General features: G+C 44.7%; 1 protein-coding gene across 4 annotated transcripts; it reads right to left on the bottom strand.

The window, feature by feature from the left end:
• Window positions 1-42,435: 42,435 nt before the first annotated feature.
• LOC134337993 (amine sulfotransferase-like) lies at window positions 42,436-129,513 on the bottom strand. Of its 4 annotated transcripts, none has more exons than XM_063033481.1 (8): window positions 129,285-129,513; window positions 100,775-100,805; window positions 79,634-79,801; window positions 64,167-64,369; window positions 59,133-59,259; window positions 54,346-54,440; window positions 49,358-49,526; window positions 42,436-44,456 (listed from the first exon to the last, which is right to left on the bottom strand). In XM_063033481.1, exons 3-8 carry the CDS (start codon window positions 79,773-79,775, stop codon window positions 44,341-44,343), a joined length of 852 nt encoding a protein of 283 aa, XP_062889551.1. In that variant the 5' UTR covers window positions 79,776-79,801; window positions 100,775-100,805; window positions 129,285-129,513; the 3' UTR covers window positions 42,436-44,340. The 4 variants fall into 4 exon arrangements, with proteins under 4 accessions (XP_062889551.1, XP_062889560.1, XP_062889542.1 ...); XM_063033490.1 differs by having other exon boundaries at window positions 100,725-100,805; window positions 129,285-129,339; XM_063033472.1 differs by lacking the exon at window positions 100,775-100,805 and having other exon boundaries at window positions 129,285-129,509.
• Between the last annotated feature and the right edge of the window lie 14,666 nt (window positions 129,514-144,179).

Below are 144,179 nucleotides of genomic sequence, written 5' to 3'. Positions count from 1 at the left end.
TTACCGAGAAGACAGGTGGACACCTGGTAGGATAGCTGCAAGAACTGGACCACTGATGTTGGATATCAGACACGGAGATATCATATGGACCAGATACTGGATGCTCAACCAAAGAACACACCTGTGTCGACTGCATCCAACAAGATGGACACTTTACAGTCACCAGACTTAACTCTCAGTGATGATCATGTCACTGACAGCAATGTAACGTTGGCAACCGAGAATATCTTAGACATGATACTTGCCAAACCTGAAGCAACTCCACGGGTGCAGAGGCATGATAAGAACATTACTGTTAACACGATACCTGCCCACCAGGATGTCACTCCACAGGTCTAGAGACATTTCCTGAAAGAAACAGATCACCACCCAAAAGGCTGAATCTTTGGTATAGTGAAGTTAGTTATGGGTCATTATTGTGAAAGCATGTTTATTTGGAGTATGGGTTATGAAAGGCAAACTGAATGTTTTGTACATAGACAATTTTATGTGGTATTAATCTAAATGGGGAGGAAGCATAATAAATGGATCACATAGACAGAGTGCGCCCGGCAGACAGAAAGCACAACCAAAGAGAAAAACCACACCAATGAGATGTTTCAAATGCAAAACTAAACAAATGTATCAAGTGAAAGACTGTAAAACAGAATCAGACAACTCAGTGTATGCAAAAGTGAGCAGTCGTGCCTAGAACTGAATAGTATGACTGAAGCAGATCACAAAATCATCTGAATGACAGTAAATGTGTCTGGTGTAAAGTGTCTGGGGCAGAAAACGCTGGTGGGAGTTGTGTACAGGCCACATAACAGTAGTAGTGAGGTCGGAGATGGTATTAAACAGGAAATTAGAAATGTGTGCAATAAAGGAACAGCAGTTATAATGGGTGACTTCAATCTACATGTAGATTGGGTGAACCAAATTGGTAAAGGTGCTGAGGAAGAGGATTTCTTGTAATGTATGCAGGATGGTTTTTTGAACCAACATGTCGAGGAACCAATTAGAGAGCAGGCTATTCTAGACTGGGTTTTGAGCAATGAGGAAGGGTTAATTAGCAATCTTTTCGTGAGAGGCCCCTTAGGTAAGAGTGACCATAATATGGTGGAATTCTTCATTAAGATGGAGAGTGACATAGTTAATTCAGAAACAAAGGTTCTGAACTTTAAGAGGGGTAACTTTGAAGGTATGAGACGTGAATTAGCTAAGATAGACTGGCAAATGACACTTCAAGGATTGACGGTGGATATGCAATGGCAAGCATTTAAGGATTGCATGGATGAACTACAACAATTGTTCATCCCAGTCTGGCAAAAGAATAAATCAAGGAAGGTAGTGCCCCCGTGGCTGACAAGAGAAATTAGGGATAGCATCAATTCCAGAGAAGAAGCATACAAATTGGCCAGAACAAGTGGCTCACCTGAGGACTGGGAGAAATTCAGAGTTCAGCAGAGGAGGGCAAAGGGCTTAATTAGGAAGGGGAAAAAAGATTATGAAAGAAAACTGGGAGGGAACATAAAAACTGACAGTAAAAGCTTTTATAGATATGTAAAAAGGAAAAGACTGGTAAGGACAAATGTAGCTCCCCACAGACAGAAACAGCTGAATTGATTATGGGGAGCAAGGACATAGCAGACCAATTGAATAATTACTTTGGTTCTGTCTTCACTAAGGAGGACATAGATAATCTTTCAGAAATATTATGGCACAGAGGGTCCAGTCAGATGGAGGAACTGAGCGAAATTCATGTTAGTAGGGAAGTGGTGTTGGGTAAATTGAAGGGATTAAAGGCAGATAAATCCCCAGGGCCAGATGGCCTGCATCCCAGAATGCTTAAGGAAGTAGCCCAAGAAATAGTGGATGCATTAGTGATAATTTTTCAAAACTCGTTAGATTCTGGACTAGTTCCTGAGGATTGGAGGGTGGCTAATGTAACCCCACTTTTTAAAAAAGGAGGGAGAGAGAAACCGGGGAATTATAGACCGGTTAGCCTAACGTCGGTGGTGGGGAAACTGCTGGAGTCAGTTGTCAAAGATGTGATAACAGCACATTTGGAAAGCAGTGAAATCATCAGACAAAGTCAGCATGGATTTGTGAAAGGAAAATCATGTCTGACGAATCTCATAGAATTTTTTGAGGATGTAACTAATAGAGTGGATAGCGGAGAATGAGTGGATGTGGTATATTTGGATTTTCAAAAGGCTTTTGACAAGGTCCCACACAGGAGATTAATGTGCAAACTTAAAGCACACAGTATTGGGGGTAAGGTATTGATGTGGATGGAGAATTGGTTAGCAGACAGGAAGCAAAGAGTGGGAATAAACGGGACCTTTTCAGAATGGCAGGCAGTGACCAGTGGGGTACCGCAAGACTCAGTGCTGGGACCCCAGTTGTTTACAATATATTTTAATGACTTGGATGAGGGAATTGCAGCATCTCCAAGTTTGCGGATGACACGAAGCTGGGCGGCAGTGTTAGCTGTGAGGAGGATGCTAAGAGGATGCAGGGTGACTTGGACAGGTTGGGTGAGTGGGAAAATTCATGGCAGATGCAATTTAATGTGGATAAATGTGAAGTTATCCACTTTGCTGGCAAAAATAGGAAAACAGATTATTATCTGAATGGTGGCCGATTAGGAAAAGGGGAGGTGCAACGAGACCTGGATGTCATTATACACCAGTCATTGAAAGTGGGCATGCAGGTACAGCAGGCGGTGAAAGAGGCGAATGGTATGCTGGCATTTATAGCGAGAGGATTCGAGTACAGGAGCAGGGAGGTACTACTGCAGTTGTACAAGGCCTTGGTGAGACCACACCTGGAGTATTGTGTGCAGTTTTGGTCCCCTAATCTGAGGAAAGACATCCTTGCCATAGAGCGAGTACAAAGAAGGTTCACCAGATTGATTCCTGGGATGGCAGGACTTTCATATGAAGAAAGACTGGATGAACTGGGCTTGTACTCGTTGGAATTTAGAAGATTGAGGGGGGATCTGATTGAAACGTATAAGATCCTAAAGGGATTGGACAGGCTAGATGCAGGAAGATTGTTCCCAATGTTGGGGAAGTCCAGAACGAGTGGCCACAGTTTGAGGATAGAGGGGAAGCCTTTTAGGACCAAGATTAGGAAAAACTTCTTCACACAGAGAGTGGTGAATCTGTGGAATTCTCTGCCACAGGAAACTGTTGAGGCCAGTTCATTGGCTATACTTAAGAGGGAGTTAGATATGGCCCTTGTGGCTACGGGGGTCAGGGGGTATGGAGGGAAGGCTGGGGCGGGGTTCTGAGTTGGATGATCAGCCATGATCATAATAAATGGCGGTGCAGGCTCGAAGGGCCGAATGGCCTACTCCTGCACCTATTTTCTATGTTTCTATGTAAAGCTGAAAATGGAACTGAACACAATGTCAGCTTTGTCTATAGTTTTGGAGGTTGACGACAACAGACTGTTTCCTAAGATACCATTGGAGAAGAGCTCAGAGATGATAAAGACCTACAAGGTGAAAAAGTGTAACTGCAACTGCAGCACAAATGGTAGCACTAACCAGAGACTGGCACAGCTACTTAATGCTAATGAGAAGGTGTTTGAGAAGGGTATATTGAGAAGGAAATATTCCCCAGGCTGCTCCACGAGGCGAGAGAAGAGATTGCTGAGCCTCTGGGTAGGATCTTTATGTCCTCGTTGTCCACGGGAATGGTACCGGAGGATTGGAGGGAGGCGAATGTTGTTCCCTTGTTCAAAAAAGGTAGTAGGGATAGTCCAGGTAATTATAGACCAGTGAGCCTTACGTCTGTGGTGGGAAAGCTGTTGGAAAAGATTCTTAGAGATAGGATCTATAGGCATTTAGAGAATCATGGTCTGATCAGGGACAGTCAGCATGGCTTTGTGAAGGGCAGATCATGTCTAACAAGCCTGATAGAGATCTTTGAGGAGGTGACCAGGCATATAAATGATGGTAGTGCAGTGGATGTGATCTATATGGATTTTAGTAAGGCATTTGACAAGGTTCCACACGGTAGGCTTATTCAGAAAGTTAGAAGGCATGGGATCCAGGGAGGTTTGGCCATGTGGATTCAGAATTGACTTGCCTGCAGAAGGCAGAGGGTGGTGGTGGAGGGAGTACATTCAGATTGGAGGATTGTGACGAGTGGTGTCCCACAAGGATCTGTTCTGGGACCTCTACTTTTTGTGATTTTTATTAACGACCTGGATGTGGGGGTAGAAGGATGGGTTGGCAAGTTTGCAGACGACACAAAGGTTGGTGGTGTTATAGATAGCGTAGGGGATTGTCAAAGATTGCAGAGAGACATTGATAGGATGCAGAAGTGGGTTGAGAAGTGGCAGATGGAGTTCAACCTGGAGAAGTGTGAGGTGGTACACTTTGGAAGGACAAACTCCAAGGCAGAGTACAAAGTAAATGGCAGGATACTTGGTAGTGTGGATGAGCAGAGGGATCTCGGGGTACATGTCCACAGATCCCTGAAAGTTGCCTCACAGGTGGATAGGGTAGTTAAGAAAGCTTATGGGGTGTTAGCTTTCATAAGTCGAGGGATAGAGTTTAGGAGTCGCAATGTAATGATGCAGCTCTATAAAACTCTGGTTAGGCCACACTTGGAGTACTGTGTCCAGTTCTGGTCACCTCACTATAGGAAGGATGTGGAAGCATTGGAAAGGGTACAGAGGAGATTTACCAGGATGCTGCCTGGTTCAGAGAGTATGCATTATGATCAGAGATTAAGGGAGCTAGGGCTTTACTCTTTGGAGAGAAGGAGGATGAGAGAAGACATGATAGAGGTGTACAAGATAATAAGAGGAATAGATAGCCAGCGCCTCTTCCCCAGGGCACCACTGCTCAGTACAAGAGGACATGGCTTTAAGGTAAGGGGTGGGAAGTTCAAGGGGGATATTAGAGGAAGGTTTTTTACTCAGAGAGTGGTTGGTGCGTGGAATGCACTGCCTGAGTCAGTGGTGGAGGCAGATACACTAGTGAAGTTTAAGAGACTACTAGACAGGTATATGGAGGAATTTAAGTTGGGGGCTTATATGGGAGGCTGGGTTTGAGGGTCGGCACAACATTGTGGGCTGAAGGGCCTGTACTGTGCTGTACTGTTCTATGTTCTATGTTCTATTGGTAAACTCAAAGGTATGACGGCCAGAATTGAACTGGCTGAAAAAGGAACACCAAGATTCTATAAAACGTGTCCAATGCCTTATGCAGAATGTCCTAAAGTGGATGCTGAACTGCGGAGCTTGGAGCTGTCTGGAATTCTCTCCAAGGTTGAGTGGAGCAGTTGGACCATGCCCATTGTCCCGGTGATCAAGAAAGGGAAAGGTGGAGCTGTTTGCATATGTGGGGATTTCAATGTGAGAATAACCCAGGTGCTGTGTACTGTGCAGTATCCCCTGCTATGAATAGAAGACACTTTTGCATCTTTGGCAGGAGGGGAGAGGTTTTCAAAGACTGACGTCACAAGCCTATCTGCAATTGGAGATTGAGGAGTCAAGCAGGAAATTCCTCACAATCAACACTCACAAGGGACTGTTCCAGTATAATCATTTCATCTTTGGCACGTGTGGATCTTGTGTTGTGATTCCCTCTAAACTGTGTTAGGAAATCTGTATGAAGGATTCCTGGGTACATTCAAGATGAAGAGTCTTGCCCTGAACTCTGGGTGGTGGCCAGGAATAGACAAACAGGTTGAAGACTTGTCCAAAAGCTGTTCAGGGTGCCAAGAAGTTCAAAACGCACCCCCACAGCCATTGATACACCCATGGGAGTGGCTGTCATCTCCATGGTGACGAGTGCAGATTGACTTTGCTAGGACATTCATGGACTCCATGTTTCTGATTGCTGTGGATGGTCATTCAAAGTGGCCAGAGGTTACACCAATGAAGTCAATCACCTCAGCAAAGACTTTCTTCACTAGAAATGGCTTACCAAAGCAAACTACGAGTGACAACAGACCACAATACATATTAGAGGAATTCCGACTGTTCATGAAAAAAAAGGCTCGAGACATTTCAGGTCAGCTCCTCCCCACCCAGCAGTGAACGGGGTAGCTGAAAGCTTTATTCAAACCTTCAAGAAGTCCATTAAAATGACGGACAAGGAGGACATTTCTCTCGAGCACAAGGTGGATAACTTACTTCTTGTGTACTGGAACTCTATTCGTGTGACAACAAATCAAACACCTACAATGCTGTACATGAGCAAGAATCTGAGATCTCGCATACACCTCCTGAAACCAGATTTACGAAGGGAAGTGGAGAATAAACAGTTCAGCCAGTTGCCAAGTGAATCAGCAAGGAGCTTCGAGACTGGACCCCTTCTCCCATCTTCAACCCTCCTCCTCTTCATGGACACCCCGCTCTGGTCTTCTGCCTGCTCTGGATCTCTTTATTGCTAACTGCCGAAGGGACATCAACCGTCTCGACTTCACCGCACCTTGTTCCCATTCCAACCTTACTCCTTTCGAACCCTCTGCTCTCCACTCCCTCCGCACTAATCCTAACCTTACTATTAAACCCGCCGATAATGGGGGTGGTGTTGTAGTCTGGCGTACTGACCTCTACCTTGCCGAGGCACAGCGACAACTCGCGGATACATCCTCTTATTTACCCCTCGATCGTGTCCCCACTAAGGAGCACCAGACCATTGTCTCCCACACCATCACCGACTTTATCAGCTCAGGGGATCTCCCATCCACTGCTACCAACCTCATAGTTCCCACAACTCGCACTTCCCGTTTCTACCTCCTACCCAAGATCCACAAACATGTCTGTCCTGACACACCTATTGTCTCAGCTTGCTCCTGCTCCTGTCCTGTAGCCATGTCCTGTCTTGTAGCCACGTTTTGTCTTAGCCTAAACCTGGATTCCTATTCCAAACCAAGACCCAGATTCTGGGTCCTTGTCCACGCTCTAGTTCTGGAGTCCATGTCCCTAGGACAGGCTCCTTGTTCCTAGTTCTTTGTCTGGGTGTTGTGTTTCTTGTCCATGTCCTAACCCAGACCCTGTATCCTAGTCTCGTCCAGGGCCTGTGTCAATGTCCAGCGTCCTTTCTTCCCTACTTCCCTTGCTTTCTTTACACTCCGAGTCCTGTTCCTAGTACTTCAGTGTCTGTGTCTTGCATTTGGGTCCGACACGAATGTCCCCCTTATGACAGAGGGTGGATGAAGTGAGAAGCTGGAAAGTGATAGGTGGAAGAGGTGAAGCTCTGAAGAAGAGGGAATTTGATAGAAGTGGATGGTGGACCATGGAAAAAAGGAAGGAGGAGGGGCACCAAAGGCAGGTGAGAAGAAGGGGAAGACCATAAAACCATAAGACCTTGGGTCAGAATTAGCCCATTTGGCCCATCGAGTCTGTTTCACCATTCAGTCATGGCTGATCTTTTTTCCCCTCTTCAGCCCCACTCCCCAGCCTTCTCCCCGTAACCTTTGATGCCATTTTCAATCAAGAATCTATCAAGCTCTGCCCTAAATACACCCAACGACCTGGCCTCCACAACTGCCTGTGGTAATAAATTCAACAAATTCACCACCCTCTGCCTAATGAAATTGCTCTGCATTTCTTTTTCAGATTGTCACCCCTGGATCCTGAGGCTTTGCCCTCTCATCCCAGACCCCCCACCAGGGGAAGCATCCTTTCCATGACTACTCTGCCTGGGCTTTTCAACATTCTGATGGTTTCAATGAGATCCCCACCCCCAACCCCGTCCTTCTAAATTCCAGTGAGTACAGACTCAGAGCCACTAAACGTGTCATGGTCCAGATCGGGGTCCCTTTAAATTTACTTTGTTTATGTCACGATCTGGATCATTGATTCCCTGTTTCCCTTTGGTTCCCTGTTTTCCCGTGTCCCTCGGCCTTAGTGATTGGAGGGAATTAACTCTCGGCTGAAGCGGTAGTTTATAGTCTCCGGCTTTCAGCCGTTCAGCACGGGAGCATTTGCAAAGTCACCAAGGTACAGCGTGCCAATGTCATCTGGCTGGAGCAAGCCTAGCCTCCGCCTGAAGCGAGTGCCGGTAATTCGCCTTTCCTCACCGGAGCAACCCTGTCAAGTTACCTCGCCAAAGCGAGCCTGCAAAGTTTCCTCACCAAGGTGGGTCCGTCAGTTAACCCGCCAGAGGGAATCAAGAACCGCTGACTACTGTTCCCAGGCCGAGTCGAGAGCTCACCACTACCCGGAGGCTCCAAGTCAAGCCCCGGCCCTGGCGGCATCCAAGTTCCGAGTCGTCCTGGCCCTGGCGGTCTGTGATTCCTGTCCTACCCCCCTGTCTGAATCCCTTCTCTGCCCCTCTCGCCTCTAGCCCTCGCCTGCACCTCGGTCTAGTTCTGTCGCTGGAGCTAGATTGGTACTGTCTGGTGTTCTTTCGTGTTGGTCTTGTCTTGTCCTTGCCTCCGTGAGGTAAGTCAGGCCATCTTGCCATTGCCCTGCGAGGGTGGTCATGTCTTGTCTTGTCTTGTCCTCGCCTCCGTGGGGTAAGTCAGGCCGTCTTGCCATTGCCCCGCCGGGGTTCATGAGTCCCGGCCCTATGTCCTGTACCCAAGGAGGGGTCCCGGCTCTCTCTTCTGTGTGTGAGTCCCGGCCCTATATCCTTGCCCAGTCCCTGGCTCGGAGTCCATACCGTAGCCTCTTCATGTCGCCTCTAGTTCTGGGATCTGATTCCAAGTCCTAGCCCAGACCCTTGTCCCAGCCTAGTCGTAATCCTCAGTCCTTGTCCAGTTCGCTATTCCTGCTCCTGCCTCGCTCTCCTGGTATCGAACAATAAACTAAATTTGATTAACCTCTCAAGATGTGTCTTGCATTTGGGTCCACCCTTGCTCCCAATGCCCCCCCATTGTGACAAAATGTTCCTCATACGATAACCCCTTTATTCCCAGAATCATCCTTGTGAATCTCCTCTGAACCCTCTCCAATGCCAGCACATCTTTTCTTAGATGAGTCCAAATCTGTTCACAGTACTCAAGGTGAGGCCTCACCAGTGCCTGATAAAACCTCAGCATCACATCCCTGCTCTTGTATTCTAGACCTCTTGAAATGAACGCTAACATGGCATTTGCCTTCCTCACCACCAACTCAACCTGCAAGTTAAACTTTTTGGTAAGAGGGGAACCAGAATGGCGAATTGAAAGCGAGAGAAGGTCGAGGGAGAAAAATTACTGTATACCCTAAGAATGGTACAAAAAGTGTATATAATGACAATCATAGTGATACTAAGAATTCAAATGTGATTTTATTAGAGGTGACTTATCAAGTTAACCAGTTCATGGAGCATAAATTTCCCAAAGCATCTGATCAAATACAGTTTCTCAGCTTTGTTTTATTGTAAGATTGTTGATAAAAGTGTGAACTGCATTGTATTCAACATGACTACATTTGGAATATTTTACAGACCTTGTCGTCAGAACTTCAGATAAAAGCTGTTACTTTTCTTGGTAGGGTAAGTCTGTACATAGATTACTTAAATTGCTAATATGCTTCTACAATAAATGGTCAAATTTCTTACTGTGAAACATTTAGCCACTGGTTCACCTTCCTAAAAACACTCAGTGGCCACTTTATTAGGTACACCTGTAGATCTGCTCATTAACGCAAATATCTCATCAGCCAATCATGTGGCAGCAGCACAATGCATAAAAGCATGCAGACATGGCCAAGAGGTTCAGTTGTTGTTCAGACCAAACATCAGAATTGGGAAGAAATGTGATCTAAGTGACATTGATTGTGGAATGATTGTTGGTGCCTAACAAGGTGGTTTGAGTATCTCAGAAACTGCTGATCTCCTGGGATTTTCATGCCTAACAGTCTAAAATTTGTAGAGAATGATGTGGGGAAAAAAAATCCAGTGAATGGTAGTTCTGAGGGGAAAAAATGTCTTGTTAATGAGAGAGGTCAGAAGAGAATGGGCAGACCTCATCTCCATTCTAAGTGGATGTCCCTCTATTCTGAGTCTGTGTCCTCTGGTCCACTACTATCCTCCACACATCCACTCAACCTGGAATATAAAAACAAGGATGTAATATTGAAGCTTTATAAAACATAGGTGAGGTCTCATTTGGAGTATTGAGAACAGTTTTGGACCCCTTATTTAAGAAAGGATATGCTGACATTGGAGAGGGTTCAGAAAAGGTTCCTGAAAATGCTTCAATGATTGAAAGGCTTATTATATGTGGAGTGAGTGATGGCTCTGGGTCTGCACTCACTGGAATTCAGAAAAATGTGAGGGGATTTCACTGAAACATATTGAATGTTGAAAGGCTGAGAAAGAGCAAATGTGGAGAGGATGTTTCCTGTAGTGGGGAGCCTAGAACCAGAGAACATAGGCTCAGAAAAGAGGGACGTCCATTTAGAATAGAGATGAGGAGGAATTTCTTTAGCTAGAGAGTGGTGAATATGTGGAATTCATTTGCTACAGTCGACTGTGGAGGCCAAGTCATTGGGTATATTTCAGGAGGTTGGTTAAAAGATTCTTGATTAGTTAGAGCATTAAGGGATGGGGGCGGGGTGAGGCAGAAGTTTGGGGATGAGAGGGAAAATAGATCAGCCATGATGAAGGCAGACTTTTTGGGTCAAATGGTCTAAATCTGCACCTGTATCTTAATGGTCTATTGTGGCCTTTCAACATTTGATAGAACTCCCCCACTCATTCTTTTTCAATAATTTATTTTTTATTGAATTTCATCATCAAACAAACATTTCCATAAGATGTATTTCAGATACTGTACATATATTATATAATTATATTTGTCACAAATCTCCACATAATATTTATCTGAGGTATACACTTATAGAAAGGAGAGGAAAGAAAGAACAATCGAAAGAAGAAAACTATGTACAAAGTAGGGAGTGATTTTTTTTTACAATATATTCATTGACTTGTGAGAATAAAATCAGGCCTATGGGGTGTTATGCAGTTAAACCATTTTCCCCAGTATAAATCAAATTGTTCCGACTTATGATTAATAGATGCTGTTATCCTCATTTTGTAAATGTCCATTGTAATTTCCATCCATACCTTTAAAGTAGGGCTCTCCTGGTCTTTTTACCAGCTACCAGCAGTATATTCATTAAATATTTATCTCTTATCAACCGTCCTTGAGGTATATACCCAAACTATATGGTCTTACTTTCTAAGGCAGCGGTCCCCAACCACCGGGCCACAAGACATGCGCTACTGGGCCGCGAGGAAGCGATATGATTTGGCGATATGAGTCAGCTGCACCTTTCCTCATTCCCTGTCACGCCCACTGTTAACTTGAATGCACGCGAGGTCATGACCCACGCGTCATCCATGTCAGCGCGGGAAGGAGATCAACTCCTCGAGTTTGCAAATGACGGCGGTCTGAAAAGTATGTTTGACATAACATCTCTGCCGGCATTCTGGATCAAGTCAAGGCTGAATATCCTGAGATTGCCACAAAAGCGCGGAAAACGTTGCTTCCATTTCCAACATATCTCTGCAATGAATGCAACGAAAATTGAATTGCGGAATAGACTGGACATAAGGAACTCCTTTCGAGTATCGCTGTCTCCCTTCACCCCTCGATGGCACCGTCTTGTTGCAGGAAAACAAGCCCAGGGCTCCCACTGATTCAGCGATATTGGTGTGTTGCCATGATTTTATATGTTCATACGAGGAAAATATGCGCTGTGTGTTTGATATCCAAACATTACTTAAAATGTTATGATGCTATTATAAGTGACTTGTATAACCATATAACAATTAAAGCACGGAAACAGGCCATCTCGGCCCTTCTAGTCTGTGTCGAAGGCTTACTCTCACCTAGTCCCACCAACCTGCACTCAGCCCATAACCCTCCATTCCTTTCCTGTCCATATACCTATCCAATTTTTCTTTAAATGATAATATCGAACCTGCCTCTATCACTTCTACTGGAAGTTCGTTCAACAGTTCAAGCTCTCCTGTCCTCCCCTGATAATTGTCTTATCGCTATATTCATGCGAGGAAAATATGCACTGTGTGTTTAATATTAAATTGGTTAGATAAACCCTTTTAGAAATGAAATTGAGTGTATTAACCACTTATCACCTATATTCTGGTCGTGATTAACACTCCCCCCGCCCCCCCCCCGCCACCGACAACAGAATCGGCAAAAACAATTAAGAAATCGGCACATAAACGCTGGCACGTAGTCCTGACGAAGGGTCTCGGCCTGAAATGTCGACTGCACCTCTTCCTACAGATGCTGCTTGGCCTGCTGTGTTCACCAGCAACTTTGATGTATGTTACATAAACGCATGCGCAAGTTACGCATGCGCACTGGTGCCCGTGCAAGGCTCCATGGTCATTGTAGTCTTTCTCGGGGTAAACCCAATGTATTTGACTGGCACTCTTGTACGTTGGCAACCCCCCGCCCCCCGGTCGACCGGTCCGCAGGAATATTGTCAATATGAAACTGGTCCGCAGTACGAAAAAGGTTGGGGACCCCTGCTCTAAGGGTATTTCACATTTAAAGATGTCTTGTAGGGCATTAGGTACCCCACTCCAATAGTCTTTGATAACGGGGTCCCCCGCTCACTCTTAATTGGTCTTTGGTCACTGTGAATTGCTCCTCATGTGCCACCTCATGGGGAGATTGTTAAGAATGTGGAGAGAAAAAAATAGCGATTCATGTAGGATTAGCATAAAATGGGTGGTTGATGGTAGGCATGCATTCAATAGGCCAAATGTCCCGTTTCTGCTGTATCTCCCCACAACATCATCAGTCGCTATTGACTTGGTGTGTCCTTCAAATAGTTGTCCTCTAATATACCGGGGGAGTTGGTCACGCCACTTCACAGCCCATTGATGTTCATGGATCCTTGTGGATCGTTTTCTCCCAGTTTGGCCAACATAATAGTTGCTGCAGTCCCTGCAAAGATTTTTGAAGACCACGCTGGTCTTGTCTCATAGCTTGGTTCATTCTTTTGGTCTGTAAAGTCCTCTCCTCGGTGTTGCTGTGGGTAGACCAACTCTCTTGTCTCTACCCATGAAGATCGAGAGGGGCACAAATTTGACCGGGCATCAGTGGAAGTCACGGCGCAAGCAAACACACAGTATGCAAGAGAATTCCTAGAAGCATGGTTTTCCATGAACAATTCTGTAAACAAAGGTGTAGACCCCAAATAGTGGGCACGTAGCCAAGTGGTTAAGGCATTGGACTAGCTACCTGACGGTCGTGAGTTTGAGCCCCAGCCGAGGGAATGTGTTGTGTCCTTGAGCAAGGCAATTAATCACACATTGCTCTGCAGTGACACTGGTGCCAAGCTGTATGGGTCCTAATGCCCTTCCCTTGGACAACATTGGTGTCGTGGAGAGGGGAAACTTACAGCATGGGCAACTTCCATACAACCTTGCCCAGGCCTGCGCCCTGGAGACTGAAGATTTTCCAGGTGCAGATCCATGGTCTCACAAGACTAACGGATGCCTTTTTTAGACCCCAAATCTATTTATCAGCTGATGCAGGCAAAATTCCAGACTACAATGCGTGAAGTTCACCATACAGCCAATCAGCGACAAGATTTCCTCCCCATCTCATAACTGAATTTCTGAAATGATGACCAATCAGTTGATTGGAAAAAGTATGAGGGCCAAGCATTCATAATCAACAACGCACTGATGATATCTCCTCATCTGGTGACAAAACATTTGCAGCCAAATTGCCAAGATTGGAGAAGAACTCAACCTAACCTTCTGTTTGCCTTTTTATTTTAAATGTGAGCTTTTGCTTCACTCAATTTAACTTGTCCCTATGAGTTTCTCTTCAAGATACCTCCTTCCAAAATTGACTTGTATTAGAACCCAGCCATTTAAACTCTTATTTGCAATTCTGTGCGCTGCAGATTGAGGTAGGTGTGATTTTAACGTGTGTTTAGATTGCAGTGTTCAAGGTCTGGAAAGGGACTGACAACAATAGCTGCAGCAAAATAAATGTTCAGGGGGTTTAGGTTTCCTTGTTCAAACATCAGGTCAATTATACTGCATGTGTAAGGGATATGTACAGCCCACCAGTGGGGCAAAGGGCCCGGATCCATAGAGCGTTCACAGAAGGAGAAGAGGAATCACTGTGGGCTTGACTATTTGATGATTTTAGACTGGGAGGTGGAGGAGGCAACAGTGATTGCCAATTTCTGCCTTGGGTGGATCCCATCATAATACCTCGATATTCATACATCCGTGATGTTCTCAAGTTGCTGTGGCAGAGTTGAAATTGGTAACATGCTCTGACTGGATTGCAGGGAAGAGCAATAAACGTTACATAAACGTTGAAACATACAGTGAAATGGAGAAAGATAAGAGACGAGCTTTGCCAATCCAAAAACTAGGCAAGCTACAAGCACAAAATACGGCAGGATCTCAACAGGTCTGGGAGCATCTCTGACGAGCAACAAACAGTCGATGTTTTGGGTAGAGACCCTCTGTAGGTTTGTGTAAATAAAATGGCAGAGACTCAATGTCGATGGTCGTGAATAATACATTTGCTTCCATCCATCACATTGCCCTACACCTTCATCAGGACTCAGAACGCCGAGTGTGTATTCTTCTCCATTGATGCTGCCTGACCTGATGAGTTCCTCCAGCATTTCACGTGTTGCTCCAGATTTCCGGCATCTGCAGAATCTCCTGCGTGTACGATTAAAGCTAAGCATGCAGGCACGGGTGAGAGCATATCTACTACCTGTGGGCTTGCAAGAACATTGGTATGGCCTTGTTCTGCTACTCTTGCCAGGAAATGTTATGACAATGATTCCCCTACTGCAGGAACAAGCTGAACTGGATTGACAGTAAAATGAGGTGGCAAGTCCCACAGGTAATTCCAGAGTAACACGTACAAACTGCTGGAGGAACCATAAGACTATAAGACATAGGAATAGTATTAACCCATCAAGTCTGCTCCACCATTCCATCGTGGCTGATTCCGGATCCCACTCAACCCCATACACCTGCCTTCTCACCATATCCTTTGATGCCCTGACCGATCAGGAAACTAGCAACTTCCACCTTAAATACCCACAGACTTGGCCTCCACCGCAGTCCGTGGCAGAGCAATCCCAGATTCACTGCTCTCTGGCTAAAAAAAACTCCTCCTTACCTCTGATCTGAAGGATTGTTCCCCAATTTTGAGGCTATGCTCTCTAGTTCTGGATACCCCCACCAGAGGAAACATCCTCTCTACACCCACCCTATCTAATCCTTTCAATGTTCAGTAGGTTTCAATGTGATCCCCCTGCATTTTCCTATTTTAACCCCTTCATTCCTGGAATCTTCCTCGTGAACCTCCCCTGGACTCTCTCCAATGACAACACATCATTTTTGAGATATGGGTCCCAAACTACTGTTAGAACTCCAAGTGCAGCCTGACTAAAGTCTTATAAATGCTCCGCATTATCTCCTTGCTTTTATATTCTACTCTCCTTGAAATAAATGGCAAATTGCATTTGCCTGCTTTACCATAGATTCAACCTGTAAATTAACCTTCTCGGAGTCTTGCACGAGGACTCCTTTGCCCCTCTGCACCTCTGATGTTTGAACCTTCTCCCCATTTAGATAATAGTCTGCACTATTGTTCCTTTTATCAAAATGCATTATCATACATTTCTCAACACTATTCCATCTGCCACTTTTTTGCCCATTCTTCCAATTTATCTAAGTCCTGCTGCAATCGCATTGCTTCCTCAGAACTACCTACCCCTCCACCTCTCTATCATTACAACTCCAATTTTGATGTCATCTACAAATTTTCTGATCCAGTTTATTATCCAGATCGTTGATATACAAGGGGTGATTGATAAGTTCGTGGCCTAAGATCGAAGGAGATGAGTTATTAACTTCAAACTTTCTGCATTATCACTCAAAGAGTTGAACTGCACGTGCATGTAACGAGAGCGTCTTGGACCTCCAGGTGGTCCACAGCAGGGGTGATTAACAAGTTTGTGACCTTAGGTAGGAGGAGATGAGTTATACAGCTCACGTTATATGCACGTGCAGTTCAACTCTTTGAGTGAAAATGCAGAAAGTTTGAAGTTAGTAACGCATCTCCTTCTACCTTAGGCCATGAACTTATCAATCACCCCTGCTGTGGACCACTTCTACAAAGAAGGGATCCGTATGCTCCACGACCGCTGGACTAAGTGTGTAAATGTAGGAAAAATAAATGTGCTAGGTTTTCTAAAATGGACTCCTTCTACCTTAGGCCATAAACTTATCAATCATCCCTGGTAGATGACAAACAACAAAGAACTCCGCACCGATCCCTGTGGCACCCCACTAGCCTCAGGCCTCCAGCCAGAGAGGCAACCATCTACTAGCACACTCTGCCTCCTTCCACAATGCCAATGTTCAATCTTCATCCTGAATGTCAACCAACTGACCCTTCTTGACTAACCTCCCATATGGGACTTTGTCAAAGGCCTTGCTGAAGTCCATGTAGAAAACATCCACTGTCTTGAATCCATTAACATTCCTTGAAAAATTCTATAATTTTCTATGTTTCTATGTTTCTAAGACACGACTTACATCACACAAAGCCATGTTGACTATCTCTAATCAGCTCGTGTCTATCCAAATACTTATATAGTTGGTCCCTTAGAATACCTTCCAATAACTTTCCCACTACTGAAGTCAGGCTCACTGGCCTACAAATTCCTGGCTTATTCTTAGAGCCATTCTTAAATAACATAACAACAGTGGCTATCCTCCAATCTTCCAGCACCTCAGCTGTGGCGAAGCGTAATTTAAATATCTCTACTACGGCCCCTGCAATTTCTGCATTTGCCTCGCACAGAGTCTGAGGAAACAGATAGTCAGGTCCTGGAGACTTGTCCACTCTAATTTGCCTCAAGACAGCAAACACCTCCTCCTCTGTGATCTGTATCAGGGCCATGACCTTGCTGCTGCTTTGCCACATATCTATAGACTGTGTCCATCTCCCAAGTAAAAGCAGATGCAAAAAAATCCATTTAAGATCACCCACATCTCTTTCAGTTCCACACATAGATTACCACTCTGATCTTCTAGAGGACCAACATTTTCCTTTGCAATCCTTTTGCTCTTAACATATCTGTAGACGTCCTTAGGATTCTCCTTCAACTTGGCTGCTAGATCAACCCCATGCCTTCTTTTAGCCCTCCTGATTTCCTTCTTTAAGTATTCTCTTGCATTTCTTGGACTCCATATGTACCTCCTTTGTTCCCACCTGTCTATACCTGCTGTGCACTTTCCTTTTCTTAACAGGGCCTCAATGTCTCTTGAAACAAAAGTTCCCTGAACCTGCTTTGCTTGCTTTTTATTCTCACAAAAACATACAAACCGTATGCTCTCAAAATTTCACTTTTGAAGGCCTCCCACTTGCCAAGTACACCTTTTCTAGAAAACAACCTGTCCCAATCCACACTTGCCAGCCATTTCTGATATCATCAAAACTGGCCTTTCTCCAATTTAGAATCTCAACCTGAGAACCAGACTCATCCTTTACCATAATTACCTTGAAACTAATGACATTATGATCACAAGATGCAAAATTTTCCCCCAACACAAACTTCTGTCACCTATGGACTGACTTCTATTCAGTGACCAAGATGACACGGCATACGGCAGCTGTGTTGCGAGCTCTGTACCAACTTTACAGTGTACTGCTAATTTCTGCAAGTCAAGTCAAGTCAAGTCAAGACCTGCCTTGTCTCATTCTCAAATAGGAGATCAAGGATCACACACTCTCCTATTGGGACCTCTACGTACTGATGAAGGAAACTTCCCTGAACAAATTTCACAAACTCTTTCCCTTCCAGCCCTTTTACAGTATGGGAGACCCAATGAATATGTGGAAAGTTAAAATCACCTATTATCACAACCTTGTGGTTCTTGCAACAGTCGCAATTTCTCTACAGATTTGCTCCTCTAAAAATCCCACAGACTGTTGAGTGGTCTGTAATATAACCCCATTAACATGGTCACGCTTTTGTTATTATTCAGCTCCACCCATAACACCTCCCTGGACAAGTTCTCCAATCTGTCCTGACTGAGTACTGTTGTGACATTTTCCCTGCCGAGTAAAGCCACCCCCCTTCTTCTAACCCGTCCTGCTCCGTCACATCTAAAACAACGGAACCCCAGAACATTAAGCTGCTAGTCCTGCCCCTGTTGCAACCATGGCTACAATTTCATAATTTCACCTGTTGATTCATGACCTGAGCTCATCTGCTGTTCCTACAATATACACAGCTCAGAACATCAGTCCCACCATTCTCTACCTTACGATGACTGACTTTGTACGTAGGCTTAACAACATCTTTCTCCACAACTACTCCACTATCTGTTCTGTTGTTCTGGCTCCCATCCCTTTGAAATGGTATTTTAACACCCCCATCCTCCACAGTGCAGCACCAGCAAACCTTCCCACTAGGATATTAGTGCCCCTCGATCAGGTGCGATCCATCCCTTCTGTACAGGTCCCACCTTCCCTGGAAGAGAGCCCAATGATCCAAAAGTCTTATGTCCTCTCTCCTGCACCAACCCCTTACCTATGTCTTAAACTGTATAAGCTTCCTATTTCTGGCCTCACTAGCACATGGCACAGGTAGCTATCCTGAGATCACAACCTTGGAGATCCTGTCCTTTAATTTAGCACCTGATTCCCTGTATTCCCTATACAGATCCTTGTCACTCATCCTACAAGCAATTGGTACCGATGTGGACCACAACCTCTGGCTGTTCACACTCCTGTTGTGGATTCAATCTGAGATGTCCCTAACCCTGACACCCAAGAAGCAACAAACCATCCAAAAATCTTGTTCTCATCCACAGAACCTCCTGTCTGTTCCGCTTTTTGGTCAATGAATCTTCTATCACTACAGTTCACCTCCTCTTCACATACCTCCCACCTTCACTTCTGAGCCACAGAGCCAGACTCAGTGCCAGAGACACAAATGCTGTGGCTTTCTTCTGCTAGGTCATTCCCTCAACAGTATCCAAAGCAGTATACCTTTTCTTAAGGGGAATGTCCACATATGTACTCTGTACTGGCTACCTATCCTCTTTCTGCACCCCCCCCCCAGCTGATGGTCATCTTGTTACCTGTTTTCTGCACCTTGGGGGTAACTACCTCCCTGCTTGTCCTGTTGTCACGAACCCCGTGACGGGAATAAAGAACCAGCAGAGATGGAAAACACTTTGGAGTCCAGTATTGCTATTAACTAATAATATTTATTAGTATCTACGCAATACAGTAATATAAATGTGGATAAATCAAACAGGTTAGCATATATGATTACATATATAAGTAAGTATATCACTAAGTGTGGAAATATATGTATGAAAAACCAAGCTTCTTTAAGTCTAGAGGTAAAAAGATACAGTCTTACAATGATGAGTAAAGTTCAGTTCAGTTCTTGGTATTGAGTTGAGTAGTGATGGAGAGAGAGAGAGGGAGAGATTTGAATCTTCAGGTGAGTTGACACTGTTGATCTTCTTGTTGTCCTTAGAAATCCTTTAAAAGTCACCGACTGTGACTTTAACAAAGTGGACCGGTTTTCTGTGGTGGAGCTATCCCCCAGGCCAGGGTGGACACATGGACAACTCCCCACCAGTCAACCCCTTTTCCTTCCCTCTGCAAGAGCGACGGATCGATCCGCCTGATCAATCCTCTAAAACCCACTTTTCCTGCGGGCATAACAATGCTCATTCAGTGTCCAGAGCATGTGTCTGAGGTCTGTATCATCTGACCTCCTATTTTATCTTCCCATGCTGAGCATCAACAGTCATTCAAATAACTCCTCCTTCCTCTCTCTGTGAAGAAATGCAAGCAGGCAAAAGTCCTTGAGAAGTGTCAACAACCTGCCGAAAATCATAACATCGAGTGTCCATTAAATAACACTGCCTTCGGTCACCATAGAAACTTACGAGCTGCTCGGTGCTGTCTCCAACTCAGCAGAAATCCAAAAGTTAACCAGTTCTTAAAGTAACAGTCCAACAGTTAGTTTTCCTCTCTCTCTCTCTCTCTCTCTCTTTCCAAAACAACACGTCGGTGTTAAATAACTCTCCCTCTCTCTTTTCAAAAGCACATTTCATAGGGGTAATTCAGGATCCTGTTACACTCCCCTTCCTCAGAGAAAAAAAAATTGACAAAGATTTTTTTTTGTCTAAATGTAGATTACAGAGTTTGAAACAATACAGGTTAAATCATCAGATGACAGAACAAAAATATGTACAATTTCCAACTTAATATCTGGATAACTAATTAGCTATAATATTGTCAGTATCTTTCACATGTTTTTGCGGTTTTGGATCCAACTGATGGGCCTTATCAGTAATATTTTCCAAAACAATGGAATTCTGACATTTTGTTGAGACTAGATTTAGTGGGTAAACATGTTTTTCCACTCCATTATCAGATTCCACGACTCCATTTTGTTCCATAACAATTCTCCCAGCTGCAATTCTAGCAAACAAGTGTTTTATTTTGATTCGACCATTTTGTAAACTTGCCTTTGCAAGGACACAAAGCTTACTAAATCTTTTCCAGAGCTTGAAAACATAATTAAGCACACTGACACTTATTTCTAAATCAGACCATAGTTCTCTAACTAGGGTCAAAGGTCCTTTTGGCCTGTAACTGAATACAGGTTCCAACAAACTACCCTCCAAAGCCTTCTGAATCGAATCTCCAACAATAAATAGGAGGAAGGGAACCTCCTCATCCCAATTTTTCCCATTTCTCACACAATGTGCTTTAATCATGGTCTTAAGAGTTGAGTTGGACCGTTCCAAGGCTCCCTTGGACTCTGTGTGATATGTAGATGACACCATGTGTTTAGCTTCCAATTCTCTAACTATCCCCTGGAATGTTCCCGAGGTAAAGTTACTGCCCTGGTCAAATTGAATTTCTTTGGGCAGACCTATCAGTGTGAAAAACTTACTGAATGCTGTTACTACAATCTTAGCCTCGGTGTTTTCAAAAGCTACTGCTTCAGGGGACCTAGACACAGTACACATACTGATAACCAGCTGCAGTCCTTTTCAATCAGCCTACACAATCCACTATGACCCTAGGAAAAAGTTCACTAAAAACAGATATCAGTTTAAGTAGTGTTACCTGAATAACCTCATTAGATTTCCCCTCAACTTGACAGGTATGGTCAGTCCTATTAAAATTCACAACATCCTTTCTTAAACTAGGCCAGTAAAATTCCTTCACAATCCTATTCACTGTCTTTCTCACTCCATGATGTCCACCTAAAGTCATACTGTAAGCCATGTTTAAAATTTCAGCCCTGTAAACTTTCAGAACCACCATGTGACTTGCAGGCACAGTAGCTGGTCTCCACCTCCTCATCAACACCCCATCTTTAAGGTAATGTCCCACTGACTCTCTCTCTGAATCTCCTCTCCTGTGAGAGCTATCTCCCTTAAAGCCACCATTCCAGAATCTCCCTTCTGTTCCTCTATAAATTCCTTCCTCAATAAAGACAAACCTTTCTCATACATCTTACTCTTCTCAGCCTTACTACCCTCTAAGTCCTGCTGAAACCTGGAAGGTAGAAAAGACTGTGACACATTATTATAATTTAAACCTCTGGTTTTGCTATCATAGGCCTCAACAGCAGCTTTGCTCTTCAGTTGAATTTCTGAAACACTCTTATCTTGGAGAGGTGTCAACATGCCTCCATTGTTTACTAAACTCAGCACCATCATCAGGCTTATGAGAACCATATATACATCATGGAAGAGACCAAACAATCCGTTCATCAAATTCCTCCGACTTTCTCTCCGACTTATCTCCATAACATTACACTGAATAACAGCATGACCCTGCAGGTGCTTACTTCCAAATGTCCAGACAAAATTCCACAGAGTAGCACATCCTTTCTCAGCAGGCCTTTGTCCTGCAAGCAGGGTCAAAGGTCGCACAACCAATCCAACCTTTTCCAGCACTTTATCCAAAAGTCCAGAGACAGCACTTTTCCCATTATTTTCAGCAATACTGACCTCACCAATTTCCACCTCATCACCAACTTTTAGAACACGGTCTAATACAAGTGACTGAGAATCCCCACATTCCACTGGTACCAAGGTTAACCCCTTAGTCACTGAACCAAATTCACTTGACACACAAAAACTGCATTCCTTTTCAACCAAGCCAGGCACTTCAGACTTTTAACCGAGCTATAACATAAGGTTCAGAAACCTGTGAATTCACAGGTACTTCCACAACCTGAACACATTCAATCGGGACAGTTGCCTCTTCTGGGCTTTCATCACTTGTCTCAGTTTCAAATTCAAGGTCACCCCGAACCTCCCAGCTATTCTCTGGCAAACTCTCATCTGGAGTAAACTCAACCTCATGGGTTAAAACCTCCTCATCTGCTTTCTTATCGGACCCCTGCAGGGTAGCGGCATCCCCTGCATCTGGGCATGCCCTTACCTCATCAGGAACACAACTTTTAAATTCATCACACAAAACAAGCCCTTCCGAGCTGTAAAAATCATCAGGATCCAACAGTAAACCTCTTTGCTACAACTTCTCTATCTTTTCCAGCTCAAACCGCCTCTGCTTGTCTGCCACGTGATCTTCACACTGCCATTTCTCCCTCTCGAGGTGTCTCTTTCTACCTCTTCTCTCCGTTTTGCTGCCTCTTGTCTCCATTTTGCTGCCTCTTCTCTCTGTTTTGCTGCCTCTCTAGCCTCTCTCTCGAGCTGTTTTAATTTCAATTCATGCTCCAGTCTTAATCTTTCCAACTGAAGCTGAAGCTCATCCTCAGTAGGTTTCCTTCCAACAAACAACTCTAACGCCTCCTCATCAAACATTCCCCTATCTATATAATGCTGGGCTATTACCTTCTGCATCTGAGATTTCCTCATTATAGTGGTCACCTTTAGTTGTAACTTTTGAGCAATTCCCAACAGCACAACCCTCGTAGCATCCTCCAATGCTTCCGGGGTTGGTTCCAACATAAACTCCTCAACACTAACGTCCATTTCTGTTGTATTTTCACACAACCAAATCAAAATGGATTTTTCCCCAATCAATTCAAACAAGCCTCCCAGAATTTGTTCATATCCTGGACGAGCCCACAATTTTGTCACGAACCCCATGACGGGAATAAAGAACCAGCAGAGATGGAAAACACTTTGGAGTCCAGTATTGCTATTAACTAATAATATTTATTAGTAACTACACAATACAGTAATATAAATGTGAATAAATCAAACAGGCTAGCAATGATTACATACATAAGTAAGTATATCAGTAAGTGTGGAAATATGTGTATGAAAAACCAAGCTTCTTTAAGGCTAGGGGTAAAAAGATACAGTCTCACGATGATGAGTAAAGTTCAGTTCAGTTCATTTCTTGATATTGAGTTGAGTAGTGATGGAGAGAGAGAGAGAGATTTGAGTCTTCAGGTGAGCTGACGCCGTCGATCTTCTTATTGTCCTTCGAAATCCTTTAGAAGTCACCGACTGTGACTTTAACAATGGGGACTGGTTTTCTGTGGTGGAGCTATCCCCCAGGCAAGGGTGGACACATGGACAACTCCCCACCAGTCAACCCCTTTTCCTTCCCACTGCAAGAGCGATGGAATTATCCACCTGATCAATCCTCTAAAACCCACTTTTCCTGCGGGCACAATGCTCATTCAGTGTCCAGAGCATGTGTCTGAGGTCTATCATCTGACCTCCTATTTTATCTTCCAGTGCTGAGCATCAACTGTCATTCAAATAACTCCTCCTTCCTCTCTCTGTGAAGAAACGCAAGCAGGCAAAAGTCCTTGAGAAGTGTCAACAACCCGCCGAAAATCATAACATCGAGTGTCCATTAAATAACACCGCCTTCGGTCACCATAGCAACTTACGAGCTGCTTGGTGTTGTCTCCAACTCAGCAGAAATCCAAAAGTTAACCAGTTCTTAAAGTGACAGTCTCACAGTTAGTCTTTGTCTCTCTCTCTCTCTCTCTCTCTTTCCAAAACAACATGTCGGTGTTAAATGACTCTCTCTCTCTCTTCAAAAGCACAGTTCATAGGGGTAATTCAGGATCCCGTCACACTGTCTATCAACCCTCAGCTTCCCAAATGACCCAGACTTCACCCAGCTCCAGCTTCAACTACTTGACCTGGTCTGTTAGAAGCTGTAGCTGGATGCACTTCTTGCTGGTGTCGTCATCAGGGACATTGGAGGCCTCCCTGCCTTCCCACATCCTGCAAGGAGAGCATTCCACTGTGCTGTCTGGCATCCTCACTGCTCTAAATGCGCAACAAGAAAGATAGATTAAATCATGAAAAAAAAATCTACCTAAGGCCTATTCTCTCCTTCGATGAGCCAAAGCCTCAACTCCCCACTAACACTGGCACAATTCCACGGTTGGCCGCTCCACTTAAACCTAACTTCTTTTTATTGGTCTTTGCCAAGTGCCTAATTATGCCTAATCCCACGTCTCCTCAGGAGCGGTGGCCTGCTGGGTGTCCCAACTGCCTGCACTCACTTCTTTTAAATTCTCTCTCTCCCTCTATACAATCCAATGTGTCTTCAGGCATGGTGGGCAAACATGCCGATGGTCTCCGCTCGTTTCTTTTAAGCTCCCTCTCTTTTTCACAATGCAATCCGTTGTCTCCTCGAGACTGGTGTGCAAAAAAAGTGCTGATTGTCCCCGCTCGCTTCTATACTCTCTTTCCCTCTGCGCAACCTCGTGTCTCCTCGGCACTGTGGCACGCAAAAAAGGGCCGACGGCTCCTGCTCGCTTCTCTTAAACTCTCTCTCCTGCTTTGCAAGGATAAAAATTGAGATTAAAGTTAAGACATGTTGATTACAGGGCATGATAAAAAAAATGCCTGCAAAAAGCTCCTTAAAATAATATTAAGTTTTGAAAGCAACTTTTTGTCTTGTACATCTGCTTCTCTGATGTACCATCTGGTGCACTTAACAGCAAAAGGATTTGCAGCTGCTGAAATTAATAAGTGCTAACTTATTAATAGTATTGGTTTATTATTCTTACAGGGACCAAAGTATAGAGAAAAGCTTGCCTTGCATACTGTCCATACAGATCAGATCACTACACAGTGCATTGAAGTTAAAGTAACAACATGGCAGAATAAAGTGTTACAGCTACAGAGAACTGCAGTGCTGGTTAACAATAAGGTGCAAGATTACAATGAGGTAGATTGTGAGGTCTGGAGTTCATCTTTTTGTACCAGGGAATCATGGTGGTGCATGGGAGGGGTAGCACCTCTAGGTGGGGGGCTTGTTGCACTCCTTGGAGTGGCTCGTCATCTATCAGTCCCTACCAACGCCCAACTCTCACCTGTGGCTCCTCGTAGCTGTTTGCACGCGACAGTGGCCACACCCCGGGCAACAGCTTCGACGGGCCAGCTAAAGCAGGTGAGGGCAGCCGATGGGTCTGAAACCCTTGGTGAGATAGGAATTTGCTCATCCCAGCATGCGAAGGCTGCTTTGGTGGATCGGGCAGAGGAAACCCCGGGGTTCAACGGCTGAGAAGGCATCGCAGCAGCGCACTGTGGAAACACGGCCATCCAACACAGCCAGGGAAGTTGCCAGACAAAATCAATCTCAGTGCCACTGGATTCTGACTCCTGAGGCTGAGAGAGTGGGATTGTCTCTGTGCCAGGCTTTTCCACTTTAATACCTTTCACGCACTGGTTACATTGTGCAACATTCATCTCCCAACTTTCGATTCCTACCGGTCTTCTACAAGTCCTACGGTGATGGGGGAGTGGCGAAACAACAGGTGGAGGATACCACTGGGAGTTGTAGTCACAAACCCGCGCCTAGGCGGCCTTTGGACATGTGGTCGTTCTTTGTACCCAGGACAGCAGAGGAGTCCGGCAGCACCAACGGCGACTGAGCAGCCCCTTTTCAGGACAGCACTGCTCACCCTTTGATAAGGAGGGGCCTACAAAAGGTGGCCTAAACATTGCCTGTCCTAAAGACAGATAGCTGGCCAATGCGGTTACACTCAAAGGAGAGGAAAGAAACGTCTGTTAGGATCATGGAATGTCCGCACACTCATGGACAGAGAGAACTCAGCAAGACCCCAAAGAAGAACAGCCCTTGTTGCCAAGGAACTTTCACGATACAACATCGACATCACAGCCCTAAGTGAAACCAGGCTCGCGGAGGAAGGATCCCTGACTGAAACCACCAGCGGCTACACTTTCTTTTGGAAAGGAAAAGTGCAAGATGAAGAGAGGATTCATGGAGTTGGATTTGCAGTCAAGTCCAGCTTCCTGAAACAACTCTCCAACCTCCCCGTGGGAATCAACGAAAGGCTTATGTGGCTACGTCTGCCCCTCAGCCACAGACGTTACGCAACAGTCATCAGCACTTCTGCCCCCACCATGACCAGCAAATATGAGACCATTGAACAGTTCTACACTGACCTTAGCTCTGTTCTGTGCTCAGTCCCTGCCAACGACAAACTAATCCTGCTCAGTGACTTCAATGCCCGAGTAGGCTGCGATCACAGTTGCTGGGAAGGGGTTCTAGGCAAACATGGTATTGGCAATATGAACAGCAATGGCCTCTTGCTCCTTAGCAAATGTTCAGAATACGGCCTCCTCGTCACAATCACAGTGTTCAGGCTGGCGAACAAGTACAAGACAACATGGATGCACCCAAGATCCAAACATTGGCACATGATTGACTACGTTACAGTACATCGCCGAGACATCCGGGATGTCCTCATCACCACAGCCATGCGAGGAGCGGAGTGCTGGACTGACCACAGGCTTGTCCGCACCGCATTGAAGCTACATATTGCTCCCCACCATCCCAAGCGCCCTAAGTTCATCAGAACAGCTTTTAACACCGCCAGACTCCAAGAGCAGCTGTATCTTCGCAAGTTCCAGACCACCCTTGATGAGAAGCTGTCTGCCAGTGGACCAACCCAGAAATGGAATCAGTTTAGAGAGATAGTGACGGAGACAGCAAAATCAGTCCTTGGCCCCAAGGAGCGGAACCACCAAGGTTGGTTCATTGAGAATGACAGTGCCATCAAAGGTCTCCTGGTCAGGAAGAACCAAACATTCGTGGAGTGGCAAAACAACCCAAGCTCCATTCCCAAAAAAGAGCAGTTCAAGTCCCTTCAGGCCTATGCCCAACGGGAATTCACAAGATGCACGACCTGTTGTGGGATAGGCAAGCTGAAGAGGTGTAACGCTTCGCCGACATCAACAACTCGAAGCTGCTCTTCAACTCCATCAAGATGATCTTTGGCCCCTCAAGATCTGGCTCATCTCTACTGTTGTCCACTGATGGAACCACACTGCTAAAGAACAAAGAGAGCATCCAACACAGATGGAAAGAGCATTTCAGCCAGCTCCTGAACCACCCTTCATCGGTCGACCAGTCTGCTCTGGACCAAATCCCCCAACAGCCTATTCACGAGGAACTAGATGATCCTCCCTCAATAGATGAAGTCAAGAAGGCTATCACGCAGATGAGCAGTGGCAAGGCGTCTGGCAAGGATGGGATACCTGCTGAACTGTACAAGGCACTCAGCAAGGAATCACTTGAGGCTTTCCACAGCACCCTGACTAGCATTTGGGAAGAAGAAGAGATGCCCCCTGACCTCAGAGACACAATGATAATCGCCCTCTACAAAAATAAAAGTTCAAGGACCGACTGCGGGAACTACAGAGTCATCTCACTACTTTCCATTGCCGGAAAAATCCTCGCCCACATCATCCTCAATAGATTGATTCCAACAGTGTCAGAAGAGAACCTTCCCGAGTCGCAATGCGGCTTTCATCCTGAACGCAGCACTGTCGACATGATCTTCGCAGCGAAACAGATACAGGAGAAGTGCCTGGAACAGAACATGACATTATACTCTGTCTTCATTGATCTGACGAAGGCGTTTGACACGGTCAACAGAAACACGCATGGGTCATCCTTAGAAAGCTTGGCTGCCCGCAGAAATTCACTACACTCATCCGCCTGCTCCACGATGGCACGGCAGGCGGAGTGTTCTTAGATCAGCGGTCCCCAACCACCGGGCCGCAAAGCATGTGCTACCGGGCCGCGAGGAAACGATATGATTTGGCGATATGCACCTTTCCTCATTCCCTGTCATATGCACTATTGAGCTTGAATGCACGCGAGGTCATTACACACGCGTCGTCCGTGTCAGCGTGGGAAGAAGATCAACTCCTTAAGCTTGCAAATGACAGCCGGCTGAGAAGTATGTTTGACATAACATCTCTGCCGGCATTCTGGATCAAAGTCAAGGCTAAATATCCTGAGATGGCCACGAAAGCACTGAAAACGTTGTTTTCATTTCCAACATTTTTCTGCGAAGCGGAGTTTTCTGCATTGAATGCAATGAAAACTAAATTGTGAAATAGACTGGACATAAGGAACCCCCTTCAAGAATCGCTGTCTCCCATCACCCCTGGATAGGACCATGTTGTTGCAGGAAAACAAGCCCAGGGCTCCCACTGATTCAGCGATATTGGTGTGTTGCAATGATTTTATATGTTCATACGGGGAAAATATGTGCTGTGTGTTTAATATCCAAACGTTACTTAAAATGTTATGATACTATTGACTTACTTATATAACCATATAATAATTACAGCACGGAAACAGGCCATCTCTGCCCTTCTAGTCCGTGCCGAACGCTACTCTCACCTAGTCCCACCGACCTGCACTCAGCCCATAACCCTCCATTCCTTTCCTGTCCATAAACCTATCCAATTTTTCTTTACATGATAATATCGAACCTGCTTCTGCCACTTCTACTGGAAGTTTGTTCAACACCTATATGAAGCTCCCCTGTCCTCCCCTGATAATTGACTTATCACTATATTCATGCGTGGAAAATATGCGCTGTGTGTTTAATATTAAATTGGTTAGATAAACCCTTTTAGAAACGAAATTGAGTGCATTAGCCATTTATCACCTATACTCCGGTTGTGATTAACACCCACACCCCACCCCCCCGAATGGAATGGCCGAAAACAATTTGTAGGGGGCGGGAGGGAGAGGAGAAATCGGTAGGTCACGCATGCGCACTGGTGCCCGCGCAAGGCTTCATGGTTATTGTAGTCTTTCTAGGGTAAACTCAACATATTTGTCTGCTACTCTTGTCCGTTGGCAACCCTACCCCCCCCCCCAGGTCAGCTGGTCCGCAAGAATATTGTCAATATTCAACCGGTCCGCAGTGCGAAAAAGGTTGGCGACCCCTGTCTTAGATGGTTCCCCATCTGAGACTTTTTTTTGGTGTGTGCCTGCGAGTCTGTGCGTCTGCGTGCATGTGTCTGTGATGTTTTACAATGTGCGGAGTGAGAGACAGACTGTGTGGCTCGACACTCCTCACACAGACATTTTCGCAGTATTTTCTGTTTATTTTACGAGGTCGAACTGCGATCTCGACACTCAACCCAGCACGGATGGAAAGCATACTTGGGAGCGGACCCGACTGGTTTCAAACTCGGGAACCTCTGCTCCCGGTCCGGCGCAAATGTCATCGCGCCACCAGCTGGCCCCCGTCTGAGACCTTCGACATCTCAAATGACATGAAGCAAGGGTGCGTTCTAGCACTAATGCTCTTCAACCTCTTCTTCACCCAAATGCTGAAGCATGCTGTTAAGGACCTAGTCCTGGGTATTTACATAAGGTATCGCCTAAACGGATCGATGTTTGACCTGAGACGCCTTGCTGCAAAGACCAAAACGCTGAGGGTCATCACTGAAGCCCTGTTTGCTGATGACTGTGCCCTCATGGCCCACCAGGAGAACCACCTGCAGATGATTGTCGCCAAGTTCTCCGCAGCCTCAAAGCTGTTCGGCCTGACAATCAGCCTCGGTAAGACAGAAGTTCTCCTACAACCTGCACCAAACAGTCACCCTCCTCAGCCATGCATCACCATCGACGGCACTGTCCTGAAGAATGTGGAGAGCTTCAGGTATCTAGTAAGCACCATCTCCAGTGACCGATCCCTTGACAAAGAGATCATAGCAAGGATCCGGAAAGCCAGCCAGACACTCGGGAAACTCCGTTTCAAAGTTCTGGAGCACAAGGACATTCAGCTTTCAAACAGGCTCAAGGTGTACAAGGCTGTGGTCCTCACCTCTCTCCTGTCCGGCTGCAGAAACCTGGACTCTGTACCGCAGGCACATCAAACAGCTGGAGCAGTTTCACATGCGCTCTCTGCGGTCGATCATGAGGATTCGATGGCAGGACCGAATCACCAACCAGGAAGTCCTTGACAGAGCCAATAGCACAAGCATTGAGGCAAGGATCCTCCAGGCCCAGCTACGCTGGACTGGCCATGTAATCCACATGGGTGAAACAAGAATTCCCAGGCGGCTGCTTTACGGTGAGCTTGGCAGTCGCAATCAGAGCCGCCCCAAAACAAGATTCAAAGGCAATCTGAAATCATACATCAAATGGGCAGACCTCCAGCCTTGACAACTTGAGGTGTCCACAGCCGACAGGGCTGCGTGGCGTGCCCTGACCAGAAAAGCTGCATCTGACTCTGAGGATGACCGAAATCAGCGCTTTGCAGCAGCACGAGACCGATGCCGCAAAGCTGTGTATGCACCTGTTCCAACAACCGCCATTCCATGTCCAACCTGCAACCGCATGTGTGCTTCGGCCTTCGGCCTCCGAAGCCACATGCGCATCCACAGATGACTGCACAATGTTCAGTCTTCCTCGGACCCTGAGAGACAACCACCACCAGGGAATCATTTGATCGTTTTATTACACGGGTAGAAACTGTCTTTGGGCCTGGTACATGCCTTCAGGCTTTTGTATCTTCTTCCCAATGGGAAGACAGAATGTTCAGACTGGGTAGGCTCTTTGATTATGCTGGCTGCTATAGTAAAGCAACAAGAAGTGTAGATAGAGTCCTTAGAGGGGAGGTTGGTTTCCGTGCTGAACTGTGTCCACTACTAGAGCACACACAAAATGCCGGAGGATCTCAGCAGGTCAGGCAGCAGCTATGGAAATGAATAAACAGTTGACGTTTCAAGTCGAGCCCCTTCTTCAGGACTGAGAAGAAAGGGGGAAGATGCCAGAATAAAAAGGAAGCAGAGGGGAAGGAGGAGGTTTAAGGGGGAGGGTTACCAGGCGGGTGGGAAAGGTAAAGGGCTGGAGAAGGAAGAATCTGATAGGAGAGGAGGGTGGACCATAGGAGCAAGGGCAGGAAGAGGAGACCCAGGGGAAGTAATAGGCAGGTGAGAAGAAGTAACAGGTTAGTGGGGAAAGGGGTGGGGTGAGGTGGGATTGTGGGATTTGTTTACCAGAAGGAGAAATCTCTACTACTCTCTGCAATTTCTGATGGTCACACACAGAGCTGTTATGTTCCCTTATGCTGAACGTTTCCTTATTACAGTTTCTATGGATTCTAATGTAAGATGAAGCAAAATTGGAGGGGGCAGAAGTGAGTGCTAAAGAGAAGGTGGTTGGGAAACTGAAAGGCCTGAAGGTAGATAAGTCACCTGGATCAGATGGTCTACACCCCAGGGTGTAGAAGAGGTGACAGAAGAGATTATAGAAGCATTAGTAATGATCTTCCAAGAATCAGTAGATTCTAGAATGGTTCTGAACGACTAGAAAATCACAAATGTCACATCACTCTTCAAGGGAGGGGGCAAAAGGCAGGAAATTATGGGCGGGGGAGCTTGAGTTTAGTGGCTAGTAAAAATTTAGAGTTTATCATTAAGGATGTGGTTTTGCGGTACTTGAAGGCACTAAATGGCTGAAATCAGCATGGTTTCCTTAAGGGGAATTTTTGCCCGACAGATCTGAATTACTTGTGGAACTAACAGGAAGGATAGACAAAGGAGAGTCAGTGGATGTTTACTTGGATTTTCAGAAGGCTTTTGACAAGGTGCAGAACATGAGGCTGTCAAGCAACTTAAGAACCCATGGGGATACAGGAAAGATGCTAGCAGTGATGGAAAATTGGCTGATTGGCAGGAGAAGCAAAGACTGGAAATAAAGGAAGCTTTTTCTGGTTGGCATGCCAGTGACTAGTGGTGTTCCACAGGAGTCTCTGTTGGGACTGCATCTTTTCATGTTATATCTTAATGACCTGAATGATGGAATTGTTGGCTTTGTGGCCCAAATTTGAGATGATAGGTAGAGGGGCTGATAGTGCTGAGAAAGCAGGGAATCTGCAGAAGGACTTGAAACAGGTTGGGACAATGGGCAATGAAGTGGTAGGTGGAATATAGTGCAGGGGAGTGTATGGTTATGCACTTTGGTAGAAGGAATAACACTATGGATTATTTTCTAAATGGGAGTGAATTCAGAAATCAGAAGTCAAAAGTAAATTTATTATCAAAGTTCACATATGTACGAATGGACTTGGGAGTCCTCATGCAGGATTCCCTAAATGTGACCTTGCAGGTTGAGTTGGTAGAGAGGAAAGCGAATGCAATGTTAGTGTTCCTTTCACGGGACTAGAACGTAAAAGCAAGTATGTAATGCTGGACAGGAAACATTTGGAGTACTGTATTGGACCCAATTTAATGAAGAATGTGCTGGTGTCAGGGAGGGTCGAGGAAAGGTTTACAAGAATGATCCAAGGGATGAAAGGGTTAATATATGAGGAGCATTTCGTAAGCACAAAATAATCTGCAGATGCTGGGATCAAAGCAACACTCACAACACGCTGGAGGAACTCAGCAGGTCGGGCAGCATCCATGGAAACGATCAGTCGACGTTTCGGGCCGGAACCCTTCGTCAGGACTTTAGAGGGAAGGGGCAGAGGCCCTATAAAGAAGGTGGGGGGAGGGTGGGAAGGAGAAGACTGGTAGGTTCCAGGTGAAAAACCAGTAAGGGGAAAGATAAAGGGGTGGGGGAGGGGAAGCAGGGAGGGGTTAGGCAGGAAAGGTGAAGAAAGAATAGGGGAAAACACAATGGGTAGTAGAAGGAGGCGGAACCATGAGGGAGGTGATAGGCAGCTGGGGGAGGGGCAGAATGACATAGGGATAGAGGAAGGGAGGGAGAGGGAATTACCAGAAGTTGGAGAATTCTATGTTCATACCAAGGGGCTGGACACTACCTAGACGGTATATGAGGTGTTGCTCCTCCAACCTGAGTTTAGCCTCATCATGGCAGTAGAGGAGGCCATGTATGGACATATCTGAATGGGAATGGGACGCAGAGTTGAAGTGGGTGGCTACTGGGAGATCCTGTCTGTTGTGGCGGACGGAGCGGAGGTGCTTGACAAAGGAGTCCCCCAATCTGCGTCGGGTTTCACTGATGTAGAGGAGGCTGCACCGGGAGCACCCAATACAATAAGTGACCCCAACAGACTCACAAGTGAAGTGTTGCCTCACCTGGAAGGACTGTTTGGGGCCCTGAATGGTGGCAAGAGAGGAGGTGTAGGGACAGGTGTAGCACTTACGCTTACAGGGATAAGTGCTGGGTGGGAGTCCATGGGGATGGACGTGTGGATAAGGGAGTCGCGGAGGGACCGATCCCTGCGGAAAGCGGAGAGGGGTGGAGAGGGAAAGATGTGCTTAGTGGTGGGGTCCTGTTGAAGGTGGCGGAAGTTGCGGAGGATAATGTGCCGGATCCGGAGGCTGGTGGGGTGGTAGGTGAGGACAGGGGGAACTCCGTCCCTGTTGTGGTGGCGGGAGGATGGGGTGAGGGCCGAAGTGCGGGAAATGGAGCCTCCCCTCCCCCACCCTTTTGTCTTTCCCCTTACTGGTTTTTCACCTGGAACCTACCAGCCTTCTCCTTCCCACCCTCCCCACCTTCTTTATAGGGCCTCTGCCCCTTCCTTCTACAGTCCTGACGAAGGGTTCCAGCCCGAAACGTCGACTGATCGTTTCCACGGATGCTGCCTGACCTGCTGAGTTCCTCCAGCGTGTTGTGAGTGAGGAGCATTTGATGGCTCTGAGCTTGTACCCACTGGAGTTTAAACGGACAGAGGGTGGGGGATCTCTCTGAAACTTACCGAATATTGAAAGGTGTGGATGGAGTGAACATGGAGAGGACATTTCCAGTAGTTAGGAGAAACTCTCTTGGGGTGGCGAACCTTTTAGAGAATGTGTCCAAATTGCTGGTAATGTCCAAAAAAATTTCTCTCGCATGTCATGGTAATTTTAAGCAGAGATCAACAATGATAGACTTTAAGGAAAAAAGATGAGCCCTGTTGCTTATCTATGTATCCATTGTTTCACTATTAATAAAATATAAGAGAGACAGATTAAACAAATGAAGCATTTTCACAGCCTGTTGAAAAGTTGTGTATCTTTTAAAAAGTCATTTGAAATATAACAAAATTTCTAAATAGTATTGTTATTGTACTGCATGACATAGAAATGAGAATGTGAAATTCTAATCTTCGGTTTATATTTATAAAAGATCAAGGACAGGAAAATAAACACATTTATTTTATATCTGGCTTGTACTTGGTCATTTTGAGAGCTATGCATATTGCACTATTTTCATCAGGAATCAGAATCCGGTTTGTTATCACCGGCATGTGACGTGACATTTGTTAACTTAGCAGCAGCAGTTCAATGCAATACAAAATACAGAAGAAGAAGAAGAAGAAAATAATAAATAAATAAATTACAGTATATGAATCGATTAAAAATTGTGCAAAAACAGAAATACTGTATATTTTAAAAAGTGAGGTAGTGTCCAAGGGTTCAATGTCCATTTAGGAATAGGATGGCAGAGGGGAAGAAACTGTTCCTGAATCGCTGAGTGTGTGTCTTCAGGCTTCTGTACCTCCTACCTGATGGTAACAGTGTGAAAAGGGCATGCTCTGGGTGCTGGAGCTCCTTAATAATGGACGCTGCCTTTCTGAGACACCGCTCCCTGAAGATGTCCTGGGTACTTTGTAGGTTAGCACCCAAGATGGAGCTGACTAGATTTACAACCTTCTGCAGCTTATTTCGGTCCTGTGCAGTAGCCCCTCCATACCAGACAGTGATGTAGCCTGTCAGAATGCTCTCCATGGTGCATCTATAGAAGTTTTTAAGTGTTTCTGTTGACATTCCAAATCTCTTCAAACTCCTAATGAAATATAATCGCTGTCTCCCCTTCTTTATAACTGCATCGATATGTTGAGACCAGGTTAGATCCTCAGAGATCTTGACAACCAGGAACTTGAAACTGCTCACTCTCTCCACTTCTGATCCCTCTATGAGGATTGGTATGTGTTCCTTCGTCTTACCCTTCCTAAGGTTCACAATCATTTCTTTTGTCTTACTGATGTTGAGTGCCAGGTTGTTGCTGCGATACCACTCAACTAGTTGGCATATCTCACTCCTGTAAGTCCTCTTATCTCCATCTGAGATTCTACCAACAATGGTTGTATCATCAGCAAATTTGTAGATGGTATTTGAGCTATGCCTAGCCACACAGTCATGGGTATAGAGAGAGCACACATCCCTGAGGTGCACCAGTGTTGATCACCAGCGAGGAGGAGATGTTATCACCAATCCGCACAGACTGTGGTCTTCTGGTTAGGAAGCTGAGAATTGCAGAGGGAGGTACAGAAGCCCAGGTTCTTTAACTTCTCATTCAGGATTGTGGGAATGATGGTGTTAAATGCTGAGCTATAGTCGATGAACAGCATCCAGACGTAGGTGTTTGTGTTGTCCAGGTGATCTAAAGCCATGTGGAGAGTCACTGAGATTGAGTCTGCCGTTGACCTATTGTGGCGATAGGCAAATTGCAATGGGTCCAGGTCCTTGCTGAGGCGGGAGTTCAGTCTAGTCATGACCAACCTCTCAAGGTATGTCATCACTGTCGATATGATTGCTACTGGGCATTAAGGTAGCCCACATTATTCTTCTTCAGCACTGGCATAATTGTTGCCTTTTTGAAGCAAGTGGGAACTTCTCCCCATAGCAGTGAGTTTGAAAATGTCCTTGAATACACCCGCTAGCTGGGTGGCACAGGTTTTCAGAGCTTTACCAGGGACTCCATCGCCACCTTCTGCCTTGCAAGGGTTCACTCTCTTTAAAAACAGTCTAACTTCAGCCTCTGAGACAGAGATCACAGGGTCATCAGGTGCAGCAGGGATCTTCACAGCTGTAGATGTGTTCTCCCTTTCAAAGCGTTGAGTTCATCTGGTAGTGAAGCATCGCTGCCCTTCATACTATTGGGTTTCGCTTTGTAGGAAGTAATTTCTTGTAGACCCTGCCAGAGTTGCAGTGCATCTGATATCACTTCCAACCTCGTTCAAAATTGTCTCTTCAGTCTTGAAGTAGCCCTCCGCAAATCATACCTGGTTTTCTGGTACAGGCCTGGGTCGCCAGACTTGAATGCCACAGATCTGGCCTTCAGCAGACGACATATCTCTTGGTCATCCAAGGCTTTTGGTTTGGGAATGTACAGTAAGTCTTTGTAGGCACACACTCATCCGCACAGGTTTTTATGAAGTCAGTAACAACTGCAGCATACTCATCCAGATTTGAAGATGAATCTCTGAATACAGTCCAGTCTACCGACTCAAAGCAGTCCTGTAGGCACTCCTGTCCCTCCCTTGTCCTATAATTAGACTTAACTAATCTTCTGGCCAAGAAAGGTCTTCAACTACGACCTACTCCTTCAATGTCATCAAAGGGACATGACCACAATCATCTTGAGGTAACAATGGAGATGGATAGAGCACGTGATGAGAGGCCAATTCCAGCTCCAAGGCAGCACTTCGTTGGACCCCTGAAGGGCCGAGGAAAGATAGGAGACAAAAGACAACTTGGTGCCGTACCATTGAAGGACAAATGAGGACCCTGAACCACACTCAGGGCACAATCGAGGAGATGGCCAAGGACAGACAGAGATGGAGGTTCTTTGTTGTTGCCCTAAACATGAGCAGCGTAACAGGCAGCAAGTTGATGACTGAAAACAATGACTCATGAATATTCATTGAGATGCCCAACTACATGGATTGACCATGATTGTGATCGACAATCCAGTGTTCACACACGAATGATAGGAGAAAAATATACAGGTAGAGCTAAGCCAATGCCAACTGGACCAACCATTTACTATCCAAATACTGATGTGTACACCATGTCTGTGAGGATCTAAAACTGTATTCCCCAACGTTACATATTGTTGCAACCATCAGGCTAGTGTGAGATGTTTCCCGTGAAAACATCTCATTTTCTTACGTTAAAAAAATCATTCACTTTTTCATTTAGCAGTGAAGATCTTGGGGAAAAAAATCGAGCAGCAGCGCAATTTGATATAAGTGAACAATTTTTGGCATGTAATTGCTACTCCTGGACAAGAGGGCACAATCTCAGAACAGAAGGGTGCCCCTTTAGAATAGAGATGAGGAGGAATTTCAACAGGCAGACAGTGGTGAATCAGTGGAATTCATTGCCACAGATTGCTGCGGAGGCCAAGTTGTTGGATATACGTAAAGCAGATAGGTTCTTGAGTAGCAAGAGTGTCAAGAGTTACGGGTAAAAAGCAGAATAAGATGTTTGCATATGGCAGTCCGTCACCCTCTCTCTCACTGCTCCCAAGGAAGGGTCCTTGAATTTGTGTGATCTCTCTCTCTCCTTCGATACCAGAGCAAGGTTTAATCAATGCGGATTGTAGATTTGAACTTTAATTTGTTTTCTATGATGTGTTCTGTTTCTAGTTCTAGTTCCAGTTCTGGTCGCTCCTTTTTTGTTACAGATTCTGGGTTAGCAACTTTTGAACTGGGGCGGCCTGAAGATAATCAAAACTGAGCTGAACTGAATGTGAAATATGCCCTTCGATTTTGTTCCATATTCTGTGTTTTTGCTCAGTTTTTTTCATTGCTGTTTATGCAAATTTTTGTGGGTGGGGGCAATATTGAGAAGGAAAGAAATGAATCTGACATGATCAAATAGTATAGCTGTCTCGATGGGCTGAATGGCCTGATTCTGCTCCTATGTCTTATAGAAACATAGAAACATAGAAAATAGGTGCAGGAGTAGGCCATTCGGCCCTTCGAGCCTGCACCGCCATTTATTATGATCCTGGCTGATCATCCAACTCAGAACCCCGCCCCAGCCTTCCCTCCATACCCCCTGATCCCCGTAGCCACAAGGGCCATATCTAACTCCCTCTTAAGTATAGCCAATGAACTGGCCTCAACTGCTTCCTGTGGCAGAGAATTCCACAGATTCACCACTCTATGTGTGAAGAAGTTTTTCCTCATCTCGGTCCTAAAAGGCTTCCCCTTTATCCTCAAACTGTGGCCCCTTGCTCTGGACTTCCACAACATCGGAAACAATCTTCCTGCATCTAGCCTGTCCAATCCCTTTAGGATCTTATACGTTTCAATCAGATCCCCCCTCAATCTTCTAAATTCCAACGAGTACAAGCCCAGTTCATCCAGTCTTTCTTCATATGAAAGTCCTGCCATCCCAGGAATCAATCTGGTGAACCTTCTTTGTACTCGCTGTATGGCAAGGATGTCTTTCCTCAGATTAGGGGACCAAATCTGCACACAATACTCCAGGTGTGGTCTCACCAAAGCCTTGTACAACTGCAGTAGTACCTCCCTGCTCCTGTACTCGAATCCTCTCGCTATAAATGCCAGCATACCATTCGCCTTTTTCACCGCCTGTTGTACCTGCATGCCCACTTTCAATGACTGGTGTATAATGACACCCAGGTCTCGTTGCACCTCCCCTTTTCCTAATCGGCCACCATTCAGATAATAATCTATTTTCCTATTTTTGCCACCAAAGTGGATAACTTGGCATTTATCCACATTAAATTGCATCTGCCATGAATTTGCCCACTCACCCAACCTATCCAAGTCACTCTGCATCCTCTTAGCATCCTCCTCACAGCTAACACTGCCACCCAGCTTCGTGTCATCCGCAAACTTGGAGATGCTGCATTTAATTCCCTCATCCAAGTCATTAATATATATTGTAAACAACTGGGGTCCCAGCACTGAGCCTTGCGGTACCCCACTAGTCACCGCCTGCCATTCTGAAAAGGTCCCGTTTATTCCCACTCTTTGCTTCCTGTCTGCTAACCAATTCTCCATCCACATCAATACCTTACCCCCAATACCGTGTGCTTTAAGTTTGCACACTAATCTCCTGTGTGGGACCTTGTCAAAAGCCTTTTGAAAATCCAAATATACCACATCCACTGGTTCTCCCCTATCCACTCTACTAGTTACATCCTCAAAAAATTCTGTGAGATTCGTCAGACATGATTTTCCTTTCACAAATCCATGCTGACTTTGTCCGATCATTTCACCGCTTTCCAAATGTGCTGTTATCACATCTTTGATAACTGACTCCAGCAGTTTCCCCACCACCGACGTTAGGCTAACCGGTCTATAATTCCCCGGTTTCTCTCTCCCTCCTTTTTTAAAGAGTGGGGTTACATTAGCCACCCTCTAATCCTCAGGAACTAGTCCAGAATCTAACGAGTTTTGAAAAATTATCACTAATGCATCCACTATTTCTTGGGCTATTTCCTTAAGCACTCTAGGATGCAGACCATCTGGCCCTGGGGATTTATCTGCCTTCAATCCCTTCAATTTACCTAACACCACTTCCCTACTAACATGTATTTCGTTCAGTTCCTCCATCTGACTGGACCCTCTGTCCCCTACTATTTCTGGAAGATTATTTATGTCCTCCTTAGTGAAGACAGAACCAAAGTAATTATTCAATTGGTCTGCCATGTCCTTGCTTCCCATAATCAATTCACCTGTTTCTGTCTGTAGGGGACCTACATTTGTCTTTACCAGTCTTTTCCTTTTTACATATCTATAAAAGCTTTTACAGTCAGTTTTTATGTTCCCTGCTAGTTTTCTCTCATAATCTTTTTTCCCCTTCCTAATTAAGCCCTTTGTCCTCCTTTGCTGAACTCTGAATTTCTCCCAGTCCTCAGGTGAGCCACTATCTTTGGCTAATTTGTATGCTTCTGGTTTAGAATTGATACTATCCCTAACTTCTCTTGTCAGCCACGGGTGCACTACCTTCCTTGATTTATTCTTTTGCCAAACTGGGATGAACAATTGTTGTAGTTCATCCATGCAACCTTTAAATGCTTGCCATTGCATATCCACCGTCAATCCTTTAAGTGTCATTTGCCAGTCTATCTTAGCTAATTCACGTCTCATACCTTCAAAGTTACCCCTCTTTAAGTTCAGAACCTTTGTTTCTGAATTAACTATGTCACTCTCCATCTTAATGAAGAATTCCACCATATTATGGTCACTCTTACCTAAGGGGCCTCTCACGACAAGATTGCTAATTAACCCTTCCTCATTGCTCAAAACCCAGTCCAGAATAGCCTGCTCTCTAGTTGGTTCCTCAACATGTTGGTTCAAAAAACCATCCCGCATACATTCCAAGAAATCCTCTTCCTCAGCACCTTTACCAATTTGGTTCACCCAATCTACATGTAGATTGAAGTCACCCATTATAACTGCTGTTCCTTTATTGCACACATTTCTAATTTCCTGTTTAATACCATCTCCGACCTCACTACTACTGTTAGGTGGCCTGTACACAACTCCCACCAGCGTCTTCTGCCCCTTAGTGTTACGCAGCTCTACCCATATCGATTCCACATCTTCCCGGCTTATGTCCTTCCTTTCTATTGCGTTAATCTCTTCTTTAACCAGCAACGCCACCCCACCTCCCCTTCCTTCATGTCTATCCTTCCTGAATATTGAATATCCCTGAACGTTGAGCTCCTATCCTTGGTCACCTTGGAGCCATGTCTCTGTGATCCCAACTATATCATAATCATTAATAACAATCTGCACTTTCAATTCATCCACCTTATTACGAATGCTCCTTGCATTGACACACAAAGCCTTCAGGCGCTCTTTTACAACTCTCTTAGCCCTTATACAATTATGTTGAAAAGTGGCTCTTTTTAATGCTTGCCCTGGATTTGTCGGCCTGCCACTTTTACTTTTCTCCTTTGTACTTTTTGCTTCTATCCTCACTTTACACCCCTCTGTCTCTCTGCACTGCTTCCATCCCCCTGTTGTGAACTAACCTCCTCACGCCTAGCCTTTTTAATTTGATTCCCACCCCCCAACCATTCTAGTTTAAAGTCACCTCAGTAGCCCTCGCTAATCTCCCTGCCAGGATATTGGTCTCCCTGGGGTTCAAGTGTAACCCGCACTTTTTGCACAGGTCACGCCTGCGCCAAAGGAGGTCCCAATGATCCAAAAACTTGAATCCCTGCCCCCTGCTCCAATCCCTCAGCCACGCATTTATCCTCCACCTCATCGCATTCCTACTCTCACTGTTGCGTGGCACAGGCAGTAATCCCGAGATTACTACCTTTGCGGTCCTTTTTCTCAACTCCCTTCCTAGCTCCCTATATTCTCCTTTCAGGACCTCATCCCTTTTCCTACCTATGTCATTGGTACCTATATGTACCACGACCTCTGGCTCCTCACCCTCCCACTTCAGGATATCTTGGACACGATCAGAAATATCCCGGACCCTGGCACCAGGGAGGCAAGCTACCATCCGGGTCTCTGGACTGCGTCCACAGAATCGCCTATCTGACCCCCTTACTATCGAGTCCCCTATCACAACTGCCCTCCTCTTCCTTGCCCTACCCTTCTGAGCTACAGGGCCAGACTCTGTGCCGGAGGCAAGGCCACTGTCGCTTCCCCCGGGTAAGCTGTCCCCCCCAACAGTACTCAAACAGGAGTACCTATTGTCAAGGGGCACAGCCACCGGGGTACTCCCTATTACCTGACTCTTCCCCTTCCCCCTCCTAACCATGACCCACTTGTCTGCCTCCCGTGGCCCCGGCGTGACCACCTGCCTTCCACTCCTCTCTATCACCTCCTCGCTCTCCCTGACCAGACGAAGGTTATCGAGCTGCAGCTCCAGTTCCGTAACGCGGTCCCTTAGGAGCTGCATCTCGATGCACTTGGCGCAGATGTAGACGTCCGGGAGGCTTGGAGACTCCAGGGCCTCCCACATCCGACACCGAGAACAGCAAACTGCCCTCACACTCATACTGCCCCTCTCCTTAAATAACAACAGAAAATGAATGCCAAACCTTCTTCGCCTCGCCCGTTTCCGCCTAAGCCCGTTGAGCCGAAGCCCTTAAGTCTTCACTCTGCTCCCGGCTCACTCCGCCGCCCGCAAACTACGCTGCCCGCTCTATGAGGCTCTGTTCCTTTTAAATCTGCCGCGCTGCACTGCCCGACGTCACACACCTGCGCAGTCCCGCCTCTCAGAACGCCGTTGGGAAAAAAAAATAACGAAAATTTCAAAAATGTCTTTCTCAGCACTCCCACTCAGACTCTCAGACTCCTTCTTCGAATCAAACCCGAAGCAGGATTTCTGCCCTTTTAAATCTGCTGCGTTGCACTGCCCGACGTCACACGCCTGCGCAGTCCCGCCTCTCAGAACGCCGTTGGAAAAAAAATAACGAAAATTTCAAAAATATCTTTCTCAGCACTTCCACTCAGACTCTCAGACTTATGGTCTAAAACAGTTAATAATTCAAGACAAGTATAAATGATTAATCAAATTTATTTCCTAGCATCAGTATATCAAGTACAACATCTAATTTTAATCAGTTTCAATAAAGACAAGACCATATGTTAACATCAGAATACAATTCAATTTAAACATGCCATAAACGAATACATTTTAATTGAATCAGGGTGAATACAAAAATGCCCAACCACTATAAAATAATGTATGACTGTTTCCTACAAAAATTATGGAAATACTTATATGTAAAATCAGAGTCTTGATTATTAGCATAAGTAGTGTGGTCTGTAAATCTAAATACATCTTTCTGCAATTGATCACATTATCTATCACATTTGTTGTATGTTTTGGTACAAAAGAAAGTATATTCTTCCCAAATGTAAAAATGCAGTCAATAAGCAACCTGAAGAAGTCAGCAGAGGCAGCAAATGTCATATGAAAATAAACACATGTTCAGTGTGTACTCGGTAATTTAATTGATTTTGTTTACTCTGTCCCATCCCAAGGTTGGGTTCACCAACATCCCGAACCTCGAGGGTGAAATCGCCCAGGCCTCAACAGCCTCACTTCAGCCAACCCATGTAAAGTTAACAATTGCATCAATTAAGTTCTAGTTAGATAATTACATCCAACATTCAAGTGCTTAAACACCACTTCTTCAGTACACAGAGCCAGGAGCCACCAGCATCTATTGATTTCTTTACTCAGTAGTGTGCCTGGGCAATAGATACTTTCTGACAAGTGGTTCATTTACCCTTCTCTCGCTCTCACCCTCAAATTCCCCTCAATCATTGTCAAATAAACGTTTAGTTCCACGGTACAGAACTCTGTTATGGACAATCGCAAGCCCGGCTGTGAGAGGAGGAGGGTTGGGCATGGGGCTAGTAACCCCATCCCATAATCGCCGACAGAAGCTCCAAGGACTTCAGCCCTGGGAGAGGAAAGGTCTTTGGCCACAAAGTTGAGTGCTGAAAGCAGAAGCCACAGCACTGATCAACCTTCCAACGGTCCAGGACCAGGACAGAGTACTCCAACAAGCTTCTGTCGGCGACTAGCTTCCTGTAGGGGTAGTGGGCTTAAGAAGCAGCAGCAATGATATATTCACCACTTAAATGAATGATCAGTACTTAACTGAACAGATACACCCACAACCATATTCTAGAACAGAGGCTCCCAATCTAGAGTCCATTCCATGGTTAATGGTAGGGATCCATGGCAAAAAAACAGTTGGGAACACTTTGAGTGATATTGATATTCACTAGTCCGGTATCCATAAATTCACAATGAACAGTTTAATGTATAAATAAGGACTGGGATTGCTAAATGCATATTTTGAGTGTTTGAACAAGATACTGAAGAATCACATAAGTTCTGTGGGTACGAAACTCAGAGTGTTGTGGTGCTACGTTCATTCCACACTAACATATGGAAGTGGATGTTGGACAATATCAGAGCAAAGTGAGGGAAGACTTGAAGCTGCGGAAATGTGGATTTTGAGAAGAATGATGGCGATATCGTGGAAGGACAGAGTGTGAGGATGTGTTGTGAAAGGCCTGAATAAGGTGGGAGCCGATATCATCAATCAGGAAACAGCAACCGGAATGTCTGGGACACGTACTGAGGAAGGAGAAGCTCAAACATCTTGCAGTGACGGGAAAAACTGACACAAGACAAAGTCATAATCAACAGTGTATGATATTGATGAGTTACCTCAAGAGATGGACAGGCAGAAGTTTGGAAGAGCTTATTAGAACTTCTCAGGTTAAAGGCAGATGGAAGACCACAATCACCCATGCCATACATCATGGCACATAATGATGATGATAAGAAGTATGGACTGAAAATATCTTTTATTATTTCTAAAATATCACCATCTACTAGTTATTGCTTTTTACTTCTTCTTATCCCCTTTTTTAAAAAAAAAGTTATTTTTCATCCCAGATGAACTCCAATGGCAAATCCTTCATTCTTTCTTGGAAAATGTTGTCAAACATCTCAGACTGAGCAACTGTGAAATGATTTTTCCAGTCACCAATTACCCCTGAAAGAAAAAAAAGAAATGAAGAATCATGTCAAACGCAAAACAAAATTGGGAAATTGAGGGAAGCAAATTGTTCAAGAAAGCACCTACAGCAATGTACCTATGCCAATAAAAACAGAAAATATTGGAAAAATCCATCAAGTCAGACAGAATTGTGGGAAAGGAATCAGTTAATGTTTCAGATTGGATACTTCCATCACTTTGCATTGACTTGGATTTGTCAATTCAAAAGCAATTTTGTTTTATTTAGAGATCCATTGCAGACTCAGCCTTCGGGCCCAATGAGCTGCACCAACCAGTAACCTACCTACTTTAATCACATGACAATTCACAACCAATCAACCTAAAAACTGGTACATTGTTGGACTGTGGGAGGAAACTTCCAGTTAAGATGACATGCACTTGGTCCAGCAGCTTTTATGGGGTCAACAAAAGGTCCTACTGTCATATTTAAATGTGTTTTTAATGATGGCACGATCCTGCTATACATGAAGAACTTAAAGTACTGCAGGTCTACACAGGTGGAGAAAGTGAAGGAACTGTGCATCGTGCTGCTGCCCGAGTCGAAGGAGGCGTACCGTCTAATAACGATTGACCATCTCTCTCTCTCCTTTTCTTATGGTCTCCTTTTCTTAAAGTCTTATGGTTTTTTTCTCCCTCTGTCTCTCTCTAAGTGCAAACTTAAAGCACACGGTATTAGGGGTATGGTATTGATGTGGATAGAGAATTGGTTAGCAGACAGGAAGCAAAGAGTGGGAATAAACAAGACCTTTTCAGAATGGCAGCAGTGACTAGTGGGGTACCGCAAGGCTCAGTGCTGGGACCCCAGTTGTTTACAATATATATTAATGACTTGGATGAGGGAATTAAATGCAGCATCTCCAAGTTTGCGGGTGACACGAAGCTGGGCGGCAGTGTTAGCAGTGAGGAGGATGCTAAGAGGATGCAGGGTGACTTGGATAGGTTGGGTGAGTGGGCAAATTCATGGCAGATGCAATTTAATGTGGATAAATGTGAGGTTATCCACTTTGGTGGCAAAAACAGGATAACAGATTATTATCTGAATGGTGGCCGATTAGGAAAAGGGGAGGTGCAACGAGACCTGGGTGTCATTATACACCAGTCATTGAAAGTGGGCATGCAGGTACAGCAGGCAGTGAAAAAGGTGAATGGTATGCTGGCATTCATAGCAAGAGGATTCGAGTACAGGAGCAGAGAGGTACTACTGCAGTTGTATAAGGCCTTGGTGAGACCACACCTGGAGTATTGTGTGCAGTTTTGGTCCCCTAATCTGAGGAAAGACATCCTTGCCATAGAGGGAGTACAAAGAAGGTTCACCAGATTGATTCCTGGGATGGCAGGATTTCATATGATGAAAGGCTGGATCGACTAGGCTTATACTCATTGGAATTTAGAAGATTGAGGGGGGATCTTATTGAATCGTATAAAATTCTAAAGGGATTGGACAGGCTAGATGCAGGAAGATTGTTCCCGATGTTGGGGAAGTCCAGAACGAGGGGTCACAGTTTGAGGATAAAGGGGAAGCCTTTTAGGACCGAGATTAGGAAAAACTTCTTCACACAGAGAGTGGTGAATCTGTGGAATTCTCTGCCACAGGAAACAGTTGAGGCTAGTTCATGGGGCTATATTTAAGAGGGAGTTAGATATGGCCCTTGTGACTAAAGGGATCAGGGGGTTTGGAGGGAAGGCTGGTACAGGGTTCTGAGTTGGATGATCAGCCATGATCATACTGAATGGCGTTGCAGGCTCGAAGGGCCAAATGGCCTACTCCTGCACCTATTTTCTATGTTTCTATGTTTCACTCTACTCCTTGCCCATCCTCTGGGCTTCCCCCGCCTTTCTTTCTCCCTAGGCTCTCGTCCTATGATCCTCTCCATCCTCCAGCCTCATATCCCTTTTGCCAATCAACTTTCCAGCTCTTAGCTCCATCCCTCCCCCTCCTGTCTTCTCCTATCATTTCGGATCTCCTCCTCCCCCTCTCAAATCTCTTACTATCTCTTCTTTCAGTTAGTCCTGACGAAGGGTCTCGGCCCGAAAAGTCGACTGTACCTCTTCCTATAGATGCTGCCTGGCCTGCTGCGTTCACCAGCATTTTGTGTGTGTTGCTTGGAATTCCAGGATCTGCAGATTTCCTCATGTTTGTGTGACCATCTTGGTCACTTTCCTTAGGGCAAGATGCTTTTGGACATTGTTAAACTGTTGTGCTGCAGTTCGATTCACCGATTGAGACTGAGAGCAAGGGGTGGACAGTGGGGGAGCTGTGTGGCAAGGACTAGGCCTCAAGTCACAGTGTCGCCTGTTTACAGCCACCAGCAGAGAGGTGTCGCAGCCACTGACTGCAATTTTGCCTTATCAGTTGCTTGTTCTTCCGAGCAGACTCACTGTGTACTGTAGCTAGTTGTATACCAGCTGCCCCATCCCGAGCCCTCATCCCTCTACCAAAATGGACATAAATAGAGAGGGCAATATTTATAGAGGATAAATGAACATTGAAGATAAATATCGAGGGCAAAGATTTAAAAAGCAGATTGTCCAGATGGCCAGCCATTTTAATTCTAATCCCCATTCCCATTCCAACATGTCAGTCCATGGCCTCTTCTACTACCAGAATGTGGCCACCCTCAGGGTGGAGGAGTAACACTTCATATTCTGTCTGGCTTGGCTCCAACCTGATGGCAGGAACATCAATTTCTCCAGCTTCCAGTAAATCACCTCCTCCCTCCTTTAATTCCCAGTTCTGGCCCACTTTTTACCTCTTCTCTTCACCTTGCCCTGGTGCACCTCGTCCTTCCCTTTCTCTCATGCTCTACTCTTCTCTCCTATCAGATTCCTCCTTCTACAGCCCTTTACCTTTTCCACCTATCACCTCCCGGCTTCATACTTCATCCCTGTTTCCCCACCCATCTAGCTTCACCTATGACCTACTAACTCTTCCTTCTTACCAGTCCCCCACCTTTTTATCCTAGTTTCTTTCCCCTTCCTTTCCAATCTTCAAGGGTCTCGACCCAAAACATTGACTGTTTATTCATTTCTTTCTTTTCAAATCTTCTCATTATTTTTTTCAAAAATAAACGCGAGTGCATCGAAGTAAACAACACTTATCATGTCTCAAGAAAAAAAACACTATTTATTCATCTCCATAGCTGCTGCCTGACCTGCTAAGCTCCTCCAGTATTTTGTGTGCATTACTCTGGATTTCCAGCATCTGCAGAATCTCTTGCGTAAAGATAGAGGATCTATTTTACTTGGCAGAAAGGTCAATAAAGATGAATCCGATTTAAACTGATTTCACCTGGCTCTTTAAGCAAAGAAAAATCACCTCTGGAGTACTGTGTGTCTGGAACTCTGTCTCACAGTGTAGGGGAGGCAGAGACCGTCACCACGAAAAAGGTAACTTAATGAACAACTGATCAGCAAAACTTTCAGGGTCAAGGCCAGAGACTGAGAGCAGGGAATGGGACTGGCTGGCATGGACACCGAGCTCATAGTCATAGTCATAGTCATACTTTATTGATCCCGGGGGAAATTGGTTTTCGTTACTGTTGGACCATAAATAATAAATAAACAGTAATATGTAAATTATGCCAGATGGAAATAAGTCCAGGACCAGCCTATCGGCTCAGGGTGTCTGACCCTCCAAGGGAGGAGTTGTAAAGTTTGATGGCCACAGGCAGGGATGACTTCCTATGACGCTCTGTGTTGCATCTCGGTGGAATGAGTATCTGACTGAATGTACTCCTGTGCCCACCCAGTACATTATGTAGTGGATGGGAGACATTGACCAAGATGGCATGCAACTTAGACAGCATCCTCTTTTCAGACACCACTGTGAGAGAGTCCAGTTCCATCCCCACAACATCACTGGCCTTACGAATGAGTTTGTTGATTCTGTTGGTGTCTGCTACCCTCAGCCTGCTGCCCCAGAGCTGAGTGGCTCTTTCTGTTCTGGAACTTACCAGAAACCAATCAGTTTATTTTTCTTCCAATCTCATATACTATACACTCAGTAGCCACTTCATTAGGTGTACCTGTAACACTTGCTTGTTAGCACAAATATCTCATCAGCCAGTCACGTGGCACCAACTCAATGCATAGAAGCATGCAGCTATGGTCAAGAGGGTCAGTTGTTGTTGTGCCCAAACATCGGAAAGAATAGGGAAGAACAGGGATGGCACGGTAGTGTACTGGTTATCACAACATTTTACAGTACCAGAGACCCAGGTTCAATTCCCACTGCTGTCTGTAAGGAGTTTGTACCTGGGTTTCCTCCAGGTGCTTCAGTTTCCTCCCACAGTCCAAAGATGTACCACTAGTAAGGTTAATTGTTCATCGTAAATTGTCCCACGATTAGGCTAGGGTTAAATCGAAGGTTGATGGACAGTGCAGTTTGAAGAGCTGGAAGAGGCTGTTCTGTGCGGTGTCTCGATAAGTAAATAAGTGACTTCAACGATGGAATGATTATCGATGTCAGATTGGGTGGTTTGAGTATCTCAAAAAACGAGGATCTCCTGAGATTTTCACACACAACAGTCCCTAGAGATTACAGGTGCAAAACACAAAACAAAGAAAAAAAAAATCCAGTGGGCAGCAACCTGTGAGCAGAAATAGCTTGTTAATGAGAGAGATCAGAGGAGAATGGCCAGACTGGTTCAAGGTGGCAGGAAGGAGACAGTAACTCAAATAACTACGTGTTACAACAACGGTGTGCAGAAGAGCGTCTCTGAATGCACAAGACTTTGAACCTTGAGGTGGATGGACTACAGCAGCAGAAGACCACGAGATATAGGAGATACCTTACAAAGTGACTATTGTGTCTGTGTTTCACAGTGAAACGTGTTGCACCCGAAATCATCAAAACTGAATAATAAAATTTTCTGTACCTTTACGAAGAAATGTACCCATCTCTTTTTTGGGGATTCCTTCATAGTTAGCCATTGGATTTGTTTTCATCAGATTGAACGAGCTGTACTTTATCACATTCTCCAATTGTTCATCATCCAACTGTCTTCCAACAAAGTTGCATATTTTTTGTACTGTTGCTCGTAAATCCTGTTAACACAGATTAAACTTAAGAGTGACAACAGCTTCTGTAACACTCCCTAAAGTTACATCTTCCCTGCCATTCACAAGTACAAGTAATGTATCATTTAATCATGTTGCTAATAAAAAGAGTATGCTATGTTATTATTAGATGGTGTGGTAGCATAATGACTATAGAGTGCCAGTGGACACCGCCACTGTCTATAATGAGTCTGTACGTTCTCCCTGTGACCATTTGGATTTACTCTGGGTGCTTCCACAGTTCAGGAGTTAGTAAGTTGTGGGCATACCTTGTTGGCGCCAGTGGTATAGCGACACCTGCGGGTTACCCCGTTTCAATGTGCATGTGACACTAAGATAATCTTTATCTCTATTCTTTTTATTCACACATTCTGTAATTCCTAAATTATGACTTGATGCCAGTTTATTCAACCCTCTCTTGCGTCACCTTTCCACCTACAATCCAAAACTAATTTATTTCAGAGGAACAGGAGGTAGTGTTGCTCCCTCAGAGTTACATCGACAGATTTAGTCTTGAACGAGTGCTGCTTGTTCACTGAGTCAAAATCGCCAAATTTTTTTGATATGCCAAGGACGTGGCCTAGGAGCTTAGCTCGCCTTTGGAGGTCCGAGATCTCGTGGCTCTGGAGACGGGTGGATCGAAGGTCGGTGTGGGAGTCAGAAGATCCTTGGCTGTGTGCCCAGAGACCTGAGATCTTTGGGCACAGAGCTCAGAAAAAGCGATGCAACGGACTTTTAACATCGTAAACCAACGAGTTGTTTGTTATGTCTCCCCTCCCACTGTGAAATGGAGACACCTCTTTTTCCCCTTATTAGGGAGAGGAAGAGCCTGTGATATGTTGAATACTGGGTGAACAAGTAGACTTTGGGGTACTGCAAGTCTGTGTCTTTATTGATGCCTTGCTGCACGCTTCAGTGCTCAGTGGCGGGTGCCGATGCATTTTTCTTGCTGCGGGGGAGGGGGGATCGTTGCTTGCTGCTGCTCACGTGCAGGAGGGTGGGAAGCTGGGCGGGAGGTCTTTGAGGTTCTAACATTTAACTGTCATTCATTCTTTGGGGGCACTCTGTTTTTGTGGATGCTTACGAAGAAAAAGCATTTCAGGATGTATACTGTGCACACTTCTCTGACGTTAAACGAACCTTTGAGAATGTCCTGAAGTGCTCCAGTTTCCTTCCCATTTCAAGGGCATACCCCTTAAAAGGACCAGAAGACTGAAACATACCCGGACAGAAAATATGGCCGGCTCTTCTGCCAAGACGAGGCCACACTCAACCTGGAGGAGCAACACCTCATATTCTGTCTAGGTTGCCTCCAACCTGCTGGCATGAACATTGATTTCTCCAACTTCTGGTAATTTCTACCCCCCTCCCACTTCCTCCTTCTTCAGTTCCCCACTCTGAGCTCTTACCTCTTCTGCTCTGTTGTCTATCACATCCCCAGTGTCCCTTATTCTTCCCTTTCTGCCATGGTCCACGCTCCTCTCCTCCTCTACAGCTCTTTGCCTTTACACGGTGCAGAGGAGATTTACAAGGATGTTGCCTGGATTGGGGAGCATGCCTTATGAGAATAGGTTGAGTGAACTCCTTGAGTGAACGACGGAGGGTGAGAGGTGACCTGATAGAGGTGGACAGCTTCCCACAACTGCCTCCTCCAAATCTTCATTTTGATTGTAACATTGAAGATAATTGCCAAACCCTTCAAGTTCTTTGTGGCTTCTAACTTGTTGAAATGGCAAAATAATTTAATTTTCACTCCTGGCTGTTTTTGGCATCTCTAAGTTTGAATACTTCAACCGCGGTGAGCAAAACAGTTCCAAATTGTCTTACTGCTTAGTTCTCGCCAATTGTCCATGACAAGAATCACTGCTTTTTGCTTCAGCTTCTTCTACTTGGTACTGCGCAAGCACTGCCCGATGGCTGTTATAACGCGCAGTCGGTGTGAACGGTGTGGGAGTTAAATTTTAAAGTAAGCTTTTTTGACTAGATCCCCTAAATCGATAATGTCAGAAATACTGTGCAGGTCTGGTGGCAGAAGATTCCACTCTCTTGTTGATCTTATGTGGAGGGAGTACTGGGAGAAAATCTTAATGAATGAAGGAGTTTCCTATATGTGAGGTTCAGTTTGCTGTTGAGTTGAACTGACCCTGTGACGAATTTGGATGTTTGATGGAGTGATGTTGTTTTGAACACAAACACATACATAGAAACATAGAAAACAGGTCTCTTGGCCCAAAATGCTGTGCCGAACATGTCCCTACCTTAGAAATTATCTAGGCTTACCCATAGCCCTCTATTTTTCTGAAATCCATATACCTGTCCAGGAGTCTCTTAAAAGACCCTATCGTATCCGCCTCTGTCACTGTCACCGGCAGCCCATTCCATGCTCTCACCACTCTCTGCGTTAAAAACTTACCCCTGATACCTCCTCTGTACCTACTTTCAAGCACTTTAAAACTGTGCCCTCTCATGCTAGCCATTCCAGCCCTGGAAAAAAGCCTCTGACTACCCACATGATCAATGCCTCTCATCATCTTATACACCTCTATCAGCTCACCTCTCATCCTCTGTCACTCCAAGAAGGCCGAGTTCACTCAACCAATTCTCATAAGGCATACTCCCCAATCCAGACAACATCCTTGTAAACCTCCTCTGCACCCTTTCTATAGTTTCCACATCCTTCCTATAACAAGGCGACCAGAACTGAGCACAGTACTCCAAGTGGGGTCTGACCAGGGTCCTATATAGCTGCGACATTACCCCTCGGCTCCTAAACTCAATCCCACGATTGAAGAAGGCCAATGCACCATATGCCTTCTTAACCACACAGTCAATCTGCACAGCAGCTTTGAGTGCCCTATGGACTCGGACCCCAAGATCCCTCTGATCCTCCACACTGTCAAGAGTCTTACCATTAATGCTATATTCTGCCATCATATTTGACCTACCATACAATTGATGCTAAACTGATTGTTTAAGGCAGGAAGAGAGAGAGCAGCGCGCTGCGCATGTGCAGCCCTCCGGTGAAAAATGATATCGTATCCGTTAAATAGGGGCCGTGGACAATTCTGATTTGATGGAGGCGGACGAGAAAGCACAGAGAAACATCTGGAGAAATTTCTGAAACGCCAATTGTTACTGCGCGGTTGGGAATCTTCCGGAGGGTAGGCCTCAAAATCCCCAGCTTTGCCTGCTGTTGGCGACCAAGATTGAGGTCGAATCGTTCGGACGGAGATGGCACTCAGTACTCGGTGTCGGAGAGCTGATTGGAGACTTGAAGTTTTCGGATGACTCAGAGTCGGACTGTGGTCGGGCATGGCAGGGAGAGTTTTTCTTCCTTCTCCCGTCTGCGTGAGATGTGGGACATTTGAGAGACTTTGAACTTTTTACTGTGCTCATGGACTTCTTCATCAAGTTATGGTATTGTTGCACTGTTGTAACTATATGTTATAATTATGTGGTTTTGTTAGTTTTTTCAGTCTTGGTCTGTCCTGTGTTTTGTGATATCACACCAGAGGAAATATTGTATCATTTCTTAATGCATGCATTACTAAATTACAATAAAAGAGGACTGTGTGTCTTCATAATCTAAACATGGTGTAGTGTCTAACAGCCACATAAGTGGAGGCAACTGATGCGAGATAGAAATGTTCAGTAGCCATCTCCTGTCCCAACTGAGCAGCATAGTGTCCTGAATAAACAAAGGGAACCCCAGCTATTTTCTCAGTTTTTGTTCTTTAAGAGTTGTCCCAAATAAACAGCTGGCCCGGTTAACCGATAGCCCATTTAATTGGAATCCACTGTGTGTCTATGTATACATCGACTGTACTCTTTCGCATTGATGCTGTCTGAAATGCTGAGTTCCTCCAGCATTTTGTGTGTGTTGCTTAGATTTCCAGCTACTGCAGATTCTCTCTTGTTTCCAATCTAACCTGCATTTGGTCTCACTAATGTAGAGGAGGCTACAATCTGAACACTGAACGTAGTCCACTCGATTACTGCTGCCAATGGACTGCTGCTTCATTTGGAATGACTGTGTGGGTCCCTGGCTGGTGGAAAGGACAGGCACGGCATTATCTGAGTTTACAAGGTAAAATTTTAAAGATTAGCTTTATTTGTCACATGTGCATTGAAACATTGAACAAAGATTGCAATTTAGTAAAGCAGCATCTTGGTGACTGAAAAATGCCTTTAGGAATTATGGGAAATACAGCTAATAATTTAATGTTCTTGGAAGATTTAATGTTCTCCCACCTCTCCCTGTAAGGAGTTAGTACATACTCCCCATGACCCCAAGAGTTTTCCTCTGGGTGCTCTGGTTTCCTCCCACAGTCCAAAGACATATGGAGAAGTAATTGGCCACATGGGTGTCATTGGAAGAGGAGGGGAGGAAAGAGGAAGTGGAGGGCGGGAGGAGGAGAAGGGAGAGATGTGTCATTTTGCATCAAGTCAAGTCAGTCAAGGACTGTGCTGGGCAGCCCCCAGGTGCCACCACGATTACAGCACCAACATAGCATGCCCACAACTCACTAACCCCTTTCTCTTTGGGAGGAAACCAGAGCACCTTGAAGAAACCCACATGGTCACAGTGAGAATGTGCAAATTCCTTCCCAAACTCAGCAAGAATTGAAACCAATCTTAGAGCTGATGCTATTAAGTAACCTCTACATCACCATACAGCTGCCCCATAAGAAGTGAAGCACTTGGTAGAAACTAAAGATATAATGGATATTTGATTACTTTGCTTACATTGCTACTATTTGGTTATTACAAATTAATAAATAATGTAATACTTGCATAATTGTTCTACCTTCTTCAGCTCCTCGTAGGTTATCAGCAAAAAGTTGAATTCATCCTTGTGAACGTACCAGTCCTTGATGTGGTCAAACCAACAGCTGAATATCACTGTTGGAGAAGGAGAACATAAAATTACACTTATGTTTTGGCTGTTTTAATAATGATTAAACACTCCTGATAACTTTTCCCTAAATAGACATGCATTCAGTAAAACGAAAGCAATCAGATTTCTTCTCTAAGAAGAACGTAAAACTGAATAAGAATTAGAATCAGGTTTAATATCTCCGATAAATGTTGTGTAATTTATTAACTTTGTGGCAGCAGAACATGATAAGTAAAAAACCTGGATTACAGCAAGTATATATATATGTATTCTAAATAGTTACATTAAGACATATAAAGAAAAAAGTGATTTAAAAAAAGCAGTGAGGTAGTGTTCATGTGCATCTAGAAACCTGATGGCAGGGGGGAAAGCACTGTTCCTGCATTGCTGAGTGTGTGCCTTCAAACTTCTCTCTCTCCTCTTAATGGTATCAAAGAGAAGACGGCATGACCTGGGTGGTGAGAATCCTTAATGAAGGACCCCACTTTTCTGAGGCATTGCTCCTTGAAGATGTAATGGGTACTATGGAGGCTGGTACCCATGATGGAACTGACTAACTTTACAACTCTCTGCAGCTTGCTGTGATCATGTGTAGCAGCCCCCTGCTTACACCCCCACCCCCCCATACCATATGGTGATGCAGCCAGTTAGAATGCTCTCACAGTACATCATGTGCTTGAGGTGATTCGAGTGATTTTAGGTGAAAACCGTACATAATTTTTATAGAGCAACTATGAAGTATTGATGGTGATGATGAATCTAGGTGATTTCAGCTTATAAAACTGTAAGACAATAGGAGCAGAAGTAGCCCATTCAGCCCATCGAGTCTGCTCTGCCATTCCATCTTGACTAATTTATTATCCCTCTCAACCCCATTCTGCTGCCTTCTCGCTGTAACTTTTGAAGCCCTGACTAATCAATAATCTATTACCCTCTGCTATAAAAGTACTTGTCCTATGTATTGTTCCACATTACATACAAAGAATGCAGCTAGACAGACATAAATTCATGTTCATGGCCTTGCCTAGAAGAGTTTGGTGTGAAAAAGTGCCTTCCTTGAATAAAACCTTCCCAGCATTTTTAATGCTTGCTCCCTATGTGACTCCCTTGTCCATTCGTCACCCCCATCCCTCCCCACCGATCTCCCTCCTGGCACTTATCCTTGTAAGCGGAACAAGTGCTACACATGCCCTTACACTTCCTCCCTCACCACCATTCAGGAACCCAGACAGTCCTTCCAGGTGAGGCATCACTTCACCTGTGAGTTGGCTGGGGTGATATACTGCGTCCGGTGCTCCCGATGCGGCCTTCTATATATTGGCGAGACCCGATGCAGACTGGGAGATCGTTTTGCTGAACACCTACGCTCTGTCCACCAGAGAAAGCAGGATCTCCCAGTGGCCACACATTTTAACTCCACGTCCCATTCCCATTCTGACATGTCTATCCACGGCCTCCTCTACTGTAAAGATGAAGCCACACTCAGGTTGGAGGAACAACACCTTATATTCTGTCTGGGTAGCCTCCAACCTGATGGCATGAACATTGACTTCTCAAACTTCCGCTAATGCCCCACCTCCCCCTCGTACCCCATCCATTATTTATTTATATACACACGTTCTTTTTCTCTCTCTCCTTTTTCTCCCTCTGTCCCTCTGACTATACCCCTTGCCCATCCTCTGGGTTTCCCCCCGCCCCCTTGTCTTTCTCCCTGGGCCTCCTGTCCCATGATCCTCTCGTATCCCTTTTGCCAATCACCTGTCCAACTCTTGGCTCCATCCCTCCCCCTCCTGTCTTCTCCTATCATTTTGGATCTCCCCCTCCCCCTCCCCCTCCCACTTTCAAATCTCTTACCAGCTCTTCCTTCAGTTCGTCCTGACAAAGGGTCTTGGCCCGAAACGCCAACTGTACCTCTTCCTAGAGATGCTGCCTGGCCTGCTGCGTTCACCAGCAACTTTTATGTGAGTTGCTTGAATTTCCAGCATCTGCAGATTTCCTCGTGTTTGCGTTTTTAATAGCATTTTTAATGAATGAGACATTAATTAAATACACTCAGTAGCCACTTTATCAGGTACACCTGCTCGTTAATGCAAGATCTAATCAGGCAATCACGTGGCAGCAACTCAATGTCTAAAAGCAGTCTGACGTGTTCTGAAGGAGGTAGCTGTGGAGATTGCAGAGGCATTAGCGATGATCTTTCAAAAGTCGATAGATTCTGGCATGGTTCCAGAAGACTGGAAGATTGCAAATGTCACCCCGCTATTTAAAAAGGGGACAAGGAAGCAAAAAGGAAATTATAGACCTGTTAGCTTGATGTCGGTGGTTGGGAAGTTGTTGGGGTCGATTGTCAAGGATGAGGTTACAGAGTACCTGGAGGCATATGACAAGATAGGCAGAACTCAGCATGGATTCCTTAAAGGAAAATCCTGCCTGACAAACCTATTACAATTTTTTGAGGAAATTACCAGTAGGCTAGACAAGGGAGATGCAGTGGATGTTGTATATTTGGATTTTCAGAAGGCCTTTGACAAGGTGCCACACATGAGGCTGCTTAACAAGATAAGAGCCCATGGAGTTACGGAAAAGTTACATACATGGATAGAGCATTGGCTGATTGGCAGGAAACAGAGAGTGGGAATAAAGGGATCCTATTCTGGTTGGCTGCCGGTTACCAGTGGTGCTCCACAGGGGTCCGTGTTGGGGCCACTTCTTTTCACATTGTACATCAACGATTTGGATTATGGAATAGATGGCTTTGTGGCTAAGTTTGCTGACGATACGAAGATAGGTGGAGGGGCCGGTAGTGCTGAGGAAACGGAGAGTCTGCAGAAAGACTTGGATAGATTGGAAGAATGGGCAGAGAAGTGGCAAATGAAGTACAATGTTGGAAAGTGTTTGGTTATGCACTTTTGCAGAAAAAATAAACAGGCAGACTATTATTTAAATGGGGAAAGAATTCAAAGTTCTGAGATGCAACGGGACTTGGGAGTCCTCGTATAGGATACCCTTAAAGTTAACCTCCAGGTTGAGTCAGTAGTGAAGAAGGCGAATGCAATGTTGGCATTCATTTCTAGAGGAATAGAGTATAGGAGCAGGGATGTGATGTTGAGGCTCTATAAGGCGTTGGTGAGACCTCACTTGGAGTACTGTGGGCAGTTTTGGTCTCCTTATTTAAGAAAGGATGTGCTGACGTTGGAGAGGGTACAGAGAAGATTCACTAGAATGATTCCAGGAATGAGAGGGTTAACATATGAGGAATGTTTGTCCGCTCTTGGACTGTATTCCTTGGAGTTTAGAAGAATGAGGGGAGACCTCATAGAAACATTTTGAATGTTAAAAGGCATGGACAGAGTGGATGTGGCAAAGTTGTTTTCCATGATGGGGGAGTCTAGTACGAGAGGGCATGACTTAAGGATTGAAGGGCGCCCTTTCAGAACAGAAATGCGAAGAAATTTTTTTAGTCAGAGGGTGGTGAATCTATGGAATTTGTTGCCATGGGTGGCAGTGGAGGCCAAGTCATTGGGTGTCTTTAAGGCAGAGATTGATAGGTATCTGGGCATCAAAGGTTATGGTGAGAAGGCAGGGGAGTGGGACTAAATAGGAGAAAATGGATCAGCTCATGATAAAATGGCGGAGCAGACTCGATGGGCCGAATGGCCTACTTCTGCTCCTTTGTCTTATGGTCTTATGGACATGATCAAGAGGTTCAGTTGTTGTTTAGACCAAACATCAGAATGGGGGAGAAATGTGATCTAAGTGAACTTTGACCGTGGAATGATTGTTGGTGCCAGACAAGATGGTTTGTGTATCTCAGAAACTGCTGATCTCCTGGGATTTTCATGCAGAGCAGTCTTTAGTTTACAGAGAATGTTGTGAAAAACAAAAAAAATCTAGTGAGCAGCAATTCTGTGGCTGAAAATGGCTCATTAATGAGAGAGGTCAGAGGAGAATGATCAGACTGGTTCGAGCTGACAGGAAGGCGACAGTAACTCAAAATAAGCACACGTTACAACAGTGGCGTGCAGAACAGCATCTCTGAATGCACAACATATTGAACCTTGAAGTGGATGGGCTACAGCAGAAGACCATAAACATACACTCAGTGGCTACTTTAAAAAAGCGTCACAGGGGGTGCATAATAAAGTGGCTACTAAGTGTATTTGCCCCACTAAAAATGATAACTAATCCTAACAGGACAACACTATGAAGTCTGGGAAAGCACCCCAAAAAATTCTGCAACCAAGCACAGCTACCAGTAACTGGGCAGCCAAATTCCAGGATGCAATGTGAAGCTGGAAGAGATTGTAAAAGTGTTAGAGAGACGCAAGAAGTTTGGCAGATGCAACACACACAAAATGCTGGGGGACCTCAACAGATCAGGCAGCATCTTGGAAATGAATGAACAGTCGCCGTTTCAGACTGAGACCCTTCTCAGAACTGAGAAAATGGGAAAGATGCCGGAATAAAAAGGTGAGAGCTAGGCGCTTGTCTTGGTTGTCAGAGGCTCATTCAGGAGCACCACCATTACCACCCCCGGCTACTACAACCTTAATGTCTTCTCTCTAATTTTGTACATTTCATTCAGCACCCCCATCACTCTTTCATTTACTAAATATAATTAAGACTAGGTCACTACTATGCAAAAGAAAAAAGGTTTGGCGAACAAACTGACAATTACACAAAGCTGACCGATTTACCTCTACCATCAAGGAATTTTTCGAAGAAGTCCGTGAAATCCTTTGGTGCTTCATACAGGGCAAAATAGTTATGGAAATAATATGAAGAGACCAGGGTGTCCTTAGGATTCCGTGCAACATAAATAACCTACAAGGAAAGAACAAGAGCAGAACAGCTAAAATTACACAAAACGTAAAAGATGATAGAGTAACACACATCAAAGTTGCTGGTGAACGCAGCAGGCCAGGCAGCACCTCTAGGAAGAGGTACACTCAGACGTAGTAGGTCTTCATTGGTGTTTCTGTAACAGTTTTGTTTAACCTTTCAGGGTTGTTAGCCCTGAGCCGAATCCCCCCCCTCCCCCACCAACCTGGAGAACCGGTGGACCACTCTTAGTTTGGCGACTGACCTTTAACCTGTTTGGCATGGGTGAACCTACCAAGAGCCAAAGCATAAAGCTCCGATTCTAGCAAACATAGCTCTTCGGGTCACTGAGGCTGTTACATATCCCGTGAGCATGACGTAATTATGTTGTGAGCTTGATGTAATTACCTTGTAATAGGCATGATGTAATTGTCTCATAACTGTGGGGTGATGTTATGTCACATGATGGCATGTTCCAAACAGTATTTAAACAAAACCTGCCAATGTGACACTGTTCTCATTTTTATTTTTAGTGCAACGTTGCTGTTGCTGGTTGGATGTTTGGAGACACCACCTGTCTTGTTTGTTGCAGGTTTATTTTTCCCTTACAGTCCAGTATCAGAGAGTGAAGGCATTACCAGCGTTATCCGAGTTCAAAGGATTGGGTAAAGTTAATGTCGTTCAGCATCTTGGGAATAGAACATAGAACATAGAATAGTACAGGCCCTTCGGCCCACAATGTTGTGCCGACCCTCAAACCCTGCCTCCCATATAAGCCCCCATCTTAAGTTCCTCCATATACCTGTCTAGTAGTCTCTTAAATTTCACTAGAGTATCTGCCTCCACCACTGACTCAGGCAGTGCATTCCATGCACCAACCACTCTCTGAGTAAAAAACCTTCCTCTAATATCCCCCTTGAACTTCCCACCCCTTACCTTAAAGCCATGTCCTCTTGTATTGAGCAGTGGTGCCCTGGGGAAGAGGCACTGGCTATCCACTCTATCTATTCCTCTTATTATCTTGTACACCTCTATCATGTCTCCTCTCATCTCCTTCTCTCCAAAGGTTAAAGCCCTAGCTCCCTTAATCTCTGATCATAATGCATACTCTCTAAACTAGGCAGCATCCTTGTAAATCTCCTCTGTACCCTTTCCAATGCTTCCACATCCTTCCTATAGTGAGGCGACCAGAGCTGGACACAGTACTCCAAGTGTGGCCTAACCAGAGTTTTATAGAGCTGCATCACTACCTCACGACTTTTAAACTCTATCCCTCGACTTATGAAAGCTAACACCCCATAAGCTTTCTTAACTACCCTATCCACCTGTGAGGCAACTTTCAGGGATCTGTGGACATGTACCCCCAGATCCCTTTGTTCCTCCACACTACCAAGTATCCTGCCATTTACTTTGTACTCTGCCTTGGAGTTTGTCCTTCCAAAGTGTACCACCTCACACTTCTCCAGGTTGAACTCCATCTGCCACTTCTCAGCCCACTTCTGCATCCTATCAATGTCTCTCTGCAATCTTTGACAATTCTCTACACTATCTACAACACCACCAACCTTTGGGTCATCTGTAAACTTGCCAACCCACCCTTCTACCCCCACATTCAGGTCGTTAATAAAAATCAAGAAAAGTAGAGGTCCCAGAACAGATCCTTGTGAGACACCACTAGTTACAATCCTCCAGTATGAATGTACTCCCTCCACCACGACCCTCTGCCTTCTGCAGGCAACCCAATTCTGAATCCACCTGGTCAAACTTCCCTGGATCCCATGCCTTCTGACTTTCTGAATAAGCCCACCGTGTGGAACCTTGTCAAATACCTTACTAAAATCCATGTAGATCACATCCACTGCACTACCCTCATCTATATGCCTGGTCACCTCCTCAAAGAACTCTATCAGGCTTGTTAGACATGATCTGCCCTTCACAAAGCCATGCTGACTGTCCCTGATCAGACCATGATTCTCTAAATGCCCATAGATCCTACCTCTAAGAATCTTTTCCAACAGCTTTCCCACCACAGACGTAAGGCTCACTGGTCTATAATTACCCGGACTATCCCTACTACCTTTTTTGAACAAGGGGACAACATTCGCCTCCCTCCAATCCTCCGGTACCAGTCCCGTGGACAACGATCAACCTTTTTAAACTTTGTTCGGGAATTGTGGTAAAACCCCTGCTAGGTCAGGAAGGTTTGTGCAGTGACAACCCTCCAGTCAAAAGCTTTTATTTCTTCGTGATTCCTTCGGACGAGGCATCTCTCGGCTGAGATGGACAGATTCGTTATTACTTCAAAGGAATCTTTGTTTTGGGGAAGTCTCTCCTTAATGACTGTATAAATCACATGGACTTTTGAATTTATCACTTTAAGTCTGTCCTTGGATGAGAACTCGTTAAGAACAGTTTATAAGTTTTGACTGTTTGTTCGATATAGTCGCCTAACTGTTAACTTCCGGTTAAGTTAGTCGTTTGTTTACTTTTCAATGTTTTGAGCAGAGGTTAATAAATATTGTTGTTTGTTATAAATGCTGACTCAATTTCATATCCATCGTTGCTGGCTACATAACAAGGCTCACAAGCTCCAGACCACGACAAGGTTGTGTCCTCTTGGAGGATTTGCTACTCTGTATGACCTAATACTGCTCCTGTGTCTTAGTCTTAATTAATGTACAAACCACTTTTAATTTTAGATTCTACAATGACTGAGTTGCATCTCCTTATTTGCTTCAGGGGAAAAGTAGTTTCTAACCAATGCAATGAAGTTCAGTCATATGGTCTGGAAACTGGCCACTTGGCCCATTAAGTGCATGTCAACCAATGGGCAGCCATCTGTATAATAACATTACAGGAAAGATACTGGCATGGACAGAGGAATGGCTGACATGCAGAAGGCAACGAGTGGGAATAAAGGGGGCTTTTTCTGGTTGGCTGCCAGTGACTAGTGGTGTTCCTCAGGGGTCAGTATTGGGATCCCTACTTTTCACAGTGTTTGTCAATGATTTAGATAATCGAATGGATGGCTTGTGGCAAAGTTTGCAGATGATACGAAGATAAGTGGAGGGGGAGGGAGTGCTGATGAAGCAACGTGATTGCAGCAGGACTTGGACACATTGGAAGAACGGGCAAAAAAGTAGCAGATAGAACACAGTGTTGGGAAATGCATTCTGGTAAAAGGAATAAAAGTGCAGACTATTATCTAAATGGGGAGAAAATTCAACATTAGAGGTGCAAAGGGACTGATTTCAAGGGGAATAGAATATAAAAGCAAGGAGATAATGCTGAGGCTTTATAAGATGCTAGTCAGGCCGCACTTGGTGTATCGGCAACAGTTTCGAGCCCCATATATCAGAAAGGATGCGTTGTCATTAGAGAGAGTCCAGAGGAGGTTCACAAGGATGATTCTGGGAATGAAGGGGTTACGTGTGAGGAGCGTTTGGCTGCTTTGGGCCCGTACTCACTGGAGTTCAGAAGAATGTAGGCGGCGGGGGGGGGAGGGGGATCTCATTGTAACCTACTGAATGTTGAAAGGATGAGATAGGGTGGATGTGGAGAGGATGTATTCTATGGAGGGGATGTCCAGAACTAGAGGGCACAGCCTCAAAATTGAGGGGCAACCATTTAGAACAGAGGTAAGGAGGAATTTTTTTAGCCAGAGAGTAGTGAATCTGTGGAATGCTCTGGCAGAGACTGTGCTGCAGGCCAAGTCTGTGGGTGTATTTAAAGTGGAGATTGGTGGTTTCCTGATTGGTCAGGGTATCAAAGGTTATAGTGAGAAGGCAGGTATATGGGGGTCCAGGATCAGCCATGAGGGAATGGTGGAGCAGACTCAATGCTCTAATTCTGCTCTTATGTCTTATGGTCCAAGTCTTTGAACCCTTCAGCAACATACACAAAATCGTGGAGGAACTAAGCAGATCAGGCAGCATCCATGGAAAAAAATAAGCAGTCGACGTTTTGAGCTGAGATCCTTCTTCAACGATTACCCTCATTGATGTTACATTTCTTGCCCCACCGACATCTTTTCCATCACCTTCCCATGGATCCAAGCATCCTTTCCTATATCCCCCCCAATCAAATTTTAACACAGAGGCTGAATAACAGTCAGACCCTCTTTAATTATTTTTCAATTCGTTAATATCTTCAATATCCATTTTCCATAGCGAAAAGAGATGCTCTTTTCTCCCCTCCCAAAAAAAAATCTGAGACAAATTCTACACAAATTTTTCTTGCTTTCAAAATTAGATCTGAAACTAATCTAAATCTGCAGGCTGAAAACTGTACACGCGAGAACAACCTGGAACCAAAGTAACATTCCTTTTCTCTGCAAAAAGCAGATTAAAACTCTTAATTTGCTTTTGTCCTCTGATTTAGAGAAATTAAATCTCTCAGGGGGTTTTATTATTTAAGTATATGTAGGTACTTGCTCCATTTTCCTGTTTGATATCTGTTATTTTATTTATTTGGACTACAAATATCTTATTTTTCTCTCCCTAAGAGACTGACTGACCTCTCTGCTGCGTCTGTGTCTCTGTGCACTTGCCCAGGCTAAAGGCTCACAGATTATTACCATGTATCCACTTTTGAGTGTAGCTTGAACACATTGCCTACCAGCCCTGGCCAGGACTCAGCTCATGCCTCATGGCGCAGGCAATTAGTAACTACCATATAGGCAGTTTGGCTTGATAAGTCGGAATATGTTCTATGATAGAGTACAAGGAAATGTTCCAGATGATGATGAAACTCAGTCAAAGAAATAGGAAGGGAGGAAATAGACATTGACTTGGAAAGGTTCAGTCACAGATTCCAGAGCTTAGGGATATAAAGTGGCATGTTTATAGCTGGTGCAGTGTTTAAAATTTGGGCATGCTCATCCAATAAATGATAGGGGAAAAAAAACTCACTTTTCCCTTCTTTTCCTTCAAACCGTCAGGAACGAGATGGTAGGGCAAATGTGTGCTATTCAGTCGAGGTGATGGGCGTTCTGGAAATTTTGAGTTTGGCACCTCAATCCAAGGAACACGATCTATTGCGGGTTTATACTGGATTGCAGATACATCACCATCAGCATAAATTAAGCTTATTATCTGTTGCATCCAAATGGTACCTGCATGCAAGAGAGAACGGTGATAAGAAAAACACACTGAAGATCGCTCATCGTACACCTTGTATGAAATTCGGTTGGACGGTGAGGAAACTAACTCCCGCAAGGTGAATCAAATAATCAGCAGATATTAGAAATCAGGAGAAAACAAGCAGATCAACAGCAGCTATGGAAAAAGAAGCACTCCATAGAGTGTCGGGGTAGAAGCACACCTCTACCAAAGGTGGTACAAGGCGCTCCCTTGCTCCCTTCCTCCCTCCAGAGCTTTCTCCAGAACAGATCAAGTTTTGGAGGATCTCAGATCTGAAACAGTGCTTCTTTTTCCATAGCTGCTGCTATATATTGTATATAGGGACCATTTACAATGCTAAGGGCTCTGCATACAAAGCACTCCTGATAAATGTCTTGGATGTGTGGAAGAGAGAGCCCAGGGATCCTCTCAGCACTCATCACAATCCTTTGTATGGTTTATAGAGATGTTAACCATTTCCATGGATGTTCCCATGCAGAGATGTGTAGGGGAATGGACTAATGATGGAGTCTAGAAAAATTAGACCATAAGATATAAGAGCAGAATTAGGCCTCTTGGCCCATCGATTCTGCTCTGCTATTTCATCATGGCTGATTGATTTCCCTCTCAGCCGCAATCTTCTGCCTTCTCCCCATATCTCTTCACACCCTGACCAATCAAGAATCTATCACCCTCTGCCTCCAATACTTGGCCTCCAGAGTCGCCTGTGGCAACAAGTTCCACAGATTCACCGCTCTCTGGCTGAAGAAATTCCTCCTCAAATCCATTCTAAAAGGATGTCCCTCTATAATGAGGCTTTGTCCTCTGGTCCTAGACTCCCCCGCGCAGGAAACATCCTCACCACATCCACTCTCTAGAGGCCTTTCAATATTCAATAGTTTTTAATGAGGTCATCCTTCATTCTTCTGAATTCCAGTGAGTACAGCCCCAGAGCCATCAAATGCTCTTCATAATGCAAGCCTTTCAATCCCAGAATAATTCTCGTGAACCTTCTTCGATCCCTCTCCAATGTCAGCACATCCTTTCTTTGGTGGGGGGCCCAAACCTGCTCACAATACTCCAAGTGAGGCCTCACCAGTGCTTTATAAAGCTACAATATTACATCCTTGCTTTTATATTCTAGTCTTGAAATGAATGCTAACATTGCATTTACCTTCCTCATCAAAGACTCTACCTGCAAATTAACCTTGAGGGAATTCTCTGCACAAGGACTCCAAAGTCTATTTGCACCTCAGATTTTTGAGTTTTCTCTCATTTAGAAAATAGCCTATGCTTTTACTTCTTCTATCAAAGTGCATGACTATACACCTCCCAACACTGTTATCCCATCTGCTACTTCCTTGTCCAATCTCCTAATCTGTCTAAATCATGAGGGAGCAAATTGGATAAGACATTGGCTTTGTGGGAGAAGCCAGGGAGTGGTAGTAGTCTGACCAGAGGCCTGGTACTAAAGATGGGCCACAGGGATCGGTGCTAGTCCCTTGTTGTTTGTTGCACTTTGGGAAGTCCAAAACCAGGGTAGATGTTACACCATGAACTGCAGGGCACTGGGGAATGTGGTAGAATAAAGGAGTCTGGAAATACAGGTCCATAATTCACTGAAAGTGGCATCACAGGTAAATAGGGTCATAAAGAAAGCTTTTGGCACGTTGGCCTTCATAAATCAATGTATCAAGCACAAGAGATGGAGTGTTATGTAGAAATTGTATAAAGACATTTGTGAGGCTTAATTTGGAGTATTGTGTGCAGTTTTGGTCACCTACTTACAGGAAAGATGTAAACAAGATTGAAAGAGTACGGAGAAAATTGACAAGGATGTTGTTGGGTCAGGTGGACCTGAGTTAGAGCGTATGGAAAGTTTGAATAGGTTAGGACTTTATTCCTTAGAATGTAAAAGATTGAGAGGAAATTCGATAGAGGTATACAAAAATATGGAGGGTATAGATAGGGTAAATGTAAGCAGGCTTTTTCCACTGAGTTGGGTGGGACTACAACCAGAGGTTGTGGGTTAACGGTGAAAGGAGAGAAGCTTAACAGGAACATAAGGGGAAACTTCTTCACTAGTGCTGCATGCGAGTTTGATCTCAGCGTTTAACGGAAGTTTGAATAAGTACATGGATAGTGGAGGTATTGAGAGTTATGATAACGGTGCAGGTTAATGGAGTAGGCAGCTTAAATGGCTTTGGCATGGACTAGATGGGCCAAAGGGCTTGTATTTCTCCACGACTCTAAGTCCTTCTGTAGCCTCTCTACTTCCTCAAGACTACCTGCCTTTCATCCTATCTTTGCAACAAAGCCATCAATTCCATCATCCATATCATTGATATATAATACAAAAAGAATCGGTCCTAATGCAGATCCCTGTGGAACACTAGTCATAGGCAGCCAACCAATGAAAGCTCCCTTTATTCCCACTCCTTTCCTCCTGCTAATCAGCCACTGCTCTGTGCCAGTAACGTTCCTAGAATACTATGGGGCTCTTAACTTGTTAAACAGCCTCATGTGTGGCACTTGAAAAGGGCTTCTGAAAATCCAAGTACATAACACCCACTGAATCTTGTTTGTCTATTCTGGTTGTTATTTCTTCACAGAATACCAACAGATTTGTCAAATTTTCCACTGAATGCAGATCCTAAAACCACTTCCTCAACGTCTGATCCCTGACACCTGGAACTTCCACCATACTGCTAGAATCTTCCACAATGATTACTGATGCAAAATACTTATTCAGTTCGTCCGCTATTTCCTTGTCCCCCATTACTACCTCTCCAGCATTATTTTCCAGCAGTCCAATATCTACTCTTGCCTCCCTTTCATTCTTTATGTATCTGAAGAACCTCTTGGTATCCTCTTCAATATTATTGGCTAACTTTCCTTAATATTCCATCTTTTCCTTCTTAATAATTTTTTTTGTTGCCTTCTGTTGGTTTTTAAATGCATCCTAATCCTCTAATATCCCACTAATTTATGCTCCATTATCTGCCCTCTCTTCGGCTTTTATGTTGGATTTGACTTCTCTTATTAGCCATGGTTTTGTCATCTTGCCTTTAGAATAATTCTTCCTCTTTAGGATGTATAGATCCTGCGCCTTTGGAATTGCTTTCAGAAATTCCAGCCATTGTGCTCTACCGCCATTCCTGCCACTGTTTTTAAGACCATAAGATCATATTATGATCACTTGCCCTAAGGGGTCCTTTACATTAAGCTCTAATCAATTCCGGTCCATTCCACAACACCCAATCCAGAATATCTGATTCCCTAGAGGGCTCAACCACGAGCTGCTCAAAAAAGCCATCTCATGGGCTTTCCCCCTTCTGGAATTCAGCACCAACCTGATTTTACCAATCTACCTGCATATTGAAAGCCCCATGATTATTCTAACATTGCCCTTTTGGCATGCATCCCCCCCACTAATTTATAGACCACATCCTTACTACTGTTGGTCTGTAAATAACTCCCATCAGGGTCTTTTTACCTTTGTAGTTCCTCAGCTGTACCCACAATGATTCAACAGTTGAAGTGGAACAGGAGGTATGCATCAAGAATATTGACAAATCAGATATGGAGGATGAAGAAGATTGGACCCAAGATCTGATAATAAACAGGAGGAAAGTGACATTTAAGCTTGACACTGGGGCAAAATGCAATGTAATGTCGGCAGAAACATTCAACTCACTGGACATCAGAGGAAGACTGGAAAAATCCACCTGCAAGCTTGTTGCATATTTCGGCCACAAGATGGCGCCACTGGGCAAAAAGCACTCACCTGTGTGTGCAAAGGTCAAAATACAAGATCGAGTTTGAAATAGTACAGCAACATGTTTCAGCAATACTGGGCAAAGCAACGTGCACAAAGCTAGGCCTGGTGAAGCAAATCTATGGTGTTAAAAAAGGAAATGACATTTTCAAAGACTTTGATGACTTGTTTTCTGGATTAGGATGTTTACCAGGGAAACACCATATCCAGATTGATCCAACTATCGCACCAGTCGTGCATGCCCCGAGAAACATTCCAGTAGCTCTCAGGGATCGAGTAGTGGAGGAGCTACACAGAATGGAACAGATAGAAGTCATAACAAGACAAATAGAACCGACCGACTGGGTGAATAGAATGGTGACAGTGGTCACAGAAAAAAAGACGAGGATTTGCATGGATCCACAAGATCTCAACCAAGCCATCAAAAGAGAGCACTATTCGCTGCTCACGGTTGAAGGGTTGTCTCCTGCATGCCTAATGCAAAATACTTTTCAGTAATAGACGCAAATCAAGGCTTCTGGCAGATCAAGCTGGATGAAGAAAGTTCCAAATTATGCACTTTCAACACGCCCATAGGGAGATATCGTTTCCTGCGTTTACCCTTTGGGATTTCTTCTGCACCAGAGGTATTCCAGAGATCCGTGGCACAAGTGATTGAAGGCCTGGACGGGGTGGTCAACATCATTGATGATTTGCTGATATGGGCTGACTCAATTGAGGAACATGATCAGAGACTGAGGAAGCTCCTGGAGAGATCACGTGAGTACAACCTAAAACTGAACAAAAGTAAATGTAAGATCAGAACTACAGAGATCAAATACATAGGTCATGTGCTCAGCGCTGATGGGCTAAAACCAGATGATGAAAATGTCAGAGCTGTGGTAGAGCTACCACCACCCAAAGACAAGCAAGAACTTTTGAGGTTCATGGGCATGATACAGTATCTTGCCAAATTCATTCCTGACTTATCAGAGGTCAGTGCTCCACTCCAAAAGCTACTAGAGAGCAACACTGAATGGCATTGGGAAGACGAACAAATGAAAAGTTTTGACACATTGAAGCAGTTGGTTACCAATGCACCAGCACTCAAGTTCTATGATGTCAATAAACCAGTGACGATGTCTGTGGATGCCAGTTCGGAGGGAATAGGAGCTGTTATACTGCAGGATGGGAGGCCTGTGGCGTATGGATCACGAGCACTTATGGACTGTCAACGCCGATATGCTCAAATCGAGAAGGAATTACTCACCATAGTTTATGGGTGTGAGAAATTCCACCAATATGTATATGGCAAAGAAATCCAGGTTGAGGGTGATCACAAACCACTTGAGAGCATCTTCAAAAAGCCACTCCATCAAGCTCCTATGAGGCTGCAAAGGATGCTTCTCAGGCTACAGAGGTACACTCTCACAGTCACCTATAAGCCAGGAAAAGAACTGCACATCGCTGATGCTTTGAGCCGTGCTTACCTCAAAGAGCAAAAGGAAGAGTTGCTAGGAAGAGAGCTGGAGGTCAACTGGGTTACACCTCAGCTACCCATCTCTGAGGAGAAGTTGAACATGTTTAGGAAAGTGACTGCGGATGATCCTGAAATGCAAATGCTAAGAGACATTACAATGAATGGATGGCCAACAGAAAGAAAAGATGTTCCAAAGGAAATGCAGAAATACTGGACATTTAAAGAGGAAATCAGCTATGCATCAGGACTAATGTTCAAAACGGCAAAACTCGTCGTACCAAACCAAATGAGACAGGAAATGCTGAACAGAATTCATGAGTCACACCTGGGGATAGCGAAATGTATAGAAAGAGCAAGGGACATTCTCGGTTGGCCAGGCATGTCAACTCAGATAGAAGACATTGTGTCTCAGTGTGCTGTCTGTAATGAAATCAAAAACAGCAATCCAAGAGAGCCTCTGCTTCCCCACTCACTACCAGGAAGACCATGGGAGAAGATCTCTTTCACTACAATGGTGCAGAATATCTGTTTTGCGTGGACTATCTATTCAAAATATCCAGAGATCACCAAGTTAAGTGACACGTCCAGTCGAGGTGTCATTACCACAGTGAAGTCGACGTTCGCAAGACATGGGATTCCAGATATTGTTGTTAGTGACAATGGTCCACAATATGCCAGTGGTGAGCTCAGAGGGTTCTCAGAAAGCTGGGAATTTCAACATGTTACTTCCAGTCCAGGGCACGCTCAGTCTAATGGACAAGCAGAGAGAACTGTACAAACTGTCAAGAACATGCTCAAGAAGGCACAAAGCAGCAACGGTGACCCTTACATCGCTCTGCTTGAATACCACAACACACCGATCGAGGGTGAGGGGTTCTGTCCTGCTCAGCTGTTGATGGGACATCATCTGAAGTCCAAACTGCCAACATCCACAACCCTACTGACTCTTGAAGGTAATGCTCACGTACATGACAAGCAAAAGGACAAGCAAATAAAGCAAAAGAGCTACTATGACAGACATACAAGACAGTTGCCAGATCTGCATACAGGTGAAAATGTCAGAATACAGAGAGGAGACACTTGGCAACCAGCTGTGGTTGTGAACAGACATCAGCAACCAAGATCCTTCATAGTTCGCACGCCGGATGGAAGAGTCTACAGGAGGAACAGGAAGCATCTGCTGAAGACAGGCAAGAGTGAGTTTCCACGTACAGATGCACAGGACATTTCCACAGATACAGACATGGGAACAAATGACACCAAGAGTGATGCAGACCCCAAAGACACAGAGATCACTGGAGAGACTGACACGGATGAAGGTCAAGCACAGTCACAGTTGTATCACACACGGTCTGGGAGACAAGTCAAACTTCCAGCTAGATACAGAGACTAATGAAAGGTTTATTAGTCTATGTTAGTAAAAGAAGATACACTGCTGTTAGTATTGTAAGATACAATGCAGAATACCGTACAAGAAGGTAAGATTTTTTTAGTTTATGTCATGGTTGTTGCACTGTAAGAAGGCATACCTAGAGGCATTGTTTCGGTGATTCACAGTCTTGTAAAAAAAATCTTGAGAAGGGGGATGTAATGTATTGTGTGAGTATTCGTAGCATCAGAGTGCGTATGACGTCAGGACGTGGAAAAGGGTTTTAAAAATGGAAGTCTGGTGAATAAACAAGGTTGTTCAATCTACAGCGGTGTCCGAGTCACATCAATATTACACTTCCAACCCTATGTCACTCCTTTCCAATGATTTGATTTCATATTTTACCAACAGAGCAAACCAACCCCCTCTGCCTTCCTGCCTGTCCTTTTGATACAATGTGAATCCTTGAACATTAGGTTCCCAGCTATAATCTGCTTTCAGGCATGATTCAGTGATGCACATATCATCATTCCTGCCAATCTGTAACTGTGCTACAAGTTCATCTACCTTATTCCGTATAGACCATAAGACAGAGGAGCAGAGTTAGGCCACTGGCCCATCGAGTCTGCTACACCATTCAATCGTGGCTGATCCTTTATTCCACTCCTCAGCCCCACTCCCTGGCCTTCTCCCCGTAACCTTTGATGCTGTGTCCAATCAAGAACATATCAATCTCTACCTTAAATACGCCCAACAACCTGGCCTCCACAGCTGCTTGTGGTAATAAATTCCACAGATTCACCACCCTCTAGCTAAAAAAAAAAATTCTGTATCTCTGTTTTAAATGGATGCCCTTCAATCCTGAGTCTGTGCCCAATTGTCCTAGACTCCCCCACCATGAGAAACATCCTTTTCACATCTACTGTGTCTAGGCCTTTCAACATTCGAAAGGTTTCGATAAGATCCCCCCCTCATCCTTCTAAATTCCAGTGAATGCAGACCTGGAGACATCAAACATTCCTCGTCTGATAACCCTTTAATTCCAGGAATCATCCTTGTGAAGCTCCTCAGAATCCTCTCCAATACCACCACTATTTAATTAGATAAGGAGCCCAAACTGTTCACAATACTCAAGGTGAGGCCTCACCAGTGTCTTATAAAGCCTCAGCATCACATCCCTGCTCTTGTATTCTAGACCTCTTGAAATGAATGCTAACATGGCATTTGCCTTCCTCACCACTGACTCAACCTGCAAGTTAACCTTTGGGGCATTCTGCACAAGGACTCCCAAGTCCCTTTGCATCTCAGAATTTTGGATTGCCTCCCAGTTGAGAAAATAGTCTGCACATTTATTTCTCCTACCAAAGTACATGACCATGCATTTTCCAACATTATATTTCATTTGCCACTCTCTTACCTAATCTCCTAAACTGTCTAATTCCTTTTGCAGCCTACCGGTTTCCTGAACACTACCTGCCCCTTCATCAATCTTCGTATCATTTGCAAATGTGGCAACAAAACCATCCATTCTATCATCTAAATTATTGATATACAGCATAAAAAATGGTTCCAACACCGATCCCTGCGGAACACCACTAGTCACTGGCAGCCACCCAGAAAAGGATCCTTTTATTCCCACTCACTACCTCCTACCAATCAGCCAATGCTCTAACCATGTTAGAAACTTTCCTGTAATACTATAGACCCTTAACTTGGTAAGCAGCCTCATGTGTGGCACCTTATCAAAGGCCTTCTGAAAGTCCAATTATACAACATCCACTGCATCCCCTTTATGTATCCTGTGTGTAATCTCCTCAAAGAATTCCAACAGGTTTGTCAGGCAGGATTTTCCCTGAATGAAACCATGCTGACTATCAATCTCTATCTTGTCCTGTGTCACCAAGTACTCCATCACCTGATCCTTAGGAACTGACTCCAACATCTTCCTAACCCCTGAGGTCAGGCTAACTGGTCTGTAATTTCCTGTCTGCTGCCTTCCTACTTTCTTAAAGAGTGGAGTGACATTTGCAATTTTCCAGTCCTCTGGCACCGTGCCAGAGTCCAATGATTTTTCAAAGATCATTCCTAATGCCTCCACTATCTCTACTGCTAACTCTTTCAGAACCCTAGGGTGCAGTTTATCTAGCCCGGGTGACTAATGTACCCTTAGGTCATTCAGCTTTTAAGTACCTTCTCCTTTGTAATAGTAACTGCACCCACTTCTCTTCCCTCACACCCTTCAACATCTGGCACACTGCTAGTGTCTTCCACAGTGAAGACTGATGCAAAATACCCATTTTGTTCATCTGCTGTCTCCTCGTTCCATGTTATTATTTCTCCAGTCTCATTTTCTAGCGGCCCTATGTTCACTCTCATCTCTTTATTTTCACATTCTTGAAGAAGCTTTTACTATCCACTTTGCTATTATTTACCAGCTTGCTTTCATATTTCATCTTTTCCCTCCTAATGATTCTTTTAGTTGCTCTCTGTAGGATTTTAAAATCTTCCCAATCCTCTGTCTTCCCAGTAATTTTTTGGTTTGTTGTATGACCTCTCTTTTGTTTTTATATTAGTTTTGACTTCCCTTGTCAGCCACAGTTGTACTATTTTGCCATTTGAGTATTTCTTTTTTTCTGGAATACATCTATCCTGTATCTTCCTCATTTTCCCCAGAAACTCATGACTTTGCCACTCTGCTGTCATCCCTGCCAGCATCTCCTTCCAATTTACTTTGGCCAATTCCTTTCTCATACCATTGTAATTTCCTTTACTTCACTGAAATACTGCTATGTCAGACTTTACTTTCTCCCTATCAAACTTTAAATTGAACTCAACCATATTGTGATCACTGTCTCCTAAGGGTTCCTTTACCTTAAGCTCCCTAATCACCTTCAGTTCATTATACAACACCCAATCCAGTATAGTTGAACCCCTAGTAGGCTCAACAACAAACTGGTGTAGAAAACCATCTTGTGGGCATTCAACAAACTAACTATTTTGAGATCCATTTCCAACCTGATTTTCCCAATCGATGTGCATGTTGAAATCTTCCATGATTATCAAAATATTGCCCTTTTGACATACCTTTTCTATTTCCTATTATAATCTGTGGTTCACATCCTAGCTACTGTCGGGAGGCTTGTATATAATTGCCATCAGGGTCCTTTTACATCTTCTGGTCCTATGTCACATCTTTCTACTGATTTGATGCCATTCTTTACCAGCAGAGCCACACCACCCCCTCTGCCTCCCTTCCTATCTGTCTGATACAACATGTAACCTTGGACAGTCAGCTCCCAACTACAACCATCCTTCAGCCATGGTTCAGTGATGGCCACAACATCATACCCAACAATCTGTAATAGTGTAACAAGGTCACCCACCTTACATCTATACTCCATGCATTGAGATATAACACTTTTTGAGTACTGTGTTTGCTGCCCTTTTTGATTCCATTTCCCTAATGCACTGATACTCATCCTGCGGGCTGCAATTATGTCCTATCATCTGTCTGCCCTTCCTGACAGTATGACTGTACACTATCTTTGCCGTTTTTTAACCATCTGTCCTATCCTGAGTCCCTTCACTCTTGGTCCCACCCCCCTGCCAAATTAGTTTAAATCCTCCCAACAGCTCTAACAAACCTGCCCATGAGAATATTGATCCCCTTAGGTTTAGGTGCAACCTGCCTCTTTTGGACAGGTCATTCCCCCAGAGGAGATCCCAGTGATTGAAGTACCTGAAGCCCTGCCCCCTGCACCAGCTCCTCAGCCACACATTTATCTGCCAAATCATCCTGTTTCTACCCTCACTGGCATGTGGCACTGGCAGCAATCCAGAATTTACTGCCCTGGAGGTCCTGCTTCTCAGCTTTCTACCTAGCTCTCTAAGTTTCTCACTTCAGGACCTCCTTGCTTGTCCATCCTATGTCATTGGTACCAATATGTGGCAAGATATCTGGCTGCTCTCCCTCCTTCTCCATAACGTTGTGGACTTGATCCAAGATATCCCTGACCCTGGCACCAGGAAGGCAACATACCATGCGGGTGTCCCGTTCACGTCCACAGAACCTCCTGCCTGTACCCCTGACTATTGAGTCCCCTATCAGCACCGCTCCCCTCTTCTCCCTCTTTCTGTACTGCCGAGGCCTCTGTCGGTCAGGGTCGACCATGGATCCTGGTTGTCTAGGTACACAAGCCAAGGCAGTAGGATATGGAGAGCAAGCTGTTGCCCACGTAGCAAGCTCCTGCTCCCCACCCAGCTGATAAACCCAATGAAACGGCCGAGCCCGATACAGTTTGGCACCAGCAGTGTCGCAGGAGCTGCCAGTCAGCATTGAACTCAACGTAGGACTGCCTTAGGGACTCCAGCTCCGGATTTTTCCCTCAGGGTTTACTCCTGAAGCCTCCCCCTTGAGTGGGTACAGCCACAAGGCAGCGGAGGTTTGAGATCAGAGTTTTCCTTCTCCTAGACGAGCTGCCAACCAAGGCTGACAAGCCCCATCTGCTCAAAATGACTGGTTTAAGGCGCCAGTAACCCGCCTTTTCCCCTTCTCCTGTCAGTAGAAATGGTCCCGCTCGGCTTAGTAGCTAACCTACACATGAAGGGCAGGAGATGGACTTGGTTGTCAGAGGCTATTTGAAGAGCACACCACTGGGAGCATTTAATAGGTAGTGGGAGCTTGTCTCCATTATCACCCCGGGCATAGGTCCGTGGTCCCTTCTGCACCACAGACCTATGCTCAGTGACAGTATCGTAGTCTCCGTGACATCCCCTGGGAGGTCATCCCCCACGACAGTATCCAAAATCGTATGGTTATTATTGCGAGGAATGGCCACAGGGATGCTCTACGCTAACTGCCAATTCACATTTCCATTTCTCCTGACAGTCACCCAGCTACTCACCTCCCGCAACTTCGGGCTGACTACTTCCCTGTAACTCTGGTCGATTATCTCCTCACTCTCCCGTACAAGCTGAAGGTCATCGAGCTGCTGCTCCAGATCCTAGCACGGTCTTCAAGGAGCTGCAGTTGGATGCACTTCACGCAGATATAGTTCTCTGGGAGACTCTGGGTCCCCCAGGACTCCACCATCCAGCATGAAGAACACACAACGGCCATTTACTACACTAGGCCTGCACTCAAATATAAGACTTTCAGTCCTGTGTTCACCCTTTTCAATTTTGTCCATCTTTTGCGTTGCAACTCATCCTGTTGACTGCAATTTTGCCCTGTTAACAGCCTCTCCTTGCTAGGAGTCTCACTGCACACTGCCTCTGTTTGTAAACCAGCTACCCCATCTCCAGTTTCCGTCCCCCTGTCAAATTAGTTTAAACACTCCCGAGCAGCTCCTGCAAGCCTGCCTACAAGGATATTGCCCCCTCCCCCCACCCCCGCTCAGGTTCAGGTGTAACACATCCCTTTTGGACAGGTTGTACCCTCCCCAAAAGAGATCCCAATAAATATGCCCCCTGCCCCCTGCACCTGTTCCTCAGCCACACAATACTCTGCCAAATCATCCTATTCTTATCCCCAGTGGCACGTGGCACGTGGTACGGTCAGCAATCCAGAGATTACTACCCTGGAGGTCCTGTTTTTCAGCTTCCCACCTAGCTCCCTGAAATCTTTCTTCAGGACCTCCTCACCTTTTCTACCAATGTCATTGGTGCCAATATGTACCAAGACATCTGGCTGCTCAGCCTTCCCCTTGAGAATGTCATGGAGCTGATCTGAGACATCCCTGACCCTGGCACCAGGGAGGGACGATACCATCTGGGTGTCTCTATCGCGCCTCTGTTCCTCTGATCCTGATGGCAGTTACACATGGGACTCCTAACAGTAGCTGGGATGTGGACCACAGATTACAATAGGAAATAGAAAAGGCATGTCAAAGGGGCAATATTATGATAATCATGGAAGATTTTGTCTTCTACCACCACTTCAGATACTACATCAAACGATTTTTTACTGAGACAACTTAAATGTTTTTCTCTCCTTCTGCCTCTGGGTAAATGCTTATTCACGGTAATTTGAAATTTATTTCAAGTCATGCTTCTCCCTCAGCTGTCATTTTTCTTCCATTAATTTCTTGAATTATATTCAACCACATTAACAGCATTTGCCATCTCACACAGCCTTGGAATTTTTCCCCCAGTCCAAACCACAAATCTCTGATTATTTCATTATAATTGTACTCCACGCTAGCTTTCTTTCCAACCCAAATTCCATTCACGTATATCTCAGGGAGGTAAATCTCATTCACGTATATCTCAGGGTGGCCTTGAATAGGCGTGGCAGAAAATTTTAGCTCCTGCATTTCTCGAAGCCCATTTTGCACTGAAGACCCAATTCAGCCTCTAAGAGGATTCCCGACCTTGCTGTGATTTGGAGGCTTAATGCCTCAGTGATCCAGAGAGCCGTGCTGGCTTTGGCTCTTGATAGGGTCACCCATGCCAAACAGGTCAAAGGGTAGAGACCAGACCAAGGGGTTCGGCTCGGGGCTAACAATCCTGACTGGTAAAACAAAACTGTTAGAGAAACAGCAATGAAAAACGCTTCTACATCTGAGTGCGACGGTATCCTGTGTCTCTACCTGGGGCTTACATGGCTGTCTGTAGTCTGAGAGGAAGCTACTGGCCTGACGAAGGAAGCCCTAAACCCGGTCAGAGATGGAGGATCTTCATAGCTGCCCTAAATGCCAGTGGTGTAATGGGCAAAAAAAAACCCATTCAGCCTCCCTTAACCTTCTCACCAACCCATTTGTTTCTATCATTAGCAAATATGCTTAATAGTTATTAGCCTCTGGATTTCCAACATCTGCCAAAACTTCTGTGACTACTTGTTCTACATTGAAACTACCTGCTGCCACCTCTATAATATCCAACTCCACTCTTACCACAGCACAACAGCTGAAGAAACCCATACCTCTTCCAACACACTCCTAGTCTCCCCCATTCTAAGCTATAAACTTTTTTTTAGATTATGAAGACATGTAGTCCCCTTTTATTGTCATTTAGTAATGCATGCATTAAGAAATGATACATTATTTGCTCCATGTAAGATAAATTACCGTACAACTTTCAAGTTTGCCACTTACACTGGCATATAGTTACAAGATTGATACCAAATTTTAAATTATTTCATGCTAGTTATCAAAATCTCTCTCTCATTGGCTGTGTTGCTCCATTCCAGTGTACCAATTTTGGCTTCCTGGCCATTCTCTGATTTCATCGGTCCGTCATGGCCATGACTCAAGCAACAAAAGGGATAACCACCAATGCTGGACAAATTCCCTCAGATTTTTTAAAAATGTACTAACTCTGGTTTACCTGTTGATTATCTGTCCCAATTACTCAAATGATCTGAGGCAATTTTTTAAATATTGCTCATGAAATTATTTTATTGAGCCACGCTGCCCAGGAACCCACCTATTTAACCCTAGCTGAATCAAAGAACAATTTACAAACGTAAAGCCCTGGTTACGATTTTTACTGCTGTGCTGTAGGTATCTCATTTCAGCAGTTCTGTAAGAGCAGTCTGTTCTGCTTTCAGCCTGGTTGGGTTTAAGCTAAAGATAAGGAACTAAGATGTTCAACTTAGGAATGTTGTGTCAGCCAATCAGGATGGTAGAATTGGGAGAAGGTTCTGGAGAACACTGGGCAGAGAAGTTTTTGGGTTGGACACTGATGGGGGTCGAGGTCTTTTTGACAGAAGCTGGGAGAAGACTGGAGGGAAGGTGGCTGAGAACACTGTCCCTGTTGCACAAGGTGTTTTGTGCAGTTGAATGGCTTCAAGGAGGGACGACCAATACTCCTGTGTGGGAGCCTGTTTGTTCGAGATGGATTTCGAGCGACAGTCAGAAGGTGTTGTGTGCTCTCACGCAGACTGTGGGTCAACTGCGTGAGTTAAAGGCAACTTCAAGGTGAGCTCCAGCTTATGTGCACATTTGGACTCTGTAGCTGTAATGATCTCTATTTATTTTTTTTCCCTTTTCTTTTTCCTATTAACTATTCAATAAAGCTGATATTTGTAAATACACTTTCCCTATACACGTTTGTAATTGTACACAGTGTACAATGTTAGTTTTTGCCGACGGCTAATTGCCTAGGGGTAGTACTTACACAGCCTTTGCACAGTCAAGACATCCCAACTTCACGGTTTTGGTGGGACCCAAGTCATACGGACCCTAAGCGCACAGAGTTTGAGAAAGGTGGTTTTCTCACTGCTGAATCTCGGAACTGTTAATGAGGGGCTAACAAGCCGCATCTCTAGCGGAACCCGGCAAAGAGGGATTAACCAGCGTGTTTGGACTGTGAGCACCCCGAGGAAACCCAGACTGCCACAGGAAGAACACACAAACTCTTTACAGACAGCGGCTGGAAATGAACCCGGTTTGTTGTTTCTGTAAAGTAGCGTACTAACCACTACACTATCATGCTGCCTCCCCCGTAACTGAGTAAACTTAAATATTAAACAACAGAATACCAAAGCAAGCGTAGAGTTCTCTTGCACCACACCAGTACCTGTGAGCTGGAGGCACGTGGCTAAAAACAAAATCCTTTGTTGGATGCTGGCAGAAGGGGATGCTGGAGAGGTAAATACCAACAGAAAACAGGAGTTTTCAGTATGTATGGAAATTACCCACGTTTCTTACCAGATTTGGGGTACGTCACAATGAAGACATCAGAATCCTTTATTTCAAAATGTCTCAGTTGCTCCAAGTGTTCTTTTTTGTAGATCGATGAAAGAAAGTTACAACCTTTGTACTGAAAATAATAATCATCAGTCGAGGACATTTTTTTTCCTTGCACAACAGAGAAACCTATAAAAGAGGATCAAAAATACTCATCCAATTGTCAGATAAAAATAAAACAACACAATAAACATGAGAGGTTCTGTGGATACTGGAAATCCTGAGCATATAACAATAGAAATTGCGTTGAGGTTACTGGAGGCTCAAGATGTTCAAATCTAGAACAAAACTGTTCTGAAGTTTGAACACAGAAGTGCCGTTTTTATACATTAATTGATTACTTGGATACAGATATTGACCCCCAATAGAATCTTTATGCACTTCTGCACTCAATATCTGGTAATAATAACCAACTAAATCTACGTATTAAAGGCCCATAATACTTGAGAATTAGCAAAACAACTATCCAGTAGTAAGTAACAGGAATTCTGCAGATGCTGGAAATTCAAGCAACACACATCAAAGTTGCTGGTGAACGCAGCAGGCCAGGCAGCATCTGGAGGAAGAGGTCCTGACGAAGGGTCTTGGCCTGAAACGTCGACTGTACCTCTTCCTAGAGATGCTGCCTGGCCTGCTGCGTTCACCAGCAACTTTGATGTGTGTTGCTTGTATCCAGCAGTAAGTGTTGTCCTTGAGTTCCTCGTTTGCATCTTTGCCTTGTCTTGGTATAATCTGATTCTGATAATCTCATTCAGCATACTCTATTGTTTTACATTTAGATGATGCAAATGAGAACTTCCTAGTAACTTCACTTTGCAGATCCCATCTGTTCAGCGGCCGGCCCCATACTGTGGGCTAGCAGCCTATGCTGAGCAGACAGTACTGTGCATTTGTAATCTGTACTTTAACTTTGAGCTGACGTGAGGTGATGCTGGGTGAAGCACAGCGACTTTGCTTTGGTAGCAAACAAAACAATCAAAGGTACTAACCACTTACTAATCACCCATTTTTTCTGCTAAACGATCACGGCAAATCAATAGCCTGTAACTTCCCTTTTGGAGCTGAGCTTTGAACTGCCTGTACGACCTGCCGTGGTGAGTACGAACCGAAGCGAGGCAGCGGGACCTGGGTCCGAAGGCAGGGAATGATCTGGCCGTTGCTAGAGCGGATTCGATGTGGCAGAGCGTGCGGAGGAGAGTTAGAGTTGAGGCGGTGGGGCCCCAGGCTCAAGGGGGAGGAAAGACGTTAAGTTTCGATGAAAAGATCCGGGTTTCAGAGTCAGAGGCAAGGGATGGGCTGGTTCAGCCCGCTGCTCCATGAGGTTTACTTGTCTTTGCTGAACAAGCTACCCAGATCAGCTGCGGAGAATATTGGCTTCGCGGCTGTGGACTCAGGCTTGCATTTCTTCCTTGCACAATTTACTTTCTTTTCTGCACATTGGATGTTTGAAAGCCTGAAGCAAGGCAATACTTGCAGGTTGCCGCCAGCATTCAAGACCATAAGGTATAGGAGCAGAATTAAGTCATTTAGCCCATTGAGTCTGCTCTGCCATTTCATGATGGCTGATTAACTTTTCCTCTCATCCCAATCTCTGGCCTTCCCCCCCACCCCCCCCCCATATCGTTTCATGCCCTGACCAGTCAAGAATCTATCAACCTCTGCTTTAAATATACATAAAGACTTGGCCTCAAAGGTTGCCTGTGGCAAAGAATTCTACCGATTCACCACACTCTGGCTAAAGAAATTCCTCTTCATCTCTGTTCTAGATGGATGTCGCTCTATTCTGAGGATGTCTCCTCTGGTCTTATACACTCCCACCATAGGAAACATCCTCTCCACATCCACTCTATCAAGGCCTTTCACCATTCGATAGTTTCAATGAGGTCATCCCTTATTCTTCTGAATACCAATGAATACAGGCCCAGAGCCATCAAGTGCTCTTCATATGACAAGCCATTAAATCCTAGAATCATTTTCGTGAACTTCTTTTGAACCCTCTCCAGTTTCAGCACATCCCTTCTGAGATAAGGTGTCCAAAACTGTTCACAACACTCCAAGTGAGGCCTCAATAGTGCCTCACAAAGCCTCAACGTTACATAATGTTACTATAAGCCTACTGACTCTCACAGCTATCTGGACTATTCCTCTTCTCACCCTGTCTCTTGCAAAAACGCCATCCCCTTCTCGCAATTCCGCCGTCTCCGCCGCATCTGCTCTCAGGATGAGGCTTTTCATTCTAGGACGAGGGAGATGTCCTCCTTTTTAAAGAAAGGGTCTTCCCTTCCTCCACTATCAACTCTGCTCTCAAACGCATCTCCCCCATTTCACGTACGTCTGCTCTCACTCCATTGTCCCGCCACCCCACTAGGAATAGGGTTCCCCTGGTCCTCACCTACCACCCCAACAGCCTCCGGGTCCAACATATTATTCTCCGTAACTTCCGCCACCTCCGGTGGGATCTCACCACTAAGCACATCTTTCCCTCCCCGCCCCTTTCTGCTTTCCGCAGGGATCACTCCCTACGTGACTCCCTTGTCCATTCATCCACCCCATCCCTCCCCACCGATCTCCCTCCTGGCACTTATCCTTGTAAGCGGAACAAGTGCTACACATGCCCTTACACTTCCTCCCTTACCACCATTCAGGGCCCCAGACAGTCCTTCCAGGTGAGGCAACACTTCACCTGTGAGTCGGCTGGGGCGATATACTGCGTCCGGTGCTCCGATGTGGCCTTCTATATATTGGCGAGACCCGACGCAGACTGGGAGACCGCTTTGCTGAACACCTACGCTCTGTCCACCGGAGAAAGCAGGATCTCCCAGTGGCCACACATTTTAATTCCACATTCCATTCCCATTCTGACATGTCTATCCACGGCCTCCTCTACTGTAAAGATGAAGCCACACTCAGGTTGGAGGAACGACGCCTTATATTCCGTCTGGGTAGCCTCCAACCTGATGGCATGAACATTGACTTCTCTAACTTCCGCTAATGCCCCACCTCCCCCTCGTACCCCATCTGTTATTTATTTTTTTTACACACATTCTTTCTCTCATTCTCCTTTTTCTCCCTCTGTCCCTCTGAATATACCCCTTGCCCATCCTCTGGTTCCCCCCCCCTGTCTTTCTTCCCGGACCTCCTGTCCCATGATCCTCTTGTATCCCCTTTTGCCAATCACCTGTCCAGCTCTTGGCTACATCCCTCCCCCTCCCACTTTCAAATCTCTTACTAACTCTTCCTTCAGTTAGTCCTGACGAAGGGTCTCAGTCTGAAACGTCGACTGTACCTCTTCCTGGAGATGCTGCCTGGCCTGCTGCATTCACCAGCAACTTTGATGTGTGTTGCTCAATGTTACATCCTTGTTTTTAAATTCTAGTCCTCTTGAAATGAATGCTAAATTCGCGTTTGCCTTCCCCACCACAGACTCAACCTACAAAGTAACCTTTAGGGAACCCTGCACAAGGACTCCCAAGTTACCTTGCACCTCAGATTTTTTTATTTTTCCCCATTTTTTTCATTTCTTCTACCAAAATGTATGACCACACACTTTCCGACACTGTATTCCATCTGCCATTTCATTGCTCAGTCTCTTAATCTAAGTCCTTCTATCGCCTTTACTTCCTCAGAACTGTCTACCCCTTCACCTATATTCATATCATCTGCAAACTCTGCAACAAAGCTATCAATTCCATCAACCAGATCATTGACATAAATCGTAAAGAGAATTAGTCCCATCACAGACCCCTATAGAACACCACTAGTTACCGATAGCCAACCAGAAAAGGCTCCCTTCATTGCCACTCCCTGCCTCTCGCCAATCAGCCACTGTTTTATTCAAGCTAGAACTTTTCCTGTAATACCATGGGCTTGTAGGTTGGTTTGCAGCCTCATGTGTGGCACCACATCAACGACCTTCTGAAAATCCAAGTACACAAAAAAAAACTAATTCTCCTTTTTCTATCCTGCTTGTTATTTCTTCAAAGAATTCTAATAGGTTTGTCAGGCAAGATTATTCCTTGAGGAAACCATGCTGACTAGGGCCTATTTTATCAAGTGCCTCCAAGTACCCTGAGACCTCATCCTTAATAATTGACTCCAACAACTTTCCAACCACTGAGGTCAGACTAACTGGCCCATATTTTCCTTTCTTCTGCCTCTCCGCATTCTTGAAGAAGGGAGTGACACTTGCAGTTTTCCAGTTTCCCTGAACAATTCCAGGATCTAGTGATTCTTGAAAGATCATTACTAATGCCTCCACAATTTCCTCAGCCACCTCCTTCAGAACTCTGGGATATACCATCTGGTCCAGGTGACTTATCTACCTTCAGACCTTTCATTTTCCCAAGAACCTTCTTTTTGGTAATGGCAACTTCACACAATTTTGACACCTGACACTCTGGAACTTACACCATACTGCTAGTGCCTTCACAGTGAAGACTGATGCAAAGTACTTATTTAATTTGTCCCCCAATACTACTTCTCCAGCATTGTTTTCCATCAGTCCGATATCCATTCTCGCCTCTCTTTTACACTTTATGTATCTGGAGAAACTTTTGGTATCCTCTTCAATATTACTGGCTGACTTACTTTGTATTCCATCTTTACTTTCCTAAGGACTTTTTAAAGTTGTCTCTGTTGGTTTTTAAAAGTTTTCCCATCTTCTAACTTCCCACTAATATTGGCTCTATTATGTGCCTTCTCTTTGCCTTTTATTTGGGCTTTGACTTCTCTTATCAGCCACGGTTGTGTCATCCTATCATTCAAATAACTCTTCCTCTTTGGGACGTATATATCCTGTGCCTTCCTAATTGCTTCCAGAAATTCCAACCATTGCTGCTCTGCCATCATCCCTGCCAGTGTTCTTTTCCAATCAATTCTGGCCAACTCCTCTCCCATGCCTCTGTAATTCCCTTTACTCCACTGTAATAATGATACATCTGACTTTAGCTTCTCCTTTTCAAATTTCAGGGTGAATTCAATCTTATCAATCGACCTTCCCCTAAGGATTCTTTTACCTTCAGCTCTCTAATCAGTACTGGTTCATTGCACTACATGCATAAAACCCAATCAAGAATAGCTGATGCTGATCCCCTAGTGCGTTCAACCACGAGCCGCTCTAAACAGCTATCTCATGAGCTTTCTAGAAATTCCCCCTCTTGGAATTCAATGCCAACCTGATTTTCCCGATCTACCTGCATATTGAAATCCCCCATGATTATTGCAACATTGCCCTTTTGGCATGCGTTTCCTATCTCCAGTTGTATTTTGTAGGCAACATCCTCACTGTTGTTTTGGGGTTTGTATAAAACTCCCATCAGGATCTTTGTCCCCTTGCAGTTCGTCAGCTCTATCCACAATGATTCAACATCTTCCAACCTTATGTCACCTCTTTCTAATGATTTGATTTGATCTCATTTCATTTTTTTACAAACAGAGCAATGCCATTCCCTCTGCGTTCCTGCCTGTCCTTTTGATACAATGTGTATCCTTGGACATTAAACCAGCTGTAATCTTTCCGCCACGATTCAGTGATGGCTACAACATCATACATGCCAATCTGCAAATGTGCTACAAGTTCATCTACCTTATTCCGCATACTGCGTGCGTACAAGTGTAACACTTGCAGTCCTATATTTATGCTTTTCAATTTTGTCCACCTTTTATGTTACAACTCATCCTGTTGACAGCAAGACTGCCCTATCATCAGCCTGTCATGGCTAGGAGTCTCACTATGTATTGCCTCTGTTTGTAAGCCAACTACCTCATCTTCAGCTGGGTTCTCATCTCCTGTCAAATTAGCTTAAACCCTCTCAAACAACTCTAGCCAACCTGTACCCCCTTGGGTTCAGGTGTAACCCGTCCCTTTTGTACAGATCATACCTTCCCCAGAAGAGATTCTAGTGATCCAGAAATCTGAAACCCAGCCCCCTGCACCAATTCCTCATCCAATCATTCACCTGCCAAATCATCTTATTCTTACTTTATCTTAGGTTGAGTGAACTTGGCTTCTTCTCCTTGGAGCAATGGAGGATGAAAGGTGACCTGATAGAGGTGTATAAGATGATGAGAGGCATTGATCGTGTGGATAGCTTTTTCCCAGGGCTGAAATGGTTAACATGAGAGGGCATAGCTTTAAGGTGCTTGGAAGCAGGTACCGGGGGGGGGGGGGTGCGGGAGGTGTCAGGGGTAAGTTTTTTCACACAGAGAGTGGTGATTGTGTGGAATGCACTGCCGGTGAAGGTGACAGAGGTGGGTGCAATAGGGTCTTTTAAGAGACTCTTAGATAGATACATGGAGCTCAGAAAAATAGAAGGTTATGCACTAGGGAAATTCTAGGCGGTTTCTAGAGTAGGTTACATGGTCGGCACAACATTGTGGGCCGAAGGGCCTGTAATGTGCTGTATAGTTCTATGTTCTATGTTCTATTTCCCTCACTGGCGCGTGGCACAGGCAGCAATCCAGAGATTATTACCCAGAAGGTCCTGTTTCACAGCTTTCTTCCTAGCTCCCTAAAACCTCTCTTCAGGACCTCCTCAACTTGTCTACATATGCCATCGGTGCCAATGTGTACCAAGACTTCTGGCTGCTCACACTTCCCCTTGAGGATGCCATGGACCTGATCTGAGACATCCTTGACCCTGGTGCTAGGGAGGTAGCATACCATCCGGAACCTGGATGTAGGTTTCACCTGGAACCTACCAGCCTTCTCCTTTCCACCCTCCCCCCACCTTCTTTATAGGGCCTCTGCCCCTTCCCTCTACAGTCCTGACGAAGGGTTCCGGCCCGAAACGTCAACCGATCTTTTCCACAGATGCTGCCTGACCTGCTGAGTTCCTCCAGCGTGTTGTGAGTGTAGCATACCATCCGAGTGTCTCTGTCATGCCCACAGAAACTTGTCTCTGTTCCTCTGACTACTGAATCTCCTATCACCCCTGCAGTCCTCTTCACCTCTCTGTTCTTCGGAGCCACAGCACCAGATTCAGTGCCAGAGACTCGGTCACTGTGTCCCCCCCCGCCCACCCCGGTAGATCATCCCCTTCAATGGTATCAGAAGTTGTATACTTATTATTGAGGGGAACGGTCACAGGTGTACCCTGCAATGGCTGTACATTTACCTTCCTTCTCCTGACAGTCACCCAGTTACCTGTCTCCTGTAACCTAGGGGTGACTACCACCTTGTAACTCCTGTCTATAACCTCCTCATTCTCCCGTACGAGTTGAAGGCCCTCGAACTGCAGCTCCAGTTCCGTCTCTCAGGAGCTACAACTTTTTGTGCCTGGTGCAGATGTGTTTATCTGGAAGTCTGAGGCTCTCCCAGAGTTCTCACATCCCACACAGAGTACAAAACTCTGCTCCTGGAGCCATTCTCACGAAACTACTATGCCCTAACAGATGAGGAATGAACAAATAAGAGCAGGGAGAGAGTAACGTGCAAAATGATTTACCTCACACAGCTCTGATCTCACCTAAGCCATTCTACAGACCGGCACACTTAAAAGAATGGCTGCTTCACTTGCAGTTCAATTATTTTTAGTGAATAATTAATCCTATAGAGGAATAATGAATCTAATGAAAACACGAGGAATTCTGCAGATGCTAGAAATTCAAGCAACACACATCAAAGTTGCTGGTGAACGCAGCAGGCCAGGCAGCATCTCTAGGAAGAGGTACAGTCGACGTTTCGGGCCGAGACCCTTCGTCAGGACTAACTGAAGGAAGAGCTAGTGAGAGATTTGAAAGTGGGAGGGGGAGGCAGAGATCTGAAATAATAGAAGACAGGAGGGGGAGGGATGGAGCCAAGAGCTGGACAGGTGATTGGCAAAAGGGATATGAGAGGATCATGGGACAGGAGGCCCAGGGAGAAGGAAAGGGGGGAGGGGGGGGAAAACCCAGAGAATGGGCAAGGGGTATAGTCAGAGGGACAGAGGGAGAAAAAGGAGAGTGAGAGAAAGAATGTGTGTATAAATAAATAACGGATGGGGTACGTGGGGGAGGTGGGGCATTAGCGGAAGTTAGAGAAGTCAATATTCATGCCATCAGGTTGGAGGCTACCCAGATGGAATATAAGATGTTGTTTCTCCAACCTGAGTGTGGCTTCATCTTTACAGTAGAGGAGGCCGTGGATAGACATATCAGAATAGGAATGGGATGTGGAATTAAAATGTGTGGCCACTGGGAGATCCTGCTTTCTCTGGCGGACAGAGCGTAGGTGTTCAGCAAAACGATCTCCCAGTCTGCGTCGAGTCTCACCAATATATAGAAGGCCACATCAGGAGCGCCGGACGCAGTATATCACCCCAGCCGACTCACAGGTGAAGTGTCGCCTCACCTGGAAGGACTGTCGGGGGCCTTGAATGGTGGTGAGGGAGGAAGTGTAAGGGCATGTGTCTCTCTAATGAATCCCTCTTGCTGATTGGTCGCTCCTCGACTCAAGAGACTGCCGCAAAACTCTACCTTTAAAATCTCAATCACCAACCTGATTAAAACCTAGCACTTTTTATGCACACCTGACGTAGACTGACCAGCTCAGAGGGAACTAGCTCCAAGCTTTGCTTTTTAAATATTGAACTGCAGACCTAACTGAGAGGTAGCTCATACCACACACTGCCTCTTGCTGATTGCTCACTCAACTCAGAGAAGCTGCCACGAAGTTCTGCCTTTAAAATCTCAATTTTGTCCTGATTAAAAGGTAGCCCTTTTTACACACCCCTGACATGGATTGTCCAGCTCAAATTTTGTTGGCCATTGATGCAAAATGCGATACTTCATCGTACGTTTCAACACATACGTGACAAATAAAGCTAATCTTTCATCCTAAAGGAACTGGGCAAATTCAGTACTGGTGAATTTACCACTTTGCTCTTTCGGGGTTCTGCATACAGACAACAAAGACTATTCTCTATTTTGAAACCGCTGCTTCAGACGGATGTTTTTCGATAGCACCTGTTTCGAACCACTTTGAACAAGCCTCCATAATGGCAAACATTTCCTTCCCCACCCCCAAAAAAAAGAAATGTAAACTTAGTTCTGTGCAATCAGATGTGTTACTTGGTGCTGTTCTTGCTAAAGCCTATTTTCCTTCAACACCTACTGGATCCAAATCCAGATAATCAGAACACAACATGCTTGATACCAAATATACCTGGAGGCCCTTCGAGCAACTGTTTCAGAACGTCTGCTTCTCCACCAGCTCTAAATTCCATGAAAAAGCCATGTCATTGTTAAATCTGGCCTTTTATTCTTGGGCATCTTCTCATTTATGAGTTCTGTATCTTCCATGCATACTCAGCGTTTTAGGAAAAGTTTCTGCCCCTTGCCATTAGATTTCTGAATGGTCTATGTACACTCCTTCACTATTCCTCTCTTGCACCATATTTGACTGTAAATTATCATTTTATTCTAAAAACAAGGATGTCATGTCGAAGCTTTATAAAGCACTGGAGTAAGGCCTCACTTGGAGTACTGTGAGCAGCTTTGGGCCTCTTATCGAAAAAAGGATGTGCTGACATTGGAGAGGGTGCAGAGGGTGTTCACGAGAATGATTCCAGGAATGAAAGCACTATCATATGGGTCTGTACTTGCTCGAATTTAGAAAATGGCAGGGTTGGGGTGGGGAGGGGAGGGGAGGGATATCTCATTGAAACCTATTCAGTGTTGGAAGGCCTAAAAAGAGCGGATAGAAGAGTATGTTTCCTATAGTGGTGGAGTCCAGGACCAGAGGACTACATGTTGTCTGACAATAGACAATAGGTGCAGGAGTAGGCCATTCAGCCCTTCAAGCCAGCACCACCATTCACTGTGATCATGGCTGATCATCTACAGTCAGTACCCCGTTCCTGCCTTATCCCCATATCCCTTCACTCCGCTATCTTTAAGAGCTCTATCTAACTCTTTTTTGAAAGAATCCAGAGAATTGGCCTCCACTGCCTTCTGAGGCAGAGCATTCCACAGAACCACAACCCTCTGTGTGAAAAAGTTTTTCCTCAACTCCATTCTAAATTGTCTACCCCTTATTCTTAAACTGCGCCCTCTGGTTCTGGACTCCCCAACATCGGGAATATGTTTCCTGCCTCTAGCATGTCCAATCCCTTAATAATCTTATAAAGCATGGAGAATACTTGAACATTAGTATAATTGCAATTTTAAACTTTGAAAAATTTCTATAGATGCAAAAAAAAAGAAAAAAAGAAAAATTTCTATAGATGCACAGAGTACCCTGATTGCAACATGGAATGGTATGAAAACACCAATATCCGAGAACAGAAAAGCCTACAAAAAATGGCTAACATGGCCCAGTCCATCACAGCAAAAGCCCTACCCAACACTGAGCACATCTACAGGGAGCTTTGCCACAAGAGAGCAGCATCCATCATCAAAGACTGGTACCATCAAGATCATGCTCTCTTCTTACCACAACCATCAGGAAGGAGGTTCAGGTGCCTTTAGTGCCACAACACCTGGCTCAGGTACAGTTATTACCCTTCAGCTATCAGGCTCCTGAACCAGAGTGGATAACTTCACTCACCTCAACTCTGAACTGGTTCCACAACCTGACACTAGTCAGGCCTCACTTGGAGTACTGTCAACAATTTCCGGCCCCATATCTCAGAAAGGATGTATTATCACTAGAGAGAGTCCAGAGGAAGTTCACGAGGATAATTCCAGGAATGATGGGGTTAACATATGAGGAGCATTTGGCAGCTTTGGGCCTGTACTCACTGGAATTTAGAAGAATGCAGGGGGATCTCATTGAAACCTACCAAATGTTGAAAGGACCAGATAGGATGGATGTGGAGATGATGTTTCCTATGGTGGGGGTATCCAGAACTAGAGGAAACAGACTCAAAATTGTGGGGTGACCTTTTAGAACAGAGATAAGGAGGAATTTTTTAGCTAGACTACTGACTACTGTCGACTTAGGCTTAGGGGGCCGGTGTCGGGCACAATGATGGACTCTCCACTTCTCCCTCTCCCTCATCAGTGTGTTCCGTTCATCTACATTAGCAATGCTGCTGTCTTCTAGGAGCATGTTGACCATAGTCTTGGGAGGGCGCCCAGGGTTCATCCTCCCGTGCTTGGGCTCCCATATGATGACTAGGCTGGCAGGTAGCTCAGGGTGGCGTAGACAGTGCCCCGCTAGTTGCAGTCTTCTCCCCTCGATTTTAGTGGTGAGCATCGGTAGGTTGTTATAGAGCTCGACGTTCGTCATGTGCTGTTGCCAAATCACGTCAAGAGCCATCCGGAGCATTCGTGTATAGCAACCATCTAGAGACTTTCGCATAGTCTTGGTGAGTGTCCACGTCTCGCATCCGTACGTGAGAATGAACTCTATGACAGCTATGAAGATCCTCTTTCTAAGCCCTCTGGTCAGGTTCAACTTCCAGATTTCCTTCATGTCGTTCATAGCCCTCCACGCCAGTGCCTTCCGTATCTTTTTAGCTAGAGAGTAGTGAATCTGTGGAATACCCTACCAAAGACTGCAGTGAAGGCCAACCAAGTCTGTGGGTATATCTCAAAGTGGAAGTAGATAGAGTCCTGATTGGTCAAAGCATCACGGGATACGGTGAGAGGGCAGATCAGGCATGATGAAATGGCGGAGTGGACTCGATGGCGGAGTGGCCTAATCTGCTCCTATGTCTTACGGTATAATGGTCTAACCTACAAACTCACCCTCAAGGATCGACAACTCATGTTTTCAGTATTATTTATTTATTTTTTGTTTGCATAGTTTCAAAAAGTTCAAAGTATATTTACTAATGTATAAATTGTACAACCTTCAGATTCATCTGCTTACAGGGAGCCACAAAACAAGAAACCAGGAAGTATCCAATTAAAAAAAGACCAACACAATATGCGAAGAGAGAGAAAAAAAAACAAAGAAATCATGCAAACAATAAATGCCCAGAGCAGCTGGAGTAGGCCAAGAGCCTCAACTCATCACACAGTGGGGAAAATCGTGCAAAGCTCGCGGACATGAAGCCCAGGGCAGCCTCGGCCTCAGTGCTGGGAGTGGAGGAAGCGTCACAGGGCAGCGAACAAAACTGTCCAATCCCGACACCCTGCTGTTTCAGCCCATCTGGCCCAGCGTTTCAATCGTCCAAACAACGGGTTGTCCCCCGAACTACGATCCAGGCCCTGTTGCGTTGGTACACTCTGGGCCTGGATACTGCTGACATGTTCCGGCCTGTACTCAACATTTCCAAACCTCACTCTCAGTTTAGGCGGATAGGCTTCGAAAGTCCTCCACTCCAACTCTGTCTCAAACGTGCCTTAACCTTGCTCTGATCACCTCTCCTTGACCTCACTCCAGTCGTGCATTGCACACATACACCACAACCCTCCAGTTAGCCTCACCTTCGCTCACCTGTTCATTATCCGGGGTGATCATTTACCACAATTTTCCACAGAGTGTTATCAGTATTTAGTTATAGTTCTTACTTTATGAACCGCCAATAACCTGATATTCATCTTCAATTGTGCCATCTTAAACCAGCTTGTCTTCTCTTGTAACATACATCAAAGTTGCTGGTGAACGCAGCAGGCCAAGCAGCATCTCTAGGAAGAGGTACAGTCGACGTTTCAGGCCGAGACCCTTCGTCAGGACTAACTGAAGGAAGAGTGAGTAAGGGATTTGAAAGTTGGAGGGGGAGGGGGAGATCCAAAATGATAGGAGAAGACAGGAGGGGGAGGGATGGAGCCGAGAGCTGGACAGGTGATAGGCAAAAGGGGATACGAGAGGATCATGGGACAGGAGGTCTGGGAAGAAAGACGGGGGGGGGTGACCCAGAGGATGGGCAAGAGGTATATTCAGAGGGACAGAGGGAGAAAAAGGAGAGTGAGAGAAAGAATGTGTGCATAAAAATGAGTAACAGATGGGGTACGAGGGGGAGGTGGGGCCTTAGCGGAAGTTAGAGAAGTCGATGTTCATGCCATCAGGTTGGAGGCTACCCAGACGGAATATAAGGTGTTGTTCCTCCAACCTGAGTGTGGCTTCATCTCCACAGTAGAGGAGGCCGTGGACAGACATGTCAGAATGGGAATGGGATGTGGAATTAAAATGTGTGGCCACTGGGAGATCCTGCTTTCTCTGGTGGACAGAGCGTAGATGTTCAGCAAAGCGGTCTCCCAGTCTGCGTCGGGTCTCACCAATATATAAAAGGCCACATCGGGAGCACCGGACGCAGTATATCACCCCAGTCGACTCACAGGTGAAGTGATGCCTCACCTGGAAGGACTGTTTGGGGCCCTGAATGGTGGTAAGGGAGGAAGTGTAAGGGCATGTGTAGCACTTGTTCCGCTTACACGGATAAGTGCCAGGAGGGAGATCAGTGGGGAGGGATGGGGGGGACGAATGGACAAGGGAGTTGTGTAGGGAGCGATTGTCGGTCTTTGTCTACGTGCAGTTCGTCATTGATTCTATTGTATTCACAAATCTCAAGGGTTGTAAATAGTGATATCTACATACTTTGATAATAAATGCACTTTGAACTACTGCTGCCACAGACCACAAACGATAAAAAAACCCGAGCCTGATTCATCTCTTATCATGCCCACAATCTCTTGTACTGTAACAGAATCGGTTCCATCTTTTCTAGCAATCTCACATGGTCACCAACTCAGAAACATAGAAAATAGGTGCAGGAGTAGGCCATTCGGCCCTTCGAGCCTGCACCGCCATTCAGTATGATCATGGCTGATCATCCAACTCAGAACCCTGTCCCTGCCTTCTCTCCATACCCCCTGATCCCTTTAGCCACAAGGGCCATATCTAACTCCCTCTTAAATATAGCCAATGAACTGGCCTCAACTGTTTCCTGTGGCAGAGAATTCCACAGATTCACCACTCTCTCTAGTGGGCAAAATTAGAGCACATGGTATTGGGAGCAGAGTATTGACATGGATTGAAAATTGGCTGGCTGACAGAAAACAAGGAGTAGTGATTAACGGGTCCCTTTCGGAATGGCAGGCGGTGACCAGTGGGGTACCGCAGGGTTCAGTGCTGGGACCGCAGCTGTTTACAATATATATTAATGATTTAGATGAGGGAATTAAAAGTAACATTAGCAAATTTGCCGATGACACAAAGCTGGGTGGCAGGGCCCTGGTAAGACCACACCTGGAGTACTGTGTGCAGTTTTGGTCTCCCCCTCAATCTTCTAATTCCAGCGAGTATAAGCCTAGTCGATCCAGTCTTTCTTCATATGAAAGTCCTGCCATCCCAGGAATCAATCTGGTGAACCTTCTTTGTACTCCCTCTATGGCAAGGATGTCTTTCTTCAGATTAGGGGACCAAAACTGCACACAATACTCCAGGTGTGGTCTCACCAAGGCCTTGTACAACTGCAGTAGTACCTCCCTGCTCCTGTACTCGAATTCTCTCGCTATAAATGCCAACATACCATTCGCCTTTTTCACCGCCTGCTGTACCTGCATGCCCACTTTCAATGACTGGTGTATAATGACACCCAGGTCTCGTTGCACCTCCCCTTTTCCTAATCGGCCACCATTCAGATAATAATCTGTTTTCCTGTTTTTGCCACCAAAGTGGATAACTTCACATTTATCCACATTAAATTGCATCTGCCATGAGTTTGCCCACTCACCCAACCCAGAACCCAGCCTTCCCTCCATACCCCCTGACCCCTGTAGCCACAAGGGCCATATCTAACTTCCTTTTAAACATAGCTAATGAACTGGCCTCAACAGTTTGCTGTGGCAGAGAATTCCACAGATTCACCACTCTCTGTGTGAAGAAGTTTTTCCTAACCTCGGTCCTAAAAGGCTTCCCCTCTATCCTCAAACTGTGACCCCTCGTTCTAGACCTCCCCAACATCGGGAACAATCTTCCCGCATCTAGCCTGTCCAATCCCTTTAGGATCTTATATGTTTCAATCAGATCCCCCCTCAATCTTCTAAATTCCAACGAGTACAAGCCCAGTTCATCCAGTCTTTCTTCATATGAAAGTCCTGCCATCCCAGGAATCAATCTGGTGAACCTTCTTTGTACTCCCTCTATGGCAAGGATGTCTTTCCTCAGATTAGGGGACCAAAACTGCACACAATACTCCAGGTGTGGTCTCACCAAGGCCTTTTACAACTGCAGTAGTACCTCCCTGCTCCTGTACTCGAATCCTCTTGCTATGAATGCCAGCATACCATTTGCAGTATCCTATACAACTCGGTGTATCCTCATTCCAATTACACCAGCTACCCTCAGACAAGGTGCCACACTAGGCGGATCCAACAGTGCTTGGTTTTGTCCTCAAAGGAGTAGGGCCCTTCAGCATCAATCTCATTGGTAAAGCTGATTACTGAGAGAGTAATCTTCCTCAAACGTGCCTTTCTTTGGAATCAAAGTATACCTTCCAGGCACCTGTGTCCCTTCTCTGCCCTACTTGAGATCAAGGGAACATTTACAGTAAATTGTGACTCTTCGTAGACTTTTATCACAGGTAAATCCCTGATGAAGGAAGGGTCACTGCCCAAAATGCGGACTGTTTATTTAATTCCACAAATGCAGCCTGACCTGCAGCATTTTGTGTGTATTGCACAGGTAAAGCCATCCACCCCTTTGAGGAAGTCTACAAGGAGCATCGTCGCAGGAAAGCAGCATCTGTCAAGGATCCCCACCATCCCAGCCACGTTCTCCTTTCACTGGTCCATCAGGAAGGAGGCCAAGAGTTTTGGGTCATACATGACCAGGTTCAGGAACGTATTTTACCCCTCAACCGTCAGGCTCCTGAACCAGAGGGGATAACGTCAATCAGCCCAACACTGAAATGATTCTACAACCTATGGACTCACTTTCAAGGACTCTACAACTCATGTTCTTGATATTTATTAATTATTTAGTTTTTTTTTGTCTTTGCACAATTTGTCTTTTGCACATTGGTTATTTGTCTGTCTTTGTTATGTGCATTTTCTCATTGATTATATTGTGTTTCTTTGCATTTACTTTGAATGCCCACAAGAAAGAGTAGCACAAGTGCCAGTGATCCTGGTTCAATTCCTGCCACTGTCTGCAAGGAGTTGGTACATTCTCCCCGTGACTGTGTGGGTTTTCTCTGGGTGTGCCTGTTTCCTCCCACAGTCCAAAGACATACCAGTTGGAAGGTTAACCAGTCATTGTAAATTGTCCAAACAACAGGAATTCTGCAGATGCTGGAAATTCAAGCAACATACATCAAAGTTGCTGGTGAACGCAGCAGGCCAAGCAGCATCTATAGGAAGAGGCGCAGTCGACGTTTCAGGCCGAGACCCTTCGTCAGGACTAACTGAAGGATAGTCCTGACGAAGGGTCTCGGCCTGAAACGTCAACTGCGCCTCTTCCTATAGATGCTGCTTGGCCTGCTGCGTTCACCAGCAACTTTGATGTATGTTGATTGTAAATTGTCCTGTGATTAGGATGGGGGTAAATTGCTGGCATAGTTCAGAGGGTGGGAAGGGCCTGTTTCACACTACATCTCAAATAAAAATGAATCTCAGGGTTGTAGGCGGTGACATATACGCACTTTGACAATAATTTCACTTTGATATTCGAATCAATTTATTCACTCTGTTACACATTGCCCAGAGGCTGAGAATGACAAATCCAGAGCAGATATTTATCTGATTAGTTACAACCTTTGCTCAGCTCAATCTCCGTGTAAGACCACAAGATAAGAAAAGAATTAAGCATATCACTTGTCAAGGTTTTCCTTCAGGCCAAAGGGCACATGTTGTATAGCTCCCCTGTGGCGATAATAATTAACAGATTCTAAATGATTTTCCAATCTGTAAGAATGATTGGAACATCCCTAATCCCGTAATCAGATGCGTTATCTGACTGGCTTCCCGGAGTTGCTATATCCTTCTTCAGGTGAACTTTGGCCTCCAGCACTTGAACACCAAAGTCACCTCAAGTCGTCTCAGAGTAAATAGGCCTTTGATCCTTGGGACTGGATAGTTCTGATGAACAACTGGAATCAATAGTAGTCACCTTCCCATCCCACAATGCATCAGAATCAGAATTAAGTTTAATATCCCTGGCATACGTTGTGAAATGTGTCCTGATGTGGCAGTAGTACAATTGATATGACAACTGAAGATTACATCAATGAAAGTCAACTCAGTTACTTAGTCCTTCAACTGCTGGAGAACAGTGCGGAAAGAACGGGTGCTGTTTTCTCCCGGTAGGGATTAGTTTTTAGTTCCAAGTGCTCCTGCCACGTTTTGTCACCCTGCAACCTTATCCTTCAATTTCTTTGAATTATGGAGGACAGCATGTGTATAAATGTCTCTCTCCAGCAGACTTCATCATGATCATCATGACGCCAGTATTTCCACTATATTTTTTAATGTTTCTTAATTGTACATATGATTTTTTTTTGTGTTCTATCGCTGAGCAGCAGTGAACCATCTGATTGGCCTGTCAGAGTTCTCTTTGGGAACTAGTTGACTTGATCAACATTTCTGATCTGGCTATTGTTCACGATTGCATTTAATAATATAAAAAAAATTGCCTCAAGATCGAGGGGAAGAATCCACAAAATTTATGAAAGGCAACCAATATTCACTAGTGAAAATACCCACAATCCTGAGCAATAAAGAGATTAAAAATTAGCTTTATTTGTTATATGTGCATGGAAACGTGCAGTGAAATGCAACTTTGCATCAACTAACACAGTTCTTGGCCATGGCAGATTTAAAATGTTGAACTCGAATGGGTCAAGGACAGTGGAAGTAGACAGATCCATTGTCTTTGTTCCTGCCATGTGCTTGGAGATGGAGGCTGCCATTTTGTGGAACTGTTTTACACCCTCCATTTTGTGAGATGGAGTTGCTTTGCTTTCTGTGTTTAAAAGTAAACACAATGATATTTCAGGTAATCTGTGGGTCTAGAGATGATTTCCAAATAAGAAGTTATTTGTGAGGTATTCTCTGATATAACATAATATGCAGGTTTGTGAATATTGGGGATGGTGCCTGCCTGGAGTGATTCAGGCTGATTACTGAGGAGAACAAAGAGCCATAAATTACTGATTATCACTTGCTGGGAAGAGGTTAACAAATGGATGCAGGTCTGGAGCAGAGCCAATAGCAAGGAGTTAAAGATCAATCAAATTACCTGCAGCCAATGATACTGGAATGCAATATTTGAATTGGTAAGGAACAAGTATAAAAGTGGACACTTCGAGTGTGCTATCAACAATAACTTTGTTAAGAGACCCATCATCGCAAGGAAGAGCTCTCATGCCAGAAGCTGGGCAAAGAAAGGATTAATCATCTGGCTAATGGAGATCCCCTATTTCGGTGGTCAGCACAATGCTTTAAAATACCAGCTTCAACCATTCAAATAACCAGGTGGCAGAGCTGGTATTGTTTAACTGGTTCCTAAATGCCAAACTTCTATCCCCTATCAAGGAAGAGTTAAAACTTTCTCTCGACACAAGACCCACCAAACTGCCCTCCACCACAACCTTCCTCCATCTGATAAGGCATATAAGGGATAAGGCAGGAACTGGATACTGATAGTGGATGATCAGCCATGATCACAGTGGCGGTGCTGGCTCGAAGGGCCGAATGGCCTACTCCCACACCTATTGTCTATTGTCTATCTGGCAGAACTAATCCTCACCCTCAACAATTTCTCCTTCGGCTTCTCCCACTTTCTCCAGACAAGCAACGGACAACCTCATGGGCCCCAGCGATGCATGCCTTTTCATTGGCTATGAGGCACAGTCCATGCTCCAAACCCTCCCTGCCAATATTCCCCAAATCTTCTGTGCTACATTGATGACTGCAATGGTACTGCTTCATCCACCAACAATCAGCTTGTCAATTTCATCAACTTTGCCTGCAACTTTCACGCTGCCCTTAAATTCACTTGGTCCATTTCTGGCACCTCTCCCCCCTTTCTTGATCTCCCTGTCTCCATCTCTGAAGACAAACTGTCTACTGACATCTTTTATAAACCTACTGATTCCCATGGTTATCTCAACTTTATCTTTTCACACCCTGTCTCGTGTAACGAAAAATAATTTCACAGGATACACATAGGACCACAATTATGCCATTGAATCTGCTTTGCCATTTCAACTTGGCTGATCCAATTTTCCTCTCAGTCCCAAACTCCTGCCTTCTCCCTGTATCCTTTCATGCCCTGACCAATCAAGAATCTATCAACCTCTGCTTAAATATACATAAAGACTTAGCATCCACAGTTATCTGTGGCAAAGAATTCTACAGATTCACCACTCTCTGGCTAAAGAAATACCTCTCATCTCTATACTAAAAGGATGTCCCTCTACTCTGAGGTTGTGTCCTCTGGTTTTACACTCCACCACCATAGGAAGTGTTCTCTCCACATCCACTCCCTTAAAGCCCTTCAACATTTGATAGGTTTCAATAAAGTTACTCCTTATTCTTCTAAATTCTAGTGAATACAGGCACAGGGCCATCAAATGCCCTTCACATGACAAGATGTTCAATCCCTGAATCATTTTTGTGAACCTCCTTTGAACCTTCTCCAGTTTCAGCATGTCCTTTTGAAGATAAGGGGCCCAAAACTGCTCACAAAACTCCAAACGAGGCCTCACCAGTGCTTTATAAAGCTTCAACATTACACCCTTGCTTTTAAATTCTAGTCCTCTTGAAATTAATGCCAACATCACAGTTGCCTTCCTCACCACAGACTCGCCCTGCAAATTAACCTTTAGGGAATTGTTCACAAGGACTCCCAAGTCCGTTTATGCCTCGGTTTTTTGTACTTTCTCTCCATTGAGAAAATAGTCAGTTCTTCTTTCAGTTCTTCTAACAATGTGCATGACCATACATTTCCTGACACTGTATGTCATCTGCCACTTCTTTGCCTATTCTCCTAATCCTTCTCTCTACTGCCTCAAAACTACCTGCCCCTCCACCTATTTTCATGTCATCTTTAAACTTTGTAGCAAAGCCACCAACTCCATTATCTAAGTCATTGACATAAAATGTAAAGAGAATCAGTCCCAACACAGACCGCTGTGGAACACCACTAGTTGGTGGCAGCCAACCAGAAAAGGCTCCCTTTATTCCTACTCTTTGCCTCCTGCTGATCAGCCACTGCCTTATCCATGCTAGAACCTTTTCTGTAATACCATCAGCTCATAGCTTGTTAAGCAGCCTCATGTGGGGCACCTTGTCAAAGGTCTTCTGGGAATCCCAGTACACAACATCAACCAATTCTCCTTTGTCTATCTGGCTTGTTATTTCTTCAAAGAATTCCAACAGATCTGAGGAAAGCATGCTGACTACTATTTTATCATATTCCTTCAAGTAATCTGAGACCTCATCCTTAATAATGGACACCAAATTCCTTCCAAACACTAACTTGCCTATAATTTCCTTTCTTCTGCCTCTCTCCCTTCTGGAAGAGTGGTGTGATATTTGCCATTTTCAGTCTTCCAGAACCACTCCAGTATCTAGTGATTATTGAAAGATCATTTTTAATGCCTCCACAACCTCTTCAGCCACCTCTTTCAGAAACCTGGCGTACGCCATCTGGTCCAGGTGACTTATCTACCTCCAGAACTTTGTTTCCCCAAGGACATTCTCTCTAGGACATTCTAACTTCACATACTTCATGACTTCCTAACACCTGGGACTTCTACCATACTGCTCATGTCTTCCACAATGAAGACGAATGGTTCCCATGAGGAGACTTTCCTTTCCAGGACATTAGAGATGTTCTCCTTAAACACAGAGTTTCCCTTCCTCCACCACTGATGCTACATTCACCTGCATCTCCTCCATTTTCCAGACATCCATGCTCACCCCATCACTCTCTGCAACCGCATTGCTTCCTCAGCACTACCTACCCCTCCACCTATCTTTGTATCATTGACACAAAGCCGCCAATTCCATTAACCAAATCACTGACCAACAATGTGAAAAGTAGAGGTCCTAATATTGACCCCTGAGGAACACCACTAGTCACCGGTAGCCAACCTGAAAAGGCCCCTTTTATTACCACTTGAGTAATCTCAAATGGACACAGGAAATTGTAACATGCACAATTTCTTTGCATCCTTACCAGGTTTTGGGCTTGCTGTAAGTGAATGGAAGATGATAATAAAGATGTACCTTTCTGAAGTTGCCTTCTTTGTACTCTGATCTGTCAAAGTATAGAGAGAGAAAAAAAGTATTAGCTGGGTAAAAAAGCTCAACTATGGGGATTCCTTGCCATTTTCATCCAAGCTAACTGAACATATAAACTCAGTGGCCACTTTATTAGGTAATACCTAATCAGACAATCATGTGGCAGCAACTCAATGCATGAAAACATACAGATATGGTCAAGAGGCTCAGTTGTTGCTCTGACCAAACATCAGAATAGAGAAGAAATGTGATCCAAGTGACTTTGACTGTGAAATGATTGATGGTGCCAGATGGGGTGGTTTGAGTATCTCAGAAACAGCTGATCTCCTGGGATCTCCACGCACAAGTCTCTAGAGTTTGCAGAGAATGGTGTGAAAACAAAAAAACATCCAGTGAGTGACAGTTTTGTGGGTGAGCATGCCTTGTTAATCAGAGAGGTCAGAGAATAATAGCCAGTCCATTTCAAGATTGGTACAGAGGTGATGTCAGGGGTAAGTTTTTTTAAGCAGAGAGTGGTGAGTGCGTGGAATGGACTGCCGGTGACGGTGGTGGAGGCGGAAACGACAGGATCTTTTAAGAGACTCCTGGATGGCTACATGGAGCTTAGAGAAATAGAGGGCTATGGGTAAAGCCTAGGCAGTTCTAAGGTAAGGACATGTTCGATACAGCTTTGTGGGCCGAAGGGCCTGTATTGTGCTGTAGGTTTTCTATGTTTCTAAGATGACAGGAAGGAGGCAGCAACTCAAATAAAAATGCATTACAAAAGTGATGTGCAAAAAAGCATCTCCGAATGCACAACGTATTGAACCTTGAAGTGGATGGGCTACAGAAGATCAGAAGCATACACTCAGTCACCACATTTAGGTATAGGAGGTACCCAATAAAGTGTCCACTGAGTGTTTGTTCTAGTGCAGGAAACTGCGGAAAAAGTACATCTATCCGAGCCCTTGGAGAGGAATACAGCATCTTCATCCTTGCTGGTCCATGCCAAACTCAGCAACCTCTCCACTGGTCCCAATTACTCACATTCAGCCCATGATGCTCCAAGCCCACCTCCTCCATAAACCTAACCAAACTGCTCTTCAATGTCACAGTTGTACTTGTCTTGACCATCTCCTTGGCAGCTCATTCCAGGTACTCAAGATCCTTTGCGCCAAGAAGTTCCCTCTCTAATATTGAATTTCTCCCCTCATCTCAGGGAAAAGGCCATGACTAGCCACCTTAATCATACCCTTAGTGATTTTATAAACTTTTATAAGCTTACATTCTCCTGTGCTCCAAGGAAGAAAGAGCCAGCATGCCTACCCTCTCCCTGAAACTTGGGTTATATGGTCCAGGCAGCATCCTTGTAAATCTCTTCCACCTCCTGTCCAGCTTGCCAAAGTAGTATCCATCATCAGAGATCCCCACCACCCAGGCCATGCTCTCTTCTCTCTGCTGCCATCGGGTAAAAGGTACAAGAGTCTCAGGTCTTGCACCATCAGGTTCAAGAACAGTTACTACCACACAATCATCAGGGTCTTGAATAAAAGGGGATAACTTTACTCACTTACCCATTATTGAGATATTTCCCACAACCAATGATCTCACTTTAAGGCCTCTATCTTGTTATCGCATGTTCTCGTTATTAATTTATATTTGGATTTGCGCAGTTTTTTCACCTTCTGCCCTCTGGTTGATCTTTCATTGATACAGTTACTATTCTATATTCTATAGGTTTGCTGAGTATTCTGACAGGAAAATGAATCTCAGAGTGATCAAAGCAATATCAAAGTCAATTTATTATCAAAGAACCTCGAGATTCACTTTCTTGCAGGCATTCACAGAAAAATAAACAAAATAGAATTTGTGAACTATATATAACAAAAACTGACAAACGATCAATAAGCAAAAGACAACAAACTGTGCACGTCAAAATTAAATAATACTAAGAACATGCGATGTAGGTTACTTGAGAGTCTTTAGTTTAGAGTATTGTCACTATACAATACTCTCAGTGGAGCCTCACCAATGGTGTATATACATAATGTCTTTAAAACTAAACTCAGTGCACAGGCTGAAGGCCAGCACCCTAAACACCTTATTCACTATCCTGCTTGCTTCCACATCCTCTTTCAGCAAACTGTAGGCTGCCTCAGCAACAATCGCCCAGTGGCACTCACGTCTACTGTTATGAAGAGCTTTGAGTGGATGGGTAGAATCAGCTCCTGCCTATGCAAGGATCTTGTCCTGCTGCAATTTAACAATCAACACAATAGGTCTACAGCAGATGCAATTTCACTGGCTTGCCTCTTGGCCTTGGATCACCTGGATAGTAATAATACTTATATCAGGCTGCTGTTTATTGACTACAGCTCAGTGTCAAACGCAACCATACCCTCAGTTCAATCAACAAGCCCCAAAACATGGGCCTCCGTACCTCCATCTGCAACCAGATCCTTGACTTCCTCACCCTGAGACCACAATCAGTGTGGGTCGGAAATGACATCTCCTACTCACTCACAGTCAACACTGGCTCACCTCAAGGATGTTTAGCCCACTGCTCTACTCTCTCTACACCCACAAGTGTAGCTAGGCACAGCTCAAACACCATCTACAAACTTGCCTATAATGCAACTATTGTTGGCAAAATTTCAGATGGTGATGAGGAAGTGTACAGGAACGGGATAGACCAGCTGGTTGAGTGGTGTCACAGCGATATCCTTGCATTCAACATCAGTAAGACCAAGGAACTAATGGTGGTCTTCAGGAAGGGCAATTTGAGGTAACACACACCAGTCCTCATGAAGGGATCAGGAGTGGAAAGAATGAGCAGTTTCAAGTTCTTGGGTGTCAACGTCTCTGAGGATCTATCCTGGGCCCAACGTATTGATACAATTATAAAGAAAGCATGACATTAGCTATATTTCACTGGGAGTTTGAAGAGAATCGGTATGTCACCAAAGACACAAGTAAATTTCTATAGCTAGACCATGGAGAGCACTCCAACTGGTTGAATTGCCATTTGGAATGGAGGGGCCACTATACAGGATCAGAAAAAGCTGCAGAGAGTTGTAAACTCAGTCAGCACCATCATGGGCACTAGCCTTCCCAGCATCCAGGACATCTTCAAGAACCGATGCTTCAAAAAAAGGCTGCATCCATCATTAAGGACCCCCATCACCTAGCACATGCCCCCTTCTCATTGCTACCATCAGGAAGGTGGTACAGGAGCCTGAAGGCACACACTCAATGATTCAGAGATAGTTTCTTCCTTCTGCCACCTAGTTTCCGAATGGACATTGAGCCAATGAACAGTACGTCACTACTTCTTTTAATTTCTATTTTTGCACTAGTTATTTAAGAATTTTATAAAATGTGTGTGAATTACAGAAAACATTTACTGTAATACATTTTCCCTATTATACAGTACATTGTACCAGTGCTGCAAAACCAACAAGTTTCACAACATATGCCAGAGATATTAAACATGATTCTGAAAATATCTGTCCTTTAGGAAATGAAATCTCTAATCCTTGCACTCACTGGCCCACAGGCTCATCAGCACACAAGTCCTAGCTCATAAACTACATTAAAACTCTCATTCAGAGATTCTAACACGAGACATGCACCCACTCTGGGCGATCCTATAGTAACCTTCTCTGAAACCCAAATCGAGGGTGCTGCACCGCTTACTAGTCAAAGAAGAACACAAAACTATAACTTACAATCAATTTCCCTGATTTCTCTTCACAATATCGAGATAAATCACAATGACGTAGCCTCTACAGTCATCTGTGCGGCCACTGGCTAAAGAAATTTCTCCTCATTTCTGTTCTAAAGGGATGTCCTTCTGTTCTGTGTCTGTGTCCTTTGGTCGTAGGCTCTCCCACTAATGGAAACATCTTCTCCACATCCACACTATCTAGGCCTTTCAATATTCTGTAGGTTTCAATGAGAATCCCCCACTCCCATTCTTCTAAACTCATTGAGTACGGACTCAGAGCTATCAAGCACTCCTCATTCCCGGGGTCTTTCTTGTGAACCTCATCCAAATGCTCTCCAATGCCAGCACATTCTCTTTTAAAGTACAATGTTCAAAGTAAATTTATGTCACCATATACAACCCTGAGATCCATTTTCTTGTGGGCATTCTTAACCAACCATAATAGAATCAATGAAAGACTGCACCAACGGAATGGACAACCAGTGTGAAAAAGACCAACTGTCCAAATGCAAAGAGAGAAATAATAATAAATAAATAAATAAATAAATAAGCAAGCAATAGGTATAAAGAACATGAGGAGAAAGAGTCCTTGAAAGTGAGTCCATAGATTGTTGAGGGTGAGTGAAGTTATCCCCTCTGGTTCAAGAGCCTGATGGTTGAAGGGTAATAGTTGTTACTGAACTTGGTGATGCGAATCCTGAGGTTCCTATAGCTTCTTCTTGATGGCAGCAGTGAGAAGACAGCATATCCTGGGTGGTGGGGGTCCATGTAGATGTGCTCAATGATGGGGAGGGCTTTACCCTGATGGACTGGGCCGTATCCACTACTTTTTGTACAATTCAAGGGCGTTGGTGTTTCCATACCAGGTTGTGATGAAACCAGTCAATCTACTCCCCACCAAATCAACAGAAGTTTGTCAAAGTTTTAGATGTCATGTTGAATCTTTGCAAACTTCTAAGTAGAGGTGCTGCCGTGCTTTCTTTGTACTTGCACTTTCGTACTGGGCCCAGGACAGATCCTCAGAAATAATAACACCATGGAATTTGAAGTTACTGACCCTCCCCACCTCTGATGAGGACTGGATCATGAACATCCAGTTTCCTCCTCCTGAAGTCAATAATCAGCTCCTTGGTCATGACATTAAGTGAGACGTTACTGTTGGGGCATCACTCAGCCAGATTTCCAATCTCCCTCCTATATGCTGATCCATCACCATCTTTGAATCAGCCAAAGATAGTGGTGTTGTCAGCAAACTTATATATGGCATGGTAGCTGTGCTTAGCCACCCATTCGTAAGTATAAAGCAGTATGGAGTAGGGGGCTGAGCACACAGCCTTAATGGTATACCTGTGCAGATGGAGATTGTAAAGGAGATGTTGTTGCCAATATGAACTGACTGGGGTCTACAAGTGAGGAAATGGAAGATCCATTTGCACAAGAAGATAATGAGGCCAAAGTCTTGGAGCGTATGGTATTATTGCTGAGCTGTGGTCGATAAGGAGCATCCTGATACATGCATCTTTGTTGTCGAAATGCTCCGGGGTTGAGTGAAGAGCTGTGGATCTATGGTAGGCAAATTGGAGGAGATCCAAGTTCTTCTCAGGCAAGAGTTGATATGTTTCATCACTAACTTCTCAAAACACTTCATCAATGTGGATGCAAGTGCTGTGGACAATAGTCACTGAGGCAGGTTACCGTGTCCTTCTTGGGCACTGGTATTATTGAAGTCTGCTGAAGTGAGAGGTTAAAGAGCTCAGTGAACACTCCAGCTAGTTGATCAGCAGTGGTCTTTGTATTCAGGCAGGTCCCCCATCTGGGTCAGATGCTTTCTGTGAGTTTACCCTCCTGAGGGATGCTTTCACGTCAGCTTCAGGGATGGAAATCATTGAATCATAGGGGGTTGTGAGAGTTTGAGATGGTTCCTCCATGTAAGACGAAGGAACACGTACTAATCCTCATAGAGGGATCAGAAGTGGAGAGAGTGAGCAGCTTCAAGTTCTACCCTGGTCCCAAAATATCAATGTAGTCATAAAGAAGGCAAGATAGCGGCTATACTTTATTAGGAGTTTGAAGTGATTTGGCATGTCAACAAATACACTCAAAAACTTCTATAGTTGTACCATGGACAACATTCTCACAGGCTGTATCACTGTCTGGTATGGAGGGGCTACTCCACATGACCGAAAGAAGCTGCAGAAGGTTGTAAATCCAGTCAGCTCCATCTTGGGCACTAGCCTACAAAGTATCCAGGACAGCTTTAGGGAGCAGTGTCTCAGAAAGGCAGGGTCCATTATTAGGGACCTCCAGCACCCAGAGCATGCCCTTTTCTCACTGTTACCATCAGGTAGGAGGTACAGAAACCTGAAGGCACACACTCAGCGACTCAGGAACAGCTTCTTCCCCTCTGCCATCCGATTCCTGAACGGACATTGAAGCTTTGGACACTACGTCATTTTTTAAAAATATGCAGTATTTCTGTTTTTACACATTTTTTAATAATCTATTCAATATACATAATTGATTTACTTGTTTATTTATTATTAGGTTTTATTTATTATTATTATTATTATTTTTTCTCTCTCTGCTAGATTATGTATGGCATTGAACTGCTGCTGCTAAGTTAACAAATTTCACGTCACATGCCGGTGATAATAAACCTGATTCTGACAGTCAAAGTGAACATCAAAGGTGTTGTGCTCATCTGGAAGTGAAGTCCTGCTGTCATCTATGTCACTTGATTTCACTTTGTAAGTGGTGATAGCATTCAAATCTTGCCACAGCTGTTGAGCATTTAGATTACTAGATTAGATTATGAGGACACTCAGTCCTCGTTTATTGTCATTTAGAAATGCATGCATTAAGGAATGATACAATGTTCGTCCAGTATGATATCACAGAAACACAAGACAGACCAAGACTAAAACTAACAACAACCACAAAACTATAACATATAGTTACAACAGTGCAAAGCAATACCGTAATTTGATAAAGAGCAGACCATGGGCATGGTAAAAAAAAAAGTCTCAAAGTCCTGATTGCCCATCATCTCACGCAGACGGTAGATGGGAGAAACTCTCCCTGCCATGAACCTCCAGCGCCGCAAACTTGTCGATGCAGCACCATTGGAAGCACCCGACCACAGTCTGACTCTGAGTCCGTCTGAAAACTTTGAGCCTCCAACCAGCCCTTCGACACCGAGTACCATCTCTGCCGAGCACTTCCATCCTGCCCCAGCCACCAAGCAACAAGCAAAGCCGAGGACTCGGGGCCTTCCCCTCTGGAGATTCTGGATCACACAGTAGCAGCGAAACAGGCATTTCAGAAGTTTCACCAGATGTTCCTCAGTACTCTCACGTCCGTCTCCATCAAATCAGGATTGTGCACGGCCCCCTACTTCACTGATTCAAGTTTAGTCTGGAACTGGCACTTTGCTCGTGAGATGTCTTTCCAGAGATCATTCCTGGACTTCTTGTAACTTTCTTAGTCACGAGACTTGAATGCCTCTGATCGCCCCTGCAGAATGCAGATCTGATGGTTCATCCTGGGCTTCAAGTTAGGAAACTGTTCACAATCCTTACTTACCGTGGTGCTAGAAGTTTGTGAACCCTGGAGAATTTTCTCTATTTCTGCATAAATATTACCTGAAATGTGATCATATCTTCATGCAAGTCCTAAAATTAGATGAATAGAACCCAATTATATAAATAACACAAAAACATTATACTTGTTCATTTATTTATTGAGAAAAGTGATCCAATATTACATGTACTTGTTGGAAAAAGTATCTGAACCTCTGTGGTAATGCCTTCTGCAAAAGCTATTTGGAGTCAGGGTTTCCAATCAATGAGATGAGATTGGAGCTGTGGGTTGTAGAGGTGCCCTGTCAAAGTCAGGTTACTGAGAGGGCCTGCTCTTCTCAAGAAAGAGCTGTTTATGTGCACCGTGTCTTGATCAAAACAACTGAAGACCCGAGTGTTCATCAGTCCTCTGTAAGCGAAACTGTCTACAAATGGAGGAAATTCAGTACAGTTGCTACTCTCCCTAGGAGTGGGCATCCTGCAAAGATCACTGCAAGAATGTAATGTGACCTATCCACACAGACTGTAATTGCTGCCAAAGGTGCATCTACTAAATACTGACTTGAAAGGGGTGAATACTTATTCAATCAATTATTTTGTGCTTTATTTTTGTAATAATTCAGATTACTTTGTAGAGATCTGTTTTCACTTTGACACAAAAGAGTCTTTTTCTGTGTATTAGTGTCCAAAAAGCCAAATTAAATCCACCATGATTAAATGTTGTAAAACAATAAACCATGAAAACTTCTAAGGGGCTTGAATATTTTTATAGGCACTGTATCTAGGTGATTATATAAAATATTTAAGGAAGCATCATACATTCATTATTAAAACATGTCGTATGACATGGGTGATCATGGTCATTCCATGAACATCATTGTTCTTGGCAATTTTGTCTACAGAAGTGGTTTGCCATTGCTGCCTTCTGGGCAGTGTCTTTACAAGACAAGTGGCCCCAGCCATTATCAATACTCTTCAGGGGTTGTGTGGCTGATGTTAGTGGTTGCATAACCAGGACTTGTGATATGCACCAGCTGCTCATACAACCATCCACCACCTGCTCCCGTGGCTTCATGTGACCCTGTCCTGGGGTGGCTAAGCAGGTGCTACACCTTGCCCTAGGGTGACCTGCAGGCTAGCAGAGGGAAGGAGCTTCTTACACCTCCTTTCGTCTGAGATGTGTGGGGATAAAAAGCAGTGTATTCCCTATTGGATATCAGTAGCCTCTCCAAAACTTAAGGTCCAAAAGGATGCAGGGGGAAACAGCATCAAATAAAGAGGACACCCACAATATGCTGATTGAACTCAGCAGGTCAGGCAACATCTGTGGAAAGGAATAGATAGCTGATGTTTGTGCCGTGACCCTTCTTCAAGACTGCAAAGGGTGGGGGGAAAAGATGTGAATTATGAGGCGATAGGTGAAATCAGGTGGGTAGGGAAGTCAAGGGCTGGAGAAGAAGGAATCTGCTAGGAGAGGAGAGTGGACCATAGGAGAAAGGGACCCACGGGGAGTCGATGGGTTGGTGAGAAGAGGCAAGAAGCCAGACTGGGGAATAGAAGAGGGAAGGGGAAGAGGAAAACAAAAAGGGACACAATGGAGGGAAAAACACAGCCCAAAAGAGAAGGAAACAGCTCAATTTAAATAGCAATGCAGCCCAGCTCTGAGGTCCAGAGCATCAACTTATTAGGCCAGAAGCAGATAGAGACAACAGTGGTCATGAACCAGGCTGTTCTTCCCTCGGTAAGCCCGCCAACTTCACCACAATGAAACCCAGCCCCTGGGGGAAGATCAGGCCTGTTCTCACACACTTCCAGCACGGCCGAAGCCTCTGACTGACAGCATCAGAATCTAGGGGGATGAATGTCACAGCCCTCAGGAGGAGGAAAGGGAGCAGAGAAAAGAAACTGAAGATCCTCCTCTCTGTTGTACATAGAGTACAAGATTCTGTCCAAAACTATCACCCTGTCATCCAGGCCAGACTCATATCATACCCTGGATTAAGACCACTACCATTCCTCCACCCAAAGAAAAACAGGCTGCCTTAAAGACCACCGCCCAGTGGCTCTGACATTACTCTTTCAACGTTACTGTCCAGGGCCTCCTTTTCTACCATGACGAGGTCACTCTCAGGGTGGAGGAGCAACACCTCATATTCCATCTAGCTAGCCTCCATCTTGATGGCATGAACATTAATTTCTCCTCACAGGAATCTTTTTATTCTCTCATTTCCTCTTCTTTCATTCCCCACTCATGCACATGCCACTTACTTCTTATCACCTGCCTATCATCTCCCCTGTGCACCCTCCTTCTTCCCTTTTTCCCCATGGTCCGCTCCCCTCTCCTATCAGATTCCTTCCCCACCTTTCCTACCCACTTGGATTCACCCATCACATTTTACCTATCCTCTTTCTCCTCCTCACAACTATTTAATTCTGCCATCTTCCCAATGGTCCCAGCCTGAAACGTTGGCTATATATTCATTTCCATAGAAGCTGCATGACCTGCTGTTCATCCAGACGTTGTGTATTTTGATCATGATTTCCAGCATCTGCAGACTGAAGAATAAGACCTGGCTTTGATAATGGACAGTCAAGTCTTTTAAAGCACAACTGAAGTCTCAATCCTATTGCATAGTAACCATGGCACATCCACCTCCTTGTGGTCCATTTAAGCCCCAAGTTTATTCTCTTTTGTGTTGGCATGTGGCCAAGTGGTTAAGGCGTTTGTCTAGTGATCTGAAGGTCGTGAGTTCGAGCCCCAGCCGAGGGAACGTGTTGTGTCCTTGAGCAAGGCACTTAATCACACATTGCTCTGCGACGACACTGGTGCCAAGCTGTATGGGTCCTAATGCCCTTCCCTTGGACAACATTGGTGTCGTGGAGAGGGGAGACTTGCAGCATGGGCAACTGCCGGTCTTCCATACAGCCTTGCCCAGGCCTGCGCCCTGGAAACCTTCAAAGGCGCAAATCCATGGTCTCATGAGACTAATGGATGGCTACTATTTATTATCTTTTGCTTTATGGTTATGGGGTATTTGGTGACACAGGACAAGATAGGACAAAGTCAGTATGGTTTCCTTAAGGAAAACTCTTGCCTAACGAATTTGTTGGAATTCTTTGAAGAGATTACAAGTAGGATAGATAAAGGGGATGCAGTGGATGTTGTATATTTGGACTTACAGAAAGCCTTTGACAAGGTATCACACATGAGGCTGCTTACCAAGTTAAGAGCCCATGGTATTACAGGAAAGTTACTGGCATGGCTGATAGGTAGAAGGTAGAGAGTGGGAATAAAAAGATCCTGGTCTGGTTGGCTGCCAATGACTAATGATGTTCCACAGGGGTCGGTGTTGGGACCACTTCTTTTAATGCTGTATATCAATAATTTATATGATGGAACAGATGGCTTTGTTGCCAAGTTTACAGATGATACAAATATTGGTGGAGGGGCAGGTAGTGTTGAGGAAACAGGAACGATGCAGAAGGACTTAGACAGATTAGGAGAATGGGCAAGGAAGTGGCAAATGAAATACAATGTTGAAAAATGCATGGTCATGCACTTCGGTAGTAGAAATAAATGTGCGGACTACTTTCTAAATGGGGGGAAAGTCCAAAAACCTGAGATGCAAAGGGACTAGGGAGTCCTTATGCAGAACACCCTAAAGGTCAACTTGCAGGTGTGGAAGGCAAATGCAATGTTAGCATACATTTCAAGAGGTCTTGAACAAGGACAGGGATGTGCTGTGGAGGCTTTATAAGGCACTGATGAGGCCTCACCTTGAATGTTGTGAACAGCTTTCAGAAAATGTGTGACAGCATTGGAGAGGGTTCAGAGGAGATTCACAAAGGATGATTCTGGGACTGAAAGAGTTATCATACAGGGAACGTTTGATGGCTCTAGGTCTGTACTTGCCGGAATTCAGAAGTATGAGGGGGGATTTCATTGAAACCTTTCGAATGTTGAAAAGCCTAGACAGAGTAGATGTGGAAAGGATGTTTCCTATGGTGGGAGAGTCTAGGACAAGAGGGCACAGCCTCAGGATAGAGGGGCTTCCATTTAAAACAGAGATGCAGAGAAATTTCTTTAGCCAAAGGATGGTGAATTTGTGGAATTTGTTACCACATGCAGCTGTGGAGGCCAGGTAGTTACCATAGAAACCATAGAAACTACAGCACAGAAAACAGGCCTTTTGGCCCTTCTTGGCTGTGCCGAACCATTTTCTGCCTAGTCCCCCTGACCTGCACACGGACCATATCCCTCCATACACCTCCCATCCATGCATCTGTCCAATTTATTCTTAAATGTTAAAAAAGAACCCGCATTTACCACCTCATCTGGCAGCTCATTCCATACTCCCACCACTCTCTGTGTGAAGAAGCCCCCCCTAATGTTCCCTTTAAACTTTTCCCCCCTCACTCTTAACCCATGTCCTCTGGTTTTTTTTCTCCCCTTGCCTCAGTGGAAAAAGCCTGCTTGCATTCACTCTATCTATACCCATCATAATTTTATATACCTCTATCAAATCTCCCCTCATTCTTCTATGCTCCAGGGAATAAAGTCCTAACCTATTCAACCTTTCTCTGTAACTGAGTTTCTCAAGTCCTGGCAACATCCTTGTAAACCTTCTCTGCACTCTTTCAACCTTATTTATATCCTTCCTGTAATTTAGTGACCAAAACTGAACACAATACTCCAGATTCGGCCTCACCAATGCCTTATACAACCTCATCATAACATTCCAGCTCTTATACTCAATACTACGATTAATAAAGGCCAATGTACCAAAAGCTCTCTTTACGACCCTATCTACCTGTGACGCCACTTTTAGGGAATTTTGTATCTGTTTTCCCAGATCCCTCTGTTCTACTGCACTCCTCAGTGCCTTACCATTAACCCTAAATGTTCTACCTTGGTTTGTCCTTCCAACATGCAGTACCTCACACTTTTTTGTATTAAACTCCATCTGCCATTTTTCAGCCCATTTTTCCAGCTGGTCCAAGTCCCTCTGCAGGCTCTGAAAACCTTCCTCACTGTCTACTACACCTCCAATCTTTGTATCATCAGTAAATTTGCTGATCCAATTTACCACATTATCATCCAGATCATTGATATAGATGACAAATAACAATGGACCCAGCACTGATCCCTGTGGCACACCAGTAGTCACAGGCCTCCACTCAGAGAAGCAATTCTCTACTACCACTCTTTGGCTTCTTCCATTGAGCCAATGTCTAATCCAATTTACCACCTCTCCATGTATACCTAGCGACTGAATTTTCCTAACTAACCTCCCATGCGGGACTTTGTCAAAGGCCTTACTGAAATCCATGTAAACAATATCCACTGCCTTCCCTTCATCCACTTTCCTGGTAACCTCCTCGAAAAACTCCAATAGATTGGTCAAACATGACCTACCAAGCACAAAGCCATGTTGACCCTCCCTAATAAGTCCCTGTCTATCCAAATGCTTGTAGATTCTGTCTCTTAGTACTCCCTCCAATAATTTACCTACTACCGACGTTAAACTTACTGGCCTATAATTTCCTGGATTACTTTTCGATCCTTTTTTAAACACCGGAACAACATGAGCCATCCTCCAAACCTCTGGCACCTCATCCGTAGACAGCGACATTTTAAATATTTCTGCCAGGGCCCCCGCAATTTCAACACTAGTCTCCTTCAAGGTCCGAGGGAACACCCTGTCAGGTCCCGGGGATGTATCCACTTTAATTTTCCTCAAGACAGCAAGCACCTCCTCCTTTTCAATCTGTACAGTTTCCATGATCTCACTACTTGATTCCCTTAATTCCATAGACTTCATGCCAGTTTCCTTAGTAAATACAGACGCAAAAAACCTATTTAAGATCTCCCCCATTTCCTTTGGTTCCGCACATAGCTGACCACTCTGATCTTCAAGAGGACCAATTTTATCCCTTACAATCCTTTTGCTCTTAATATACTTGTAAAAGCTCTTTGGATTATCCTTCACTTTGACTGCCAAGGCAATCTCATGTCTTCTTTTAGCCCTCCTGATTACTTCTTAAATATTTTCTTGCACTTCTTATACTCCTCAAGCACCTGATTTACTCCCTGTTTCCTATACCTTTCATACAACTCCCTCTTCTTCTTTATCAGAGTTGCAATATCCCTTGAGAACCAAGGTTCCTTATTCCTATTCACTTTGCCTTTAATCCTGACAGGAACATACAAACTGCACTCTCAAAATTTGGAACAACCTGTCCCAATCCACGCTTTTTAGATCCTTTCTCATTTCTTCAGATTTGGCCTTCTTCCAGTTCAGAACCTCAACCCTAGGACCAGATCTATCCTTGTCCATGATCAAATTGAAACTAATGGTATTATGATCACTGGAACCAAAGTGCTCCCCTACACAGACTTCCGTCACTTGTCCTAACCTGTTTTCTAACAGGAGATCCAATATTGCATCCCCTCTAGTTGGTCCCTCTATATATTGATTTAGAAAACTTTCCTGAACACATTTTACAAACTCTAAACTATATAGACCCCTAACAGTATGGGAGTCCCAATCAATATATGGAAAATTAAAATCCCCTACCACCACAACTTTATGTTTCCTGCAGTTGCCTGCTATCTCTCTGCAGATTTGCTCTTCCAAGTCTCATTGACTATTGGGTGGTCTGTAATACAATCCCACTAATGTGGCCATACCTTTCCTGTTTCTCAGCTCCACCCATAAGGACTCAGTAGACAAGCCCTCTAATATGTCCTGCCTGAGCACTGCTGTAATATTTTCCCTAACAAGCAATGCTACTCCCCCACCTTTCATTCCTCTGCCTCGATCACATCTGAAACATCTGAACCCTGGAATATTAAGCTGCCAGTCCTGCCCCTCTTGTAGCCAAGATTCACTAATTGCTATAACATCATAATTCCACGTGTCAATCCACGCCCTCAACTCATCCGCCTTCCCCGCAATACTCCTAGCATTGAAATATATACACCTCAGAAGATTTTTACCACCACTCACAACCTTTCTATCAGCGGATTTGCTTGAACTTTTAACATCATTTATTTTCACCCCAGCCACACTGTCGGCTCTGGCACTCTGGTTCCCATCCCCCTGCAAATCTAGTTTAAAGCCTCCCCAATAGCACTAACAAACCTCCCTGAAAGGATATTGGTCCCCCTGTGGTTCAAGTGTAACCCGTCTCTCTTGTACAGGTCCCACCTGCCCCAGAAGAGGTCCCAATGATCCTGAAATCTGAAACCCTGCCCCCTACACCAGTTCCTCAGCCACTTGTTCATCCTCCAGAGCATCCTATTCCTACCCTCACTGGCACCTAGCACAGGTAGCAATCCTGAGATTACCACCCTCGAGGTCCTGCTTTTCAACTTCCTACCAAGCTCTCTATACTCACTCTCCAGGACCTCCTCACTCTTTCTTGCTATGTCATTGGTACCGATGTGCACCACGACATCTGTCTGGTCACCCTCCCACTTCAGAATGTCATGCAAGCGATCAGAGACATCCTTGACCCTGGCACCCAGGAGGCAACAAACCATCCTGGATTCTCTGTCATGACCACAGAACCTCCTATTTGCACCTCTAACTATCGAGTCCCCTATCACTACCGCTCTCCTCTTTTTCCACCCTCCCTTCTGCACTGCAGAGCCAGACTCAGTGCCAGAGATCTGGCTGCTGCAGCTTGTCCCAGGTAAGTCATCCCCCCCAACAGTATCCAATGCGGTATACTTGTTGTTGAGGGGAATGGCCACAGGGGAACCCTGCTCTGCCTGCCCTTTCCTCTTCCCTCGCCTGACAGTAACCCAATTTCTTGTGCTCTGCTCCTTTGGCGTAACTACCTCCCTGTAGCTACTATCTATAATCTCCTCATTCTCCCGAATGATCCGCAGGTCATCCAGCTCCTGCTCCAGTTCCCTAACGTGGTTTGTCAGGAGCTGCAGCTGGATGCACTTCTTGCAGGTGTCGTTGTCAGGGACATTGGAGGGCTCCCTGACTTCCCACATCCTGCAAGAGGAGCATTCCAACATCCTGCCTGGCATTCTCTCTGCACTAAACAATCTGAACAAAAAACTTACCGGAACCTACCCTCGCCTCTGCCTGTTCTCGCTGAAGCCTGTTGAGCCAAAGCCATCCCACTCTGACTCAGTCCATTCCAACGATGGCCGCTACAATGATGGCCACTGTAAATGGTGTTCTGCTTTTTAAACCTTGGCGCGTTATGTCACGCGCCTGCGCAGTGCAGACCCTTCTCCCCGAGCAGTGTTTAAAAAAAAATGACTTTTTCTACCCGATTTCTTCACTCCCTTCTTCTCAGCTGCTTGCTTCGACTGAAACAAGAACCGTTGAAAATTTCTCTTTTTAAACCTTGGCTTTTTAAACCTTAGTTGGGTGTATTTAAGGCAGAGATTGATAGATTCTTGATTGGACATGGCATCGAAGGTTATGGGGAGAAGGCCAGGGAATGGCATTGAGGAGGGGAAAAAAGAATCAGCCATGATTGAATGGCAAAGCAGGCTCGATGGGTCAAATGGCTTATTTCTACACCTATGTCCTCTGGTCTTAAGAGTCAGAGATGAGCAAGAATGTCTCAAAAGGCATTAGCTGACTTAGCTTAAAATAACGTGCTCAAACGGTATCTACGGGCTGTTCCCAGGATCACTGACACGAAGGTTGACTGCTGCAGAAAAATCTTCAATTTGACTAAAAATACGAAGTTCAAAGTAAATTTATTACCCAAGTACATATGTTATAATTATGTGTTCTTTGTCAGTTTTTCAGTCGGTCTGTCTTGTGTTTCTGTGATATCATTCTGGAGAAACATTGTATCATTTCTTAATGCATGCATTACTAAATGACAATAAAGGAGGACTGCGTGTCCTCATAATCTAAACCCTGAGATTCATTTTCTTCTGGGCATACTCACTCAATAAATCCAATAACCACGAATCAATGATAGACAGCACCAACATGGGTGTTCAACCAGTGTGCAAAAGACAACTGTGCAAATACAAAAAGAAATTAATAATAATAGTAATAAGTAGGCAATACATCGTGAGAACATGAGATGAAGAAAGCTTGAAAGTGAGACCATAGGTTGTGGGAACAGTTCAGTGATGGGGCACATGAAATTGTGTGATGTTATCCCCCTTGAATCAAGAATCATAAAGAAATACAGCACAGAAACAGGCCCTTCAGCCCATCTAGTCCAGGCTGAAACCATTTATACTGCCTACTCCCATTGTCCTGCACCGGGACTATAGCCCTGCATACCCCTACATCCATGTACCTATCCAAACTTCTCTTAAACTTTGACATCAAGCTCACATGCACCACTTGTGCTGGCAGCTCATTCCACCCTCTCACTACCATCTGAGTGAAAAAGTTTCCCTAATGTCCTCCTTAAACTTCTCACCTTTCATGCTTAACCCATGACCTCTGGTTGTAGTTGCAACCAACCTCACACTACGCCGGATAATTTTGAAAACGGAGATTTTCGAAAACACCCGCCAGAGTGTGTAAATTTGAAAACGATTGTTTCGCGTTGTAGTGTGTACGGGGTAAACGGAGAGATTTTAAAACGTTGTCATGACAACACCACAACAACGATGCTTTTTTTTTACTGCTTCTGTTTGGTGCTACGCAAGCATTGCTGGACGGCTGTTCTTGATTCCTGGTTCTTGGTTCTTAGTTCTTGATCCTCAAAATATTCCGCATGGAATTTAAACTGGAGGTGGCTTTCAAGCTGGTCCCCCTCGGTTTCTCCGTTCGCATCCTCTGTTCTTCTGCCCGTACCCTCCGGTCTCCCAGTCTCCGGTGGTCGTACCCTCCATCTCCTGTACCCCGGGGTCTCCAAGCCGGCACTGTCACTGACTGACCACCGCTGTTCTAACGCGCAGTCGGTGTGAACGGCGTGAGAGTTAAATTGTAAAGTGAGCTTTTTTGACTAGATCCCCTAAATTGATTTGATTGAGTCTATCTTTAAAAATATTAATATCAGAAACACTGTGCAGGTCTGGCGGCAGAAGATTCCACTCACTTGTTGATCTTGGGTAGAGGAAGGCTTCATGCGTGCGTTGTTTATTGTCTATGTTAATAGTTTGTTTGGAGTTAAACATCTCCACTGCTTTGCTGACTTTGTAGTCGTTTGTAACTCGCAGAAACAGCTCGACTTCATTGTCTGTCTAAACGGAGAAGTCCGGTCTAATTTTTCCAGCGGAGGTTTTCTTTGTATTCCTCGAAGACATTGTTGAAAGCTTCATTTCGCTGTTGTTGTTGGTACTCTAGTTTTATTCTATGGAAATAGCACAACGCCGCCGCGGAAATGTAAATATTATACCGTTTCCTCTTCGCTTGTTTTCTGTAGATGTGTCTGCGTATGCCCAGTAGGAGTAGATTCGCCCAAATATCCGTTTTGGTGTAGACAGAGATATTTTGAAAAACGCGTAGTGTGGACGCCAGTCGTTTTTACTGGAAACCGGCGTTTTCAAAATTATCTGGTGTAGTGTGGACGTAGCCTCAGTGGAAAAAGCCTGCTTGCATTTACCCTATCTATACCCCTCACAATTTATATACCTCCATTAAATCTCCTACATTCTAAAGAATAAAGTCCTCCAGTCCCAGCAACATCTTGTAAATTTTCTCTGTACTCTTTCAACCTTAATTACATCTTCTCTGTAGGTAGGTGACCAAAACTGTACACAATACTCCAAATTAGGCCTCACCAATGTCTCCAGTACTTAATACTTTGATTTATGAAAGATCTTTCTTTACAACCCTATCTACCTGTGACACCACTTTCAACAAATTATGGACCTGCATTCCCAGATTCTCACACTCTTCAGTTCACTATGTAAGGCCTACCCTGGTTAGTCCTACCAACGTGCAAAACCTCACACTTGTCTGCATTAAATTCCATCTGCCATTTTTCAGCCCATTTTTCCAGCTTGTCCAGATCCTGCTGCAAGCTGTGACAGCCTTCCTCACTGTCCACTACACTCCCAACCTTGGTGTCATCTGCAAATTTGCTGATCCAGTTTACCACATTATCATCCAGATCATTGATATAGATGACAAACAATAACGACCCAGTACCTATCCCTGTGGCATATCACTAGTCACAGGCCTCCAGTCAGAGAGGCAACCCTCTACTACCACTCTCTGGCTTCTCCCACAAAGCCAACGTCTAATCCAATTACTAACTCATCCTGAGCGATTGAAGCTTCTTGACCAGCCTCTCATGTGGGACCTTGTCAAATGCCTTACTAATGTCCATCCACTGCCTTGTCACCCACCTTCCTGGTAACTTCCCTGAATAACTCTACAAGATTGGTTAGACATGACTTATCATACAGGAAGCAATGCTAACCATCCTTAATCAGTCCATGTTTATCCAAATACTTATATAGCCAGTCCCTTAGAAGACATCCCAATAAATTTCCCACAACTAATATCCGACTCACTGGCCTACAATTTCCTGGTTTCTGTTTTGAGCCTTTTTTAAAAACAGTGAAACAACATTGGTTATCCTCAAATTGTATGTTCCCTCCCATGCCACCAAGGATGATTTAACTATCTGTGCTAAGGTCCCAGCAATTTCTGTACTTGCCTCCTGTAGGGTCTGAGGGAACACTTCACAGGCACTGGAGATTTTTTCATCTCGATTTGCCTCAGGGTAGCAAGACCTCCTACTCTAATCTGTACAGGGTCCGTGAATTTCATTCCATTTGCCTCACTTCTATAGGCTCTGTGTCCATCTCCTGAGTAAATACAGAATTAATTTAAGATCTCTCCCATCTGTTTAGGCTTCACATATTGAGTACCATTCTGGTCTTCCAGGGGACTAATTTTGTCCCTTGCAATCCTTTTGCTCTTATCATATCTGTAGAATCCCTTAAGATTCACCTTCACCTTGTCTGCGAGAGCAACTTCATGCCTTCTCTTAGCTTTCCTGATTTCTTTCTTCAGAGTTTTCTTGCATTTCTTATGCTCCTTAAGCACTTCATTCGGTCCTGCCAAGCACCTCCTTTTGTTCACTTAACCAGGGCCTCAATATCTCCTGAAAATCAAGGATCCCTACACTTGTTATCTTTACCTTTTACTTTGACAGACACATTCAAGCCTTATGCTCTCAAAATGTTATTTTTGAAGGCCTCACACTTACCAAGTACTGTACATATTTGCCAGAAAATGGCTTGCCCCAATCCACCCTTGGCAGATCATTTCTGATACCATCAAAGTTGGCCTTTCTCCAATTTAGAATCTCAACCCACAGACCAAACCTATCTTTTTGCAGATTTACTTTGAAACTAATGCCATTGTGGTCACTGGATGCAAAATGTTCTGCTACACAAACTCTTCCCAAAAGGCAACAGAGTAAAGCAAGGCTGCATCCTCACGCTGACTCTCTTCACCATCTTCTTCAGCATGATGCTCGGAAGGGCCACAGAAGACCTTGATGATGAGGACGGTGTTTACATCCAATAACGCACCGATGGCAGCCTGTTCAAACTGAGGCGACTACAGTCCCACACCAAGACACCAGTCCCACACAAAGACATTGGAGGAACTCATCCGAGAGCTACTGTTCGCAGACGATGCTGCCCTTGTTGCCCACACAGAGACAGCCCTGCAGCGTATAACGTCCTGCTTCGCAGAGGCTGCCGAGCTCTTTGGACTGGAAGCCAGATTGAAGAAAACAGAAGTTCTCCACCAGCCCTCATCTCAAGAAGATTACCACCCTCCCCGCATCACCATCGGTGAGGTAGAGCTGAAGACAGTCCACCAGTTCAGCTACCTGGGGTGCACCATCTCGTCAGATGCCAAGATCGACAAAGAGATTGACAACAGACTGGCAAAGGCAAACAGCACATTCAGCAGGCTGTACAAAAGTCTGGAACAATGAGCATCTGAAGGAAGGCACAAAGGTCAGCGTGTACAGAGCTGTCGTACTGACCACTCTCCTGTACGGCTCCGAGTCGTGGGTCACCTACCATCACCACCTACGACTCCTTGAGCGTTTCCTCCAGCGCTGCCTCTGCACCATCCTCAACATCCACTGGAGTGACCTCGTCACCAACATCGAAGTCCTCGAACAGGCGGAGGTCACCAGCATTGAGGCCATGCTGTTGAAGATGCAGCTGCGCTGGGCAGGGCACGTCTCCAGGACGGAGGATCATTGCCTGCCCAAGATTGTGCTGTATGGCGAACACTCCACTGGCCACCCTGACAGAGGGGCACCAAAGATTGGAAGACTTACAAGTTGGGGAAGATCAAGGAAGTGTTCTGATTAAGGCCAACAGAAAAGCGAGAGCCCGGGGAGGGGAGTTTGACTGCACTCCCGAGGAGGTGAAGAAGTGGAGACAGATCTCAGAAAAGGGAGGTGGACGCTTGAAAGGAACCTGAAGATGACTATCGCGAGTTTAAATGAAGTGGAAAAACTGAAAGTTGACCTGGAAGACCTGGCGCTGTTGTGCAGGAGAGAAGGAGGGAGAAGAGAAATACGGTAGTCGTGGGGGATTCCATAGTCAGGGGAACAGACAGGAGATTCTGCGAGCCTGACAGAGATACCCGCATGGTGTGTTGCCTCCCAGGTGCCAGGGTACGGGATGTCTCGGATCGGGTCCTGAATATTCTAAAGGGGGAGGGTGAGCAGCCAGATGTCTTGGTACATGTTGGTACCAATGACATAGATAGGACAAAGGAGGAGGTCCTGAAGAGAGATTTCCAGGAGTTAGGAAGAAAGCTGAGAAGCAGAACCTCCAGGGTAGTAATTTCGGGATTGCTACCTGTGCCACGTGCTAGCGAGGGCAAGAGTCGTCGGATCAGGCAGATGAATGCCTGGCTGAGAGACTGGTGTAGGGGGCAGGGCTTCAGATTCTTGGATAATTGGGATCTCTTCTGGGGAAAGTATGACCTGTTCAAAAAGGACAGGTTACACCTGAACGCGAAGGGGACCAATATCCTGGCGGGAAAGTTTAATAGAGCTGTTAGGGAGGGTTTAAACTAACTTGGCAGGGGGATGGGAACCGGAATGATAGAGCGGAGGAAGGGGAAAACAGAAATAAATCCAAGATAGTGAGCAGTAAAGATGTCAGGAAAGACAGGCAGGTGATGGGGCAAATGTGTAGCCATTGGGATGAGTTGCAGTGAAATCAAAGCAAGAGGTATCAAATACCGGTCTTAAGGTGTTGTACTTAAATGCACGCAGCATAAGAAATAAGGTGGATGATCTTGTTGTACAGCTACAGATTGGCAGGTATGATATTGTGGCCATCACTGAGACCTGGCTAAAGGATGCATGTCTCTGGGAGCTGAACGTCCAAGGATACACGGTGTATCGGAAGGATAGGAAGGTAGGCAGAGGGGGAGGCGTGGCTTTATTGGTAAGAAATGATATTAAATCATTAGAAAGAGGTGATATAGGATCGGAAGGTGCAGAATCTTTATGGGTTGAGCTAAGGAATAGCAGGGGTAAAAGGACCCTGATGGCAGTTATTTATAGGCCTCCAAACAGCTGCAGGGATGTGGACTACAAATTACAACAGGAAATAGAAAAGGCTTGTCAGAAGGGCAGTGTTATGATAATTGTGGGGGATTTTAACATGCGAGTAGATTGGATAAATCAGGTCAGCACTGGATCTCAAGAGAGAGGATTTGTAGAATATCTGCAAGATGGCTTTTTAGAACAGCTTGTTGTTGAGCCCACTAGGGGATCGGCTGTACTGGATTGGGTATTGTGTAATGAACTGGAGGTGATTGGAGAGATTGAGGTGAAGGAACCCTTAGGAGGCAGTGATCATAACATGATTGAGTTCACTGTGAAATTAGAAAAAGAGAAGCCGAAATCTGATGTGTCGGTGTTTCAGTGGAGTAAAGGAAATTACAGTGGCATGAGACAGGAACTGGCCAAAGTTGACTGGAAAGAGACACTGGCGGGAAAGATGGTAGAGCAGCAGTGGCTGGACTTTATGCAAAAAATGAGGAATGTGCAAGACAGGTATATTCCAAAAAAGAAGAAATTTTTGAGTGGAAAAAGGATGCAACCGTGGTTGACCAGAGAAGTCAAAGCCAAAGTTAAAGCAAAGGCGAGGGCATACAAGGAAGCAAAAATTAGTGGGAAGACAGAGGATTGGGAAGTTTTTAAAACCTTACAAAAGCAAACCAAGGTCATTAAGAGAGAAAAGATTAACTATGAAAGGAAACTAGCAAATAATATCAAAGAGGATACTAAAAGCTTTTTCAAGCATATAAAGAGTAAAAGACAGGTGAGAGTAGATATAGGACTGATAGAAAATGATACTGGAGAAATTGTAATGGGAGATGAGGAGATGGCAGAGGAACTGAACAAGTATTTTGCATCAGTCTTCACTGAGGAAGACAGCAGGATACCGGACACTCAAGAGTGGCAGGGAAGAGAAGTGTGCACAGTCACAATTACGACAGAGAAAGTACTCAGGAAGCTGAATAGGCTAAAGGTCGATAAATCTCCTGGACCAGATGGAATGCACCCTCGTGTTCTGAAGGAAGTAGCTGTGGAGATTGCGGAGGCATTAGTGATGATCTTTCAAAAGTCGATAGATTCTGGCATAGTTCCGGAAGACTGGAAGATTGCAAATGTCACTCCGCTATTTAAGAAGGGGGCAAGGAAGCAAAAAGGAAATTATAGACCTGTTAGCTTGACGTTGGTGGTTGGGAAGTTGTTGGAGTCGATTGTCAAGGAGGAGGTTACAGAGTACCTGGAGGCATATGACTAGATAGGCAGAACTCAGCATGGATTCCTTAAAGGAAAATCCTGCCTGACAAACCTATTACAATTTTTTGAGGAAATTACCAGTAGGCTAGACAAGGGAGATGCACTGGATGTTGTATATTTGGATTTTCAGAAGGCCTTTGACAAGGTGCCACACGTGAGGCTAATTAACAAGATAAGAGCCCATGGAATTACAGGAAAGTTACATACGTGGATAGAGCGTTGCTGATTGGCGGGAAACAGAGAGTGGGAATAAAAGGATCCTATTCTGGTTGGCTGCCGGTTACCAGTGGTGTTCCACAGGGATCAGTGTTGGGGCCGCTTCTTTTTACATTGTACATCAACGATCTGGATTATGGAATAGATGGCTTTGTGGCTAAGTTTGTTGACGATACGAAGATAGGTGGAGGGGCCGGTAGTGCTCAGGAAACGGAGAGTCTGCAGAGAGACTTGGATAGATTGGAAGAATGGGCAGAGAAGTGGCAAATGAAGTACAATGTTGGAAAGTGTATGGTTATGCACTTTGGCAGAAAAAAATGAACGGGCAGACTATTATTTAAATGGGGAAAGAATTCAAAGTTCTGAGATGCAACGGGACTTGGGAGTCCTCGTACAGGATTCCCTTAAAGTTAACCTCCAGGTTGAGTCAGTAGTGAAGAAGGCGAATGCAATGTTGGCATTCATTTCTAGAGGAATAGAGTATAGGAGCAGGGATGTGATGTTGAGGCTCTATAAGGCGTTGGTGAGACCTCACTTGGAGTACTGTGGGCAGTTTCAGTCTCCTTATTTAAGAAAATATGTGCTGACATTGGAGAAGGTACAGAGAAGATTCACGAGAATGATTTTGGGAATGAGAGGGTTAACATATGAGGAACGTTTGTCCGCTCTTGGACTGTATTCCTTGGAGTTTAGAAGAATGAGGGGAGACCTCATAGAAACATTTCGAATGTTAAAAGGAATGGACTGAGTGGATGTGGAAAAGTTGTTTCCAATGATGGTGGAGTCTAGTACGAGAGGGCATGACTTCAGGATTGAAGGGCGCCCTTTCAGAACAGAAATGCGAAGAAATTTTTTTAGTCAGAGGGTGGTGAATCTATGGAATTTGTTGCCACGGGCAGCAGTGGAGGCCAAGTCATTGGGTGTCTTTAAGGCAGAGGTTGATAGGTATCTGAGTAGCCAGGGCATCAAAGGTTATGGTGAGAAGGCGGGGCAGTGGGACTAAATGTGAGAATGGATCAGCTCATGATAAAAAGGCGGAGCAGACTCGATGGGCCGAATGGCCTACTTCTGCTCCTTTGTCTTATGGTCTTATAAGACGTCATCAGGAAGAAAAAGCTGGAGGCTCATTCTTTAACTGCTGCTTCTCAGGTCAAGGTGGAAGAAGCTGCTGCAGTAACTGCGTCCCAGATGGTGAGTCAGAACTGCGGAGGCTGTGGCGAGAGTTGAAGGAGTTCCCGAAGAAGCTGACGTCTCGACTGCAGGAGGCTGAAGGGGTAGCCCCGGCTAAATGTTTCAGTTTGGGGAAACTCAAACAGCAGCTACCGATCGAGGTAATGAGGAAGGATAGGGATTCGAAGGATGATGTGCTGCACATGTGGTACCTGCTGCCTTTCACTAACTTCCCCGTGATTGAGGAAGAGACCTTTGGCCCTTCTCCCACTGAGTCAGGTGTAGTGGGCAATCTGAGTTACGGCAGGATCAGGAAGGAGGAGAGGCGGGGCCCCGGACATGGGACAGGGGGCTCCGAGCTGTAGTGGTGGCCTGAGTGAGAGAGGAGTTGGCAAGCAGGCCCGAGGTATCCCTAGTAGTGTCTGAGCCTTTTGGGTTTAGGTGAGGGGGTACGGAGGTCTCGGAGGGTTAAGAAGCTCCCAGATAGGTTGGCCTATGTAGTGCCCGTAGGACGGGAGTAAGGTCCACTGTCTGGGGAGCACTGTCACTGTGTGTATCTGTGTATGTGCGTGTTGTGTGTCTGCAGGACCTGTTGGCGAGTTATTTAGAAGTCATGAGGACATGACTTTATTTGGTGGGGGGGGAGAGTGTAAGGGGGTTTCGTCTCTTATGTTACTGCGTAGGCTAATTAAAATGGCTTCTTTGTTATGTTGTACTTGGGAATGCTTTTTTGTTATGTTAAATGCTGAGAAAGTCCACCCGTTAGCAGTTTGTTGAATCATGTTACTGATAAGATGATGTTATGAACCAATTGCGATAGTTGTTATGTTTTTGGTGTACCTGTAAGATATTGTATGCACGCGGTTTTGGGGCAGAAGGCGGGAGAGAGAGACACACAGGATCCGCTAACGGGGTCGGACCCCAAGGAGGGCGTTTGACGAGGAGAGGAGACGGAGACGGACTCGTGTCTGGTCGACCACCATTGTTGGTCCCAGGCGGCCGGTAGAGGTGGTCCAAGGGGTCGCGGGGTGAAGAAGAAGGGTCCTGAGCTCCAACTGTTTGTGCACGAAGAGATTGAATTTTGATAAGTGTGGCACCTTTTATTTTCCTTTCATATTTTATTCTCTATTAATTATATAGTTCCAGTATTATCTATAAGCTGTAAATCATTTAATCGTATCTGGTGTATTGTCTGTTATTTGGGCGGGGTGGGGTACATCACACAGCATCCACACAAACTAGTTACCCAGTTTGGCGGGGCCGAGGGCTGTTTCCCTAGACGACAGCGAGCCGAGCGACCCTGAGGGTGGCCAGGGGGACTACACATAAAATGCTGGAGAAACTCAGCAGGTGAGGCAACACCAGTGGAAGCTAAGTCCTTGGGTGTATTCAAAGCAGAAGTTGAATGGTTCTTGATTAGCAAGGGTCAAATGTTACAGGGAGAAGGCAGGAGGATGGGGTTGAGAAGGATAATACATCAGTCATGATGGATAGACAGAGAGCCCTGCAGTAACTGCAACGCTGCTGTGCACATAACCTTTGTTACCACACAGCTGTAATAAAGATAGACGAGAAAACATGAAAGATTTTCTTTGTTGTGCTGTACTTCATTATACCCTTCAAATAATAAATAAAATCAGAAGTATGTGATGTTTCAGTTTTCATTCTAAATATTCATAGTATGCATATTACAAAAGGTTTTATTAAAGTGGCCCACAGTTTTCCGGCCATGTAAAAATTTCCTGCTCAGAGCAATGTCTGGTTGATGCAATTGTAAAAAATGTTACAGTGAGCGCTGATAAGAGAAACCAATGAGGCAGTTACTTCGCTTCATAAAATAGACAGTACAGAAACGAGAATTATTTAAATATCATACCAAGACTCTGTTAGATTGTAGCTGAGCAATGCAACAAATGATTAATTAACGCTCTTTACAACAATTCAAAGACAATTATGTGAATACTCTCAGAGTTTATGCTCAGATATGAAGAGCAAAAATATAGGTGTTTTTATTCTGATTTTACTATTTGTTTAATTTGGAAGTGTTTCTTCTGTATCCATTTGTGTTTGATTAAAAAATGATATTTTTGGTAATTTGATTATTTGGTCTATGCCTTTATTTTTGACCATATTGGTGAGATATATATTTATATGCACCTCCCCCTTGTGGGAGAGGCACACAGAGACAGACTGTTGAGATGTCAAAGTGTTAGGATGGACAGTAGTTTTTGATGGACTCTAGACTGTGGTTTCCACCACCGAAAACCGGCCCCCTTTGTTGAAGTCACAGATGGTGACTTTTAAAGGATTTCGGAGGACAACGAGAAGATCGACGGCGTCAGCTCAACTGAAGACTCAAATCTCTCCCTCCCTCTCTCTCTCCACATCACTACTCAACTGAATACCACAAACTGAACTTTACTCATTGTTGTAAGACTATCTACTGACCCCTAGACTTGAAGAAGCTTGATTTTCATATGTATTTCCACACTTACTGATTTACTTACTTATACATAATCTTTGCTAACCTGTGATTTATTGTACTGCGTAGTTACTGATAGATTATATTAGTTAACAACAATACTGGACTCCAAAGTGTTTTCCATCTCTGCTGGTTCTTTAACCGTCACGGGATACGTGACATTATACATTCTCTGATATTAAATTGAACCATAGTTCTTTCAATCCACCTGCAAGTACTTCTGCTCTTTTGCCCCGCTGTCAAACCACTGACCAGTACTTTGCCTCAAACAGGTGGATTCACTCAGAGCAATACAAGCATTTTCAAAAGTTACACAAAATAATATTAAACCAAAATGAACAAAAATGTAAATTCTTTGTGTTTTATTGGTGAAAATATCTTCCCGACAGCCGGGCCGTGCTTTTCAAAGTTCACAGTAAATTTATCAAAGTACATATATACCCTGAGATTCATTTTCTTGTGGGCATACTCAATAAATCGATAACAGAATAATAACTATAATAGAATCAATGAAAGAACCTTCGGCAGGGTCTCGGCCCGAAACGTCGACTGTACTTTTTTTTCCCCTCCCCCATAGATGCGGCCTGGCCTGCTGAGTTCCTCCAGCATTTTGTGTGTGTGTGTGTTGCTTGGATTAACAGCGTCTGCAAATTTTCTCTTGTTAATGGCACACCACTTCTGTAAAAAATTGCCAAGAGCGATCGTGGTCATAGAAAGACGGTGATCGCCTATGTCATAATTTGACACCGGCAAATAACCAGCAATCACTCTCCCATATTGTGCCTGCAGCCGTGCGGAATAAAAGGGCGGTTTTGAAAACGTACAGCTAAGCCCACAAAGCCAAGCCGATCGCAGATCGTACATTCTAAGAAAAAAGAACGGGCAAGAAACAACAACTCACACAAGGTGCTGGAGGAACTCAGCAGGTCAGGAAATGCATGACCAGTCGACGTTCCGGGTCGACACGGGGAAGCTTTGGTCCGCCTGCTTTAAGACCGGCTCCTGTATCCAGTAAATGCGAGTAAGAGCAAAGGTTATGGGAAACTCGGCAGGTCAAGGCGAAAGCGGAGTCATGCCAAAGACCCATTTTTCAGAACTGAATAATTGGATTTTACTATCTTCGCAGACGCAGACACAACCCTGATCCACTAAGTATTTCCAGCAACTTTTCTCCTGCACCTGCTATTCTCCGTTGATTTTCGGCGCATGGACCTAGAAAAGCGAGAATTCGTTTAAAATTTTTAAACGAAGTTTTCTTCCTAACATAGATAAGATGGAAACTTGGTAAAATTTAGATTAATTCCCGTTTCTCTTCACCAGGTCTGGTCTTCCGAGTAGATGGCATTGCCAAGCGCCGCGGGGTGAATTTTAAAACAAATTCCTCCCCCGCTCATCTCTGTAATTATATAAAATAAAGTTATAATTAAAGCGCACACTGCCTCCTGATTATATGGTATCAACAAACAACCTTATTCAAACAGCATGCAAATCAAAACAGCCGGAGTTTTGCCTTGTTGACTCATTTCTATATTAAAGGGTTAAAACGAGTTCAATGCTAAAGTTTGCTCTTATAAGAATACTCACTGGTTTATAGACGAAGTGAAATACACCTCCGCTCCAAAGCCAATTCCCGGAGCCAAAAATACACTAATTTCGCTCCTGCTCCGTTAGGCGAACGATACCCGTGGCCCCGCTCCTTATTCGCACCTAAATTACTGATTAACCCTGACCAGGTGGGCGGCAATGAACGATGTGAGTAAATAGAACTTGCTCCCTTCTCAGATTATTGGGCAGCTTTATCTCCGCCTTCTTTCTTAATTGCAAGGTCCGCAAAAGGCTGTTCATTCGGTGCACAATATCTAAACCGATCTAACCACAGACACCACCTACTCTTGCTCACACTGCCTCAGAATATGTGGGTCCCGGATCGGCCACGACAGCCCTCCGAGGACCCACCAATAGACACGCAAACCTTTATCATTCCCGTCCCGACGCGAGGGTTTACATCATCGCTTCTAAGAGCCTCCCTCCCTCTTATCTGTTCCTCACTCTGGCCTCTTACTACCCCTCACCTAACCCTGGGTCCCCTCCTCCTTCCTTCTTCTCCTCTCCTATCAGATTCCTTCTTCCCCATCTTTTTACCTTTCCCATCTACCTGGCCTCACCCATATCAGGTTCTTCAGCTAGCCTCCTTCCCCGCCCCCATCCTGGGGTCCTCCCCTTTCCTTTCCAGTCCCAATGAAGGGTCTTGGCCCAAAACATCCATGCTACCCGATCTGCTGAGTTCCTCCAATATTGTGCGTGTGAGAGAGAGAGAGAGAGATCCTCTGAGTGTGGGCACGTGGCCAAGTGGTTAAGGCATTGGACTAACGACCTGAAGGTCGTGAGTTCGAGCCCCAGCCGAGGCAGCGTGTTGTGTCCTTGAGCAAGGCACTTAACCACACATTGCTCTGTGACAACACTGGTGCCAAGCTGTATGGGTCCTAATGCCCTTCCCTTGGACAACATCGGTGTTGTGGAGGGTGGAGACTTACAGCATGGGCAACTACCGGTCTTCCATACAACCTTGCCCAGGCCTGCACCCTGGAGAGTGAAGACTTTCCGGGTGCAGATCCATGGTCTCACAAGACTAATGGATGCTCCTTTGCTCTTGCCAGAGTTACAAACTCACTCTCTGCTTCACAGTACTGTACAAATGTCTTAGGCATCCTAGCCATTATATTATTATACCTCTTTTATAGTCATAGTAGTCATAGTCATACTTTATTTATCCCAGGGGGAAATTGGTTTTCGTTACAGTTGCACCATAAATAATAAATAGTCATGGAACCATAAATAGTTAAATAGTAATATGTAAACTATGAAATAAATCCAGGACCAGCCTATTGGCTCAGGGTGGCTGACCTTCCAGGGGAGGAGTTGTAAAGTTTGACGGCCACAGGCAGGAATGACTTCCTATGACGCTCTGTGTTGCATCTCGGTGGAATGAGTCTCTGGCTGAATGTACTCCTGTGCCCACCCAGTACATTATGTAGTGGATGGGAGACATTGTCCAAGATGGCATGCAACTTAGACAGCATCCTCTTCTCAGACACCACCGTCAGAGAGTCCAGTTCCATCCCCACAACATCACTGGCGTTACAAATGAGTTTGTTGATTCTGTTGGTGTCTGCCACCCTCAGCCTGCTACCCCAGCACACAACAGCAAACATGATAGCACTGGCCACCACAGACTCGTAGAACATCCTCAGCATCGTCTGGTAGATATTAAAGGACCTCAGTCTCCTCAGAAAGTAGGAGAAGGCAGAAGGCTCTGACCCTTCTTGTAGACAGCCTCAGTGTTCTTTGACCAGTCCAGTTTATTGTCAATTCGTATCCCCAGGTATTTGTAATCCTCCACCATGTCCACACTGACCCCCTGGATGGAAACAGGGGTCGCCGGTACCTTAGCTCTCCTCAGGTCTACCACCAGCTCCTTTCTTGGTCTAACAATCAACCTGATCATTCCCCTCAACACCTCTAGTCAAGACGACTGCTCTGTAGGCTGCCATCTTGGTCTCCAGCCACATACCACGTTCTCCCCACACACGTGTCCAAAGCCTGCCCCAGCTTTTGGGAGTCTGTTTGAGACCTCATGATCTAGGCTGCAGGAGGAGGTGAGGCAGGTGAAGGCATCAACATTGTTGAGCTATGTGCCTTCAACCTCAATTTGTGGTTCTGCAGGGTTGGTATTGGGTGCGGGCTGAAGTAGAATTGAAGTCTTCTGCAGGCTGATGGTTAGGCTGAGTTTTCTTGCTGCCACAGCGAGGTAGTCAGCGAGCTCCTGCAGGTCCCTCTCACTGTGCACTGCAGGAGAGCAGTCATCTGCAAAGGGGAAGTCCCACACTATCGATTCCAGCACTTTAGTCTTGGCCTTGAAGTGTCCATCAGTCCTGGAGCAAATTGTTATTCCTGCATCAGCCTGTGAGAGAGCAGAGAACAGCATCGTGCAAACGGCAGGCTGAACAGAGTAGGCACGAGGACACAGCCCTGCTTGACACCGTTAGTTACTAGGAAGGGGTCAGAGGTGCAGCTATTTTTGATGACCCTGGCCATCATACCATCGTGGAATGACCTGACAATGCTGACCAGCCTTGGGGGGGGGGGGGGCAGGGGGCAGCCTAACTTAGTAAGGATGCGCCAAAGGCTTGTGCAACTGACGGTATCAAATGCCTTCATCAGGTCCACCAAGAAGATGCGGAGATTCTTGTTCTGTTCCTGGCACTTTTCCTGCATCTGACAACAAGGATCATGTCCACTGTCCCTCTGTTAGATCTGAAACCACATTGGCTCTCTGAGATAATGTCGTCAGGGAGGGGAGAGGTAATCCTGTTCAGTATGATACAGGCCATGATCTTCCCGGCTCTGCCCTGGTTGTCACAGGATGCAATCTCCCCCTTGCTCTTGTATAGGTGGATGACATTTGCATCCCTAAACTCTTGTGGTACACAGGCTTTCTCCCAGAACTGGTAGAACGACCTGTTTTCAGACTAGTCAAAGCCAAAGAAGAGCAAATTATAACTTTGCAAGGACAGATTTCCTCCACTCACTGTAAGCCTAAAATTATGGCAACCAGTTCTGCAGTATACACTGATAAAATAGCAAGACATTTCTTTATTGTTACCTGTAATTCAGGCACAGAAACAACCACACCAACATTCCACATTAAATTATCTTTTGATCCATCAGTAAAAATAGTTAACGAATCACGATAATTTTCCTTAACATACTGATGAACCAACAGACTCTCAGGCATATCAGGATCCCTGGATTTCATTAACTCATGCAGCCTAAAATCAACTAAAAGCCACTGGAAAAAAGTACAGTGGAGTTCCCAAAAAAGCTACAGTGGGACAAATCACATAATCCAACAAACCCATATTCCTAGTGTAATGAGAACTCAGCCTCCCAAAACTAAAATCACTCTTGTGATGTTCCCAACAGTCTTCCAACACACTTTTATCAGGTGATCATTCCTCTACCCACTCAGGTTAACCCAGTATGTTAACAACAACTTTATCTTCCACAACTGTAAGGGTAATTGTCCCATTTCAACCAGTAAAGCTGAAGCAGGAGATGACCTTAACATCCAAACATTTTAACTTTGAAGATTTAGCTGATCCATAAGCGCCACAGCTATAATCAAGTACCAATCTAATTAAACAATTGTTAGATTATGAGGACACTCAGTCCTCGTTTATTGTCATTTAAAAATGCATGCATTAAAAAATGATACAACGTTCCTCCAGAATGATATCACAAGAAAGCACAGGACAAACCAAGACTAAAACTGACAAAACCACATAATTATAACATATAGTTACAGCAGTGCAAAGCAATACCATAATTTGATAAAGAGCAGACCATGGGCACAGTAAAAAAAAGTCTCAAAGTCCCGATAGACTCATCATCTCACGCAGGCGGCAGAAGGGAGAAACTCTCCCTGCCATGAACCTCCAAGTGCCGCCAACTTGCCAATGCAGCACCATTGGAAGCACCCGACCGCAGCGGACTCTGAGTCCGTCCGAAAATTTCGAGCCTCCGACCAGCCCTTCGACACAGCCTCTCCGAGCACCATCCTCTGCTGAGCGCTTCGATCCCGCCCTGGCCGCCGAGCAACAAGCAAAGCCGAGGACACGGGGCCTTCCCCTCCGGAGATTCTGGATCACACAGTAGCAGCGGCAGTGAAGCAGGCATTTCAGAAGTTTCACCAGATGTTCCTCCGTGCTCTCATGTCCGTCTCCATCAAATCAGGATTGTGCACGGCCCCCTACTTGACAGATAACAGACATCAGCACCGAAGTGGCTGCTGTGAGCTGTGTCGCGCCACCATCTTCTCCTCCCACCTATATATATATATATAGATATATAGTCAACAGAGATTTTTATGCAGCACCTCGAGAATACCTGCATAGGCATCTAAGGATATTTAATGCCCCTTTACATTTGTCAATCATCTTCCCGACGTGGTGCTTCCACGTCAGCTTATTATCCAACCACATGCCAAAAAATCTTACCACTGACACTTCAAGAGTTTGACTATATAATTTCAAATTAAGTGCAGGTCTATTGATCCTGTTTGAATGTAGAACATAGAAATCTACAGCACATTACAGGCCCTTTGGCCCACAAGGTTGTGCCAGCCTTTGCAAAACATATAACTTGTGTTTTAGCTACTGAAAGCTTAAACCCCCATCTATTTGCCTGCTGTTCAACCATATTAATTGCTAATAGCATCCTATATACAAAATTGAATTTTTTTTCTCTGATCCACAAAGCTCCAAAATCTGCAAAGAGTGATCTACCCACCACAGTACCTATCTCAGAGAAAATATCAGTAATCATATTGAACAATAAAGGACTGCAAATACTGCCTTGTGAAGTCCCATCCCTGAAGCCCAAACACACCTTACCTGCCCATACCTGCATAGACTGTCCAAATAAAAACTCAGAAAAAAATTATATAGCCTTCCATAATTTAATCAAAAGACCCTTCCTCCATAACATATCATATGCTTTCTCTATATCAAAGAATACTGCTATTACAACTTCTAATATCACAATAAATTTCCTAATATCATCTTCCAAGCATAAAACTGAATCCAATTTCATTCTACCCTTCCGAAATCCGCTCTGATAAAACACTATATCATCTCTTCTTTTCCAAAACATAATTCAAACATTCTATTACCATACATTCCATAAGTTTGCACAAATAGGACATTAATGATCTTGGTCAATAACGAGGGTTTTCCAGGTTTTAGAGTAGGCACTACTACTGCCATTTTCCACATGGAGGGAAGATGGCCTAAGTTCCAAATATGATTCAAAAATTTTATTATCTTAAGAGAGTTATCGGCCATATGTTTCAGCATACAATAACATATATCATCCTTTCCTGGAGCCATCTGACCTGTAATATTAACAGCTTTCTTAAATTCACACCACTAATACTATCACTGCTACAGCTGGCTTCCAACACGTTCACTTAGAACCTTGTCCCTACATTGTTTAACCTCTTCATTTACATTATCTTGATTATGAATTGCAGCAAATGATCGAGCCGGTGACTCAATCTTCTCTATTTCAGTTACGATCATATTACCTTCTTTAATCAATGTTATTAGCCCTATGAATCCCCTCGTTTTTTTTTAAATCATTCCCCAAACATCTCGGTTTAGCTCGGTTTTCCAATGCTATCACAATATGACCTTCAGTAAACCTTTTCCGCTGCCTTTGCTGCTTTCCTCATCGCGGTCTGTGCCCTTTAATACTTAATAAGGTCACTCAGAGAATGATGCTTCTCAACTTTCCTAAATGCTTTATTTCTCTCCCTAATTGCCTCTGCACACTATGGTACAGCCTTTCTCCTATTAATGTGGTGGAAGTAATTTCTTTTGTCAAATAGAACTAGTTAAACTATTTGCGTAGTTGTGTGTTTCGTTGCCTATGCGGTTGCTAGAGGAGAATCAAAAGAATCCCGAGCTTTGTTTTGAATTCATAGAAGTCTTTTATGTAACTTCTCCAGCAGGAAATGAAAAACAGCGAGACATATGGTTGGAAGTCTCATTTTCTGTTTCATTTCTGAGACTGAATTTAGTGGAACCACATTTAGTATGTGTTCACATTAACTTCTAAAGGGTAGAAATCCCCCCATTATATTAAAACTCACACATACTATATAATATCACAACACCAGTAGACCATAAGACATAGGAGCAGAATTAAGCCATTTGGCCCATTGAGTCTGCTCCGCTATTCAATCATGGCTAATCTTTTTTTTCCTTCGCCTCAACCCCAGTTCCCGGCCTTCTCCCTGTAACCATTGATGCCATGTCCAATCAAGAACCTGTCAATCTCCTCAAATGCACCATGATCTGGTGTCCACAGCTGCATGTGGCAACAAATTCCACAAATATAAGGACGGGTGGGGTTACAAGTCAGAAAAAATGGCATGACAGGACAGACTGGAGAACTCGTCTAGTGAGGAATTATGGGTGGAACTGAGAAATAAGATAAGCATGACCATGTTAATGGGGCTGTATTACAGACCACCCAACAGTCTGAGGCACTTAGAGGAACAAATTGGTAGAGAGATCGCAGACTATTGCAAGAAACATTACGTTGTTATAGTAGGTGATTTTTAAACTTTCCACATATTGACTGGGACTCCCAAACTGTGAAAGGACTAGATGGGATAGAGTTTGTCAAATATGTTCAGGAAAGTTTCCTTCATCAGTAAGTAGGAGTCCCAATAAGAGAGTGTGCAGTACTCAAACTGCTATTAGGGAATGAGACGGGGTAGGTGTCAGAAATTTGTGTAGGGGACCATTTTGCATCTAGTGATCGTAATGAAATTAGTTACCAAGTATACATGCAGAAAGATAGGTCTGGTCCACAGGTTGAGATTCTAAATTGTAATTTTGAGATCAACTGTTTACTTATTTCCATAGATGCTGCTTGCAGAAGACCAATTTTGTCCCTTGCAATCCTTTTGCTCTTAACATATCTGTAGAATCCTTTAGGATTCTCCTTCACCTTGTCTGCTATAACAACTTCATGCCTTCTGCGAGTCCTCCTGATTTCTGCCTTAAGTATTCCCTTTGTTACGAGGCACGTACTGTGAGTGTTACTTTAAGAGTGCCAGAGTGAGGCGGGACTGTGACATCGGTCACAGGCTGTGACTGCCTGCTGTGGATGAGAGAGAAAGGGGACAGGGGAGAGGAAGAAGAGAGACAGACAGACAGACACAAGCTGTTGGAACTTCAGCTGTCACTGAAGTTGAGAACTCTCCTATGCCCAAAAGGTTGGGTTGATTATCGGCACGCAGTGCACAACAGATGTGTGACTGTCACTTCATAATAATCCATATGGGTGGATTTGTTGGGTATCCTGTGGTGTCACTTTTGTTGGGCCTTTACCTGGAATCAGGGTGTTATGTGATAGCCACTTGAAGATCATACTCCTGTGACTGTCACCTGGTGGATTTCGGAACGACTCAACAGACAAGATCTTCGACGACTGTTATTTCCCAGCATGGAACCTGTGATTCTTTGTATTGCCTTCTCTCTACGTACTTCCATGTCGATTACAAATTTCTCTTCCAACCTCTATTCTACCTTGTCATCTGAACCTTAAGTCTTTAAGAATTGTTCCTAAGCTTTATTGTTTGGGAGCCACACACACACATATACACACAACACTGTTAATTTCTGTTTATTTCATTTAAGTGACTATATTTTAAGTAGATACTAATAAAGATAGTGGTTTTAAAATTAAAACCTGACTCAGTGTATGATCTATTGTTGCTGGTACATAACATCTTGCATTTCTTGTCAAGTGAAAAAATTGACAAGAAATGCAAGTGAACCATTGCCTATACCTTCAATGCATCTCCCTTGTTTTATAGAACATAGAAGAGTACAGCACAATACAGGCCCTTCGGTCCACAATGTTGTGCCGACCCTCAAACCCTGCCCCCACTTTAGATTCCTCCATATACCTGTCTAGTAGTCTCTTAAACTTCACTAGTGTATCTGCCTCCACCACTGACTCAGGCAGTGCATTCCACGCACCAACCGCTCTCTGAGTAAAAAACCTTCCTCTAATATCCCCCTTGAACTTCCCACCCCTTACCTTAAAGCCATGTCCTCTTGTATTGAGCAGTGGTGCCCTGGGGAAGAGGCGCTGGCTATCCACTCTATCTATTCCTCTTATTATCTTGTACACCTCTATCATGTCTCCTCTCATCCTCCTTCTCTCCAAAGAGTAAAGCCCTAGCTCCCTTAATCTCTGATCATAATCCATACTCTCTAAACCAGGCAGCATCCTGGTAAATCTCCTCTGTACCCTTTCCAATGCTTCCACATCCTTCCTATAGTGAGGTGACCAGAACTGGACACAGTACTCCAAGTGTGGCCTAACCAGAGTTTTATAGAGCTGCATCATTACATCGCGACTCTTAAAATCTATCCCTCGACTTATGAAAGATAACACCTCATAAGCTTTCTTAACTACCCTATCCACCTGTGAGGCAACTTTCAGGGATCTGTGGACATGTACCCCGAGATCCCTCTGCTCCTCCACACTACCAAGTATCCTGCCATTTACTTTGTACTCTGCCTTGAAGTTTGTCCTTCCAAAGTGTACCACCTCACACTTCTCCGGGTTAAAGTCCATCTTCCACTTCTCAGCCCAATTCTGCATCATATCAATGTCTCTCTGCAATCTTTGACAATCCTCTACACTATCTACAACACCACCAACCTTTGTGTCATCTGCAAACTTGCCAACCCACCCTTCTACCCCCACATCCAGGTCGTTAATAAAAATCACGAAAAGTAGAGGTCCCAGAACAGATCCTTGTGGGACACCACTAGTCACGATCCTCCAATCTGAATGTACTCCCTCCACCATGACCCTCTGCCTTCTGCAGGCAAGCCAATTCTGAATCCACCTGGCCAAACTTCCCTGGATCCCATGCCTTCTAACTTTCTGAATAAGCCCACCGTGTGGAACCTTGTCAAATGCCTTACTAAAATCCATATAGATCACATCCACTGCACTACCCTCATCTATATGCCTGGTCACCTCCTCAAAGAACTCTATCAGGCTGGTTAGACACGATCTGCCCTTCACAAAGCCATGCTGACTGTCCCTGATCAGACCATGATTCTCTAAATGCCTATAGATCACATCTCTAAGAATCTTTTCCAACAGCTTTCCCACCACAGACGTAAGGCTCACTGGTCTATAATTACCCGGACTATCCCTACTACCTTTTTTGAACAAGGGAACAACATTCGCCTCCCTCCAATCCTCTGGTACCATTCCCGTGGACAACGATGACATAAAGATCCTAGCCAGAGGCTCAGCAATCTCTTCTCTCGCCTCATGGAGCAGCCTGGGGAATACTCCATCAGGCCCCGGGGACTTGTCTGTCCTAATGTATTTTAACAACTCCAACACCTCCTCTCCCTTAATATCAACATGCTCCAGAACGTCAACCTCACTCATATTGTCCTCACCATCATCAAGTTCCCGCTCATTGTTGAAAACCAAAGAGAAGTATTCATTGAGGACCTCGCTCACTTCCACAGCCTTCAGGCACATCTTCCCACCTTTATCTCTAATCGGTCCTACCTTCACTCCTGTCATCCTTTTTTTCTTCACATAATTGAAGAATGCCTTGGGGTTTTCCTTTACCCTACTCGCCAAGGCCTTCTCATGCCCCCTTCTTGCTCTTCTCAGCCCCTTAAGCTCCTTTCTTGCTTCCCTATATTCCTCAATAGACCCATCTGATCCTTGCTTCCTAAACCTCATGTATGCTGCCTTCTTCCACCTGACTAGATTTTCCACCTCACTTGTCACCCATGGTTCCTTCACCCTACCATTCTTTATCTTCCTCACCGGGACAAATTTATCCCTTACATCCCTTACATCATTAACCACAGCTTCAGTATCTCTTGAAATCTAAGATCCCTGAACATGTTATCTTTACTTTTTTATTCGGAGAGGCACATACAAGCTCTGTACTCACAAAATTTCACTTCTGAAGACCTCCCACTTACCAAGTACATCTTTGCTAGAAAACAGCCTGTCCCAATCAGATCCATTCTAATACCATCAACGTTGGCCTTTCTCCAATTTAGAATCTTAGCCTGTGGACTGGACCTATCTTTCTGCATATTTTCAGAATATATGCAAAATGGCAAAATAAATATTTTGCATATGTACAAGGTAAATGGCAGGATACTTGGTAGTGTGGAGGAGCAGAGGGATCTGGGGGTACATGTCCACAGATCCCTGAAAGTTGCCTCACAGGTGGATAGTGTAGTTAAGAAACCTTATGGGGTGTTAGCTTTCATAAGTCGAGGGATAGAGTTTAAGAGTCGCGACGTAATGATGCAGCTCTATAAAACTCTGGTTAGGCCACACTTGGAGTACTGTGTCCAGTTCTGGTCGCCTCACTATAGGAAGGATGTGGAAGCATTGGAAAAGGTACAGGGGAGATTTACCAGGATGCTGCCTGGTTTAGAGAGTATGCATTATGATCAGAGATTAAGGGAACCAGGTCTTTACCCTTTGGAGAGAAGGAGGATGAGAGGAGACATGATAGAGGTATACAAGATAATAAGAGGAATAGATAGAGTGGATAGCCAGTGCCTCTTCCCCAGGGCACCACTGCTCAATACAAGAGGACATGGCTTTAAGGTAAGGGGTGGGAAGTTCAAGGGGGATATTAGAGGAAGGTTTTTTACTCAGAGAGTGGTTGGTACGTGGAATGCACTGCCTGAGTCAGTGGTGGAGGCAGATACACTATTGAAATTTAAGACACAAAATAATCTGCAGATGCTGGGGTCAAAGCAACACTCACAACACGCTGGAGGAACTCAGCAGGTCGGGCAGCATCCGTGGAAAAGATCGGTCGACGTTTTGGGCCGGAACGTCAACCGATCTTTTCCACGGATGCTGCCCGACCTGCTGAGCTCCTCCAGCGTGTTGTGAGTGAAATTTAAGAGACTACTAGACAGGTATATGGAGGAATTTAAGGTGGGGGCTTATATGGGAGGCAGGGTTTGAGGGTTGGCACAACATTGTGGGCTGAAGGGCCTGTACTGTGCTGTACTTTTCTATGTTCTATGTTCTATATCAGTCTTCACTGTGGAAGACACTAGCAGTGTGCTGGAAGTTCTGGGTGTCAGGGATCATGAAGTGTATGAAATTACCATAACGAGGGAGAAGATCCTTGTGAAAATGAAAGGTTTGAAGGAAGACAAGTCACATGGAGCAGATTGTGTATAGCCTAGGGTTTTAAAAGAGGAAGCTAAAGAGATCATGCGGCATTAATAATGATCTTTCAAGAACCACTAGATTCTGGAAAATTGCAAATGTCACTCCACTCTTCAAGAAGGGAGAGAGGCAGAAGAAAGGATTGGTTAGTTAGTCTGACCTCAATGGTTGGGAAGATGAAGTCGATTCTTATGGATGAGGTCTTGGGGCACTTGAAGGCACACAATAAAATAGCCTGTAGTCTGAGGTAGAGGCCAAGTCGATAGGTATATTCAAAGCTGAAGTTGATAGCTTCCTGATTGGTCGGGGCAACAAGGGGTATGGTGAGAGGGCAGGTGTATGGGGCAATGGCAGAGTGGACTCATTGGACAAAGAAATGGTAGGGAAGTGCATGGTCATGTTCGTTGGCAGTAGGAATAAAGGCAGGGACTATCTTGTAAAGCGGGTTTCATTGGGCTATATTCCAGCGATGATGGGACCTCTTCAGAAGGGACAGTTTGTAACTGAACTGGAGGGGGACTAATATCCTAGTGGGAAGGTTTGTTAATGCTGCACGGTGGGATTTAAATTAGAGTTGCAGGGGGGTGGGAACCAAAGTGTCAGGACAGTTAGTGGAGAGATTGTGGAGGCAGATGTTGGTAAGACCTCAGACAAAGTTAGTTGAGCATGGTGTGACTATTGTCCTGAGCTGCATGTATTTCAATGCAAGAAATATCACAGGAAAGGCTGATGAGCTCAGGGCAATTATGGAATTATGATATTGTAGCCATTAACGAGACTTGGTTGCAGGAGGAGCGGGACTGACAACTCAATGTTCCGGGGTTCCGTTGTTTCAGACACAACAGAGATGGAGGGATTAGAGAAGGAGGGGTGGTGTTATCCATCAGGGAAAATGTCACGGCAGTGCTCAGTCAGGACAGACCGGAGAACTCGTCTGACACTGGGGAATAGGAAAGGTATGACCACGTTAATGGGGCTACAAGTCGGCGTGGGATCTGAATACCAAGCGTGATTGAATACCCCGAGTGACGAAGAAAGGGACGCTAGGTTCAAAGGGAAGCTGCCGTCCAAAGAGCACATGGTATCTTGAAGCTGTCAAAGCTCATTGGATTCACACAGAGAATACCAGGTGAGAGCCCCAAAGTTCTGTAATGGATAACCTAAGCCCTCCCGTACCTAGGCAGCTTACCGGCAACCTAACAGATAACTGAAAACACTTCAAACAGCGATTCAATATATACTTAGTGACCAGCAGAGCTGGCTTTGCGGAGGAAATATTGAAAACCACTTTCTTTCCATAATTGGCAAAGATGCTCTGGACATCTGCAACAGATTTCAAATTGGTGAGACAGACTTTACTTTGGACACTCTGATGACAAAATTTGAGGAGTCTTTTGTCCCAAATAAAAACATCACGTTTGAACGATAAAAATTATTTTTTTCTGTGAACAGAAACAAGGTGTTCGCTGCTCCTTTGTATTATGGTGCTATGGTCTATTATGACCACCAGATGCAAAGTGTTTCCCTGCAGAGATTTCTGTCACCTGTCATGCCTTATTGCCTACTAGCAGTATCACATACTTTCTTACTGGAACTTCTGCATGCTGATTTAGGAACCTTTGACAAACTCTGTCCCATCTCGTCATCTAGTCCTTTTACATTATGGGAGATGTTATGTTTGTTCTTGATAAGAGACAAACATTGCGCGGGGTTTCAAGCGCTTATACATTTAGTAACAGGACACGACATTCATGATGGCTTCTGGCTCCGCACCTCAGTTCACCAACGCCCTTTCCTGTTCCGAGTGAACCACCTGCATCTCACACCGGGAACTGAAGTTACTTATGCACACAAATCTTTCCCCCTTAAAGAAAACAAACACAGTACCAGGTCTTCATAAACCTACAAGATACAATAATGTGTTCCAACAAAGATATTTACATCAATTGTATTAGGCAAATACATTCCTAATTTGGCAGTGGGATGGGAGCCGGAGTGATAGGGAAAACAGAAATAAATCAAAGTTTGCGTATACAGAGATTATAGAAAGAACAGGCAGGAGAGGAGGTTTAACCACAGCCGGTGGCACGAGTTACAGAGGCGCGGTGCAGTTAAGACAGAACGCAACAAATACTGGACAGAAAGTGTTATATTTGAATACAGATTGGCAAATATGACGTTGTGGCCATCTCTGGAACTTAGCTAAAGGATGGCTGCCATTGGGAGCTGAATGTCCAAGGATATGCTGTGTTTCGTAAAGATAGGTTAGTGGGCAGAGGGGATGGTGTGGCCTTGTGTATAAAAAATAATATTAAATCATTCGAGAGGGATGGCATAGGATTGGAAGGTGTAGAGTCTCTATGGGTTGAGTTAAGAAATGGCAAGGGTAAAAGGACCCTAATGGCAGTTGTATACAGGCCTCCAAATAGCAACTGAGATGTGGGTTACAAATTACAGCAGGAGATAGAAAAGGTGTGTCAGGAGGGCAATGTCATGATAATCATTGAAGATTTTAACATGAAAGTGGATTGGGAAAACCAGGCCAGTACTGGACCTCAAGAGAGAGAATTTGTAGAATGTCTAAGGGATGGCTTTTCAGAACAGCTTGTTGTTGAGCCCACTAGGGGGATTGGCTATGTTGGACTGAGTGTTGTGCAATGATCCAGAGGTGATAAGAGAGCTTAAGGTAAAGGAACACTCAGGGAACAGTGGTCACAATATGATCAAGTTCACGTTGAAATTTGAGAGGGAAAAAGTAAGATCCAATGTGTTGGTATTTCAGTGAAATAAAGAAAATTACAATGGCATGAGGGGGGAACTGGCCAAAGTTGACTCGAAAGTGACATTTGCAGGAAGCACAGCACAGCAGCAATGGCTGGAGATTCTGTAAAAAATGAGGGAAGTGCAAGACAGATATATTCCAAATAAGAAGAAATTTTCAAAGGGAAGAAGGACACTACCGTGGTTGACAAATGAAGTCAGAGCCAAAGTAAAAGCAAAAGAGAGGACATACAAGGAAGCCAGAGCTAGTGGAAAGACAGAGGATTGGGGAGCTTTTAAAAACTTGCAGAAGGAAACTAAAAAGGTCATTAGGAAGGAAAATATGAATTACGAAAGGAAGCTGGCAAAGACCATAAGACAAAGGAGCAGAAGTCGGCCATTCGGCCCATCGAGTCTGCTCCGCCATTTTATCATGAGCTGATCCATTCTCCCATTTAGTCCCACTGCCCCGCCTTCTCACCATAACCTTTGATGCCCTGGCTACTCAGATACCTATCAACCTCTGCCTTAAAGACACCCAATGACTTGGCCTCCACTGCTGCCCGTGGCAACAAATTCCATAGATTCACCACCCTCTGACTAAAAAAATTTCTTTGCATCTCTGTTCTGAATGGGCGCCCTTCAATCCTTAAGGCATGCCCTCTCGTACTAGCCTCCCCCAAAAAGATACTAAAAGCTTTTTTTAAGTATATAAAGGGTAAAAGAGAGTTGAGGGTAGATAGAGGACCGATACAAAATGACGCTGGAGATATTGTAATGAAAGATGCAGAGATGGCAGAGGAACAGAATGCGTATTTTGCATCAGTCTTCACAGAGGAAGGTGCCTGCACTGTACTGGACATTCAAGAGCATCAGGGAAGTGAAGTT

This window comes from Mobula hypostoma, chromosome 2 (assembly GCF_963921235.1).
Source record: "Mobula hypostoma chromosome 2, sMobHyp1.1, whole genome shotgun sequence".
Classification (NCBI taxonomy): domain Eukaryota; kingdom Metazoa; phylum Chordata; class Chondrichthyes; order Myliobatiformes; family Myliobatidae; genus Mobula; species Mobula hypostoma.
Note: the sequence above shows the minus strand (reverse complement) of the source record. Positions and strands in the feature narration are given on the sequence as shown.

Bases quoted from the DNA above. Each gene is read 5' to 3' on its own strand.
- LOC134337993 (XM_063033481.1), bottom strand. From the start codon at position 79,775: ATGTCCTCGACTGATGATTATTATTTTCAGTACAAAGGTTGTAACTTT. The intron at 64,370-79,633 runs GTAAGAAACGTG...TCTTGCATGCAG, and splicing joins TGTGACGTACCCCAAATCTG to GTACCATTTGGATGCAACAG. The intron at 49,527-54,345 runs GTAGAACAATTA...CTGTGTTAACAG, and splicing joins CCTACGAGGAGCTGAAGAAG to GATTTACGAGCAACAGTACA.